Source organism: Macaca mulatta, chromosome 20 (assembly GCF_049350105.2).
Source record: "Macaca mulatta isolate MMU2019108-1 chromosome 20, T2T-MMU8v2.0, whole genome shotgun sequence".
Lineage (NCBI taxonomy): Eukaryota > Metazoa > Chordata > Mammalia > Primates > Cercopithecidae > Macaca > Macaca mulatta.
Window position 1 is genome coordinate 26,735,657 of NC_133425.1, and position 127,295 is coordinate 26,862,951.

The 127,295-nt window shown below is 47.5% G+C and overlaps 2 protein-coding genes and 4 long non-coding RNA genes across 22 annotated transcripts; 3 read left to right on the forward strand and 3 right to left on the reverse strand.

Annotated features, from left to right (window-relative positions):
• Positions 1 to 15,125: 15,125 nt before the first annotated feature.
• Positions 15,126 to 35,136, forward strand: KDM8 (lysine demethylase 8). Of its 10 annotated transcripts, none has more exons than XR_013411609.1 (8): positions 15,126 to 15,274; positions 21,659 to 22,187; positions 25,173 to 25,339; positions 26,475 to 26,607; positions 27,533 to 27,577; positions 30,578 to 31,214; positions 31,992 to 32,084; positions 32,164 to 33,378. XR_013411609.1 is itself a non-coding variant. In XM_077985698.1 (8 exons), exons 2-8 carry the CDS (start codon positions 21,690 to 21,692, stop codon positions 32,326 to 32,328), a joined length of 1,251 nt encoding a protein of 416 aa, XP_077841824.1. In that variant the 5' UTR covers positions 15,126 to 16,358; positions 21,074 to 21,689; the 3' UTR covers positions 32,329 to 35,136. The 10 variants fall into 10 exon arrangements, 8 of the variants coding, with proteins under 8 accessions (XP_077841824.1, XP_014981313.3, XP_077841826.1 ...); XM_077985698.1 differs by having other exon boundaries at positions 15,126 to 16,358; positions 21,074 to 22,187; positions 30,578 to 30,727; positions 32,164 to 35,136; XM_015125827.3 differs by having other exon boundaries at positions 30,578 to 30,727; positions 32,164 to 35,136.
• LOC144337953 (uncharacterized) lies at positions 24,903 to 29,967 on the reverse strand. Its single transcript, XR_013411617.1, has 2 exons — positions 28,539 to 29,967; positions 24,903 to 26,637 (listed from the first exon to the last, which is right to left on the reverse strand). It is a non-coding gene; the product is annotated as an uncharacterized LOC144337953 (long non-coding RNA).
• A 2,234-nt stretch (positions 35,137 to 37,370) lies between the features above and the next one.
• NSMCE1 (NSE1 homolog, SMC5-SMC6 complex component) lies at positions 37,371 to 81,533 on the reverse strand. Of its 8 annotated transcripts, none has more exons than XR_013411611.1 (10): positions 81,467 to 81,533; positions 69,900 to 70,046; positions 47,237 to 47,358; positions 46,369 to 46,446; positions 45,189 to 45,335; positions 44,181 to 44,328; positions 39,729 to 39,860; positions 39,118 to 39,234; positions 38,114 to 38,234; positions 37,371 to 37,612 (listed from the first exon to the last, which is right to left on the reverse strand). XR_013411611.1 is itself a non-coding variant. In XM_015125829.3 (9 exons), the coding sequence occupies exons 2-9, from the start codon at positions 70,296 to 70,298 to the stop codon at positions 37,533 to 37,535; spliced, it is 819 nt and encodes a 272-aa protein (XP_014981315.3). In that variant the 5' UTR covers positions 70,299 to 70,342; positions 81,467 to 81,533; the 3' UTR covers positions 37,371 to 37,532. The 8 variants fall into 8 exon arrangements, 5 of the variants coding, with proteins under 5 accessions (XP_014981315.3, XP_077841831.1, XP_077841829.1 ...); XR_003725548.2 differs by lacking the exon at positions 39,729 to 39,860 and adding an exon at positions 70,292 to 70,342; XR_013411612.1 differs by lacking the exon at positions 39,729 to 39,860.
• LOC144337952 (uncharacterized) lies at positions 40,329 to 41,424 on the reverse strand. The gene is made up of 2 exons (XR_013411616.1): positions 40,950 to 41,424; positions 40,329 to 40,895 (listed from the first exon to the last, which is right to left on the reverse strand). It is a non-coding gene; the product is annotated as an uncharacterized LOC144337952 (long non-coding RNA).
• On the forward strand, positions 67,084 to 84,874 carry LOC144337957 (uncharacterized). The gene is made up of 2 exons (XR_013411621.1): positions 67,084 to 67,483; positions 84,725 to 84,874. It is a non-coding gene; the product is annotated as an uncharacterized LOC144337957 (long non-coding RNA).
• LOC144337955 (uncharacterized) lies at positions 75,125 to 81,527 on the forward strand. Its single transcript, XR_013411619.1, has 2 exons — positions 75,125 to 76,845; positions 80,837 to 81,527. It is a non-coding gene; the product is annotated as an uncharacterized LOC144337955 (long non-coding RNA).
• Positions 84,875 to 127,295: the final 42,421 nt, after the last annotated feature.

Here is a 127,295-nt window from a genome sequence, read left to right on the forward strand (position 1 = left end):
TATATATAACAATGCATATAATTTTCTAATTTCCTGTTTCCCACCACTAGAACACGGGCAGGGATTTGTGTGTCTGTCCACTGCAAAAATCGCACCAAAACTTGACATCATCCTTCACCCATACCCAAGCCTTCTGAAATGTGACTTAACGCCTCTCCCATCAAGTAATAGATTCTCTGTCAGCTGCCGTGACTCATTACTGTAATCCCAGGACTTTGGGAGACTGAGGCAGGTGGACCACTTGAAGCCAGGAGTTTGAGACCAGCCTGGGTAACACAGTGAGACCCCTCGACTTCTATGAAAAAAATTAAGTTAAAAACTGGCCAGGCTGGCCAGGCGCGGTGGCTCACACTTGTAAACCCAGCACTTTGGGAGGCCAAGGCAGGCGAATCGTGAGGTCAGGAGTTCGAGACCAGCCTGGCCAATACAGTGAAACCCCATCTCTACTAAAAATACAAAAATTAGCTGGGCGTGGTGATGTGCGCCTGTAATCCCAGCTACTGGGGAGGTTGAGGCAGGAGAATCACTTAAACAGGTTCTCAGGTACTGCTTCTGGATATTTCAATTCAGTGGTTCTGGAGTCAGGTCCAGCTACCAGCCAGCAGGCTGGCCAGGGTTTTGCATTTTCACTGGCTTTCCAGAAAACTCAGAGGGAGATGGCACCCACATTTTTGGAAATGTGGAGGTTGCACAGGAGCCAAGATTGTGCCACTGCACTCCAGCCTGGATGACAGAGCTAGACTCCATTTCAAAAAAAAAAAAAAACTAGCTAGGCATGGTGGTATACATCTGTAGTCTCTGCTACTCGGAAGACTGGGCTGGGAGGATCACTTGAGCCCAGGAGGTTGAAGCTGCAGTGAGCTATGATCACACCACGGTACTCCAGCCTGGGCGATAGAGTGAGACCCTGACTCTAAAAAAAGAAAAGAAAAAAGATAGTGGATTATCTTTCCTTAACTTTGGAATCTGACTAGTTTTGTGACTTTGGCCAATAGAATGCTACTGGATTTAGCCCACTGAAGTGATCTGTGCCACTTATGGGTTAAGAGGCTTGCAGTTCCTGCTCCCCCTCTTGGAAGCCACTGTCATGTGTACAAGCCCAATAGCTGACTGCTAGTCTAGTGGTCTCATTGCCCTAGCCAACAACTAGCTGATGCCAGCCATTGGAATGAGGCCACTCTCACATGAGCAAGCTCCACCAAGGTCAGCAGAGCCTGACCCAGACGAGCAAACTTCCCAGTCAGTCCACAGACTTTTGTTCTAAACTGTTGAGTTTTGGAATGGTTTGCTACATAGCATTATTTGTGGTAACAGACAACTGATACAAGCGCTTAGCCCAATGCCTGGCATGAAATATATGCTCAATAAATATTTACAGCACAAATGATTGAATAAATGAGAAAAAGAAAAACATGCACTTTATGGGGTTTTTTGTTTTGTTTTGTTTTGTTTTGTTTTGAGACAAGGTTTCACCCTTGCCCAGGCTGGAGTGCAGTGGTGTGATCGTGGTTCACTATGGCTGCAACCTCCAAGGCTCAAGCCTCCTAAGTAGCTGGGACTATAGGCGTGCACTGCCACACGTGGCTACCTTCTCTGACTTCTAGTGAGACAAGGTCTTGCTATGTTGCCCAGGCTGGTCTAGAACTCCCGAGCTCAAGTGATCCTCTGCCTCAGCCTCCCAAAATGCTGGGATTACAGGTATGAACCACCACTTCCAGCATCTTATTGGTCACTTAATAAATGATCAAGCACATCAAGCACCATGCTTGACAAATATTTGTTGAATTAGTGAGTAGAGAGTGACAGGTTCCTATTTTAGAGGTAGGTGTGGGCAAGCAAGATCTTTTGTCTTTTAAGGGCTTAAAAGAATGTCTCCTGGGGTGCGCTAGGGGAAGGTGGTAGTTTTGTAGTGTTTAGTCTATAAGGAAGCTAATGCTTGAGTCTGTCTTGACTGACAGACTGGGAGCTTTGGGCTGACTGTGGCCTGGATTGTGGCTCCACGTGAAGACACAAGGGAGGTCTGATGGAAAAGGGTCTTACAACAACAGCCAGAGGACCCAGCCCCAGCCATGAAGCTCTGGGCCTGAACTTTAGGTCAGCTTTATGCAGTTTCCAGAACCCTCTTCCATCCTTAGCTCCACTTCTCCAGGCATCAGCTACATTTCCAAAAACGTGGGTGCCATCTCCCTCTGAGTTTTCTGGAAAGTCAGTGAAAATGAGAAATCCTGGCCAGGCTGCTGGCTAGTAGCTGGACCTGACTCCAGAACTACTGAATCAAAATATCCAGGAGCAGTACCCAAGAACCTGTATTTTAAGAATTTCCACACTGCCCACAGGGGTCCTTGGACACAGAACCGGAAGGGCGACCTGTGCCATTACCAGTAGGTGAGCAGAGGGTTGGAATAAACAGATTCTGGGACAGACGGGGGAACAGGGAGTAGCTTGTGACATTTAACTGCCTTATCTAACCATCACTTCCTCCTGGGGAGGTCGGTTATCATACTGTGAAAGGAAAATAAATCTCAGGATCCCAAAATCACTAAGGCAAAGGGAAAAGTCAAGCTGGGAACGGCTTAGGGCAAACCGGCCTCCTGTTCTATTCCTAAAGAAGAAGGCTAGTAAGATAAAAAAGCTACATACCTCCTCACAATGTGTCCACAAGGGATTTTCTTATGGACTAAGGACAGACAGAACTCACAGTCATCCCTGTGCTCACGGAGATATATGCATATCTGATGGATTCTTTTGAAAAGGCTAATCAGAAACTCAAAAGAATGCAACAATTTGTCACTTATCCACCTATGACCTGGAAGACCCCTCCCTGCTTCGAGTTGTCCCACCTTTCCAGACCAAACCAATGTACATCTCACACATGCTGACTGATGTCTCATGTCTCCCTAGAATGGATAAAACTAAGCTGTGCCCCAACCACCTTGGGCACATGTCATCAGGACCTCCTGACACTGTGTCACAGGCCCGTCCTTAACTTTGGCAAAATAAACTTCCTAAATTGACTGAGGCTTGTCTCAGATATTTAGGGTTCACAATACTTATTTCATGAGGGTGATACAGAAGTTAAGAAGAAATCACTTAGGCAGATAGCCTGTTACGCTGTGAAAGACTTTTCTTTTTAATGAAAAGCAGACCCAAATCATTTTCTAACAAAGAGCAGCCTGTAAAGTTGAGCTGCAGATATAGACAAGCAAGCTGGGAGCTTGCATGTGTGAATGAGGGCAGGAACTAACAACTAGACATTTTCAAGATGGTGGCTCCATCTTCCCTTCTCTGCCAGCCACAGGAGCAGACAAGATGGCGCTGATCAACTGGAAAGCCCATTTGCATAATAAGATTAGGGTGAGGTGACTAGCCTTCTGCGTGCACTATGTAAATGTCATACCTGATCGAACCAATCTATGAGCCCTATGTAAATCAGACACCACCTACTCAAACTGGACTATAAAATTTGCACATTTGCTGCCAGTCTTTTCCACTCAGACACCCCTTCCTCAATAGAGGAAGCTGTTTCTCTTTCTCTCCTCTTCTACCTATTAAACCTCTGCTCCCAGCCTCCTCATGTGTGTCCATGTCCTAAATTTTCCTGACTGCAACAATGAACCCCAGGGTATATATCCCAGACAACATAGCCTCTTCAGAGGTGGACACTGAGCCTCAGACAGAAAGTATCCTGGTCTGCCTGACTTTATGTCTGGGGCTTTTTGCTTCTACCCCAGGGGCACCCACTCAACAAAACACCTGGTATTTTGTCCTCAGTCTCCACACAAGGTCATTTTAGGCTTGCTAGCTCCCTGCTGAAGGTCACATGCTGAAATGAAATTGAAAGCACAGAGTAACTAAGTGAGCAGCCCTGCACCTGGAAAATTCAGGTGGCATCAGTGGAAGAGCCAAGACGTGGGAGGTTTTCATGTCTAGTTTTAAGCAATTGAAGTAAATTAAATGTCTCTTTCACGGCCAAGATAAAAGTTGTTTGCAAGTTTGGAGCTTTGTTTGTATGTATATATTTTAAATAAATTTGATAATTAAGTCATGAATGTTCCCAGCTCACTTGGATGTATTTAAATTACAGGCTTCGGATCAAATGGAGAAAAATCACAAATATGGGCCTAAATGATGCCTTTTTCTGTTCAATGCCTTTTGCAGCATTCAAATGGGTCTGTCAGCTTAATGGCCAATTCTAAGGCTGCTGGGAATGACAGGAGGCGGGGGGACTGGCAAAGAGACTACAGGAAGTGAAACCCTGTGGTGAAAAATTGTGGTTCTTTTAAGAAAATATTTCATCTGCGCCCGTAATTCATTTCAACAAGCCAGTTTTAAAAACACAGACAAGCTGGTAAAAGGGGTGTTTGTCTCTGCCTGACTGGCAGCACTCCATACTCACCATTAACAGCCAGTTCCTGAACACTGTGGCTTCTGGAATCAGGGGGTCCCAGAGTTGATTCTCCTTTGGCCCTTGCTGTGGTGCCTGTCTGGGCAAGTTGGAGATTCTAGTGCCCACCCTACTGTAGTCTCTGTAAAGTAACTGCCCATCTACTGTCAAAACAAATTCAGACCTAGTAAAGAGTGGCTTTTCCCATCCCTGTGTCCTGAATGGTACTGCCTAGGTTTTCTTCTAGGGTTTTTATGGTTTTAGGTCTTACATTTAAGTCTTTAATCCATCTTGAGTTAATTTCTGTATAAGGTGTAAGGAAGGGGTCCAGTTTCAGTTTTCTGCATATGGCTAGCCAGTTTTCCCAGCACCATTTATTAAATAGGGAATCCTTTCCCCATTGCTTGTTTCTGTCAAGTTTGTCAAAGACCAGATGGTTGTAGATGTGTGGTGTTATTGCTGAGGCCTCTGTTCTGTTCCATTGGTCTATATATCTGTTTTGGTACTAGTACCATGCTGTTTTGGTTACTGTAGCCTTGTAGTATAGTTTGAAGTCAGGTAGCATGATGCCTCCATTTTGTTCTTTTTGCTCAGGATTGTCTTGGCTATGCAGGCTCTTTTTTGGTTCCATATGAAGTTTAAAATAGTTTTTTCCAATCCTGTGAAGAAAGTCAGTGGTAGCTTGATGGGGATAGCATTGAATCTAAAAATTACTTTGGGTAGTATGACCATTTTCATGATATTTATTCTTCCTATCCATGAGCATGGAATGTTCTTCCATTTGTTTGTGTCCTCTTTTATTTCCTTAGGCAGTGGTTTGTAGTTCTCCTTGAAGAGGTCCTTCACATCCCTTTTAAGTTCGATTCCTAGGTATTTTATTGAATGGGAGTTCACTCATGATTTGACTCTCTGTCTGTTATTGGTGTATAGGAATGCTTGTGATTTTTGTACATTCTACTATAAAGACACGCACACACATATGTTTTTTGCAGCACTGTTTACAATAGCAAAGTCTTGGAACCAACCCAAATGCCCATCAATGATAGACTAGATAAAGAAAATGTGGCACATATGATGCATCATGGAACACCATGCAGCCATAAAAAAGGATGAGTTCATGTCCTTTATGAGGACATGGATGAAACTGGAAACCATAATTCTCAGCAAAGTAACACAAGAAGATAAAACCAAACACCCATGTTCTCACTCATAAGTGGGAGTTGAACAATGAGAACACATGGACACAGGGAGGGGAACATCACACACCGTGGCCTGTTGGGAAGTGGCGGGCTGGGGGAGGGATAGCATTAGGAGAAATACCTAATGTAAATGATGAGTTGATGGGTGTAGCAAACCAACATGGCACACCTATGCCTATGTAACAAACCTGCACGCTGTGCACATGTAACCCAGAACTTTAAGTATAATATATAAAAAAAAAAAAAAGGGAAAGAAAAATCCTATTTGAAGGAAACAGAACAAACAAAAAAAAAGAGTGACTTTTATTTGAAAGGATTATTGCAAGGGGCAGGAGGGAATATTATAATAGGGGGAGAGAGACTATTGCAAAAGAGAGTATGCTGTGGCCACAAGGGTTAGACCAAAAAGAGCTTTTCTTTTATAGGAAGGAGAAAACAGGGCTAGAAAGAACCTGGAAGTGGCGTGAAAGGGTGACGTGATGGGTTAGTAGATCAGAGAATATATCAACCTGAGGCCAGCCTATTCTGAGGCTGGGCTGTCTGCTGGCTCAGGCCCAGGGTGAGCCAAAGTTCAGGGACCCACAGGAAGGAAAGAATCTTAACCAAAGTGGTTAACAAGCATTTTATAAGGATTAATTAGTGGGACAAGCAGTTCAGGTAATCAATTAGAAGACAATGAGAATCGGAGGGTCTGTGTCTTGTTCACCTGCTCTCACAGGTAAACAACGGGGCAGTGTCCTGCAGTAGAGTCTTATCTAAGTTCTATGGGGGAGGGCGGATTCTTCGCAGTAAACTTTTTTCCAGAACGTAAAAGGGTCAGAGCAATTCCTTTTATCTTTACTTTTTCCCAGGGACACAAGACTCAGGGAAAATTCAACATTGTCACTACTCAAGGTGGTAACCTAGTGTAGCACATAACCATGAGGATTCTGAACCTGTGGCTGCTGGGTTCAAACACCAGCGTCTCAGTGAGCCTGGTGGGTTGGGAGATCTTTCTGTGCTTTACTTCTCCCTCCCTGATATGGTTTGGCTGTGTCCCCACCCAAATCTCATCTTGAATTGTAGCTCCCATAATTCCCACGTGTTGCGGAAGGACCCAGTGGGAGATAACTGAATGATGGGGGAGGTTCCCCCCATACTGTTCTCCTGGTAGTGAATAAGACTCACGAGATCTGATGGTTTTATAAGGGGTTTCTTTCGCACGCGTCCGTGTGAAGAGGCCACCAAACAGGCTTTGTGTGAGCAACAAGGCTGTTTGTTTCACCTGGGTGCAGGTGGACTGAGTCCGAAAAAAGAGTCAGCGAAAGGAGATGGGGTGGGGCTGTTTTATAGAATTTGGGTAGGTAATGGAAAATTACAGTCAAAGGGGGTAGTTCTCTGACTGGCAGGGGCAAGGGTCACAAGTTGCTCAGTTGGGGAGCTTCTGAGCCAGGAGTAGGAATTTCACAAAGTAATGTCATCAGTTAAGGCAGGAACAGGCCATTTTCACTTCTTTTGTGGTTCTTCAGTTATTTCAGGCCATCTGGATGTATACGTGCAGGCTTGGGCTCAGAGGCCTGACATTCCTGTCTTCTTATGTTAATAAGAAAAATAAAACGAAATAGTCGTAAAGTGTTGGGGCAGTGAAAATTTTGGGGGATGGTATGGAGAGATAATAGGCGACGTTTCTCGGGGCTGCTTCAAGTGGGATTAGGGGTGGTGTGGGAACCTAGAGAGGGAGAGATTAAGCTGAACGAAGATTTTGTGGTAAGGGGCGACATTGTGGGGTTGTTCAAAGGTGCATTTATCGTGTAGAATGATTAGAGATGGCCTGGATGCAGTTTTGTATGAATTGAGAAACTAAATGGAAGACACAAGGTCCAAATTAAGAGAAGGAGAAAAACAGACATTAAAGTACTAAGAATTGGGAGGACCCAGGACATCCAATTAGAGAGTGTTCAAGGGGGTTCAGCATAATTACTTGCTTGGTTGGTCAGTTTTGGGGCTCTATCCTTGACAGAGTCCATTTTTTATTTTTTAAGTTGGAGGCTGAGCTTGGTGAGGTGTGTTTTTAAAAGACCATTAGTTTGTTCTACCTTTCCTAAAGAATGAGGATGGTAAGGGGTATGAAGGTTTCACTGAATACCAAGAGCCTGAGAAACTGCTTGGGTGATTTGACTAGTAAAGGCAGGTTCATTATTGGACTGTATAGAGGTGGGAAGGCCAAACCAAGGAATTACGTCTGACAGAAGGGAAGAAATGATGGTGGTGGCCTTCTCAGACCCTGTGGGAAAGGCCATCCAGTGAAAGTGAGTGTCTACCCAGAGCAAGAGGTTTTTTAGTTTCCTGACTCGGGGCATGTGACTAAAGCCAATTTGCCAGTCCTGGGCAGGGGCAAATCCCTGAGCTCGATGTGTAGGGAAGGGAGGGGGCCTGAACAATCCCTGAAGAGTAGTAGAATAGCAGAGGGAACACTGAGAAGTGATTTCCTTGAGGATAGATTTCCACGATGGAAAGGAAGGAGAGATTCTAAGAGGTGGGCTAGCAGCTTGTAACCTACATGGAAGAGGTTATGAAATGACGACAGAATAGAGTGGGCCTGTGAGGATGGAAGTAGATATTTTCCTTGGTCCAAGAACTATTTGCCTTGTGTGGGAAGAGATTGATAGGTGGAAGTTTCATTGGGGGAGTAGGTGGGAATGACCTGCTGAGAAGGAGAAAAACTGCTGTGAGGGATAGAAGTTGGAGTGCTAGCTGCTTTTTTAGCTACCTTATCAACATAAGCGCTGCCCTGAGCGATGGGATCTGATGCCTTTTGATGGCCCTTGCAGTGAATGACTCCAGTTTCCTCTGGAAGTAAAGCAACCTTGAGAAGAGTTTTTATTAAAGAGGCATTAATGATGGAGGACCTTTATGTAGTGAGGAAACCTCTTTCTGCCCATATAACAGCATGGTGGTGCAGGAGTATAAATATTGACACGTAGTCCTTTTGCAAGAGGGAGGGCTCAAATTAAGGCAATGAGTTTGGCTTGCTGAGAGGTAGTGGAAAGGGGCAGAAAGCATATGTGTCAGGTGTGAGGCATAAAGTAGATTTTGGAAGTTACGAAAGCTGTAGAGAGTGAGTTGAGCATAGTTTGTGATTTTGAGGGCCTCTAAAAGTATTAAGGCAGTGGCAGCCGCCGCACACAGACATGAGGGCTAGGCTAAAACAGTAAGGTCAAGTTGTTTGGATAAAAAGGCCACAGGGGCCGGGCGCGGTGGCTCAAGCCTGTAATCCCAGCACTTTGGGAGGCTGAGATGGGCGGATCACAAGGTCAGGAGATCAAGACCATCCTGGCTAACACGGTGAAACCCCGTCTCTACTAAAAAATACAAAAAACTAGCCGGGCGAGGTGGCGGGTGCCTGTAGTCCCAGCTACTCGGGAGGATGAGACAGGAGAATGGTGTAAACCCAGGAGGCGGAGCTTGCAGTGAGCTGAGACCCGGCCACTGCACTCCAGCCTGGGCGACAGAGCGAGACTCCGTCTCAAAAAAAAAAAAAAAGGCCACAGGGCGCGGTCCCAGACCTTATGTAAGAATTTCAACCACACAGCCCTGCACTTCAGCTGTGTGTAATGAAAAATGGGATGGGATGAGTCAGGGAGGGCTAGGGTGGGAGCAGTCTCTAAAGCTGTCTTCAAGGAACAGAAAGAGGAGTGGGGAAAGGATTTAGGATCTATGGGGTCAGCTAGGTTTCCTTTGGTGAGTTTACATAATGGTTTTGTTAGGATGGCAAAACCAGGTATCCAAAGGTGGAGTATCTAACCATGCCTAGGAAAGAAAGGAATTGTTGCTTTGTAGAAGGGGTTGGGGTTTGGGAGGTTAGCCGGACACAATCAGCAGGGAGAGCACGTGTGTTTTCATGAAGAATTATGTCAAGATAGGTAACGGATGAGGAAGAAATTTAGGCTTGACTGAAGTAGTGGTGACTATCCATGAAGCCTTGCAGCAGTACAGCCCAGGTAATTTCCTGAGCCTGATGGGTGTCAGGGTCAGTCCAAGTGAAAGTGAAGAGAGGCTGGGATGAAGGGTGCAGAGGAATAGTAAAGAAAGCATGTTTGAGATCCGAACAGAATAATGTGTTATGGAGGGGTTGTGGATCTCAAACATGCCTCAGAGAGGTAGTGCAAGGGGGCAGAGCAGTAGCCTCAATGATAGATGTGGAAGATACTATAGCATAGCCTGCCTTTCCTGATGAGTGGCAATTAGGCCTGGTGAAACTGCCATCAATAAACCAAGTGTGATCAGGGTGAGGAACAGGAAATAAGGAAATATAAGGAAACTGGGTGAATGTCAGGTGGATCAGAGAGATACAGTCATGGGGATCAGGTGTGGTATCATGAATAATGTGGGGGCCAGCCTAAAACAGTAAGGTCAAGTTGTTTGTACAGAAAGGCTACAGGGCATGGTCCCAGCTCTTGTGTAAGAATCTTGACCACACAGCCTTGTACTTTGGCTGTGTGTAATGAAAAGAGTTGGGATGAGTTAGGGAGAGATAGTGTGGGAGCAGCTTCTAGGGCTGTTTTTAAGGAATGGAAAGAGGAGTGGCGAAAGGATTTAGGATCTATAGGGTCAGCTAGGTTTATCTAGAAGAGAATAATGGGTTGTGGAGGGAGGTATTGAGGATAGCAGAGTATATGGCTTTGGCACCATGGGGTGGATAGGCAAGACAATTTGGTTGATAAGGCGCAGATCCTGAACTAACCTGTAAGACTTGTCTGGTTTTCGGACAGGTAAAATGGGGGAACTGTAAGGAGAGTTTATAGGCTTTAAAAGGCCATGCTGTAACAGGCAAGTGATAACAGTCTTTAATCCTTTTAAAGCCTGCTGTGAGATGGGATACTGGCATTGAGTGGGGTAAGGGTGATTAGGTTTTAATGAGATGGTAAGGGGTGCATGATTGGTCACCAAGGAGGGAGTAGAGGTTTCCTATACTTGTGGATTAAGGTTGGGAGATACAAGGGGAGGACGTGAAGGAGGCTTTGAACTGGAGAATGTGCAGCAATAAGGTGTGGCTGTAGCCTAGGAATAGGCAGGGAAGCAGATAATTTAGTTAAAATGTCTCAACCTAATAAGGGACCTGGGCAGGTGAGGATAACTAAAAAGGAGTGCATAAAAGAATATTGTCCAAGTTGGCACCAGAGTTGGGGAGTTTTAAGAGGTTTAGAAAGTTTAGAAGCCTGGACGTCAATACCCACACAGTCATGGAGGCAAGGGAAACAGGCCCTTGAAAAGAAGGTAATGTGGAGTGGGTAGCCTCCATATTGATTAAGCAGGCGACAGACTTACTCTCCACCGTAAAAGTTACCTAAAGTGTCTGTTGAAGGGGTGGCCTGCCCCTCCACACCTGTGGGCGTTTCTCATTGGGGGAATGAGAGACTTGAGAAAAGAAATGAGACACAGAGACAAAGTACAGAGAAAGAAAAAGTGGGCCCGGGGGACCGGCGCTCAGCATACAGAGGACCCGCACCGGCACTGGTCTCTGAGTTCCCTCAGTATTTATTGATCATTATCTTTACCATCTTAGAAAAAGGGAAGTGACAGGATAATAGGATCATCATAGGGAGAAGGTCAGCAGTAAGACAAATGAATAAAGATCTCTGTGACATAAGTTTAAGGAAAAGTGCTGTGCCTTGATATGCATATGCAAACATCTCCATAAACCTTTTTAGTGCATAAACAGCAGCATTGCGCTAGCAAGTCCCACCTTCAGCCCTAAGGCAGTTTTCTCCTTTCTCAGTAAACAGAACATACAATCGGGTTTTACACTGAGATATTCCATTGCCCAGGGATGGGCAGGAGACAGATGCTTTTCTCTATCTTAACTGCCAAGAGGCCTTCTTTCCTCTTTTTTTTTTTTTTTTTTTTTTGAGACGGAGTCTTGCTCTGTCGCCCAGGCTGGAGTGCAGTGGCCAGATCTCGGCTCACTGCAAGCTCCGCCTCCCGGGTTCACGCCATTCTCCTGCCTCAGCCTCCCGAGTAGCTGGGACTACAGGCGCCCACAACCGCGCCCGGCTAATTTTTTGTATTTTTAGTAGAGACGGGGTTTCACCGTGGTCTCGATCTCCTGACCTTGTGATCCGCCCGCCTCGGCCTCCCAAAGTGCTGGGATTACAGGCGTGAGCCACCGCGCCCGGCCTTTCCTCTTAACTAGTCCTCCTCAGCACAGACCCTTCACAGGTGTCAGACTGGGGGATGATCAGGTCTTTCCCTTCCCACAAGGCCATATTTCAGACTATCACATGGGGAGAAACCTTGGACCATACCTAGCTTTCCTAGGCAGAGGTCCCTGCGACCTTTGGCAGTGTATGTGTCCCTGGGTACTTGAGATTAAGAGAATGGTGATGACTTTTCACAAGCATACTGCCTTCAGGCACTTGTTTAACAAAGCACACCCTGCACAGCCCAAAATCCTTTAAACCTTGAGTCACCACACCACATGTCTCTTGCAAGAACAAGGCTGGGGGTAGGGTCCCAGATTAACAGCATCTCAAATACAGAACAAAATGGAGTCTCTTATGTCTCCTTCTTTCTATATAGACACAGTAACAGTCTGATCTTTCTTTTCCTCACATCTGTGATGGTCCAGGAGGCTTCCGAGGCGATTGAGCAGCGTCAGTCTTCAGCCGCTAAACCAAGAAGATCTGGGAAGGAATCAGTTCGAGAGCCTTGGGCTAGAGTTCCAGAGGCTCTGGGAGTGGCTGCTGGACGAGCTGGACAGTCTGATTTCCAGTGAGGTTTCGCACAGATGGGACACGACTTAGGAGGAATCCCGGGCTGTGGGCATTCCTTGGCCCAGTGGCCAGATTTCTGGCACTTGAAGCAAGATCCTGAGGGAGGCAGTGCTGTAGGAATGCCTGACTGCAGTGGCTTAGGCATTTTGAAGTTCTTGTGTACTGGAGGTGCTGCTGGGTTTTGTCTCACAGCAGAGGCAAGTAATTTTAACTCTTCTCTATTATTGTACACCTTGAAGGCAAGGTTAATTAAGTCCTGTTGTGGGGTTTGAGGGCCAGAATCTAATTTTTGGAGCTTTTTCTAATGTCAGGAGTGGGTTGGGTAATAAAATGTGTATTGAGAATATGACGGCCTTCTGGCCCTTCCGGGTCTAGGGCAATAAACCGTCCAAGGGTTGTTGCCAAATGGGCCATGAACTGGGTTGAGTTTTTATATTTGATGAAAAAGAGCCTAAACGCTAGCTGCTTTGGGAAAGGTCGGATAAAGAAAAAGGAGTATTAACCTTGGCTATGGCTTCAGCTCCACCTACCTTTTTAAGAGGAAATTGTTGGGCAGGTCAGGGAGGGCTAGCTGCATAACAAAACTGTAAGCCGGACCAGTTGTGAGGAGGGGATGTGATAAAAGGATTATAGGGTGGGGGAGCGGAGGCTGAGGAAGAACTGGGACCTGACTCGGCCAGGCAAGGAACAGCCTGGGGAGGAGAGGTCAGATGGGTCTGTAGAAAAGGAAGATTCAAAAGACTCAGCGCTTGGGGTGGAGACTGAAGGAACATACAGGAGAGAAAGAAGAAAGATTTGGGATGAGTCACACTGGAAGCAGAGACTAGGGAGGGACCAATGTGTAAAAGAATGCCTGGACAGCAGGCACCTCAGACCTATTTGCCCATTTTTTGACAAAAATCATCCAGGTCTTGTAAAATGGAGAAATCAAAAGTGTCATTTTTCTGGCTATTTAGAACCATTATAGAGCTTGTATTGGGGCCAAGCAGTGTTGCAGAAGAAAATAAGACGCTTGGTTTTAGGTCAGGTGAGAGTTGAAGAGGTTTTAAGTTTTTAAGAACATAGGCTAAAGGAGAAGATGGGGGAATGGAGGGCAAAAGGTTGCCCATAGTGAAGGAGATAAGTTGAAAGAGAAAGGTAGAGACACGGAGAAGGGGGTGGGTGAGCAGCCCTGGGCTGCAATGTGGGTGAACAGCCAAAGCAGGTGTCCCCGCAATTGACTTGCCACCAAGGGAATGTGGGTGAATGACCAAGGCAGGCGTCCCCACGGTGATCAGACACGAATGGAGTGTGGGTGAATAATCAGGCAGGCGTCCCCGCAGTGATTAAACACCAAGGGAAGACTGTCTTCCCGAGTCCGTGATCGGAGCCGGAGTTTTGGGTCCATGGATAGAATGTGTCTCCTTTGCCTTTACTAGAGAGGAAAAAGAACTGGAATCGGAAGGACAGGGAGATTGAAGGGTAGCAAGAAAGGCTGGAGAAGAGAGTGAAATTGGTGAGATGTTCCTTGGACTGGTTGGTCTGAGGACCTGAGGTCGTAGGTGGATCTCCTCACAGAGGAGAGGACGGGGGACCAGTCTCCCGAAGGAGTCCTTCTGACCCGAGTCTTCGGCACCAAATTTCACACATGTCCGTGTGAAGAGACCACCAAACAGGCTTTGTGTGAGCAATAAGGCTGTTTATTTCACCTGCGTGCAGGTGGACTGAGTACAAAAAGAGAGTCAGTGAAAGGAGATGGGGTGGGGCCATTTTATAGGATTTGGATAGGTAATGGAAAATTATAGTCAAAGGGGGTAGTTCTCTGGCCGGCAGGGGTGGGGGTCACAAGGTGCTCAGTGGGGGAGCTTCTGAGCCAGCAGAAGGAATTTCACGAGGTAATGTCATCAGTTAAGACAGGAACAGGTCATTTTCACTTCTTTTGTGATTCTTTAGTTACTTCAGACCATCTGGATGTATACACGCAGGCTTGGGCTCAGAGGACTGACAGTTTCCCTTTTCACTTGGTTCTCATCTTCTCTTGTGTTCCGCCATGTCAGACGTGCCTTTCACCTTCCACCATGATTGTGAGGCCTCCCCAGCCATGTGGAACTGTGAATCCATTAAACCCCTTTTTCTTTGTAAATTGCCCAGTTTCAGGTATGTCTTTGTATCAGCAGCGTGAAAGTGGATTAACATACTCCCTCAAATAGGGACGATCATGATCATTACAATAGCTACAATCTTAATATTTTTAAAGCACAGTACCTAGAATCCACTAATCTATGAACTGATCTTGAGCAAGCCTGTTTCCTACTCAGACCCCAAGCTCAGTATGAACATAACTTTCCATGCCTCTGTGCAATGCTGCAAAAGGCGGAGCCCATAGGAGAGTGTGCTCAAAACACAAAGTCCCAGTGACCCCGCACCACTCGACATCAAAGCAAACGTGGCAGGAGTGTGTCCTCTGGCCACTTGCCTTCTCACTCGAACAGACTGTGGATGTAGCACTTGCTCGTGGGTAATTGTGGATCTGACTTTCCAAAAGTACAAGTATGTGGCCACTTTAATCACTGAGCTTCAGTTTCGCTCTCTGTAAAATAGGGAGAACTAATAATCCTAGCTGCAGGGATTAAATGGTGGATGCAAACAGCCTTGTACGAAGTTGTTATCTGTGCAGAAGAAAAAGCGGGTGTCACTGGCATGGAAGGACCCGGAGGATACAGCCCAGCCTTTCTCTGTCTTGTCCATCCCCTGGTCTTTTAAACGCGAGTGGGGCGGGGCCACGGCATCGATCACTCGGCACTCCTCTAGGCACTGCGTCGTGATCAGACGAGCGGTGAGCGATCGATACTCCTATGCTAGCGTCTGACTCCTGGGGGGAGACAGCCGCGTCGTCGGACCAAAAGCAACGAGTAGTCGCCAGCCCAAAGGCGACTCGACACCGTCCCAGCTGAAGAGAGGTTAGTCTGAGCAACTCGAGAGCGGAGTCAGCTCCAGTTCCTCAGAAGTGGAGAGGCCGGGTTCAGAGGCATAGACCGCGCAGGCGTCATGTGAAGCAGCCAAGCCCGGCCTCGCGCGTGCGCCTTGGAAAGCCCGAGGCTTGCTCGAGTCGGCGCATGCGCTCTGAGCCGGCCTGCGCTGCTGGAGCGAGGGAAAGGCTCTGCGCGTGCGTAGTGCTCGTCTTCTGGCAGTGGTTTGGCGCATGCGTGAGGGCAGGCCCTTAAGGCCGGCTGCTGTGCGCTTTCGCGGTTCTAGGCGTCTAGTCGGTGTAGCCCTAGTGCGCCTGCGCGGATTGTATGCTCTGGTGTGTGTGTGTCCGCTGGTTTTGGGCAATCAGCCGCTGCCTCTGGGCTGCAAGGCCGGCTGGGAACGATTCAGCCGTCAGGTCCCAGATAAGAGCCGCGAGAAATGTAGCTCCGGGAAAGGCGCTGAGGAGGAAAGGGGGTCTGAGGCCTCGGGGGGCTCAAGGCTAATGCGGGGTACGTGGGACCCTGTAGGGCCTGGGTGTGTGGCTGCCCTAAGGAAAGGTGCTTGTAGCTCGGTAAGACTTAACGATGGGCATCGGTGCGTTTCCCAGCAACGGTAAGAATCGCCGTGCTCGGGAGGACACGGGAGCAAGCCCGGGGTCAGGAGGTGCGCGGGCGTTGGGGCCACACGGATGACCCAAACACAAGACTGTGTGCCCCTTCGTGAGCCAAAGGGATCCTTGTGCCATGAATAAAGCTCTCTGGAAAATTCCAAACTTCTCTGGGAAGTTTTACAAAGCTCTTGTTTTTGCACAAGTTTTGTGGAATACTGCCATAATAACATTGAAGAGATTAGATAACTGGATTGCCTGTTCCAAGAAAGCCCGATGTAGGCTGACCTGTCCTGGAAGCCCCCTTTGAGAGGCTTTCTCATGACCAGCATGGTGCTCGCAGAGTGCCCACCCTGAGACCCTCTGCAAATCACAGTGAGGCTCTCGGAGAGGCCGTTCCACCCAGCCACCTTAAAGAATACTCAGGGAGGTGCTTTAGAGGAGTGGATGTTTAAAAATAATTTAAGGCAGGGCGCGGTGGCTCATGCCTGTAATCCCAACCCTTTGGGAGGCCGAGACAGGCCGGTCACTTCAGGTCAGGAGTTCACGAGACCAGCCTAGCCAACATGGCGCAACCCCGTCTCCACTAAAAATACAAAAATTAACTGAGTGTGGTGGTGCACACCTGTAATCCCAGCTACTCGGGCGGCCGAGGCAGGAGAATTGCTTGAACCTAGGAAGCAGAGGTTGCAGTGAGCCGAGATTGGGGCACTGCATTCCAGCCAGGGTGAGAGGGGACTCCGTCTCAAAAAAAATAAAAATAATTTGAAAGAATCCTGGGATGGCAGGGCAGTGGTTTCCAAGAGGGATATATCCCGTAACCTACCAGGAACCCACTTTGCTAGTGTGCATAGTGAATTCTGTCTGGATGCTGAATTTATAAAGTCCAGGCCCGAGTCTTCAGACTGTTATATACAGGCTATACGTGGCTCCTTTTTGTTTAATACGGCCAACAAGAAGCCTTTTATAAGATTCATCTTAGTCTTGTTTATAAATCCAGGAGAAAAACCACTCTAAGAGGTTAGGACATGACAGCCTATATTCTGACCTTTGCAAGGTCATTTCATACACCAGCAGACAAGACTTTAAGGAGCATTTAGGGGCTGAATCAAGTCCACTCAAAAGCTGTTTTGTGCAACCCACGCTTGATCTTCCCCCGAAAGCCGTTCCAGGTGATGAGGCCAGTTCACAAACCAGGACATAAGACCACTCAAGCTGTTTCTATACCTGATCCCCCAGCCCCCCGCCAAAAAAAAAAAAAAAGCCCTCCCTGGGCCGGGCATGCTGGCTCACGCCTGTAATCTGAACTTTGGGAGGCTGAGCCAGGCAGATCACCTGAGGTCAGGAGTTCAAGACCAGCCTGGGCAACATGGTGAAATCCCGTCGCCACTAAAAATAGAAAAATTAGCTGGGTGTGGTGGCAGGCGCCTGTAATCCCAGCTACTCAGGAGGCTGAGGCAGGGGAATCACTTGAACTCGGGAGGCAGAGGTTGCAGTGAGCCGAGATGGCACCATTGCACTCCAGCCTAGGTGACAGAGTGAGACTCTGTCTTTAAAAAAAAAAAAAAAAAAATGCCTTCTCCAATCAACAAGAGGTCTTTGAAGGCCAATACCTGTTGAGCTCTGGGAGACTGACTTGTAAAGTGAAGATACGAGGCCACTCAGGCTTTTTCATATGGCCCACATTTGGGTTATGGTAGGTGTGAGTTTGCCTGGAATAACACCAGTTTTTTACTGATGCAGACATAAATATTAATAGCATCTTGGTCTGGATGACCCACATACACCTGGCCACTAGAAGGCTATCTGTACGACTCCCAATAAACCCTTTTACGTGGAGCTCTTGAAGGCCAGTGTGTGGCACCACTCTCAAAGACTGCTTCACACATCTTTTTTCTTCTTGCAGATAACTGGCAAGTCACACATCTTATTCTCGACTCCCTTCTTTGGAAGCCTGTTTAGCCTTTTGTGTGTGTGTTCTTTTTTTTTTTTTTTTTTTTTTTTTTTGGGAGGGACGGAGTCTTGCTCTGTCACCCAGGCTGGAGTGCAGTGGCTAGATCTCGGCTCACCCCAACCTCTGCCTCCCGGGTTGAAGTAATTCTCCTACCTCAGCCTCCCGAGTAGCTGGGATTACAGGCGTGCACCAGCATGCCGGCTAATGTTTGTATTTTTAGTAGAGATGGGGTTTCACCATGTTGGCCAGGCTGGTCTGGAGCTCCTGACCTCAGATGATCCACCCTCCTTGGCCTCCCAAAGTGCTAGGATGACAGGCGTGAGCCACTGCACCTGGCCTTAATATTTAAGACTTTGTAAACAGCAATTCAATAAGGAGTTCTGGGAAGCCAATCAATAAAGCCAGGCCATAAGGCTACTCTGGCTGGTCCTTTCCTCTAGAAAATTGCTTGATACAACAAGAAGCCTTTTTATCAGACCAGTATGTGGGGAATGTCGGAAAGCTGATGAGCCTGGACCTGAGGCCATTCAGAAAGGCAGTGACCTGAGGCCCGCACCTGACCTTCCCAGGAGGCGCGTCTCAAGTGGTTGGTGGTATAAAGGCTGCTTCTCACAGCCCATGAGGCCAGCGACCCTGGAAGATTGTTTTACACAGCTAACAAGAGAGTGTTTCCCCAGCCAGACCAAGACTCCTTCTGTAACGCCTTTTTGCATGGCTAACAGGAGCCAATGTGTCTGCTCCCTGCAGGGGTAGATGGACACAACAAAGAACACTTTCCTGTCACTATGAAGAAACCAGATCGCTTTGTAAAACTAAGACAAAATCTGACTTCACTGGGTCCTCAGACAAGCCCCCATCTATAGAAAGGCCAGTTTTTAAAACAAGTTACAAGGGCCGGGCATGGTGGCTCACACCTGTAATCCCAGCACTTTGGGAGGCTGAGGTGGGCGGGTCACTTGTGGTCAGGAGTTCGAGACCAGCCTGGCCAACATGGCGAAACCCCATCTCTACTAAAAATACGAAAATTAGCCAGGCGTGGTGGCAGTCGTGCCTGTGGTCCCAGCTCCTCAGAGGCTGAGGCAGGAGAATCACTTGAACCTGGGAGGCGGAGATTGCAGTGAGCTGAGATCGCATCACCGCACTCCAGACTGGGTGACAGAGCAAGACTCCATCTCAAAAAACCGTTTTGGAAAACTGTTTCCTGTACCAGGAGGTGGCTGTTTGATATGGCAACTACATAAAAGGCCAAATTATGAGAGGTTTGGGGAAGTCTATGCAACCAGGCAGCAGACTCATACGGCCAGAATGCCACTTCACCATGCTGCCAACGTAAGGCCTTGTAGGAAGCTATAGTTTTATTTTATTTTTTGAAACAGGGTCTCACTCGGTCGCCCAGACGGGAGTGCAGAGGCACAAACACGGTTCACTTGTAGCCTTAAACTCCTGAGCTCAAGCAGTCTTCCTGCTTCAGTCTCCAGAGTAGCTGGGGCTACAGGTGTGTGCCACCACAGCCAGCTAACTAAAATTTTTAATGTTTTTTAGAGACAGGTTCTCGAATTCTTGGGCTCAAGCAGTCCTCCTGTTTCAGACTCCCAAGTAGCTGGGATTATAGGTGCCCCGCTGGAGGGTAGTGTATAATATCAATCTTGAGGCCTTTGGGGAGGCCAGCAATCTGAAAAGTCATTTTGAAAACAAACTCATACAGCCATCCTGAACCTCTGTCTCTGGAACACCATTATGTATTGTCAACATAAGTACCTCTGAAGGCCTTTTGATAAGGCCATTCATGGAAGAACTCTGCATTAAAGAATAATAATAAGGCTATTTCATGTGGCCAAGAGGAGATTGTTTTGTACAGCCAACTCGCAGTATTAGGAAGCCATCTTTCCCAGGACGAGGCTGTGTCCATTGGCCTTCAACATGAGGTCTCCAAGGCCAAGTTGCAAAGTAGCAGATAGGCTGCCTTAGGAGGCAGTTTATGAAGACCAAATGTGAGGCCATCCTGGGAGGCCAGGTGACAAAGCAGCACACGGGGCCACTGGGCAAACCTGGCTACAAAGCCACACACGTGAGGCCACCTTGAGAAGCTGGCTTTGTAAGGCTGATAGGCGCCCTGTGAGGGGCCATTTTATAAGGTCACTCTGAAACACCAGTTTATAAAGCCCGTAGTCTGCATTGCAGGGAACAGGTTTATAGCCCATTTGAAACCCTCTGGGAGGCCGTTTTCTAAGGTCGTCAAGAGACACGTTTACAAAGCTGGTGCGTAGAGCCCCAGTGGAAGCCAGTTTTATAGTAAGGCAATAAATGGTCTCCTGGGAGGCCTTTCCACCAGCCTTTATGAGAAGCCAGGATATGAGGCCCCTGAGGTCTTTTGGATGCTCAAGATGAGACTTCTCCATGTTGCTCTATAAGATTTATAGAAGACACACGGGATGAGGCCAGGGATGGGCCCATGTGGTGTCTTGTGCTGGCCTAGTGGATAAGTCCAGGCTGGAAATTGGACTGTGAAACTCTCCAAGAAGGCTGTGAATGAGGCCAGCACAAGCATTTTAGGAGGTTAGAGATAGAACCCACCCTGGCAGGCTGGGGCTCTCTGAGGCCTACCACACCCTGAGCTTGCTAGGAAGAATGTTCATTGTGAACCAAGGACGGAAATGAACTCATTGTGAGCTCAGCCCTGTGGATACAAAGTCCAAAGAGCTCACCCTTGAGGGCAATGAGTGTTCTAGGCAGACACTGCCACTTACTCTGTAGATTTGGACAAATTGCTAAACCTCTGAAATCTCAGTTTATTCATCTGTAAAACTCCCATCGTAGGACTGCAAGGGACATGTTAATATATATCAAGCATGCAGCATTGACATGGCACACAGGAGAGGGTGCTGAGATCGGCCGGAATTTAAGCCCTGCTTCTGCACAAATGATTGACCGTCGGCCTCGGGGCAAGTCACTTCATTTTTGTTTTTTTTTAATTTGAGACAGGATCTTGCTCTATCACCCAGGCTGGTGTCATGATCTCAGCTTACTGCAACCTTTGCCTCCAGGCTTAAGTGATCCTGCCACCTTCAGCCTCCCGAGTACCTGGGACCACAGGCATGTACCGCCATGCCCAGCAAATTTTTGTATTTTCTGTAGAGATGGGGTCTTGCCATGTTGGCCAGGCTGGTCTTGAACTCCTGAGCTCAAGCGATCCAATTGCCTTGGCCTCCCAAAGTGCTGGGATTACAGGCATGAGCCACCATACCAGCGTCCTTGAATACTTTTCAAAGTCTGGCACTCCCGAGTGCCTGCCATGAGGCAGACGCTGCTTTTAGGCTCTGGGGAAACGTAGAGGAATGAGCTACATTCTTGCCCTGGTGGGGCTGGCAGTGCAGTGGTGGATAGACACACATGTAAGCCTGTGTTTTCATACATCCTGACAAGTGCTGTAAGAGAAGCTCAAGGGCTGCAGGAACACAGCACACTGCTGGAGAATCTTGGTAGGCCTCACATAGGGGTATTTAAGATGGGCCTTCAAGGTTGAGTAGGAGTTTGCCAGGCAGCAGAGGGGTATGGGAGGCCTTGCAGACAAGGACAATACACGTTCCTTTCTGAACATTTATCCAGTGCTCACTGAGTACCAGGTGTTGCGACAGGCCCTGAAGATACAGCGGTGACCCCAGACAGATGGGGGCCCTCCCCTCCAGAGCTTCTGCCCAGCAGAGAAAACCACTGTTGAAAAATCCTCACAGATGAGATGCGGGAAACTGCGGGAATGCACAGGGGATCAGGTCTGTCCTGGTGTCTGACACTTGCTTCTCTCCACCTCCCCAGGCACGTGTCTGACTGAGCTGGCGGTGGCCTGATGGCTGGAGACCCCCACTGCCCCGCAGAGCCCCTGGCCAGAGAAGGCACTCTTTGGGAGGCCCTCAGGGCACTCCTGCCGCACACTAAAGAAGACCTGAAGTTGGACCTCGGGGAGAAAGTGGAGAGGAGCATGGTGACGTTGTTGCAGCGAGCCACTGAGTTCTTCTACGAGGGCAGGAGGGACGAGTGTCTGCAGACCAGCGAGGTGATCCTGGACTACTCCTGGGAGAAGCTCAACACGGGCACGTGGCGGGACGTAGACAAAGATTGGCGCCGGGTCTACGCCATCGGCTGCCTCCTGAAAGCCCTGTGTCTGTGCCAGGCACCTGAGGATGCCACCACTGTGGCCACGGCCCTGCGGGTCTGTGACATGGGCCTGCTGATGGGGACAGCCATCCTGGGGGACATTCTCCTTAAAGTCGCCGCCATCCTCCAGACACACCTCCCTGGAAAGAGGCCTGCCCACGGCTCCACCCCGGAGCAGCCCTGCACAAAGGTATGTGGGGGCGATTGCCGCAAGCACACTAGCCATCCAGCAATTCTGTTCTTCTAGAAATTCCGAGTCATCTCTCCCCCGGGATGGGGACTCGTGGCCTGCAACCCCTCTGATGGAAAATAGCATCTCCATTGATTCTGAATTTCTGTTTGTTTTTCGAAGTAGGCTCCCGTTCTGTCGCCCAGGCTGGAGTGCAGTAGTGCGATCTCGGCTCACTGCAGCCTCCACTTCTTGGGCTCAAGCAATCCTTCTGCCTCAGCCTTGTTAGTAGCTGGAACTATGGCAGCATGGCAGCACACCCAGCTAATTGTTTTAGTTTTTTATTTATTTTTCATTTTTTGCAGCGATAGGGTCTCATTATGTTTCTCAGGTTAATCTGGAACTCCTGGCCTAAAGCAATCCCCCTGCCGTGGCCCCCCGAAGCACTGAGATTACAGGTGTGAGCCACTGTGCTCAGCCCTCATTGATTTTTGAAATGGAACAGCTCCATTCATTTTCTCAAAAAAAAAAAAAAAGAAAGCTTTTTCCTTTTTTTTTCCTTTTTCTTTTTTTTTTTTTGCAAAGGCAGTGCCCTTTCAGCAAAGAGGCAACAGAGAAGCTTCGTGGCTCCTGAGAACAGCTTACAGCGATTGTCTGGGTGAGAGCTGCAGCCAGCGGCGGCCCGTTTCTTTCAGCTTCTTCTTGGTGCTGAAGTCTCACCCAGCGAGGCGATACCTCCGGCTGCTGCTGTCTCTCTGCTCCTGGGTTTGGATGAGATACTGCAACTAGCTGATGTCTGTTTTGGGGATCAATCTCTCCCACCTCTTGGGTCTATATGCCTGTTCCAAAGAGCACCCCCAGGAACAGAGCACGGTTTACTCTGAAGGCTTCAGGTCCTGGTGCCCACACACAGGCCTCACTTACAACACCCCCAAGCAAGTCACTTAACCTCCTTTGAGCCTCGGTTTCCTTGTCTGTAGAGTGGCCGATAACTGACCCACAGAAAGAAATGACTAAGACTGTACTAGACACACAGTAGTGGAATTATGGGATGTTTCTGACATTTTTCTAAATGCTATGTTTTCAGAATTTCCTACAATGCATATTATTATTATTATTGTTGTTATTTTTGAGACGGAGTCTCACTCTGTTGCCCAGGCTGGAGTGCAGTGGCACAATCTCAGCTCACTGCAACCTCCGCCTCCCAGGTTCAAGCGATTCTCCTGTCTCAGTCACCTAAGTAGCTGGGATTATAGGCGCCCACCACCATACCTGACACTTTTTGTATTTTTAATAGAGACAGGGTTTCACCGTGTTGGCTAGGCTTGTCTGGACCTCAGGTGATCCACCCACCTCAGCCTCCTAAAGTGCTGGGATTGCAGGGATGAGCCACAAATTATTTTTGTGTAAGAAAAATGCAAGTGATTGACACTAAACACACATGCATGTAACCAAAATAAAAGAAAATCCAATAAAGGGAGAAGAAACATTTTCAACAAATATGTCAGATAATGAATATCTCTATTATGTAAGGAATGGTACAAATCAATAGGGAAAAATTCTTGAGCCCCAGGAGGTAGAAGTCCAGGAACCTGAACAGACTGTTCACAAGAAGGAAATAGATCTGTTAAACAAATGTGCAGGAAAATGTTCAGCCTCACCTCTGGTTAAAAAAATGAGAGAGAGAGATGCAAATAGCAAAACAGCATGTCATCTTTGGCTCTTAAGTTAGCAAACAAGGCTTCATATGATACCCGGTGTTGCCAAGGGCACCATGTGGCCAAGGGCATGGTGTGTGGGTTACTCTTTATTTTGTTTCTTTTTTTTGCAGACAGGGTCTTGCCCAGTCACCCAAGCTGGAGTGCAGTGGCACAATCATAGCCCTCTGCAGGCCAGGCGTGGTGGCTCACGCCTATAATCTCAGCACTTTGGGAGGCCGAGGCTGGCAGATCACCTGAGGTCAGGAGTTCGAGACCAGCCTGGCCAACATGGTGAAACTTCATCTCTACTAAAAATACAAAAATTTGCCAGGCGTTCTGGCACACGCCTGTAATCCCAGCTACTCTGGAGGCTGAGGCAGGAGAATTGCTTGAACCCCTGAGCGGAGGTCGTAGTGAGCCGAGATCGTGCCACTGCACTCCAGCCTGGGCAACAGAGCAAGACTCAGTCTCAAAAAAAAAAAAAAAAAAAAAAACATAGCTCACTGCAGCCTTGACCTCCTAGGCTTCGGTGATTTCTCCCACTTCAGCTTCCTGAATGGCTGGGACTACAGGCGTGCACCACCATGCCCGGCTTTTTAAATTTTTTCTAGAGATAGAGGTTTCTGTGTTGCCCAGGCTGGTTTCAAACTCCCGGGCTCAAGCAGTCCTCCCACCTTGGTCTCCCAAAGTGCTGGGATTACAGGTATGAGCCACTGTGGCTGGCCATTTCCAGCAGGTTCACACCTGTGGACACTGAGGCTCTCAAGCAGCAAGTCACTTACTCAGGTCACCCAGTTGGGAGATGGTTAAGTAAATGATAGTGCAGCCACTCCTAAGAAACTGCAAGGACTGGGTGGCCACGTGGAAACTGCCTTTGATAAATGATTGGAGGGGAGAGGCAGGGCTGCTGCTTTATCGTTGCTGTTACCCCCAGTGGGTCAGAGATATTGTGTGTGTGTGTGTGTGTGTGTGTGTGTGTGTGTGTTTAAGATGGGAGAAGAACATGCAGGAATGAGAAGACCTTAAGATGTTGAAGTTGGAGATAGTAAGTTTTCCTTTATTGTAGAATTTCTGTGAAAGCAGTTTATAATGAAACAAACATTTTTAATGTTAAGAAGAAAAGCACCTTGATCTCATGAGGAGCAAATAGTAATAGCATCACTAATAAAAACAAACGTTGTCTATTATTGTTACTGGTACTCTTGACAGCTGAGCTCTCCTACCCCAACACAGGTTCCTGGTGGGATGCCTCCAATGTCGACTTCCTGAGGTGCTTGCTAATTTGTTCTGTTTTGATTTTAAACAGAAAGCAAAGACGGACTATGGTTCGATTCCAGATGTGAACTTAGAAAGAACAGTCCCCCGGCTGCACCGTCCGTCCCTCCAGCATTTCAGGGAGCAGTTTTTGGTTCCAGGGAGGCCCGTGATCCTGAAAGGCGTGGCTGACCACTGGCCGTGCATGCAGAAGTGGAGGTGGGTGGTCACTGAGGGAGGTGAGGTCCCTCTTCCCATTTTAGCGTTCCCCGGGGCTCCCTGAATTCCTCCCCTGACCATCCCCAGAGGAATGCAGCCTTGTAGATGCTTCACTAGCAGCCCTTGACTGATCGCCAAGGGGTTAAAAAAGAATGAAAAGGAAGGTGCTCTGAATTTATACCGCAGGTGATGGGATTCTTACCTTCTACCTTCCTCGCCCTAAGCGGTTTTTTAATGAGTCCCTAAGTGGCAGTCCTAGGATGTGTCTGTTATGCAGTTTTTGCAGGATCCCAGCAATTTCAGCCCATCTCAGGGCCCTGAGGCTAAGCACAGAAATAACCCAAGAGACAGCCCCTCTCTCTCTGAGGGATTCTGTGGTCTCTTGTGTTTGTTTCTAGTCTTTTGTCAGATTCATGATGGAGAGATCAGATCAGGCAGCGGGAGCGTGGCTGTCACGCGGAGGCTCTGCGTGAGTTTGGAAATAAGGAGGCATCTCTCCAGGAAGGTAGATGGAGTCGGCCTGTTCTGTGGTTTAGCGGAGCGAATGGTACCCGCTGAGACATGTAGAGGACTTCCATTGCAGGAGCTCTCCTCACAGCAAGCCTTCAATGAAGCATTTTACTGTGTACCTGGCACTAGGACAGGTGTTGTCATCACCCCCATTCTGTAAATGGGGATCAAGGACTCAGAGAGGTTCAGTAACCTCCACAGATCCCCTGGCCTGTACCTGATGAGGCCTGGAATCAGTCCCAGGCTAGAGGGCAGAGCCCAGGGGACTTCCCTTCAGCACCCGCCGCGCTGCCCACTATTTGTTCAAAGGCTTCTCAGCTGAGTGACAAAATGAGCAAAGAAGGAAGTGAGGAGACTGCTGGCAAGCAGGGAACCAGAGCAGCCCAGCCACCCAGACTTACTGGCCCTATCTGCAGAGCTCTGCAGCACTGCGTAGGAGCTGCACAGCCTTGAGCAGGCCCCGCCTCTCCGTGCCCCTTTCCTCATCAGTGAAGCTGGGGATGACAGTCCTCGTCTCTGCACATGAGATTTTCCGAGGATGAAAGGGGACCACATGCAAAGCACACTTAGTACTATGCCCCAAAAATATTAGCAGTGATGACGCCAATGTGTGTCTTTCTGCTAGTCTGGAGTATATCCAAGGGATCGCTGGCTGCCGAACCGTCCCGGTGGAAGTTGGTTCGAGGTACACAGACGAAGAATGGTCCCAGACACTCATGACGGTCAACGAGTTCATCAGCAAATACATCGTGAATGAGGTACATCATGGGGACTGCTTTCCCCTAATACTTGGAAGGGAGAGAGCATAGAACATTTAGGCAAATAACCCTCCGTGTGTTGCCGTGGGAGGTTTTGGAGGAGCCAGTCCCTAAGTCTGTGGTCAGAGGGATGACCACAGCGAGGAAGGCAGGCTGCTCGGCCAGCAGACATGAGGGATTCATGTCAGGTCCTTGTTAATGGGCAGGGGAGTATAATTCAGTGGGTTCCAAAAGTTGGACAGCTAAGTCAAGAGTATGTGTATTTAAAATTTTAATAGCGGCCAGGCGTGGTGGCTCACCCCTGTAATCCCAGCACTTTGGGAGGCTGAGGCAGGCGGATGGCTTGAGTACAGGAGTTCAAGACCAGCGTGGGAAACACAGTGAAACTCTGTCTCTATAAAAAATATAAAAATCAGCTGGATGTAGTGGTGCGTGCCTGTAATCCCAGCTACTGAAGAGGCTAAGGTGGGCAAATTGCTTGAGCCTGGGAGGCAGAGGTTACAGTGAGTCAAGATCAGGTCACTGCATTCCAGCTTGGACAACAGAAGCAGGCCCTGTCAAAATTAGGACAGGACAGGACAGGATAGGACAGCTTATTTTTCCCAAAAGTTAATCACTTATACTTTCACCAGCAATTAACACAAGTGTCCGTTTTCTTACATCTTTGCCTGCACTGTTTGTTGCCATTTTATGAAAATGCTTGCCAATCAGATGGGAGATCAGTGCTTTACAAACTGGGTACCCCAGTGCTGGAGAGGTTCTTTGAAGCTGCCCCAGGGCCTCTAAGTGTTGGAGAGGACCACTCAGGATGGAGTGGAAGGGTGGCGGGGCTGGGGCTGGGCCAGCTGGACAGCAGCAGCAGGAGGGCATCTGTCACGACTAACTGGGCTTTCTGTGTCGCCTCTGGTTTTCCCCGGTGGATTAGCCGAGGGACGTCGGCTACCTTGCTCAGCACCAGCTCTTTGACCAGGTAAGTCTGAGGCCACACTCCTCTGTCCGTCACCTTCTCACCTTCCCCTCTCCTCCCCTCCTGGGCTCAGTGCGGCTGGAGTAGTGGGTGTGAGTAGGAGGGAGGCAGCAGGTGAGGCTGGGAAGTCGACAAGACATGGGTGACAAGGAGCCATTTTCCTAAAGTGACAGGAAACACTGGGGGTCGCCAGTGCTCCGAGGATTGCAGGAGCGCTGTTCAGAGATGAAGGGAGCAGCTGTCGGACCGGGTGGCTGGCTGGGCTGTTGCTGTGGTGCAAGGAGAGGTGATGCTGGCAGGTGGAGCAGTTCAAGATAGGTGTGAACCGCCGGACCCAGGACATGGGCGGATGTGTGGGTGTGGGAGGGAAGATCAGGGAAGACGCCCAGATTCAGGACCCCAAAACACTAAATAGATGGAGCTGGGGTGCCCAGGAGGGACCTGGCTGTGGTGTCTGCCCGGAGTGCCCAGGGAGGCAGCACTTGGCAAGATTCAAGAATAGGGCCAGGCGCATGGGGTCAGGGCCACAGCCAGGGGTGGGCTGGGGTCGCACCTCTGCAGCCTTTGCAGTGGGGCCCTGGGATGCTGCTCAGCTGCTGTATCTACTGCTGAGGCCAGGGCTGCCTGACTCTATCTTGATGGGGCACCCAAGGACAGTAGGTTCTGTGCCAGGAGCCTTCATGCCGACAATAAAGGAGGCTGGCAGTTTCTCTTCCCCAAGCCTCCCTATTAGGACTTGTGCATGCTGCCTCCTCTCCATGTCACTTGCTCAGTGAGGGAAAGGGGGATTCTAATTGATCGGGTCCCTACTGTGTGATCCTGAGACCCGCCTTTCCCCGGACCCCAGTCATCCTGGGGGCATGGCCTCAGTGTGGGCCGGGGACCCTGGAAGCCACCCCCGACCCCAGTCATCCTGGGGGCATGGCCTCAGTGTGGGCCGGGGACCCTGGAAGCCACACTTTACCTTGGCTCCCTGTCCTGGAGCAGCTGTTTCATACTTTGTAGAACAGGAGGAGGTATATTTAGGAGTAGAAGGTCAAGTTCACAGTGACTTTCAAGATGAACCAGGACTTGAAAGACGTTTCGGGTAACGGAGGGCCGCCTGGGTGTTTACCTTGGGTCCCAGAGCTGAGTGTCCACCATGCTGTGAGAGGACTCTGGAGAAGTCCCAGCAGCCCATGCCCAGGTGTTGTCATGCCGTGTGGCAAGGACAGTGTTCTAGAACCTTCTCTACCTAAAGGATGCTCAGGGGCTCCTACCAAATTCTTGTCCCAGAACCTCTTACTGACTTTTCTCCCAGGGACCCCGTGTTCTAGAAGATTTTGGCCATCAGTTTAAGCCTGCCTCAATTATCAGTCCCATCTCAGGAGTGCTGATTCCCTTGGGGTCTGTGCGTCCTTGGCCAATGATTCCGATGACATGATCTGGTCAGCCAATCACCTTTCAGATATCCTGATGATGTCATCAGGGACCAATCATAGTTTCTGCTCAGATTCCACAGGGCCAGTTCTGGTCAGAAGCAGCAGTGTGGGGTGTTACCTTTGGGAGGAACCCCCAGCAGCCCTGGGAGGGACCTCAGCTTGCGAACTTGTACTTCAGTCCTAAGCAGCAGGCGCGGCTGCGTTTCTGCACAGCTGATTTGAGACAGGCTCTTAAAGGTCTGAATAGCAGTGTCTGGGACCAAGCTCCCTGCGGGGAGAACATTCCAGCTTTTCCCGGTACACACTGGTTTCTGAGCCAGCAGCCTGAAGTTACCGTCACTGCTCCTGAAGGAATGGTAGTGTCCACCAGCAGGTGCCTTCAGGCTGGGGAGCAGTGACTCTAAAAAGACCTGTGTCCCCTGGTAACCCTGTTTTCATGCCTCTCAAGCTTGAAAAATGTCGCCGGGTCCAACCAGGGTCCTGTGAAGAACCCTTGGGATCTTGGTGGCCTGGGGGGTGTGGGCTGGTGGCCTGCTCTGGTGGGTTCAACCCCAGAGGTAACTGAGGTGCCTGCTAAGGGTCTGGACAGGAAGTGGACTTAAAGTGGTGTGTTTTCACTCTGAGACCCTAGCTTTGTCTAAAGGAGGCCAGGGCCGTGTGCAGTGGCTTACACCTGTAGTCCCAGCACTTTGGGAGGCCAAGCAGGACTAGCCTGGACAACATAGCAAGACCCCATCTCTACAAAAATAAAATTAGCCGGGCACAGTGGCATGCTTCTGTGGTCCCAGCAACTCGGGAGGCTGAGGCAGGAGGATCACTTAAACCCTGCAGGTTGAGGCTACAGTGAGCTGTGATGGCACCACTGCACTCCAGACTGGGTGACAGAACAAGACTGTCTTTGAAAAAAAAAAATTACAATAAATAAAGGAGCCCAGGCCACCGCAGCCCTGCCCCACCATGAACATCCGAGATCGCCTGACGTGTGGCATATGACTCTGTCGGAGGCCATGGGGAGCCACCCCACCCTTACTGCATCATATAAAGCTCAGAGCACAGACCCAGGCCCACACCTGTCTTTCTCATCAGGCAGTTTCAATGCCCAGTCTGTTGCTGCCAGGTATGGCAATAGATCCTCTGTGCCCACCCTGGCTTTTAAAACTAGGAAGGCGAGGGCCGGGTGCGGTGGCTCACGCCTATAATCCCAGCACTTTGGGAGGCCGAGGTGGGTGGATCACTTAAGTCTAGGAGTTTGAGACCAGCCTATGCAACATGGCGAAACCGTCTCTACAAAAGTAAAAATAAAAAAAAAAAAAATTAGCCAGGCGTGGTGCATGCTTGTAGTCCCAGCTACTAGGGAGGCTGAGGTGGGAGGATCACTTGAGCCCAGGAGGCAGAGGCTGCAGCGAGCTGAGATCACACCACAGCACTCCAGCCTGAGAAACAGCCAGACCCTGTCTCAAACACACACACACACACACACACACAATGGATATAGGTGTGTGTCTCTGATTCATCGTTGGCCTCTGGGCTGTGGTGTCCCCGGCCGGATCCCCACCTCTCGTGTCTGCTCTGCCGCCCACAGATCCCGGAGTTGAAGCAGGACATCAGCATCCCCGACTACTGCAGCCTGGGTGATGGGGAGGAGGAGGAGATCACCATCAATGCCTGGTTTGGTCCCCAGGGAACCATCTCCCCCCTACATCAGGATCCCCAGCAGAACTTCCTAGTCCAGGTTGGAGCTGCAACTGGAATAGTGGCCTCCTATCTCCTCCTGGCCCAGGCACCTGGCCGGCCACATTCTCTGCCTTTGAACACCGGGCTCTTAAAAAGAAACAAGAAGCACTGAAGGGGATGAGGACAAATAGAAAACAAACCCACAGACGGCGCCAGGCCCGGCAAGGCCTCTCCAGTTGGCTGCTTCCAGAAGCGGCTGTCCTCCTGCGTGGGCCCCTCCCAACATCCCTCACAGGGGAACCCTCGGGAGAGGGAGCGAGTGCTGGCGTGGCTGCCTGGTGCCTCTGCCCCTCCCCCGCCTGCCACTCATCTGATCCAGACCAGCTTCTTCCAAACAGGAGGCAGCAGGGGCGGGGGAGGAGTTTTCTCAGTCACTGGGAGGTTTTTTCCTGAGACCCAGGCAGAGGAGCAGATGGGTTTGCTACAAGGGGAGGCACCTCTGTCTACTGCTGTAAGACCACCTTGGTTTTCACAGGCAAAGAGAGGTTAGTAAAGGAGAACATTCTCCTACCCCGGCAGACCAGTCCAGAGAGGCGGCTCAGGAGTGGGCTAAGAGCCGGGCTTCGGGAGCCAGCCTGCCCGGCGCGGACAGCAGCCCTGCCACACCTCAGCTATGTGAGCTTGGGCAGCTCATTTAATCTCTCTGTGCCTCAGTTTCCTCACCTGCAAAATGGGAGTGAAGATAAACCACCTCAGAGAGGATTAAATCAGTTAACACACGTAAAGCACTTAAGTGGTGCCTGGCACAGACAAGTGCCTAATAATGGTGGGCTCCAAAATGTATTTGGAAGAAAAACATACCTTTAGGCCAAGTTTGGTGGTTCACACCTATAATCCCAGCACTTTGGGAGGCTGAGTCAGGAGGATCACTTGAGGCCAGGAGTTCAAGACCAGCCTGGGTAACGTAGTGAAACCCAATCTCTACCAAAAATAAAAATACAAAAATCAGCTGGGTGTGGTGGGGCACACCTGTAGTCCCAACTACTGGGGAGGCTGGGGCAGGAGGATCTCTGGAGGGAGGAGGTCGAGACTGCAGTGAGCCATGATCGCACCATGGCACTCCAGCCTGGATGACTGAGACCCAGTCTCTAAAAATTAAAACAGTAAGAAAAACATACACGTGGAACTGTAAGCATGTGTGGAAGGGAAGGGCAGGCTGGGCCCAGGGAGCAGCAGCATGTGGAAGGGGACAGAGGCCAGGGTGGGCGTGGGGCAGCAGCGGAGTGAGGCCACCAGCTGACGGTCAGGGTCTCTCTTCCCAGGTGATGGGGAGGAAGTACATCCGGCTGTATTCCCCGCAGGAGTCGGGGGCTCTGTACCCTCATGACACGCACCTTCTCCATAACACGAGCCAGGTGGGCACTGGGGGTCCGGGGTGACGTTGCAGGTTCTCCCCACTGCCCCGGAGATGATGACGTCCTTTGCTTTCTTCAGGTCGACGTGGAGAATCCTGACCTCGAGAAGTTCCCCGAGTTTGCCAAGGCCCCATTCCTGTCCTGCATCCTGTCTCCTGGAGAGATCCTGTTCATACCCGTGAAACACTGGCATTACGTGCGGGCTCTGGATTTGAGCTTCTCGGTCAGCTTCTGGTGGTCGTAGCCAGGCTAGGGGCTGAAAGGGCCGGACATGCAGACAGCACTCATCTGTTCACTGTGCCCCACCTGGTGCTGGGTCCTGGAATCAATAGAGATAAGCGGGACTGAACCTGTGTCCTGAAGAACCTTCACTGCCCAGTGGCAGCCCTGGGGGGCTGAGCTTCAGCACTGGGCGGGCACAGAGCGGGGGCTGCCCAGGAAGGAGCACACTCCAGGCCGGGGGTGCATGACAGAGGAAGGTGGGGAGAGCCCAGGAGGACCCTGCAGGCAGACAGCCTGCTTGGGGACGCCGGCATCAGAAAGCCTAACGTGTTTGGGAAACGGATGGGTCACACGGGCAGGGGTGAAACGTGGGCTCTGAGATTGGCTATTCGACCCAGACCCGGCCGCGCTGTGTACCTGCTGCGTGACTTGGCCAGGATCCCCCGCTTCGTTGTGCCCACGTGGAAAAGAGGGCAAGGCCAGTCCTCACTGCAGAGGGCCGAGGAGGCAGTGCCGAGCCCCTGCTGCTGCATGAACCTTAGCCGCTGCCACTGATCCCAATTACTCTGATCCTTCTGCCCTTCCTTCCCTTAACTGGGCCTGCTGGACGCCACAGCCTGAATACTGGAGAGAGCTGGGCATTGCCCAGGTCACAGGAGAGAGTCCATAGGGGCCTGCTCAGGAGCCCAGACCCCTGCTGGGCAGTGGGAGCTTTCTGTCATCCTTGTGGCTAAAGGATAACCTACCTGCTGCAGTGAAGTGCAAAGGTCTTGCTGGATGACTTTGCACCCGCACTCATCCAGGAGCAGGCTCCCAAGTGAAGAAACCACTGAACCATCACCAGCCCCTGGAAGCCTCCCTCTAGCCACCTTCTAGTCACCATCCCCCAGAAGTAATGACTCTCAAACCGGTGGAAGGTTTGAGGCCGGGGGGACACCCAGGCTCCGTGCTTTCTGTAATTGTGTCTTGTTTGTGTGCACGCAGGTTTGTTTTATGTTTTGGCCATTAACACTTTCCCCAGCCCTCTGTTTTTTGTTTTTTAAACTAAATAGAGATGAGATCTTGCTATGTTGCCCAGGCTGGTCTTGAACTCCTGAGCTTAAGCGATCCTCTCACCTTGGCCTACCAAAGTGCTGGGGTTACAGGTATGAGCCACCATGCCAGCCTGGGCTTCTTTCTTCCCCCCTTCCAAGACAGGCCTGGGGAAAAGAGCCCCGGGGGTTCAGCTGCCATCCTGCCAGCACCTTGACCACTGGCTCAGCTGCTTGGCTTTTAGCTAAAAATCAAGCCGCCTCTGGTTGGCCAGGGGGTAGCTACCCTGGGGTAACTAGAAGGGGGATGGGAAGGTGGCCACGGGCAGCTGGGACTCTAGTTCCTGATGCCCTCTGTACCCAGGCCAAGGAATTTGACCTTTATTGGGTAGGTGCTGGGGTTCTCGGCCTTTGAGCAGACACCAGCAGCATCTGCACTCTCGAAAGCTGGCTGTTGGCAGGGAGAGGCCGTGGCACTTAACTCATCCTGGGAGTGGCTGCTGAGGGGCCGTGGGTGTGCCAGGGACTGACACACACAACAGCTATCTGGAAGTGGAGTCCACTTGGCTCCGTGGGCAGCTGCTTGCAAGGACATTGTTTATTCCCTGCCATTGTTAATAGTCAATTACCTAATCTTTCATAGGAAGAATTTACACCAGATGTCAACACCCCTGAAAGTAGGGAGGCATAAAACAGGGACGCCCCATGACTAGGTTCACCATTAGTGAGGAGCGGTGGCTCCCGGCCCGCATGTGTAACTCACACCCCTTCCCCAGCGGAAGGACAGGCGGGTTGTGGCCTCAGCTCCCAGTGGCCCAGCCGCTCCATCCGCTCCAGCTGGCAGGCCCCATGGCCCATCTGTAGCGTAGTGTGACAGAAAGCTGGGCACGGGAGGCCACGTTCAGTAACGTATGGTATCCTGGCCAGGAGGCTTCCAGCAAATGTCCCTTGTCAGATGAGGAACGGGAAAAGGGGAAATGGCCCTGCCCTGTGGGTGAGGTTCCAGCGTTCCTACGAATCCCAGTCTGAGGGTGACTTCAGCCCTCTGAGGAAGGTGGACTCTGAAGCCAGCTTGGAACCCAAGCGCCGAACAGTTGGTCACAGACCAAGGAGAGGCACGTGCACGAGCCCCTGCCTGAGATGTGGCCACAGCAGTCAGGACACTGATACTGCCATCACAGACACAGGACACAGCTAGCAGGCCTGTCACTGACCAGATGAGGCCCCTGCCCTCATGGTATTTTAACATAATGGCGTCAGGCTGGGGTGCGGGGGGGGGAAATAAGGACATGGGAATACAAGAAGACAGTGTCACGCCGTGATTAGTGCCATGAAAGCAACAGAGCAGGGTGACAGGGTGGAAAATGGCAGCCAGGGATGGACTGGTGGGGCCAGAGTTTTTTGATAGTTGACATTTGAAGAGCAAGAGCTTGACTAGGAATCCAGAATCGGCCATGAGACTTGAGGCCCAGCTCGTGACAGCAGGTACAGCAGCCCTGAGACAGGAAAGCCCCAGTCTGGGGACAGGGGAGGTAGGAGTCAGGGCGGCTGGGGCAGCGATGGGGGATGGTAGGAAGGGGGATATCAAGGCCATGGGGCCTGGGGGACCAGCAGGGGAAGGCACTGGGGGGCTCAGCCTGGGAGGGACAGGTCTGCAGCTGCTGTGCAGACAAGCGCCTACAAGGGGACCCTGGGAAGCAGGCCAGTCCGTAATTCCTGAGTGATAAGGTCGGGGCACCGGCGGGGGAGCATGGCAGTGAAAGAGAAGGCTGGCGGGGTAATAAAGGCTTTGAATGCCAGGCCAGTGTCTGGAACTCACAAGGGTTTTGGGTGAGTGCCAGTGTGTTGTGGGATGTTCACATCAGTGTCATCATGGAGGTGTTGGAGGCAGGAGAGACGAGCAGCAGGGGGGCCGGTGTCCCCAATGGTGAAGTGCCCAGAGGCTTCCGGAGTCCCCAGCCAGGACTGACTCGAGCACAGAGAATGAACGCCCAGAACCACGGGACAACTGGGTCAGTCATGAGCTGCCCTGGCCCCTCCTGAAGGCGGTATTTGCTGGTTGGCTTTTTGCCTCCTGGCGTCCATCTTCCCTTCTTCCAGAACGGCACACTGATTGCACTCTGGAGAATGACCTCTGCCCCAGGGACGCGGTCCTGGAAGGTCTGTACAGTCCTCCCTGGACTGGCACCTTGAGGGCACGTCGGGAGGAGCGTAGACAGGCTGGAGCTGACCCCCTGTGGCAGCAGCACCCACTGTCACAGAATTGTCTTGACATCCATGACCCTTATTCCAAGGTCTGCCATTCTAGACTGGTCTTGCCTTCCTGTCCTTTCTGCAAGCCACCTCATACGTTTCCAAAAAAACCCCTGTTCTGGTGAGGCCAGCTGGGGCTGGCACTGGCTGAACACACTGGGCTTACCAATGGGCGTGTCTGTGCCCACTGACGAAGGGCTGGACTGGGTCCCCGGCTGCCTCACTGATGGGAAGGTGGGCTTGAGGGCTCAGGAGCCCAGACTTGGTTCTGGGAGGGTGAGCCTCCCACCAGCAGGGGTCATTGGTTCACTGAGCCTGGGATACCTGCTCTACCCTGGGTTTATGGAGGTGAACAAAGGGGGACGTTCCTGCCTGCAGCGGGGGAGGCGAGCCACCAATTCAGTGTCCAGGTTCACTCCCCGCTGCCTCTGAGGCTATTGAAGATGCAATCACACCTTCAATTTGCTTAGGGAAAGGTCCCTGCTCCCTCAGCCACGTGGCCTGAGAGGGACGGCCCCACCCCTGTCTTCGGGGTGGGTGTGATTTTCCAATGCCAGTCGGATCATCCTGTCCCCACCTCGCAGGTGTCCGTGTGGGAGCTATGGGCCATGAGGATGCTTGCAAGGGTGTGGGAGCCAAGTGAGAGCCTCCCTCTTCCTCCCGATCCCGGGCATGATGTGTGAGGCCCAGAGCATGGCAGCTATTTTGCTACCATGAAGAAAGCTGGATTTCTGGGAAACCACCTCGTAGGCCCCAAGCATGCAGCCAGCCCAGTGAATATGCAGTAGACACAGAAATATGGCTGTGTGGTGACCTCGCTGGAGCCCCTAGACCAGGCCTCTTAAGTCCCCTGTGGCCAAGTCCTTCCTTGTTTCAGCCAGTCTGAGTTGGCTTTTCTCAGACTGAAGCATCCTGACTGATGCTGGGGTTCAAGAGAGGCATGAAGATGGGGACTTAACAAGTATGAGGAGGGAGGAAGCGCAGGGAGCGAGGGGCTGACCAGTGCCAAAGGGCGACCGGGTGCTAGCCAGGAAACAAAGCCGGACACCAGAGGGGAGGGTGCGCAGGCCCAGGGCGCTCTGTGCAGAGGCTCCCGAGCTGACGAAGGAAGCACTGCACCCTGAGCAGTGGGTGGGGGGAGGCGGTGACGGACGAGCAGGGGCCTCACCAGGGGCCACAGCCCTGCTGCAGCAGTGGGGGCGTCCAGGGGTCTTCCACAGGGAACATGGAGGCAGGGTGTGGGCCGGGGCTGGCGCTCAGCCTGAGGCAGCAGCGGCAGGGCCGGAGGGCTACTGGCAGCTGGGCTGGACAGGATCTGGTGACAGTGGGATGCAGGAGGGTCAGGGAGAGGAAGCATTGAGGCTGACTCCCGGTCCCGGCTGGGGCTGCTGGATGGCGGGGCTGCCGGGCACCCACAGGGAACAGAGGGTCCAGGGAGGGAAAGCACGTGTCCCGCCCAAACGCTCAGCCTCAGACCATTCAGGCCAGTGGCACCTTGGGCCAGGGGAGAGTCCAGACTGGGGAGTTGGGGAGGCCAAGGTTCACACATCCAGGTGTGGGCCAGCCCAATCCTGCTGGGACAGCTGGTCACAGCTGGGACTGGAGGCAAGGCTGCCCTGAGCAAGGACAGTGAGCTGTCCTGAGCCGTTGCTGGGGGCTCTGCTGGTTTCACCTGCTGGAGCCCAAACCCAGGGGTTCTGAGTGATGACCGAACTCCAGGAAAGAAGGCAAGGCCACGACACAGAGCCTCATACACAGGCTCGAGAACACAGACAGGGGCTGCAGCAACTTCCAGGACAGTTTATTCCAAAGCTGTGGACAGTCCACATTAAGAAGAAAGAGGTGACTCGCATGGAACCTGAAACATGGACGCCTCTCTTCCAAGAAGGGCTGCGGCGATCAGGCCACCCAAGGCAGCCAGTCCCTCAGCAGAGCACGACGGCTAATGCTGCCTGGACCGCAGGGACTTTTTGTTCGATTTTGAGATACCAGCCTCCCTCTGCTTCTCAGGGTCGAAGACTTCTGTAGACAGAAAAGGCAGGAAAGACAGTGAACGGAGGGGCTGGCAGCACAGGAGCACCAGCTCGAGCCAGCAGCTACGTCTCCTGTGCCAAGGACTCTGTCCTAGGTCTACACCATTCTTCACTGCCAACCCTCCCCAGCCCGTGAGGCAGAGTTAGCCCCAATTCAGAGAGGAACAAACTGAGGGAGCTGTGGACATGGCTGTCACATCCCCCTCCTGAGAGGGCTGCCAGAGGGGGAGCCTTGTCTAGACAAAATGCTCATAAGCGTTGGAATTTCTGCTGGGTTCTAGAAAGTCCTCTGGAACGGTGCACGCAGCTCAGCCTTTACTTCCTGCGGTGGCTGCTTCTAGGATTCAGGCTGCTAATGCGGACCCCCACACACCCTGGAGCCTTTCAGGGCCCTGCCTCCAAGGGCTTCCCCAGCACCAGGCCCTGCATCCTGCAGGCCCTGCATCCTGCTGGCCCAGCCCTTCCCATGAGCACCTCAGGGCCCACGCACCTGGGATCTCGTGGGGCCAGTAGTCGTTGCAGTGGGGGCAGCGCGGTTCGGCGTTTGACTGGAAGTACTTGGCCACGCAGGGTAAGTGCATCCTGATCCCACAGGTTTCACAGCTTTGACCCTGAAACAAGAAAGGCCAATGACGGCAGAGCTGGTGCACACCTCTGTGTTCTGCAAACCTCCGGGGAAGCCACAAGGAAAATGGGCAGCTGGTGGCATCGGGTTATCTTCCAGTCCCCAGATTAATACTGAAAAATCCCAAACGCCTTAGTGCAGGGGAGTCTTTTGTTTGTTTGCTTGTTTGTTGCAGTGGGTTTTACTAAACAATTCTGAACACATGAACGCAGTGACAGAAGCCGAGGGCTGGCAAGCTCCCGCACTCAGATCCTGCAGGTGGCATGTGGACAGCCACAGCTTTTCAGAAGCTTATTTGCTGATGTGGATCAAAAGCTTTCAAAAAAAAATTGCACTTTGTCCCAGAAACCCCGCCCAAGGAAATAATCACCATGTGCCCAAGGATACGGGTGTACGAGGCCCATGAGAGCAATTGCAATTACAAACAGCTACAGCTGCAAAACGACAGAAACTGAAAGACACATCAGTGTCCACGCTGGTTCAGTGGTTGCAAAGCCCTGCAAACTGGAGTAGACCACTGCGGAAAGCAGCAATTGATAGAGACACTCTGCCAAATACTCTGCCACAAAACTGCCAAAATAATGCAGGTTGCACAGAACACTCAACCTTCCTGAGAAAAATAAAGTAAGCGAGAGCCCTTGGACCCCAGCAGCAGAACCAGGGAGGAGAGAGGCAGTGCGTCCCTGCAGGCCACCGTGGGGAGGCATCCTCTGACACGTCCTGGGAGATGGCCTCCAGGAGCTCTTGTGGGAGGAGGCGCCGGCAGTGCAGGAGGGCTGGGTCCAGAGCCAGGATTCGGGAAGTACCTGTGCAGAGCCCCAGGAGCTGAGGGCCCAGCAATGAGCTCCCATGCCCTGCCCAGCGGGTACCTGGATGAGGAGGCTGTGACAGATATTACAGATCTTCACCGCGTCGGGGTACGTCTCCCGGATGTATTGCTCCATTTCCAGGATGGCCCGGCCATGCAGGGTGAACTCCCCTTCCTTCTGCAGGGACACACGGGAGGTGGCCACCCTCAGCCAGGCCCTCTCCCCATTCACTACCTCTGTTCCCTCTGTGATCCCACAGCCCTGTGCTCAGGAAGACACAAGGGTCTAGGCACCTTTGCACCAACCCCAGACAACGGGCATCAGCCACGTCCCCCTGGCAGAGCCTCAGCAAGGGAAACTGAGGCAAAGGCCCAAAAGGCATGGAGGCACAGCTCCCCGACACCGCCCTTTTCTCAGCACCTGTTGTGCCTTCAGACGTGACTGCTCTGTCTGCACAGCAGCCCCGAGCGAGGCAGTCACAGCCCTCCTGCAGATGAGGACGCTGAGGCCCACAAGGGGTCAGTCTCCCCAGGGCACAAACCCGAGCACCCACTGCTTCCATCCGCCACCCATCCCACTCCCAAAAAGCAGCATCCCCGGTGCCTCCCAGCATTTCTGCCTCCAACTGCAGTAGGGACCCTCAGAGATCATTTCCGGCCACATCACTTTACAGACGGAGCTGGAAGGAGTCTGGAGAGGGCAGACGGGCCCCATCACACCATGGGCAGTGGAGCCTCCAACGGAAGCCAGGCCTCCTGGTTCCCACGCCAGGGTGCGGTCACCCATCATGCATCCTGAACACCCTGGGAGAACCAGGCAGCACATGAAGAACACAGCTCCCCAGGCTGACCCGCCTGCCAGGTCACAGGAGAGAGGCAGCACTGAGGGAGACCCAAGGGAGGCAAATGACACGGACCCAGGACACGGACCCAGGCAGGCTGATTCCAGTTTCTCCACAGTCAGCTCATGCATCGGACGTGAACCGCGCCAGGAGATGGCGTCACTGAAGCCTGCGAGTCACTCGAGTGCTCAGCTGCCTTTCCTGTTATTTTCTAATTTTTACAAGCAAGAGCTGTCACTCCCGTTTTTGTTTTTTGGTTTTTTGGTTTTTTTTTTTGAGATGGAGTTTTGCTCCTGTTGCCCAGGGTGGAGTGCAATGGCATGATCTTGGCTCAATGCAACTTCCGTGTTCTGGGTTCAAGCAATTCTTCTGCCTCAGCCTCCAGAGTATCTGGGATTACAGGTGTGTGCCACCACCGGCTAATTTTGTATTTTTAGTAGAGATGGGGTTTTGCCATGTTGACCAGGCTGGTCTTGAACTCCCGACCTCAGGTGATCCACCCACCTTGGTCTTCCAAAGTGCTGGGACTGCAGGCATGAGCCACCGTACCCGGCCCACTCCTGTTTCTGACAGGTAGAGCCCCCCCACCCCATTCCTGCCTCCATCCCCAGAGTGCAGTGTGGAGGGGGTGTGCTTGCATAACCTGGGCTTGCAGTGCATTCACTCTGGAACACCAGTAGAGGGGCTGGGTGAGCACAGGAAGGGAGGCAGGGTAGAGGCATGGGGTTGGGGCAGGGACAGCCGCTGCGGGAGCAGTGGAGGGAGGCCAGGGTACCAGGTGCTTATGCCCTGCACGGCGGCTGTTGGTGCACAGGGGCTTTGTGTTCTCCAAGTGCTGTGGGCAATGGGAGGATGTGACCAGCCCTCAGGCCGTCCTCAGTCCTCGGTCCTCGGTCCCATGGCTGTTACCTTCCCCAAAACTCCCAAATCCATCATGGCACCCCACCTCCCTGGCTACCACCCACTTCCACCCTCCCCTCCAGATCCATCACGGCACCTCACATCCCCGGTCACTGCTGCCTTCCACCCTCCTCCAGATCCATCACGGCACCCCACCTCCCCAGCCTCCACCCTCTTCCACCCTCCCCTGTTCCTGCAGCTCTCTGAGCCCACTCTCCTCCAGCAATGTGCTTGCTACAAAACAAGCCTGGCCCTGTCACTCCCACCTCACCCCCGCCCGAGGGCTTCCCACCACCCTTAGGTCCAAGGGCCAAGCCCCTAATGCATGTATCTCCCGGGTTGCCCTCGTCTGCTCTCCCCAGCAATCTTTGTGCTCAGATGGCCCTGGCCTTAGCTTCTTGAGCACACTCACTGGCCACAGGGCCATTGCTGGGCTGATGATCCTCCCACCCCAGGCTCCAGGCAACTCCCACACAGCCTTCAGCTTGAGTGTCACTTACTCAGCAGCTGAGGGCCAGTTCCTCTGGGACAGCTGTCATAAAGCCATGTTTCCTTTCCATCTGTACCTGGACTGCAGTGGGATGACCGTCTCACTGCTCTTGGGCTCTCCCTCCAGACCACGGCCCCGTGGGAGTGGCCACCAGCTCTGGTTTTGCTCACTCCAGTGTCCGCAGCACCTGCTGTGGGGCCCAGCACTTGGCAGGCCCACAGGAAGATGAAGTAGACCTTGCACTGATCCCAGAGGAGTGCCTCACACTGTGAGCAAGTTCAAGCTTAGACTGAGGCAGGAGGTGCATTTATTTTTATTATTTTTTTAAATTTACTTATTTTTGAGACAGTTTCACTCTTGTTGCCCAGGCTGGAGTGCAATGGCACAATCTCAGCTCACTGCAACCTTTGCCTCCAGGGTTCAAGTGATTCTACTGCCTCAGCCTCCCGAGTAGCTGGGATTACAGGTGCCCGCCACCACACCCAGCTAATTTTTTATATTTTTAGTAGAGACAGGGTTTCACCATGTCGGCCAGGCTGGTCTCAAACTCCTGACTTCAAGTGATCTACCTGCCTCAGCCTCCCAAAGTGCTGGAATTACAGGTGTGAGCCACTGTGCCCAGCCAAGCTGCATTTACTGAACACCTACTATGCACCTGAAACTGCACCCAAGGCTCACCATTCATGACCCACTCAGTCCTCTGTGGGCCCATCAGGGAAGGGGTAGGAGGGGTGCCCTAGCCCTCAGAGAAGACGAGAGCCCAGGCAATCTCCCAGACACCTCGCCACGACACTTGGAAGTCAGGACCTCTTGTAGGGAGCAGTCCTGGGGTGCATGGAGGTGCGTCCATCAGCAGACGTCCAGCTCCCATGAGCCGCGCTTGCTCTCAGAAGCCTCTCTGCTGACCCCAACCACCCACCACCCCTGGGCCTTCTCCTGGACCGGCAGCTGCCTCAGCACCTCCATGCTGAGCCAGTCTCGCACAGGACTGGCTGTCTAGGAGTGACATGTCCTTGGGGTGATATGCCCACCTGGAAGGGCCTTGGCAGTGGACCCCTGGCTGTTTCTGTGGGAAGCCCTGTGTCTGAGAAGCCAAGGATCAGACGCTGACGTGTGGTCTCTCTGATCGAGGTGCTGCCCTAGGAAGACCTGTCCTGGGTACATGAGCACCCCACCCCTGTTCTCAGCGGTTCCTCCAGAGTGCCGCAGACCTCAGGGCAACCCTTACCAGGCCATGTAGGTCAGAGAGCACTGGACCCTCACAGAAACCTGGAGCTGGCAGTGTCTCCATCCTGCAGATGAGGAAACAGTCTCTGCAACAAGAAGCTGCTTGCCACAGGCGGCAGAGGAACCTGGAGGAGTCTCACTACGCAGCTCTTGCCACATGAGCTTTGTTCCTTCGTCCTCCTCAGGGCCCCAGCAGGCCAGGCAGTCAACAAGAAGCCTCTCCAGGGCGACTGCCCAGCACCAGTGCTGAGGGCCCCCTGCTACTTCTGCAGCGCTCCTGCAGGTGGCAGCTCCCGGATCCTCTATCCACCCTCCCTCGAGCTCAGAGGCGCCCTGCAGAAGGCGGTGCCAGCACTGCCACCGAACTGAGAAAGGCACAGAGTACAAGCGCCTGCAGCCACAGCTCACCCCCACAGACTCCAAGGGCGGTGCCTCTCCTATCCACCACAGCCCTCTCCAGACACCAAGGGCAGACAAAGGGCAAGTCAAATCATAAAGCTGGGGGCACGCCCTGCAAGCCATGCACAATGGTGGTGGCGTGTGCTAGGCACGCATGCTCTTGGGTGCAAAGCAGGCTGCAAAGTGTTGTGAAATGGAATGTTGGGGCACTTGGCTCTAGGGGCTGGGATAACAGGTGACTTCAGTGGGTTTCTTTATGCATCTTGACATGTTGTAATCCTCCTATAATGAACAGGTATTTCCTGTAACATTTTTTGTAAGTTTTAAACTCTGTTCCTCTGTAACCTCATCCACCCGTTCAGTCATCCAATCAGCAAGCATTTATTGAGCGCCTGAGGTGCCACGCACTAGATTCTGCAATGGGAATCAGCCATGAAGAGGTCATAACCCTTGCCCTTAAGAAACTTGGCCCATGGCTGGGCACAGTGGCTCACACCTGTAATCCCAGCACTTTGGGAGGCCGAGATAGGCAGATCACCTGAGGTCAGGAGTTCGAGACTAGCCTTGTCAATATGGAGAAACCCCGTCTCTATTAAAAATACAAAAATTAGCCAGGCATGGTGGCACATGCTTGTAATCCCAGCTATTTGGGAGGCTGAGGCAGGAAAATCACTTGAAGCAGGAGGTGGAGGTTGCAGTGAGCCGAGATTGTACCATTGCACTCCAGCCTGGGCAACAAGAGCGAAACTCCATCTCAAAAAAAAAAAAAAAAAAAAAACTTGGCCCTAAGAGGGGCTGCACCACAAGCGAGAATCGTCAGTTATAACCTCAGCAGACCCTAGAACATTCTCTAGTACCAAATACAGCCCGGAGGGCAAGAAAAACTGTGACAAAGCCATTGATGGGAGCTGCAGTCCCCAAACTGGGGCCTGAACTCGGCCCTGCCACTCTCAGGGTGTCCGATGTCATCCAGACCCCTGAGCTGTTGTCCGATGTCATCCAGACCCCTGAGCTGTCAGCTAAAAACTAAGCTATGGAGCCACTGCAGGACAGCAGGCAGCCTCCGAGACAGGACATACGGGAATGTGCCCAGCAGATCCTGCACTCACCAGGAGCTCCCAGCCCTGACCTCACCCCTGTGACCTCTGCCCTCACCCCGTGACCTCTCCACCCTTTCTTCCCATCAGGTACCCCAGGAACTGAATTTGGGTCAGGTTCCTGGTACAGGCCCACCCTACACAGAAATTAGTAACTCAGAACACAGACTTCCCCAATCCGGAGGCAAGCCTTCCTGAACAGGAAGTGGAGAGTCGCTGCAGCCACAAGCAGCAGCCTCTGGCCACAAGTCCGACCACCAAGTGAGGAAGCGGGAACCCGACGTGAGCGCGTCCTCAACACACACGGGCACGAGCATCTGGGAGGGCACAGCAATGGTCAACTCAGCAAACACTACGCTGTTGAAAACAGGGGTGCCTTTTGTGGAAAAAGAACTGAAACATTTGTTCTGCTCCATTCAGCAGGACTAGACGTGGGGGCGGGGCAGCATCTAGAAACTGGAGCTGCAGTGGGGCCTGTCCCAGACGTCACAGCTCCTTTCCTAAAGCTTGTCTGTGCCTCTTCTAAGTACTGACCCTGAGGAACTCACTGCTGACAAAAACAACAGTGGTAACGTCGCCAATTCCTCTGCTGCCTCCCCCGCGAGCCAGCCAGCGCAGCACGGAGCACGTTACTGTGAGGTCCCATTCCTGCTCCTGACACACCCAGCCCCAAAGGGGAAACGACAACTTCCCTCTTACAGGGAACCTGAGGTCACCTGGCTCAGGGTTCAGACCCGGGTCAGACATCACAGCCACACTCTCAGCCACGGAACTGCCTCTGCCTTGCAGTCTGTGGGCTAGAGGCTTGGTCCCGGGGCCCAAATCCCGGGTGCAGCTCCTGGCTCTGCCATTCTGGCTGTGGCATCCTCAACACATCATGTGGGTGAACAGGGAGTGGGAGGCAGGAGAGGTGAGGCCCAGATCCTCCCCATGGGGTCACTGCTGGAATGCGTGAAAGCAGATAAGGGATCTGAGAAGGCTGGGCTCCACAGACATCAGTTGGCTAGAAATACGATTTTGGAGACAAAACTGCTATTCACTCAAAAGAGTGAAAGCAGATAAGGGATCTGAGAAGGCTGGGCTCCACAGACATCAGTTGGCTAGAAATACGATTTTGGAGACAAAACTGCTATTCACTCAAAAGAGTGAGCCGGACTGGAAAACCATGAGACAGTACCTCAATTAGCCACTTGTTTTGGACAAACTTCTGCAGCACCTGCTCCGCTTCCTTCTTCCTCATCTTCTTGCCTTTAAGTTGATCAACCAGGTTCAAAATGTTTGTGGAAGACGCAAAGCCAGTTTCTGAGTCAATAATTAGTTCCAGCTGGAAGAAAGAGCAGGTACCATGCTTCTCTATTAAAATGGCAAAAATAACTTTTAAATGGTAATACTAAGTCTGGCAGGGGTGCAGTAAGGCCACTCGGATCACAGGCAGAACTGCACACTGGCACGGTATTCGGGGAAAACAATGTAATACGCATCAAGAGTCAGGACTGTGCTCAGTTCTTTTGACTCAGAGGTCACTTCGATAACATCCTCCCAAATAAATCATCTTAATGTCCCCAAATCAATAAGGGTCACCTTGCCTCACAGCTGGCCTCAGAGGCAGCGAGAGACAGACACGGCAGGCAGGAACCTCTGGAGAAGACAGGTTCCTGCACACGCAGATGTGTGCTCAGCTCAGCACCTGCTCCTCAACCCTGGCAGCTAATAAACCCCAGGAGAAGACCTCAAAGGAATGATTCCAACACCTGGTTCTCAGAGATTCAGATTCGACAGATCCCAAGTGGGGCTGAAATGTCTGAATTCTTTCTCACCTCTGCAGTTATGTAGGCCCGAGAACCACTCTTAGCCATATGTTTGACCAGAGGGCCGAGCAAGTAGCTCTGAAGCCTGGTAGAGCAATGCCGCTCAAATGTGCACATGCAAATGATTCAGCGGGCACCTGGCAAAAATGCAGATTCGGACTCAGCAGTCTAGGGTAGGGACTGGGACTGGGCCTTTCTAACAAGCTCCCAGGTGATGCTGCTGCTGCTGCTGCCTTTCCCAGATGGCACTTAACAGCAGCCAGGTAGGAACGCCTGTTACTACCAGTGAGGCCCTGCTCTTGCCCATCCAGCTGGGGCTCACACCTGGCCCAGCACTTCCTTCCCAGGCAGCCATGGGGGCCCCTGACAGCTGTGAATTCCAGATGGGTAGACAGTGATATCTCCCTGCAAAGCGTTTCCTCAGACAGCAGTGGTGGCCCACGTCCCCCGCAGTGATCCTTGAAGACTGCAGTTGCCACTTCTAACGACTGAGAAAGAACTTTCCCATAAGAAGCCCAGCCAATGGGCGACGGGGATTACTCTACTTACAGCCTTTCTAAACAGATCCAGTTCATTCTCTGCAAAATCCGTAGCCATTTTGGAAATTGAAGTTGTAGCAAGATTCACCTAAGAAATAAGTCAGCGCAACAGTCAGGCTGTGCCCTTCGCGTGTTGGTTAACGTGTCGCTGGCTCTCCCTCCCTCCCCTCCTCCGTCTCTGGCCAGTCACTGAGCTCCTGTATCCAGGCACTGCGAGCCGCAGGATGGATCTGTAACCAGGCATATACTACAGACTTTATTCTTTAGCTCAGTCAACATGCTAGACCCTCAGAAGTTTCAGAACTCCAGAGGGTGTGCAGTATTTTCCAAACTCAGATAAATTTGGGAGATTTGTCTACATGTTAATGGAGCTTCAAATGCAAAAGGCACTGAGAAGTCCGACAGCAAGGAAATCTGCTTTGCCGTGTCTGACCAGCATTTCCATAGTTCTTTGCCTGTGTAATGTTTTGGAAACCCTGGACTAGAGTGCTCCTTTCTGAGTGTGAGCCTGGCTGGGAGCAGCCAGATGTCCTCTGACCAGCCCGAGGTGTCTCCTAGCCAGGGATGGGGCATGTCAGCTTCCCACTCCTGTGTTTTCACCCTGATCCCTACCTGTGAGAGTAAATCTGAAAACCACTGAAGACCCCACGTGGGTCGCAATCCTTGACACTCCTACACACTGTTTCTTTTCATCGCTTCTATGTCTTATTCTAAGTAAAAAACCATTTCTCCCTTTATTCCTAATATTCCATACATTTGGAGTGACTTCTTTACAAAGAACTGTCCAAAAGAGAAATCAAACCAAAGCAAACACGGGCTGCCTGGGCCCTGTTCCAGCTCCTCAAAAACACCACTAGAGGGCTCTGCCGGGCACTCACCAACGCATAAATGGGTCTCCCGTCATCTTCCGTGACTCCTCTCTTTATCTCAATATACAAGGACTCCAAGACACTGTTAATGTTGTTGATGAAGTCCTCCAACTTATCTACAGTGGCATTGCCTGGAAATAAACAGACCAAAAAAGGGGTGTGATGGGGGGCCTCATCAAAAAAACGTAGTTTGCTTGAATCATTCCATCCCATCTCAACACAGGGGACAGCAACCCCAGACACGGGCGGAGGCTGCAGCCTCTTGGGTGAATGCCAGTGCCGTGTGGCTTCTTTCTTCCTGGAGTACTTGGAAGACAAACAGACAACAGATGGAGGGCGTTGTGAGGCAGGAGGGCCGGGGAGATGCTATCTGCAACCACGGAGGCTGCCGCGGGCTTCCTGTCTTTGCTCGCTGCCTCCCGATGAGAGTCTGGATCAGCACCTTCAGCGTATCACTCAATGACATGCTCAGAGCGTGCACTAAGCTCCCGCTGCACACACATCCCATCCCATCTCAGCCGTTCTACCTCGTCCCCAGTGCCCCGCGAGAGGCCTCTGTCCCTTTGCGTCCCCACACGTCTTAGGTGGAGCTTTATTCCTTTCTTTTTTTATTCAGTGTCCACTTATCCTCACTTACATGCCAGGCTTGTGCTAGGTCCTGGGCTGGAACAGTAAGAATAACAACAACCGGGGTGAGAAGGGCGGCTTGCAGCAAGCCCTCAGCATGGAGAGGCCCTGTCCCGGGCACCCTTTGTCATCATGAATCCACCCTCCAGCAGCTCTCTGGGCACAGGGAAAGAGGCTGAGACGCAGAAAGGTGAACTGACTCACCCAGAGTTGTACCACAAGGCCGGGGCTTTGACCTCTCTGTCACCCACCTCCCCTGGCCCTGCCAGCAGGACGCTCACAGCCCAGGGGCCACCATCCAGGTCCATCAGTCTGAGGAGGGGGTACCCACAGTATGGCCGGGGGCTCAGCTGAATGGACACTGATCAGCCAGGGAAGGAAGGAGGGCAGAGAGGCTGCGGTGGGGAAGGGAGCCAGATCACACAGGGCCTGTGGCCGGGGACAGCAGGGCCTTTCTCCTGTGGCACCAGGAAGCCTCTGAGCACTGGAAGCAGTGGAAGGACATGTCCAGCGCTGTGTACCTTTCATGCTGTGAGACAGTCATGTCTTTTGAGACAGTCTCACTATCGCCCAGGCCGGAGTGCAGTAGCGCAATCTTGGCTCACTGCAACCTCCACCTCCGGGTTCAAGCAATCCACCTGCCTTAGCCTCCCGAGGAGTTGAGATTACAGGCGCCCACCACCACGCTCAGCTAGTTTTTGTATTTTCAGTAGAGATAGGGTTTTACCATGTTGGCCAGGCTGGTCTCGAGCTCCTGACCTCAGGTGATCCGCCCACCTCGGCCTCCCAAAATGCTGGGATTACAGGAATGAGCTTGTGCTGCGAAACTTTTTAAAGCAAGAGTATGTATTACTGTTTTCACTGTTTTTATGTATTAAAATAAATAATTTCAAAAGATTCATGCCTTAGAAAATCATTTTGGAAAAAAAACTGCAAGAAAAAACAGACAATCTGATACATTTCGTGTGAAACAAAAACAGAACCAATGAAACGGTCCCACAGGAAAAGGCCCAGCAGGTTGCCCACTGGACTGATGACCAAGGCCACTGCCAGGAAGGGACTAAACGGGGGTCATCACAGCGCCCTCACGCTGTGTGTCTATGTTTGATTTCTTATAGACAGAGGCATTTCTAAGCTACCCATACAACTCAAGATCCATAAAGTTAAAAAAAAAAAAAAAAAAAAAACAAGATCACGCTGGTGAAAATGGAGGACATAGCCGTGTGAAAGAGTCAAGGACAACCCAGGCCAGTGAGCTCTATCAGAGGATCAGACTGTGGGCGCCCAGAAAAGCCAAGAACAAAGCCCAGGGCAGTGACACTAACGCGCCATGCTCAGCGAGGAGCTAACCTTCCATTTAAATAAAGTTTTTAAAAGGCAGTTTAAATTAAAAAGTAGTCATAATAAGTGGGTGGAACATGGACATGGTGCAATCGTAACATGAGACAATGGCATCTGGCCTCGGTGGCTGGAGAGCAGGCATCAGGACTGAGAGGCATGGCCTGACTTCCTGCCTCCACGCCTCTGCTCACGGGTCCCTCCTTTCTGAAAAGCTCTCCCTCCACTGCTGCAGCCACCTCGATGGCCTGTTTTTCCAGGAAATGTTCTCTTCTGCCCCCGATGCTGTCTTCCTCTTCCACACCACGCAAGGCAGCTCTTCGCTGGCGTGGGAGCCAAGCTGTTCCGTACCTGCCTGTGCCGGTGACTTGGGCAGACACGCTTTTCCACCCCCAAGGGCAGCCAGTGCTGGGGAGCTCAGACGCAAGGGGCCCAGACACCAAAAAGCCTTGCTCAGTGCAGAGTGAGTGACAGGAGCCCTGTCCACCCAGTGTGACACCAGGGCAAGTCCCACCTCCCTCTGAAACTGACAACTCACATTTTCCACTAACGAGGCCCCTCCTGGGTGTCACTGAGAACAATGTGCCCTGTGGGCAGATGAGAGGCATTCTGATCTACTGGACTTTCCAGACACCCCATTGCGGGGAGGCAGCCAGCAGCCCTCTCTGCCCTTCCCCTCTCCCCACTGCCTCTGGTTTGGCGTCCGGCCTCATTTTTCAGAAACCATGAATGTTTTGCTGTATTTTTATCTGACCAACCACTTCCTCCTACTGTACTCGCTCACTGCAGACACCAGCCACCGCCTGGGCGCTCCCATTCTCTCCGCTATCGCCCTCTCCTTCCTTCCACACGCTTCCTGCATCAGGGTCGTGTCCACGATCTCCATCACTGACCCTGTAACTGTTTCTCATGGAGGCCCCACGCCCTTGCAGCGCCTCTTAATTGTGACCTGAGAAGAAACTTCTCTTACGCTCAGCAAACCCCTCAACTGACTCCTTTTGGCAGCAACAGAGGCGGTGTGGTGCCATGGGACTGGCAGCAGGGTGTGGGCTCCAGCCCGTCCTGCCCTCCCGCTCTGTGGGGCCCTGTGAGAGTCTCTCCCCGACTTCTCATCTCTAACAGCCACACACGGTCTCACCTCCAGCCTCACACATGTCCAGAACCCTCTTCCCTCCCGCCTCTCCACCACTACCCCTGGCTGGACCCCAGCCTCCTGGTCCTCTGGCAGCCTGCTGTACAGGCCTTCCCCAACCAGATGAGCTGCACTTCCCAGCTCTGTCCTCCCACGGCTCCAGCACTTCCTTCCTCATCACACGGTGCTCCAGCTGCTGTGTCCGGCCACCCTGAAACAGGAGTCAGCTGGTGACGCCTGCCAGCCCAGCAGCCATGTCCCTCCCTAATGAGACCTTCGCCTTTTTTCTTTCTTTTTTTTTTTTAGAATTGTCTTTCTCTTACATTTGCGGTTTTGGTGAGAGAATAATTCCAGGTACAATATTCAGGGAACCAGAAAGCAGAAAGCTGAAGGGACCAGAGATTAGGGCAGCCAGGAGTAGACAGAGAACCCACACCAGCCAGACACTTTCGCAATCTGAGCAAGGGACAAAAGGAAGCTTGGAGGTGGCTCCAGCCTAGACACTATAGAGGGCCAGCTGCTCTGGCCATGCAGTGGTGCCATGCTTCCTGCCCGTCCCCAACTGCGCACCTGGCCACCAATGAATCCTACGTGTCCCTCCCCCAATAGCATCTCGACACATTCCTTTTTTTTTTTTTTTTTTTTTTTTTGAGATGGAGTGTCACTCCGTCGCCCAGGCTGGAGTGCAATGGCGCAATCTCAGCTCACTGCAACCTCCACCTCCCAGGTTCAAGTGATCCTCCTGCCTCAGCCTCCCCAGGCACTAGGACTACAGGTGTTTCACCACCACAGCTGGCTAATTTTTTGTATTTTCAGTAGAGATGGGATTTCACTGTGTTGGTCGGGCTGGTCTCAAACTCCTGACCTCAAGTGATCTGCCCACCTCAGCCTCCCAAAGTGCTGGGATTACAGGCGTGAGCCACCACGCCCAGCCCCGACACATTCCTTTCTCAGAACTGGGGTCTCTTGCTTGCTCCCAAGACCCTTACGATGCCCACTAAGTGCTAAGGTGGCACCAGATCGCTGCTTCCCAGCCTCAGGTCTTCAGGACAGCTAATGTCCACAGCTCTGCCCCTGCTCTCTCCTCTGATCCTGGAGCCCTGGTGGAGAAGCTACAGTTTGCTAATCTGTAGGGATACACTGGGCTAAAGGCATGTCTGAGGATCCTTTTGACCTCAATATTCTACAAGCCCATGGTCATGATAAAGAGTGTGGGATAAAGTCCATATCGTGGGATTCTGAGACAGCTACTTTCAGTCTTAGAAATACCACTTTGAGGACTTAGGAGTTAATAATACACTACTTTATTGCGGCACTATTCACAATAGCACAGACTTGGAATCAACCCAAATGTCCATCAGTGGCAGACTGGATTAAGAAAATGTGGCACATATACACCATGGAATACTATGCAGCCATAAAAAAGGATGAGTTTGTGTCCTTTGTAGGGACATGGATGCAGCTGGAAACCATCATTCTTAGCAAACTATCACAAGAACAGAAAACCAAACACCGCATGTTCTCACTCATAGGTGGGAACTGAACAATGAGATCACTTGGACTCGGGAAGGGGAACATCACACACCGGGGCCTATCATGGGGAGGGGGGCGGGGGGAGGGATGGCATTGGGAGTTATACCTGATGTAAATGACGAGTTGATGGGTGCAGCACACCAACATGGCACAAGTATACATATGTAACAAACCTGCACGTTATGCACATGTACCCTACAACTTAAAGTATAATAATAAAAAAAAATAAAAAAATAAAAATAAAAATAAAAAAATACCACTCCTTTTCAGAATCCGGAACCAACTGAAGAAAAAGGCACACCCTTCAGTAAATATCGAAACATCAGGTTTTCTGTAGGTAGGGCCGGATCAGAGGCTGGTTCTCTGCACACCACCAACCTCCAGTCAGTGATATGGGAGGCCCAGCTACGAGGACAGAGGAACGAGGCCCTGGCCCTACCACAGATGTCTCCTCTACAGGGAAAGAGAAACCGAAGCCAGGACAACCAGCACCATGTTTGGATCAAGCAAGCTGAACCTCTAAACCTCTAAACACAGCGCCACCTGTGTTTTGTCTACTCGGAAGAGGCAGGGTGTGTCTGGATTTCTTAAGGGCTGTAGTAAAGTAGTTCGTGTTAGGCTAAAATCAAGGGGCCTGCAAATGTGTGACTGTAATTCACCTTATTATGTGCCAGCACTATGCATTCGCGTGGTTCATTTCATCATGACAATAACAGTAACTCCATAAGGTGCATCACTAATATCATCTGTATATATAGGAGGCTTGGAGAGGTTAACAACTTGCTCATAGTTTCTGTAACTTGGAAGGAAATGGAGCCCAGGCTTGCCCGACCCCAGATCCTAAGCTGCCAGGCACTAAGCCACATGGGCTCCACAGAGCAAGCCTGAGGACATCCTCTATATCAGACCCCACCGTCATCTCGTCTACACCCTCCTGCACCTGCCCTGTGCTTCAGAGTCACCGAGAGAGACTGGGCCAACAGGGAAGGATGGAAGGCATCTGGGTACCTGATTAAGACCCCAGAGGTGGTACCCAAAGAGGAGCTGCTCACAGAGGAGAGGCATCGGATCGGCCCGGCCTGGCCCAGCCCAGCATCCATCATCCCCTCAGCCCAGCACCCATCATCCCCTCGACCCAGCCCAACACATCATCCATCATACCCCCGGCCCAGCCCTGAGCACTGGGCCAGGTCCGGGGTTCGGGGACAGCATGCAAGGCAGCAGGAGCAGCTAAGGAAAGGCAAAGACCGTGGAGCGGACAGAGCCACTCTTCCTTTAGCAGGAAATGCCTGTCAGTGGTGGCAATTGAAAATGGGCCTCCAGGCAAGTGACAAGCACTGAACAAAACAGGACACTTCTCCCCTAAGAAGGAGGGTTGGCTCAAGTCATCTTGAGAGATTACTTTTTGAACTAATTCTGTACACATTTTCTCCTTTTCTTTTAAAATTAAATTTTAAGGCCAGGTGTGGTGGCTTACACCTGTAATCCCAGTACTTTGGAAGGCCAAGGCAGGAGGATCACTTGAGGCCAGGAGTTCAAGACAAGCCTGAGCAATGGATCAAGAGCAATGGATCAAGAACTCATCTCTACAAAAAACAATGTAAAACTCAGCCAGGCATGGTGGCATGTGGCTGTAGTCCCAGCTACTTGGGAGGCTGAAGTAGGAGGACAGCTTGAGCCCAGGAGTTGGAGATTGAAATGAGCTATCATCGCATCACTGCATTCTAGCCTGGGTGACAGAGCCAGGCCACCTCTCAAAAAACAAAAGAAATGATGTAAGTTAAATTGGAATGAACGTTACCAATGAGCCTCTTCTTGCTGTATCAGGGTCCCTGCTTCCCAGAGGCTACTAGAACCTAGGATTCACTGTGCGCTTGGGCAGCAGGAAATTGGGAAGTCTACTGCCCTGACCTCTGACCAACAAATAGTTTTGTTCTAAACTAGGCACTAAAAATACAAAATGTTATTTTTAGGCAGAGGAAATAACAGCAAAAAATAAGACTCCAAGGGCCCAAGCCACTGTGAGTCAACTTGCCCTGCGACAGCCCTCCGGACAGAGAGGGCGGACGGGTGGTCCTGCTAGCACGGCACTGAGGACAGGGCAGGGCAGGGCAGGGCAGGGCAGGCCCTGGATGAGACGGGAGTGCTGGAGTGGAGCTGACCCAAGAGAGCAGACCCTGGGCTGGGAGGAAGGAAGGGCTGACCGGCAGGACACGGGGCTGGGGAGGTTTGGGAGGGGCCACGGGATTTCACCTCTCAGCCTGTAGCTCTCATCTTTCCCCCAACAGCCTGGGGGAAAAGATTCTCTGGACCTTCAGGCACGCAGATGCAAAGATGAGAACTGCCACGGGCACTTCTGAGCACAGCCACTGAACAATGCTGGGAAGAGCAGGGTGGAAGGAGAGTGGCTGGTCTGTGGTAGATCACTTAGAGACAAAGTATCCTCTCCATGGGTGCACCAGCGCATTCACCACACGCCGCAGCGCGGCTCCCCACCTCTCAGCAGACCCTCAGTGACCGCCGCAGAGGCAAGCCAGAAAGGATCGCTGCTTCTCTTTCTCAGAGGTCAGAGAGATGAAGGACATACTTAAGACGGGACAGGAAGTGACAAAGTCCAGACCAGAAACCCGATGTCTGGCCATTAGCTGGATGCAATCACGGAAAGATGTGGGCATTCATCAGAAAAAAATTCTTACATATATATGCAATGATGTTGAGAATACTTCAAAATAACGTGGGTAAGCAGGTACAAACATAAATAAAACAAGATCCGTCCTGCGTTCATCATCTGAACTGGGTGACGGCACACAGGACTTCACTGTGTCAGTCTCTCCACTTTTCTGTTTGACTTTTTCCATAATAAAATGTTTAAAAAATACTTCAGTGCTCAGCAATCATATAACTTGACTCCTTGACCCTCAGGAATCTCAATTTAAAGAGAAAAATGAGTGTCCTGTGACAAGGTAGATTAGCTCAGGGCTCCGACAGTAGAGAAGGAACAGGATTTTAGTAACGTGTGGTTTTAAAGCCTATTGTTCTGAGATCTGCACACAGAGTTCTTTTCTTCTTAAACTCAAGAAGTTTGCTACAATCAGAGAGTCTGCCCTTTAGCCTTACTCAAATGACAGAGCATAAAACTTACTTTATGTTACTGGGCACAGTACTTGCATCCCAGCTGCACGCATTTATGGTCCTAAAACTTATGCTACCACGTGATGGGGACATCCACTTGCTGTCCCTATCTACGCAGCATCTATGGGACATTCCCCTGGCTGGAGGTCTATCGGTCAGGACTCCCAATGGCAATAAAGCAGTGTCCACTGGTTTATCACAGTAAAGTTCTGGATCATAATGGGAATTGTCATGAGAAACACAAACTACTATATATTTTGCTACTGACGCTGTTTATACACATTTCATCTTAATCCCACCCACTGAAAACAGGTGGTCCATCTATCCTTGAGATGAGTGGCGGCTCTGACACCTTCTATGGCGCCCTGGTCCCCACCCCTACCCATGCAGGAGCCCTCGCAGAGTTGATACAGGGGCTCTGCAGGGGACAGGAGAGGAGGCTTCCTGGTCACCCCAGCCCCTGAAACCAGTGCAGCTCTTCCTGAGCCCTGCTGGGTAAGCTTCCTCCTGCTCAGATTGCAGAGCAAAGTGAAAATGGACAAATCCGATGCCTACAGAGGCAGGCAGGAAGCACAGCTGCAGACAGCTCTGGGCACAGCAGGGAGCTGGCGGCACACATTCTACCAAAGAAGGCAGCACTGCCCTGCTTCAGCCGAGTGCCCGAGCTTTGGGTGTTTACACAGAATCTCCTGGCGGTTGTCTTCTGTTTAACCTGGTAATTCTTAAAAAGTACAAACACTGTAGTGCAAACAAACAATGCCGATAAGTTATATGCCACTGACAGTTCACCATCTCCCAATTCCGATGTGGGCGGGAAACCCGCTGCCATGAGACACAGTGACTAATGAGGCCACTCTGTTCCCTGACCCGCCAGATAAGCAGTTACTATTTCTCACACAGGCTGGACTGTGAGCAGCTCAAAGGAATGGACCGTGTTACTCCCATTCTTCTGAGAGACTGAACATACAGACGGCCAATGGGCTGCAGCCAATGGCCAGACCACGTATAAAAGCAGAACTCCAACCCAAAATCTACAGCAACCTGCCCAGAAAGCCAGCCCACCACCTCCAAGTGAGAACTGTAGGAAGCCAGGCCAGTCCCCCAGCAACCAGTCCAGAAGCCAAAACTAACCCACAATCACGGCCCAAAAGGACCAGCGCAGGATCAGTAACTGATACTACCCTAATTGATTTTATTTTGTATTTTAGAGATGGGGTCTTGCTCTGTCATCTAGGCTGGAGAGCAGTGGTGCAATCACACAGCTCACTACAGCCTCGAACTCCTGGGTTCAAGTGATCCCCCCACCTCAGTCTGGGACTACAAGTATCTGAGACTACAAGCATAAGCCGCTATGCTCAGCTAACTTTGTTTTTTCTGGAGACCCTGAAGTCTCACAATGTTGCCCAGGCTGGTCTCAAACTCCTAGCCTCAAGTGATCCTCCTGCCTCAGCCTCCCAAACAGCTAGGACTACAGGCATGTATCACCACACTTGGCAACTTCCCTAATTTTTATTCCTGTTTCTAAGAGACAACAAACCAGAGAAAGCAACACACACTTCTAACCAATCACATAGGACGCCCCGCTTCTGGTTAGCTGTCTCCACCTTGCCCTGGCCAGCAGCCTCCACTCGGGACACCTGAAGCCTCCCCACTCCTCTGCCTTCCTGGAGTCTCTGCCAAACCCAAGTGGAGGCTGCCTCCCTTGCTGGAGCAAGCTCTAAATAAGTAGCCGCTGCCTGTTCTGCTGCCTGGTCTCCGCTTATGTTCACACTTTATCTGTGGAGGACTCAATTTGGTGCCCATTCTGGGCTAAGCAGGGACTAAGAAGTGGCCGGTATGAAGGCGGCCAACCGGAGTCACTCTGACAGGCACACGCCCTTCCCTTTCCCCACTCACTACAGCCCAAAGCAGACAACAGCCTCCAGCATTCTCCCGGTGTCCCCTCTAGCCTTCTCCATCTGTCTGTCCTCCACATGCAGCTGAGTGGAGCCAGATCCCGGCACTCAGCCTGGAAGCTGCCTGGGGCTCCATCCCTTGACCTATGTTCCCACCTGCTTTTCTGTCCCCCGTTCCCCCACACCAAGCTCCTCCCCATCTCAGCCCCTTCACTCATGCTGCCTTCCCCTTGGAAAGCGTCTCCCGCAGATCTCTGCAGGGCTGCCCCTCATCACCCGAGCATGGCCACACATGGCAGCTCCAGAGAAAGGTCTGAGCAGACGCCCTAGCCAAAGCCACACCTCAGGCCCGCTATCCCGAGGGACTCAATGCTTCCTTCCAGCAGTTAGCACCCCAAACTACCGCACTGTCTGCCTCCGAGTTGCTGTCTTTCTCTTTCTAAGCAGAATGCCAGCCCACTAAAGGCTGGGATCTGCTCATCCTACTCACCACAGCACCCCAACATGCAGCTGATACTCAAGACGTATCCGTCAACGAACCAAGGAAGATGTGTGGTACCAGTGGTGAGCATGCTTTCTGAATTTTCTAGGAAAACCCCAACAATAGAATTCAGCCCTGTGGTCTATATGGTAATTCCTCTCACACTATCCTACCAGCACCACGGGTCTTCTGATAGTCACCCCCACCACCCACCCACTCCCAGCAACTGGGATTAGATGGCAAGTCAAGGGGCAGAAAAGGAAGGAAGAGGCAGTGGCAAGCATGAAGTGAACGGGTGCCCGCAAGTACTCTGTGCCAGGCACTGAACACACATCCCCTTGCTGAATCCTCACGACTCTTCCGTGAGATGAATGTGATGTCCCTTATAACACAGAAAGCTGAGACTCAGCAAAGTAAAAGAACTTTCCCCGGGTGCTGGAAGAAACAGGACTTGAATTCATGCCTTTGAAAAATGGCTTCCCTGTTCCAGCCAGCGGGGTCTGTGGTAATCCCACTGAATCCATTCCCAGTACTGCCACGCGTCAGCACATAATCTCTCTCATGTCCGGGATCCAGTTCAAAATGCATTCCCAAACACATGACGTGTGCGCTTAGGGGAGCGTGGAGCACACAGAAATCCTGGCTCAGCACCTCCATGCCGGCCTGAAAGGGCTGCGGTGGAGCCGTCCAGCCTGGACTCCCATGCTGCAGACATGAGGAACGGGCAGGACTTGGACACATCTAGGCCAGTAAGAGCCAGAGACACAAAAGCAACATCAATTTTCTTGTGGTTACAGAGCTTCTTGAACCCAAAGATTCCTGCCTAAGCACTTAATAACTGCTGGCTGTCAATTCTGTATGTTGAGAAATTCATCGAGGCACACATTTGATGTTACTTTTCACACTCATTTTTTGCCACGTTGCAGTTATGATCCCAGACTTTATCTCCCTTGATTAACCAAAAGGCAGACCGGCTCTGACAGCGGTAAGCTGATTAACTGTTCATCATGGCCAAAGGGGAGAACCAGAAATGAAATCACTAAAAATAGAAGGAAAATGTACTTGGAGCCAGCTTCTAATTATGACCGAGTCTTTCTTGGAAAGAGAAGGTGCTTACAAATAGGACTACAAATGGATGGAATACTGAACCAAAATGTCAACATCGCTGATTCGCCATCAACGCACGTAGCCTGATGATGTACAGGAGGCCAGCATTAGACAACAAAGCAGGCACAGGCGTGTAAATCAGTGCACTGGGAACAAACCCGGGAGGAAGGCAGATAAGAGGGTTGACAAAAACAGAAAATCTTTATCAAACCCCAGCGTGACTATGATACTTGATTCACTCATCTAGTTTTGACACATGTATTTCAGCTACCTGGTTTTTGCCCAAACATCAAATGATTGACTGTGCTCACTGAAGTATTTCTAAATCTAAATTTTTAAATCTAAAACTTTAGACATTTTTACCTAACTTGTCCTTAAAACAATAGATAATTTAAACCCTCATAAAAATTAACATAAAACATAATAACAGAGCATAATTAGTTCTAAAATGTTAGTGCTGGAGAGTATAGAACTGTACCTCATAGCAATCTGGCTACCATAAAACAAGAATGAATTTGGGAAGTATTTAAAAACTAATAGTAAAAATGGGATGAAGAATGGGATTATTTTTTGAAATAGGGTCTTGCTCTGTCACCCAGCTGGACAGCACGGGCACGATCTTGGCTCACTGCCACCTCTGCCTCCCGGGCTCAAGCAATCCTCCCACCTCAGCCTCTGAGTAGCTGTCATTACAGGCTCATGCCACCAGACCCAACTAATTTTTTTTATTTTATGTAGATACAGTGTTTCGCCATGTTGCCCAGGTTTGTCTCAAACTCCTTGAGCTTGAGTGATCTGCCTGCTGTGGCCTCCCAAACTGCTGGAATTACAGGCATGAGCTACTGCACGGGGCCAAGAATGAGATATTTACCTTGTCTCCAAGTACCTCCCTGCAATATACTTATTAATCACACAGAAAAAGAGTAATTGTACACTGGAGAAACTGGCTGACCCCATCAGCACCGTAGCCAACCTGGTAGGATGCAGAGAGAACACAACACCACTTCCATACTATATCTGCAAAATTAAAAGGCATAACTTAGATCTAATTAGGAGGAAGCTCCAGACAAACCTAAGCTGAGGAACATTCTACAAATAGCACATGTGACTACTGAGCACTTAAAATCGGGCCAGTCTAAACTAAGTGTAAAATACATATTGGATTGCAAATACATATTTCCGTCACCCCCAATATGGTTTGGCTGTGTCTCCACCCAAATCTCATCTTGAATTGTAGTTCCCATAATCCAAACATGTCGTGGGAGGGGCCTGGTGAGAGGTAATTGAATCATGGGGGCAGTTATCCTCATGCTGTTCTTGTGACAGTAAGTGAGTTCTCAAGAGATCTGACAGTTTTATAAGGGGCTTTTCCCCTTTTGCTCGGCACTTCTCCTTCCTGCCTGCCACCATGTGAAGAAAGATGTGTTTGCTTCCCCTTCCACCATGATTGTAACTTTCCTGAGGCCTCCCAGCCATGCTGAACTGTGAGTCAATTAAACTTATTTCCTTTATAAATTACCCAGCCTCCGGTATGTCTTTATTAGCAGCACGAGAATGGACTAATACACTCACCAAGGTTCCTTGTGCCTCTTTGTAATCCCTCTCACCTACCCATCCTATCCGTCCTCTATGCCATCCCATGCAACCACTGAACCATCCTGTCATTACAGTCAGGTACGCATTGTCTAGAATTTCACATAAATGACTTCATATGACCGGGCACGGTGACTCACGCCTGTAATCCTAGCACTTTAGGAGGCCGAGGCGGGCAGATCATGAGGTGAAGGGATCAAGACCATCCTGGCTAACACGCTGAAACCCCGTCTTTACTAGAAATACAAAAAAATTAGCCAGACGTGGTGGCATGCACCTGTAGTCCCAGCTACTCGGGAGGCTGAGGCAGGAGAATCGCTTGAACCCAGGAGGCGGAGGTTGCAGTGAGCGGAGATTGCACCACTGCACTCCAGCCTGGGTGACAGAGCGAGACTCTGTCTCAAAAAAAAAAAAAAAGAATTGCTTCATTCGCCTAGCTTCTTCCACTGAGCAAAATCATTCTGAGATTCATCCATCTTCTAGCATGTAGCAATAGCTCACTTACTTTTATTGCTAAGTAGTCTGGATTTATCGCAGTCTGTTCATCTGTTCACCTGGACAATTAGGTGTTCACATCTGGGGCCATTACAAATAAAGATACTCTATCTCTGCACAAGCATTTGTGCAGGCAAATAGCCTCATATCTCTTGAGTAAATGCCTAAGAGAGGAATGGCTGAATCATAGGAAATTGCCACACTGTTTTCCTAAATGGCTGTCCCATTTTACATTCCCAACAGTAGTATATGAGAGTTCCAGTTCCTCCACATTCTCACCAATACTTGCCTTGCAGAGTCTTTTTCATTTTAGCCATTTGAATACACATGCAGTGGTAGCTCACTGCGGTTTTAGTTTGCTTTTTTTAATTTTTTTTTTGAGACGCAGTCTCGCTCTGTCCCCAGGCTGGAGTGCAATGGCGTGATCTCAGCTCACTGCAAGCTCCGCGTCCCGGGTTCAAACGATTCTCCTGCCTCAGCCTCCCAAGTAGCTGGGACTACAGGCGCCCGCCACCACACCTGGCTAAATGTTGTATTTTTAGTAGAGACGGGGTTTTCACCCTGTTAGCCAGGATGGTCTCAATCTTCTGACCTCATGATCTGCCCGCCTCGGCCTCCCAAAGTGCTGGGATTACAGGTGTGAGCCACCACGCCCGGCCTGCATTTTTTAAATGTCTAATGATGCTGAGCATCTGTTCATGTGCTCATTTGCCATCTGTACAACTGATCTGCAGTGTTCAAATCTTTTGCACATTTCTTATTGGGTCGTATGTTTTTTCTTTTCTTTTTCTTTTTTTGAGACAGGATCTCCCTCTGTCACCCAAGCTGAAGTGCAGTGGCACAATCTCAGGTCACTCCAACCAATGCCTCCCAGGCTCAAGCCACCCTCCCACATCAGCCTCCCAAGTAGCTGAAACTACAGGAGCACGCCACCACGCCTGGCTAATTTTGGTATTTTTTTGTAGAGACGGAGTTTTGCCATGTTGCCCAGGCTGGTCTCAAACTCCTGAGCTCAAGCAATCCACCCGCTTCAGCCTCCCAGAGTGCTGGGATTACAGGTGTGAGCCACCACGCCCAGCCGGGTTGAATGTTTTCTTATTGCTGAGCTCTGAGAATTCTCTATATATTCTGAATTCAAGTCACTCATTAAATATATTATTTGCAAATATTTTCTCTTAGTATTTTGCTTGTCTTTTCAGTCTCTAAAGAGTATTTTTTAATGTAAATTTTTAATTGTGAAGTCCAATGTATCGATTCATTCTCTTATGGAGGACGCTTTTGGTGTTGGAACGAAGAAATCTTGAACTAATCACGGTCACAGAGGTTTTCTCTTATGTTTTCTTCTGGAAGTTTTAGAGTTTCAGGTTTTACATGTAGGTCTATGACTCATTTTGAGATAATTTTTGTACTTGGTGCAAAGTATGCCCTGCAGTTCATTTTCTGATTATGGATATCCAATTATTTCAGTACTCATTTTGGCAAAGACTATTTCCACTAAATTACCTTTGCATTTCTGTCAAAAATCAGCTGTCCACCTATGTATGGGTCTGTATCTAGCTCTCTATTTTTTCCCTTCATCTGTTTGTCCATCATTACGTTACTACCACACTGTCTTGATACGACAGTCATACAGTAAGTCTTGATCTCAGGCAGGGTTCCTCTCCAAGTTTGATTGTCTTTTTCAAAGTAGTTTTGGCTCTTCTAGGCCCTTTATATTTCCACGTGAATTTCAGAATCAGCTTGTTAATTTTTATAAAAAGCCTTGCTGGGATCTAACTGGGATTTATTTGAATCTATAGATCAATTTGGGGAGAATTGATACCTTAACAGTACTGAATTTCCCAGCCCATGAACATGCTAAGTCTTTCGATTTATTTAAATCTCCTTTGAATTCTCTCAACAATGTTTTGTAGTTTTCAGTGTACGGGTCTAACACATTTTTGCCAGATCTATTCCTAAGCATTTCTTATTTTTAATGTTATTATAAATGATGCTATTTTTACATTTCAATTTCTGATTATCCATTGCCAGCATATAGAAAAACAATTGGTATTTGGATATTGATCTTGTATCCTACAACTTTACTAAACTCACTTAGTAGTTCTAGAAGATTTTTTTGTAGATTCCATCAGATTTTCTACGCAGATAATGACGTTGTCTGTGAACTGACAGCTTTACTGTATCGTCCTTTCCAATCCAGCTACCTTTTGTTTCTTTTTCTTGCCTGAGTATAGTAGCTAGAACGAAAGTGGTGAGAAGAGACGTTCTTGTGTTGCTCCTGAGATTAGGGGAAAAGTATTCAGTCTTTCGCCATTAAGAGTGATGTTAGCTGTAGGTTTTACAGAGATCCCCCTTATCAGGTTAAGGAAGTTCCCTTCTTTTCTCACTTTGCTGAGGGTATTGTTTTTATTTTTTTTATTATTATTTTTTAAACTCTGTGTAGAGGGCCGGGCGTGGTGGCTCATGCCTGTAATCCCAGCACTTTGAGAAGCCAAGCCAGAGAGATCACTTGAGGCCAGGAGTTCAAGACTAGCCTGGCCAACATGGTGAAACCCCACCTCTACTAAAAACACAAAAATACGTCAGGCGTGGTGGCACATGCCTGTAATCCCAGCTACTTGGGAGGCAGAGGCGGGAGAACTGCTTAAAATTGCCAGGAGGCAGAGGTTGTAGCGAGCTGAGATCGCACCACTGCACTCCAGCCTGGGAGGTTTTTTTGAGACTCTGTCTCAAAAGTAAAACAAAATAATAAAATAAATAAAATTTATTTTATTTTATTTTATTTTATTTTATTTTTTTGAGACGGAGTTTCGCTCTTGTTGCCCAGGCTGGAGTGCAATGGCGCGATCTCGGCTCACTGCAATCTGTGCCTCCCAGGTTCAAGCGATTCTCCTGCCTCAGCCTCCCGAGCAGCTGGGATTACAGACATACACCATCACACCTGGCTAATTTTATATTTTTATTAGAGACGTGGTTCCTCCATGTTGGTCAGGCTGGTCTCGAACTCCTGACCTCAGCTGATCCGCCTGCCTCAGGCTCCTAAAGTGCTGGGATTACAGGCGTGAGCCACCGTGCCCCGCCTTAATTTTAATTTTTTTAAAAAATAAATATAAATAAAACTCTGTAGAATTCAGACTCCTCACTTGTGCTCTAAGCCTATTTACCCTGTTTATCCCCTGCTACTTAGGATCCCTTAGCTTCCTATAAAAAACTTTCTGCTACATCACACCAGGGCAGACATGAGATTTTGTCAAATGCTTCTTCTGTACCCATTGAGATAAGCACAAGATTTTTCTTTTTTGGCTTAATATGGTGAATTACACTGAGTTTCAAATATTAATACTAAATCAACCCTACAAAATCAGGATAAACCCTACTTGGTTATGTTGTACTATCCTTTGTAAACACTGTTAGATTAGATTTGCCACAATTGGGTTTAGCATGTTAACATCTATGCTCATGAGGAGTCTTGACTGGGGTTTTCCTTCCTCACAATGTCTTTGGTTTTGGTATCAGAATCATGCAGGTCTCATAGAATTAGTTGTAACATATTCTCTTCAATTTTACAGAAAAGTTTGAGTTTTGGTGTGAGTTCTTCCTTAAATGTTTGGGCCGGGCACTATTCCCAGCTCTGTGAATAGCTGGCATTGTTTTCTCTAATCCTTCAACTAGTTCTCTCCCTGGCCTTAAGAAGTTTTCTTGCTCATCAGTTCTCAGCGGGATCCTTGAGTGGAGGGGCATTTTGGACATCTCAAGTTTTCTCTCGTGCACCTCTAATCTACCTTATACTCCCTTGTAAGTACTCTGTCCTGCAACCTCTACCTGCCTCAGTCTCCCTGAACTCTCATCTCCATCTCCTCAACGCAGGGAGGCTGCCTAGCTCTGCCTGGGTTTCCCCTGTGCCATGGCCTAGAAACTTTCTAAAGGCACTGAGCTGGGGCAGCTGTACTGCTCACTCCCACTATCGCTTGTGGCAGAAGAAAGTGAGTTGGTCTTTCCCCCCGGTTCCTGGTACAGAACTTCTAAAACCCTTAGAATTCCCTGAGTCATATGGGTGATAGAAGCATCTTTTGTTCTAATGAGGCAACTCTTGGCAGGCCCCTAGGATGGGGGCTGGTCACCAGAATGACCAAGCCTCAATCAAAAACATGGAACTTTCGGCCCCATTCCCCAATATCTGGGGAGAAGAGAGGGACTAGAGATGGAAGCACTCGTCAACAGCCAGTGACTGACCAATCATGCCTGTGTAAAGAAACCTCCATAGAAACCCCAGAATGGCCAGGCGCGGTGGCTAAATATTTCAAATCATTTCTAATGGTGTACTCACAATTTTGTGGGATGATTTTTCTTAGAGTGTGCCAAATTCAATAATCAACAGGCCCCATTCAACCTGAAACTGGGCTGCGTGCGGTGGCTCACCCCTGTAATCCCAACATTTTGGGAGGCTGAACTATAATCCCAACATTTTGGGAGGCTGAAGCAGGATGATCACTTGAGCCTAGGTGTTCGAGACCAGCCTAGGCAACAGAAGAAGATCCCTGTCTCTACAAATAATTTAAAAATTAGCTCGGTGCGGTGGCTCATGCCTGTAATCCCAGCACTTTGGGAGGTGGAGGCGGGCATATTGCCTGAGGTCAGGAGTTCGAGACCAGCCTGGCCAACATGGTAAAACCCCGTCTCTATTAAAAATACAAAAATTAGCTGGGTGTGGTGGCAGGCGCCTGTAATCCCAGCTACTCGGGAGGCTGAGGCAGGAGAAGCGCTTGAACCCGGGAGGCAGAGATTGCAGTGAGCCGAAACCGTGCCACTGCACTCCAGCCTGGACGACAAGAGCGAAACTCCGTCTCAAAAAAAAAAAAAAGAAAAGAAAAAAGAAACCCCGGAACAACAGGATTTGGAGAGTTTCCGGTTATTAAACACACGGAGGCGCTGAGACGGTGGTGCACCTAGAGAGGGCACGGAAACTCCATGCCACCCCCACCTCCCACAGCTAGCCCTATGATCTCTCCTGTGTGGCTGTTCCTGAGTTGCAGCCTTTATAAAAAACCACGTAAGTAAAAATGTAAGTAAAGTGTTTTCCTGAGTTCTATGAATCATTCTAGAAAAATTATCAAACCCGAAGAGGGAGTTATGGGAACCCCTGATGTATAGCCATTGGTCAGAAGTACAGGTAGCCTGGGACTTAAAACTAGTGTCTTAAATTGGGTCAGTCTTGTGACACCGAGCCCTTTAACTTGTGGGATCTGATGCTAACTCCAGGCAGATAGTGTCAGAATTCAACTGAATCGTTGAATGCCCAGTTGTTATCTAGAGAACTGGAGAAGTAGTGTTAGAAAAGATACCACATCAAGTGTCAAGAGAAGAAGAAACCATCATTGCCCATCTCTCAAAAGATCACTGTCCTTCACTGACCAATGTCCGGTGTTTTACATTTTGTCCATTTTTGAATTGTTTCAGGCAAGAAGGTGTATTGAGCCCTGTTGCTCCATACTGGCCAAAAGTGGAAAACCTCAAACCCAAGCCTTCTCCACCACCCACAAGGCCTCCTGTGCCTACTTCTATCAAGGAGGCCTACATTGGAATCATCTGACCCCTTGTCTGTATGACTCATGAGAGCCACGGTAAAATACAAATTTAATCTCTGAGTCACCAGTCCCTAGCACAGAGGCCTGGCTCACTTGAGATTCTAGGGAAGTTTTGCTGGTTGAATGAATGTATGTGTGGATGCAAGCCCTGGCTCAAAAAATCTAAGGTCCTCTATGAACACAGGTCCCCAGTGCCATTCTGAAAGGCTCGACCCAAGGTCTGCACTGAACTTGAGAACAAAATCTAAACTCTTCACTAGCCAAGAGAATTGAGGACTTTGTTTCCCCTTAATGACAGTAAGAAGAGAACCCAAACCAAAGCCCAGAATAAGAAGTGCTTTGATAAACTGGACAAACACCCTGGGAAACGGCAATTAGAATAACTTGCAATTTCAATCACTCCTTTGTTTCATAATTTTCCTAGAAGCTAAATATTTTTCTAGTTGGTACAAGGGGACTTTCCTGGCCATCTCTTCAAAAGATAGGAAATTAATAATATTGGGTCTTGCGAGTATTCACTTAAGTTTAGATAATTTCTGTCATTTCTTGTTTAAAATCTCCCTAATAACAAGAACATGCAGTAACAAGTTTTTTGGCATTTTTCTTAAATGAGGATAAGAGAAAACAGATTGTTCTACCCTGTTCACCCTGGCCATGACCATATCTAGGTGCAAAGAAATGGTATACAGTGTGAAGAATAAATCAATTCCTAGACACATTCTACAGGACTTTCCTAAATTAGATCATAACAATTTTAAAGGTCAAATAAAGGCAAAAACACTTTCAGTCTGAGTACCAAGGCATCATGTGGCTCCTCGCAGTGAGCTGTGAAACTTCCCCACCAACATTAAAGTTTACAGCCAAGACTCACGGGAGAAAAAAAGAGAAAAAGACTAAATTGTCATGTAAATAAGAGATTCAGGATTAACACAAGCATTCTTTTTTTTTTTTTTTTTTTTTTTTTTTCTGAGATAAGGGCTCACTGTGTTGCCCAGGCTGAAGTGCAGTGGTACAATCTCAGCTCACTGCAACCCCCACCTCCCCTGCTCAAGCGATCCTCCTGCCTCAGCTTCCTGGGTAGCTAGGACCAGAGGTGTGTGCCAGCACACCTGGCTAACTTTTTGTATTTTTGGTAGAGACTGGGTTTCACCATGTTGCTCAGGCTGAAGACAAGTGTTCTTATGGCCATCTCTGGAGGATATTGAGGGGTAGGTTTAAAGTCCGACCATGCTTTTTTTTGTGTGTGTGTTGCCCAGGCTAGAGTGCAGTGGCACGATCTCAGCTCACTGCAGCATCTGCCTCCTGGATTCAAGTGATTCTCCTGCCTCAGCCTCCCAAGTAGCTGGGACTACAGGCATGCACCACCACACCCGGCTACTTTTTGTATTTTTAGTAGAGATGGGGTGTCACCATGTTGACCAGGCTGGTCTTGAACTCCTGACCTCAGGTGACCCATCCCCCTCAGCCTCCCAAAGTGCTAGGATTTCAGGTGTGAGCCACCACACCCGGCCGCTACCATGCTTTTTAAAGAGCAAGAGAAACTAGCTTAACAGGTATAACATCCCCTTTCAACAGAAAAGTCTCTCACCAAAGATCCTTCTCTGCCGGTGCAACTGCGGCACATCTACTTTCACCACGGGGATGGTTCTCAAACTTAGCACTGTCTATCTCACTCTCTGCTTTGAATACTTCAAGAGGTCCACACTGTCCGCAGAAGTAAAAAACCATTACTATGGTGTACAGGGTTCTTCACGATCTGCAAACCTACACACGAAAAGAATGTATTCTCTTCCCACACATCATATATTCTTGTCTAGGGATTCCCAGGATAAGTTATCAGTAGGTCAATTAGGTTTGGATACACAGAATTAAACACAGTTCAACAGGCTAACCTGTTCCTGGCATTACTGAGCTCCCAGAATTCCCCATGGAACACCTCCATGGACCAGTGCTCTGGAGAACATAGATGCTACTCTCCAGGCACTTCGAACTGCTTCTTCTCTGTCTAATACACCACCATTTTTCTCCTTCCTTTGCACACCTTGAAAGAATATTTGTTTCTGTTCTGTCTCCCCCTTCTTACTCCCACTCACCACTCACCTCTCTGGGATCAGGCTTTGAACTCTAACAGGCTGCAGAAACTGCAGTGCTCCGAATGTGGCACCTACCTTTTCTCGTGTCTCTTCACATTCTGAAAAGTACAAAATGATGTTCATCACTTATGAAAGCATTTGCACGCAAAGGCAAAAAAGTGGCCGGGAAGAAGATGTAATGCGCTCATGAGGTGCTTGCCTTCGGAGACAGGAGGGACACCTTTTCTGGTGTCCGTTCGCCCTGTCACATCTTACTGCAAGGAGCTAGAGGATGCCTGAGGACTAAGAATGAAAGCATCTTTTTGCCTTTTTTGTGTGTCCCTTTGCCTGTGTACTTGGTCCCTGTCTTTCTCACACCTCTTGGCTTGGCTCACTTCTATGTCATTTTTTCTATTTTTCTTTTGCAAATTAAAAATACAGAGAGAGAGGCAGAATAAAAACCAAAGGCCTGCATTCCCATTCATCAGAGGTGACAACCATGAGACCACACTAATTAATGTCATGTTGTTAGGCTGATAATGTCGCGTTGGCTTCAAGACTTTTCTTTTTAATAAAAGAACATAACAGGATAAAAGTGAAGGTCCTGTGACCTCTGCTGACAGCCCACTCCCACTCTGCTTCTCCTCACAAGCGCCTCACAAGTGTCCTGCGTCTTCTTCCGGTCCACTTTTATGCCTTTACATGCAAATACATTCATAACCAATGAAAAATCATTTTGTACTTCACAAAAAAACAACATAATCACATCATACAATAAGCATAACTCACCACCTTTGTCACTGCATAAAATCTAATCAGTAAGATCTACCCATACTGGCAGGCAACTCGACAGTATCTGCCAATACTAATTCAACTGATCTATCAACACTGATTCTACTGCTTCTTCCGCCATCTCCAGTTACTAAGAACTTAGCACCAGGCCCTGTCTCCAAGGGCTTATTTGCCCCTCCCAGTGGCCCCCTAAGATGCCCCAAATGCCTTCAGCTGACACAGGGCAGGGACACACTCTCCAGGTCTGGCCCAGTCTAAGGCTGTGCCCTTAAGTGTTATGCTAAGCTGCCCCATTTTTTTGTTTTATAATTTGTTTTCTTTTTTTAAATAAAAAAATAGAGAGAAAATAATTTTTTTTATTTAAATAAAAAAAAATCTCGCTACATTACCCAGGCTGGTCCCAAACTCCTGGCCTCAAGCAATCCTCCCACCTTGATTCCCAGAGTGCAGGGATAACGATGTGAGCCACTGCACTCGGCCAAGCTGCCCTGTGTCCATCAATAGCCCACCAGGCACTGTCTCTGTGCCAGGTGTCTTGTATATATCATGTCTCTCAATTCCCTGAACCACGCACTTACTTACGTGTTAAGTACAATTACTATCCCCACTTTAGAGACACAGAAACTGAGACTGGGGCAGGTCCTGGAGGCTTGGTGTGAACCACAACTATACAGCTTTAGACTCCAAGTTTTTATCCACAGAGCTAAATGTCAGGTTTACTTCGAAAAAAAAAAAAAAAAATGGAAGATGGGCCTGTGTAAGACTGTGAAGAGGCTTGAATGCTCAGCTCAGGAGTACCGGTTAACAAGTTACATGGTATTGTACCTATGTCACTGGTCCCTGATCAACACAGCACCAGAGCGCCCTGGGAACAGGGAAACGGTACTCACGGTCATGGACCTTGTAGCAGTGTCTCTGCAAGCGCTTCACGTCCCATTCCTCTAGCACGCCATGGGTCATCAGCAACTGGAGGAAGCGCCGGTGGACATCTGTCATGACGCCCATTCTCCTTGTGCTACCCTGCATGTGGGAACGAACTGAAAAGGAAGTAAATCACACTAGTCATCCCCAAGCACATCAGAAGCAATGTCCTGGGTCTTGTACTAATTTACATTAACGAATATAAATTTGCTATCATTTTAAAGTCATTCTTCATGCTGATTACTACAAAGGTGAGAAGAAGAACACGAGTCACAGCAAATCAGGACTGGGCAGTGATAAGAGGTGTGGATTCTGCAGCTAGAATGCCGGGATTCAGGGCCTGGCTCTCCCACTTACTTACTAGGCATGTGAAATTGAGCAAATTAGTCCCCACGGTGCTTCGGTTTCTGATCTGTAAAGTGGGAATAATGATAGAAATGTTCTCTGCAGAATTGCTATGAAGATTAGATGGGTTAATACATGTAATAGCCTGATAAAATAGTAAGCACTAAATAAGTGTGAGCTATTTTTACTATTAGGCAATTCTGGGTCTAACCCTTGGCTGAGCCTTTTACCAGATCTATGGCCTTGGAGAAATTTAGCAGAGGACCCGTTTTTTCACCATAAAATTATAATCAAATTCACTACTGAGAGAACTGCTAATAAACACTTAATAAATGTTAGTTTCCTCAAATCACTAATAAAACAACTATCATGGTAGGACTTCAGGCTATTTTTTAAATCTCCTGCTTGCTAATAAAATGGGATCTTTCCGCAAGCCACAAAGATCACAGCTAATAAAAGTTTTCCACAAGCCCTGATCAAAACGCTGGCTACCGCCATGGAGCACGCACTGCAGGGGCTAAGAATGTGGATTTGGAACTAAACAGGAAGCACTGAGACCAGAAAGTCCCAGACCTGCCCGATCCTAAGAATTTCCTAATGTGTATATTAACAATACAGATTCCCAAACCCTTTCCTGGATGTTCTGACTGCAGTGGGTCCTGGAATCCTGAGGTGTTTACATTCATTTTAGGTGATACCATGATCTGACAAGAAGTTCACTGGTGCCTTGGGCAAATACAGCACGCAAACATTTTTAGCTAACAATGCTCAGCCTCCCTAAGGCCCGGTCTTTTCATCTCCAAAACAGGGAAACTAGTAGCTATCTTAAAGGCAGAGGAAGCCTAAATGAATCACAACTACCAAAGGCTTGCCAAGCACCTGGCACATAAGAGATACACAAAACTGCTAATTACTGTTCTTTTGTTCTTTTGTTCTTTTTTTAAATCTGAGATGAAGTCTCGCTCTGTTGCCCAGGCTGGAGTGCAGTGGCATGATCTCGGCTCACTACAACCTCTGCCTCCCGGGTTCCAGTGATTCTCCTGCCTCAGCCTCCCAAGTAGCTGGCACTACAGGCGCCCACCACCGTGCCTGGCTAATTTTCGTATTTTTAGTAGAGACAAGTTTCACCATGTTGGCCAGGCTGGTCTCGAACTCCTGACCTCAGGCGATCCACCTGCCTCAGCCTCTCAAAGGGCTGGGATGACAGGTATGAGCCACAGGGCCTGGCCAGTGCTGTTCTTTAACAGTATCCTCAACTGGACCTCAGGGCTGGGAAAATGCACCATCTCATAACCAGTTCCTTCAACTGCCTGCTAGAAAAACATCCTCCATCTCACCAAATCTGCACCTCAACAAAGCCTACATTAGACTCATCCTCTCCTGCCACCTCCTTAGCCCCTTTCCTCTCCTAAGTCCTTTTCTTTGCAAATCATCTGGTGTGGACGGTGCAGTCCACACAATCATACCACACACCTGCGCATCAAACTCTGGTCCTCCTCTCCCTAAACCTCAAATCCAGCCAGTCATCAACTTTATTTCCTATCACTAGGGCCATTCCATGTCGATGTACTTGGCACCCCTGTATTTGCCAGTGGTTGCTCTGGGCACAGGGATAGAATGTGCCAGGCTAAAAAAATGGACTTGTATCCTGCAAACAAAGGATCTCTACAAACTAAGGGTCTCAAAGCAGGAAAACAGCGTTGCCTAGCTGTGTTTTAGGAAGATTATCCCCTTTGGCATCATGGAGGTGTAGAGGAAAGAAATGGGAGGCAAAAAGTCCAGAAAGCAGTCTCCTGAAGGGATCCTATGAAAGGGGATGAGGTATCACTGAGGCTTGGTAGTGGGGACAAATGATTTGAATCACGGCCATCGTGATCCCATCAAATCTCAAGCAGAATAAACTCTAAAATATCCACCTAGGTACATCCTAGTAAAAGAACATAATACCAGAGATTAAACGCAATCAAGGAAAAAGATGACTTCTAAAGAGCAACAAGTAGACGGCCGGCTGCTATCACAATGGCAACAATGGAAGCCGGTCACAGTGGAAACACATCTTCTATTCCGGGAGGGGTGTCTCAACAGAGAATTCTACAACCAGCTAAAGACTGAGGGTAAGACAAAAACATTTCCAAACAACGAAAAACTGAAAGAGCAAGTCACCAGCAGATGCTCCCTAAGGAAATTCCAAAGCATATAGTTCAGGAAGAAAGAAAGGGATACATGCTGGAAGGTCTAAAATGCAGGGTAGAATCAAGAGCAAAAAAAGTTGGTAAATATGTGGTTAAATCCAAGTTAACTGTATAAAACAGTAAAAATCAGAAGAAATGCTTCTATCTTTTAAAAAAGTTTTTAATACCACAGTAAAAAGAATGAGGTTTTTAAAAAACTAAATACACAAAAATAATAACATAAATGGGAGGTGAGCTATCACTGGGATTAGTGTCCTAATAGCCTTGTGATGGTCAGGAGTAGAATCTGGACATTAATAAATTTTACACTTGCATTTTACAATTTCTAGAGTAACAACTTTTAAAAAAACAAATAATGTATATAATTTCCAAATGGTAAAGAGGAATAATGTAATGAGAAAAAATGATCACTTAACCCTAAAGGTGGCAACAAAGGAAAGGAAAAACCAGGATAGGAAAAACAAACACACACAAAAAAAGTAAGTCAGGAGAAATAATCCAACTAGATTAGTAATAACAATGAATAAAAATAGACTAAATGTTCCAGCTTACACCAGATTTAAAACCTTATCAAATTAATAATGAATAAAATCTACCTCTATAAGAGTTCCTTATAGGCTGGGCACAGTGAGCCGAGGAGTTCAAAACCAGCTTGAGCAACATGGCAAAACCCCATCTCTACAAAAAATACAAAAATCAGCCAGGCATGGTGGCACACCTCCATATTCCCAGCTATTTAGGAGGCTGAGGTGGGAAGATTGCTTGAGCCAGGGAGGTCAAGGCTGCAGTGAACCGTGATCACACCACTGTACTCCAGGCTGGGCAACAGCGTGAGACCTTGTCTCAAAAAAAAAAAGGTTGAGGGCGCTGGTCATGGTGGCTCACACCTATAATCCTAGCACTCTGAGAGGCCAAGGCAGGTGAATCACTTGAGGTCAGGAGGTGGAGACCAGCCTGGCCAACATGGTGAAACCCCGTCTCTACTAAAAATACAAAAATTAGCCAGGTGTGGTGGCACGTGCCGATAGTCCCAGCTACTCAGGAGGCCCAGGCTTGAGAATCGCTGGAACGCGGCAGGCAGAGGTTGCAGGGAGCTGAGATGGTGCCACTGCACTCCAGCCTGGGCGACAAAGCAAGACTCAGTCTCAAAAAACAAAACAAAACAAAAACAACAACAACAACAAAAAGAAGCTATAAAAAGAACTGCAAATTAAATCCAAAGAAAGGTAAAATAAGAAAATAATAAGGCCGGGAGCGGTGGCTCACGCCTGTAATCCCAGCACTTTGGAAGGCAGAGGCGGGTGGATCACGAGGTCAGGAGATCAAGACCATCCCGGCTAACCCGTCCCTACTAAAAATACAAAAAACTAGCCGGGCGAGGTGGCAGGCGCCTGTAGTCCCAGCTACTCCGGAGGCTGAGGCGTGAGAACGGCGTCAACCCGGGAGGCGGAGCTTGCAGTGAGCTGAGATCGCGCCACTGCACTCCAGCCTGGGCAACAGTCTCAAAAAAAAAAAAAAAAAAAAGAAAGAAAGAAAATAATAAAGGGCAGAAATTAATAAAGACTGAAAATAAGCATATATCTAAGGTCAACAAAACCAAAATTATTCTTTGAAAAAACATTAAAAAAGTGAAAAACTACCAACAAGATTTTGCAAGAGCTAAAACTTATAAACAATATTTGAAAAAAAAGGGAAATTAACTGCAGATGAGACAAATATCTGCAATTAAGATACTTAAAAATATCATTAATAATTTATAATAATTAACCTGAAATTTAACTATGTAAAAAGTCATAGGAAATTTATTCAAAACTAATGAATGAATTATCTGAAAACCTAAACACTCCTATAACCATTAACGACATTTTATAGAAAATCCATCTTCTCACAAAGAAAACTTCAGGTCCCAATGACTTTATCAAGAAGTTCTACCAAACATTCTAAAAATAAATCATTTCAAATGTTACACAATCTCAGAGCCAGAAAAAAAGCAAACCCTCCCCAGCCCATCTGATAAGGCTAACCTAATTTGGCCCTGAAACCTAACAAGGATTTCAAAAGAAAGGAAAATTACAAGCCAGTATCTTTTATGAACACAGCTGCAGTATGTCCTAAGCAAAATGCTAACAAACTTAATCCAGATATGTAAAAGGCACGACATATCATCACTTAGGTTTATTCCAGTAATGGTTTAACATCTAAAAATCAATCAATGTGAGTCACCATATTAATAAAGAAAAAAGCATTTTAAAATTCACACAGGGCGGAGCGCGGTGGCTCACGCCTGTAATCGCAGCACTTTGGGAGGCCGTGGCGGGCAGATCACCTGAGGTTAGCAGCTAAAAGGCTAGCCTGGCCAACATGGTGAAACCCCATCACTACCAAAAATATAAAAATTAGTTGGGCATGGTGGTGCGCGCCTGTAATCCCAGTTACTCAGGAAGCTGAGGCAGGAGAATCACTGGAACCTGGAAGGCAGAGGTTGCAGTGAGCCAAGATCATGCCATTGGACTCCAGCCTGAGCAACAGAGTGAGACTCCATCTCAAAAATAAATAAATAAATAAATAATCACAATGGAACCAAAACAGAGCCTGAACAGCCGAAGCAATCCTAAGCAAAAAGAACAAAGCTGGAGGCATCACGTTACCTAACTTCAAACTATACTACAGGGCTAAACAGCATGGTGCTGGTAGAAAAACAGGCACATACACCAACAGAACAGAATAGAGAGCCCAAAAATAAGGCCACACACCTACGACCACCTGATCCTTGACAAAGATGACAAAAACAAGCAACGGGGAAAAGTCTCCCTATTCAATAAATGGTGCTGGGATAAGTGGCTAGCCATATGTGAAGACTGAGGCTGGACCCCATCCTTACAGCACATACAGGAATCAACTCAAGATGGATTAAATACTTAAATGTAAGACCTAAAACTACAAAATGCCTGGAAGACAACCTAGGCAATACCATCCTGGACATAGAACCGGCAAAGATCTCAGGACAAAGACACCAAAAGCAATCACAACAAAAGCAGAAATTGACAAGTGGGATCTCGTTACACATACGAGCTTCTGCACAGCAAAAGAAGCTATCAACCGAGTAAACAGACAACCTACAAAATGGGAGAAAATATTTGCAAACTATTTACAAGAGAAAATCAACCCCATTAAAAACTGGGCAAAGGACATGAACGGACACTTTTCAAAAGAAGACATACATGCAGCCAACAAGCATATGAAAAAAAAGCTCAGTATCACTGATCGTTAGAGAAATGCAAATCAAAACCACACTGAGATCTCACATCAATCAGAATGGCTATTATCAAAATGTCAAAAAATAACAGATGCTGGCAAGGTTGCAGAGAAAAGGGAAACTTACACACTGTTGGTGGGAGTGTAAATTGTTAAGAAAGCAGTGTGGCGATTCCTCAAAGAGCTAAAAGGAGAACTACCATTTGACCCAACAACCCCATTACTGGGTATATAGCAGAGGAATAGAAATATTCTACCATAAAGACACATGCACGGGAATGTTCACTGCAGCCCTATTCACAGAAGCAAAGACACGGAATCAACCTAAATGCCCATCAATCACAGACTGGATAAAGAAAATGTGGTCCATATACACCATGGAACACGACATAGCCATAAGGAAGAATGAGATGATGTCTTTTGTGGGAACATGGATGAAACTGGAGACTATTATCCTCTGCAAGCTAACACAGGAAGAGAAAACCAAATACCACATGTTCTCATTTATAAGTGGGAGTTAAATGATGAAAACTTATGAACACAAAGAAGGAAACAACAGACACTGGGGTCTATTTGAGGGTGGAGGGTGAGAGGAGGAGGAAGGGCAGAAAATATAACTATTGGGTATTGAGCTTAATTCCTGGGTGATTAAAAAAGCTGTACAACAAACTCCTATGATGTGAGTTTACCTGTCTAATAAACCTTCATATGTACTGCCAAACCTAAGTTTTTTTAAAAAAGCATATGATCATCTTAATGATGCAGAATATACAACTGATAAAATTCAACATGTATCTACACCAAAAACAAATTTGGAATCGAAGACAACATTTTATCTACTAAGTGACATCTACAAAAATCCTGCAGCAAACATCATAGGGAAAAATGAAATGTTGACAGCAATCACTTTAAAAACTAAATTGACCCAATGCAATTGAATCAATGCAATTGCAATCAAAATCCCAACAGGCTTTGTGTACCTGTGTGTGTGATTTGACAAGATGATTCTAAAAATTTACATAGAAAACACAAAGGCAAAACAGCAAAGACATTCCTGGGAGAAGATAAAGGCAGGAGGACTTGTCCTACCAGCTATAAAGACTTCTCATAGTGGCTGGGCGCGGTGGCTCATGCCTGTAATCCCAACACATTGGGAGGCTGACGTGGGCAGACTGCATGAGCCCAGAGTTCAACACCAGTCTGGGCAATATGGTGAAACCCTGTCTCTACTAAAAATTAAAATTAAAAAAACATTTGCTGGGCATGATGGTACATGCCTGTAGTCCCAGGTACCTGTGATATTGAGGTGGGAGGACTGCTTCAGCTCGAGATGTCGAGGCTACAGTGAGTCATGATTGTACCACTGCACTCCAGCCAGGGTGACAGAGTGAGACCCTGTCTAAAAACACACCAAAACAAAAAAAAAGCACTTCTTATAAAGCTAGAGTAACGAGTCAAGTGTGGTAATGGTACAGAGACAGACAAATAAGACCAATCAATGGAACAGAACAGAGAATTCAGAAACGGAAAGGTACATGTACATGGATACTTGATGGTGGAGGGAAGCAAACTTTCCAATAAAAGGTGCCAGGAAAACTTGTTATCCATATGTGAAAAAAATGAGTAAAATTTGATTCTTACCTCACACTATACACAAACATCAATTCTGAAGGGATAAGGTCATAATAAGGAAAAATACTCTAAGACTTTTAGACAATATACAGAATATATTTATCACCTGAGGGTAGGGAAAGATTTCTTTAAGAGATACAAAAATTACAGGTGATACAGGAATATACTGATAAATTTGACTTTTGTTAAAGTTAAGGGCCTGTATTCACCAAAAATACCAGAAAGGTGGGGGTTAGGGGATACAACTGGAGGGTATTTAAAACAAACATAAGCTACATAATACAAAAGATTCATATTCAGACTATATAAGGAATTCCTACAAATCAGCATGGGAAAGGCAACTGTGAAAGAGGAATGGGCAACAGAAATTTTACAAAAAGAGGATGCATAAATGATGAATAAATACAGAAAAAAGATGCTCAATCTCAATGTTATCAGATAAATGATTATTAAAACCACAGTGAAGGAATGTCTTAGCCAACACCAGATAGGCAAAAATTTTAAAAGAATGTCTGAGGCTTAGGCTGAAACTTTCATCTGTTTTTCATCTGTTGCAGGAAGAGTATAAATTCTTTTTTTTTTTTTCTTTGAGATAGGGTCTCATTCTGTTGCCCAGACTGGAATGAAATGACACAGTCATAGCTCACCGCAGCCTTGACCTTGTGGGCTCAGTCGATCCTCTGATCTCAGACCCCCCTAGAAGCTGTGACTACAGGCACACACCACCATGCCCAGCTAATTTTTGTATTTTTTGTAGAGATGGGGTCTCACCTGTTGCCCCAGCTGGTCTCATACTACTGGACTCAAGTGATCCACCCAACTTGGCCTACCAAAGTGCTGGGATTACAGGTGTGAGCCACCACACCAGGCTGAGTATAAATTACTGTAACCATTTCAGATAACAGTTGATATTACTAGCAAATTTGCATATCCCCAGAAATCTATTAGGTATATACCTTACAGAAACTTCCACTTTTGCGCTAGGAAATATGTTTTTACAGAAGCACCGTGTAATAACAAAAGTCTGGCAACAGTATAAATGACTACCAACTGAAGAACTACATTAAAACAATGTAATTATCTCATAGAATTCAAATCAGCAATGAAGATAAAGTAGAGCTCCTCACATCAACACACATGCTTCTCAAAAAGATAACGTTAAGTGCAAGAAGCAAGTCACACAAAATATATTTTAGGATCCTATCATATAAAATCGAACTCAGCAAAAGCATACATTATATTCATTAGAGATACGAACATACATCGCAAAAACTACAAAGCAAAACAAAGGAACAAGTAACACAATATTCAGAGTGGTAGTTATCTTTGAGGAGGGAAGAAAGGATTCAGTGGGGGGTTTGGGGATCTGAAAATGTCTATTTCTTAACTTGGTGGCAGGTACATGAGCGTTCATTTCATTTTTGTCCTTCAAACTTATACTTCCACACAATTGTATAGGTATGTTACATACAATGTTTTTAAATGTGATGGGCCGGGCATGGTGATTCACACCTGTAATCTCAATACTTTGGGAGGTCAAGGTGGGGGGACTGCTTGAGACCAGGACTTTAGGACCAGCCTAGGCAACATAGCAAGATCCACTCTCCACAAAAAAAAAAAAAAGTTACGTGAATATGTTAAATAACAGCCAAAATAAATGTAAATGAGAATGAGAACAAGATATGATTGAATGCTATGATTTGGTGGAAAAGGGGCGGGAAAGTAGGAGTGGAAGAAAGACAACCATAAGTTTGTTTATGCATATTGTATCCCTTGTCTCTATGAGAAGAGACTGTGGAGAGAATGGTGGGATTAGCCATAGACATACATGTATCACCTACTTAAATAATTCTATTTTATACAAAAATTAGCCAGGCATGGTGGTGCACGCCTGTAATCCCAGCTGCTCAGGAGGCTGAGGCAGGAGAATCGCTTGAACCCAGGAGCTGGAGGTTGCAGTGAGCCAAGATCGCGCCACTGCACTCCAGCCTGGGTGACAGGGTGAGACTCCATCACAAAAAAAAAAAAAAAAAATATATATATATATATATATATATATTTGTATTAATTAAAAGTTTATTGGCTTTAAATGTACATCAGTAAATTTTTAAATGCTAAGAATTTATGATAAAAGAATACCGAACCAAAACATCAAAGAAAATAGAGGCTCAGCAGCATGATTTCAACATATTTTCCTGGATAAACATTTATTTTTTTTAAGTCTATGCCTTTTTATTTAAGAACAAAAACTCCCTAAATTCAACGTTTAGAATTGAATTTTTTTTTTAACTAAGCCCAGAAAAATGGGGCTCATAAAATAAAGGCACAATGTGGGCAGCAAAAGAAAAAAGGAGAAAAAATGGGAGAAAAATTGGTTTTAATCCCATGTATAACATATTGTCTTGTTTTGTTTTTGTTTTAGACAATTTAAGGCAGAATTATCTCTCTGCAACCCTGCAGATAAATCCTAGTATTTTAGCTTTAAGTTTCAAGAGTTCAGATATACAGATAAACCAACTAAAGAAAACCTTTTCTAAGGCTTTGAAGCATTATATAAATCTTTAACATTCCTATCACCCACATTTTAAGAAATACATCTATACTTTTAATTAATTAATGCATTTAATTCATTTAATAATACATTTATTTAAATTTAATAATTTTGAAATATAAATGTTTGTGGAATAAGTAAATCTCAGTCATACCATTCGTGCAGGTGCTAACACAATTCTTGTGCTTCACATGCACGACATCATTTAACCCCAACCAGCACCTTATGAGCAAAGGATCACTGACCCCATCTTACAGATGAGGAAACTGAGACTAAAAGGGCACAAGGTGACACACAAGAGTTGGTGGCAGAGAGAGACGTGACCATACAACAGCACGGTTCCTGTTCTCAAAGACACTCTCTTATCCAGTGAGAGTGAGAAAAGTGAGTGAACAGAACAGCTACAATCCAGGTCCCTCATCTGCAACCCTCAAATCTAAAAAGGTATGAATACTAGTGGATGATCAGATGCAGGGGAAAAAAAAAGTCTGAATACCAAAACTTGTTTCTTACGTTGGAGAACTTGACCTGACTTAAGGTGAGGCTATCCATGGTTATTTATCCCAACAGTGTAAATATATGCATATCTTTTTTTTTTTTTCAGACGGAGTTTCGCTCTTGTTGCCCCAACTGGAGTGAAGTGGCGCGATCCTGACTCACTACAACCTTCGCCTCCCTCGTTCAAGTGATTCTCCTGCCTCAGCCTCCCGCCTCAGCCTCCCGAGTAGCTGGTAGTACAGGCACGCGCCACCACGCCCGGCTAATTTTTTGTATTTTTAGTACAGGCGGGGTTTCACCATGTTAGCCAGGCTGGTCTGGAACTCCGGACCTCAGGTGATTCGCCCGCCTCAGCCTCCCAAAGTGCTGGGATTACAGGCCTGAGCCACCGCGACCCGGTCAATATAATATATGCATATCTTCATATCTTTAGCTGTGGAAAGGGTCGTGTATTTGATTGCAAGCCGCTGCTCCAGCCCCCACTGAGGGTGAAACCTAACATAGAACATACGCACTTTACCTTTCCAAAGTCCGAGAAATCCTCGATTTTAAACGCATCTGGCCTCGGGGCTGTAACACAAGCGGCTGCGGACTTGTACAAAGTGAGAAACTCCGTACACAAAAACAGAGGGGAGCACGGAGGGCGGCGGGACAGACAGGGTGGTCGGCGAAGGCTGTGTTTTCCATAGATGTAATCACAGTTTGAATCGAATTTTATATTTTGCTTTTTCACCTATTACAATGAAAAGTATCCTTACCTGTTAAATCGTAATTACGATTAAAAATATTTTTCACTAAATAGTACGATTTTTAGATGTCTTTGTGTGTGTTGTGGGAGGAGATCCCAGTCCGCTGCCTTCTGCGGCCCCTCTCTGGGCCTCAGTTTCCCCATCAAGAAGGGGGAGCCCCAAGACCCCCGTCCCCGAGTTCCACAGCCCACGAGGATAGACCACGGGGCCAGACCCCACTGCCTGTCTCGCCCACCCCACCTTCCGTCCTCCCCTCGCCTTCCTCGAAGTCCCTCTTCTTTCCCCTCTACCCCCTAGCGCGCCGCGTTACCCACCAGGGTGCCCAAGCGCAACCCGCGCTGAGCTAGCGGATACGGTCGCAAGGCGGACTCTTCTTCCTTTGGGGCGGGGCGAACGCGAACGCGGCGTTCCCGTTGGTGGCCTGCAGACGATTCGCCCGTCCGTTGGGTGACGCACTTCCGGTTTTCCGTTTGCGCCGTTTCCCTAGTGTTTCCGCCTCGTGGGTTAGATCCCAATTACTGCGCCGCTCTCCATCCTTAATAATGGGAAGGGGCTTCCACTTGTCGCCCTCCGCCTCCTGCACCTCAGTGACTTCCCTGACCAAGGAGGAAGAATCGGCGCGTAGCCCGTGCTTCCCCCACTGGCCACGATTCCGCCGGCACAATGTAGTGCCCTGCCCCGGGCCTCAGTTTCCCCATCAGTGGAACTGACAGTGTGGCCTCGTCGTCAAAAATGTGGACTCTGGCCGGGCGCGGTGGCTCATGCCTGTAGGCCCAGCACTTTGGGAGACCAAGGCGGGCCGATCACTTGAGTTCAGGAGTTCGAGACCAACTTTGCCAACATGGTGAAACCCCCGTCACTACTAAAAGTACAAAAATTAGCTGGGCGTGGTGGTGTGTGCCTGTAATCCCAGCTACTCGGGAGGCTGAGGCAGGAGAATTGCTTGAACCCGAGAGGCAGAGGTTGCAGTAAGCCAGATCGCATCACAGCACTCGAGCCTGGGTGACAGAGCAAGACTTAGTCTCATAAAAAACAAAAGAAAAATGTGGACTCTGTGGTCATACAGCCTGAGCTAGAATCCTGGCTCTGCCACTTACTAGTTGGCAGAAGCTTGGGCAAGTCATTGAGCCTCAGTTTCCTCTTCCATTAAATGGGGATATTAGTCCTTGCAAAATAGTGTTGGTGAGATTTAGGTGCTTAGCATAGCCACTGAAAAGTGTCACATGGGAGTGCTGATTAAATGTTAACTATTATCTTACCTAGGGATTGTGAGAAAGCAAGTGAAATTACTCTTGGAAGTGAATAGACTGTTTTGAATCTTCAAGGCATTAATTTTCCAAACGTTTGTATACTATCCCTAGTCTGAGAGCTAGGGATGCAGCCTAGCAAGGGAAACAGGTAACTAATATAGAACAGCGGTACCTGCAAATGTCTGTCTCTGTGAGGATAACTCAAATACAGGCTTGGTCACTCACCACCCCTGTGATCTTGGACAACCTTTTTTTTTTTTTTTTTTTTTTGAGACGGAGTCTCGCTCTGACCCCCAGGCTGGAATGCAGTGGCGCCATCTCGGCTCACTGCAAGCTCCGCCTCCCGGGCACACGCCATTCTCCTGCCTCAGCCTCCCAAGTAGCTGGGACTACGGGCGCCCACCACCACGCCTGGCTAATTTTTGTATTTTTAGTAGAGATGGGGTTTCACCGTATTAGCCAGAATGGTCTCCATCTCCTGACCTCGTGATCCGCCCGCCTCGGCTTCCCAAAGTGCTGGGATTACAGGCGTGAGCCACCGCGCCCGGCCTGATGTTGGACAACTTCTTAACCTCTCTGGGCTTCAGTTTCATCTGCCAAGTGGGAAAGCAGTAGTGTGTGGTGATTAAAACCTTGAGCTTTGGAGCTGGATGGTCAACATAGAATCCTGGGCCTTAAACTCAGTATCTCCAAGACACAGGACAAAGTATAGTAAGCCGTCCCTGTTTATAGGTTCCCCATCTACGGATGGATAATATTTGTGGAGGAAAAACAATAAAAATAACAATACAAAAATAAAAATAATACAAATTCTGAAAGCAATACAGCATAGCAACTACTTATATAGCATTTACATTGTATTAAGTAGTATAAGTAATTTAAAGATGACTTTCAATATACTGGAGGATTTGCGTAGGTTATATGCAAATATTCTGCCATTTTGTATGCGCCCAGTGGGTTCTCCTTGCCTGCTGCCCAGACAGAAGCAATTTATCAAGACAGGAGAATTGCAATAGAGAAAGTTTAATTCACACAGAGCTGGCTGAACAGGAGATCACAGTTTTATTATTACTCAAATCAGTCTCCCCGGAAATTCAGGGTTTTCGAGGATAATTTGGTGGGTAGGGGACTGGGGATTAGGGAGTGTTGATTGGTCGGATTAGAGAGGAAAGGAGTCAAAGCTGTCCTCTTGCACTGAGTCAGTTCCTGGGTTAAGGCCAAAGTACCAGGTGAGCCAGATTACAGGGCTGGGTGGTGTCAGCTGATGCGTTAGAACACAGGTTCTACAAAATATCTCAAGCACTGATTTTAGGTTTTAGAACAGTGATGTTACTCCCAGAAGCGATTTGGGGTGGGTCAGAATCTTGCAGCCTCCAGCTTGCGTGACCTCCTAAACCATAATTTCTAATCTTTTAGCTAATTTGTTAGTCTACAAAGGCAGACCCGTCCCTAGGCAAGAAGGGGATTTGTTTTGGGAAAGGACTATTATTGCCTTTGTTTCAAAGTTAAACTATGAACTAAGTTCTTTCCAACATTAATTCAACCTATGCCCAGGAATGATCAAGGACAGCTTGGAAGTTAGAAGCAAGATGGAGTCAGGCCAGATCTCTTTCACTATCAGAATTTTCTCAGTTATGCTTTTTACCAAGGTAGTTTTGATTTTATATAAGGGACTTGAGCATCGAGAATTCTGGTATCCATGGGGACTGAGGTACCAATCCCTCACAGATACTAAGGGATGACTGAACTCAAGTTCTCAGCCTCAGTTTGCTCATCTATAAAGCAGGTTTAATAATAGCACTTTGTTGATAGTGTTATTCTGAAGATTAAAGGAAGAGAAGATGTAAACTACTTAGAAGACTGTCTGTGGCACATTGTAAGCCCTCAATAAGTGTGAACTAACACCACTAATAAGTACTTTATAAACTGCCCAACAGGTAGTCAAATAAGTGGGGAAATAAAGCCCTAAGGAGTAACATTTGTGTTTTGTTTGCCCTACACGGTTTTGTGAAATTTTCTATTGATTATCAATATTTAAACTTGGGGTTTTTGATCTTTGACTGGGCACGGTGGCTCATTCCTGTAATCCCAACACTTTGGGAGGCCAAGCTGGGAGGATGGCTTGAGCTCAGGAGTTTGAGATCAGCCATGGCCAACATGGTGAGGCCCCATCTCTCCAAAAAAAAAAAAATATATATATATATGTGTGTGTGTGTGTGTGTGTGTGTATATAGGTATGTATATTTGTGTATATGTGTATATATATACGTGTGTATATTTGTGTGTATATATATACACACACACACAAAAAAAATTAGCCAGGCATGGTGGCGATCGCCTGTAGTCCCAGCTCCTCAGGAGGCTGAGGTGGGAGGACAGCTTGAGCCAAGGAGGAAGAGGTTGCAGTGAGCTGAGATTGCATCACTGCACTCCAGCCTGTGTGACACAGCCAGACTCTGTCTCAAAAATAAATAAACTTGGGATATTTCACATAAAACCCTACTGTAGCTGACTACTCTGGAAAAGTGGGAAAGTCTGACGACAATGGGCCAGCCTTCCCCCTTGGCAACACTCATTCAGAGCTTGAGAGAGACTGTCCCTTTTTGTGAAGCATGTGCTTCCCTGGTGTGTGGAGAGATAAAAGAATAGAAGACTCTGGGAACACGGGTATTTCAAGATCAAAGGATCAAGAATAAAAGGTAGAAAGAAAAGAAAGATTCAAGACTGAGGGGGTTGGTCTTTCCCTTGAAGACCATAGAAGTGATGGAAGACCAGGAAGAAATAGGAAGAAATGAGAGGTTTGTGTTTTAGAAAAAGAACTTGGGTGTATCTATTCTTTTCAAACATTATTGGAACATTTACAAAAATTGATTACTGGTCACAAAGGAAGCTTCAAGAAATTCTCAAGAATCTATAGGTGACATTCGTGAGCCACATGCTGTGAAAGTGGCATCAGAGGCACATAGGAAGAGAGACTTGTGAAGGAGGGTGTGGTCAGAATCGTCAGTGCTCTGGAGAGGTCAAGAAAGATGCGCCACTGATTTAGAATTTGATGGCCAACAAAGGCCGTCTTACTAGAGAGGGGAGGAAGCCGGATCCAACTCCGAGAGTGAAGAGCGGAAGTTGCGGAAGTGGAGAGGGAATGCTGACTGCTCTTTTGGGAAGCATGGCTTCGGAAGGGAAGACTTGAAGACTCAGGAGCAGAGATAATAATACATAAAATAGAAACAGGCAGCCGGTGCAGTGGCTCACGTCTATAATCCCAGAACTTTGGGAGGCTGAGGTGAGTGGATCATGAGGTCAGGAGTTCGAGACCAGCCTGGACAATATGGTGACACCCTGTCTCTACTAAAAATACAAAAATTAGCTGGGCGTGGTGGCGCATGCCTGTAGTCCCAGCTACTTGGGAGGCTGAGGCAGAAGATTCGCTTGAACCCGGAAGGCAAAGGTTGCTGTGAGCCGAGATCGAGCCACTGCACTCCAGCCTGGGCGACAAAGCGAGACTCCATCTCAAAAAAAAAATAAAAAATAAAGGAGTTTGAGACTAGCCTGGCCAACATAGTGAGACCCCATCTCTACTAAAAATACAAAAAATTAGCCGTGTGTGGTGGCACACACCGGTAGTCCCAGCTATTCCGGACGCTGAGGCAGGAGAATTCCTTGAACCGGGGAGGCGGAGATTGCAGTGAGCTGAGACTGTGCCACTGCACTCCAGCCTGGGCGACAGAGCAAGACTCTGTCTTAAGAAAAAAACAAAAACAGAGAGACAGAAAGGGATGGAGTCAACGGTATATGGAGACAGGATTACTGTTAACCTAGAGGAAAAGAAACACCTCTGAAACAGCGGGAAAAGAGGTGAAAGTGGCTAAATAAAAGCTCACTCCTGATGCTTTCCGTTTTCTCCATAAAGTAGCAAACAGTATCATTCTGTGGCTGAAGAGGGCCTGGCGTGGTGGCTCACACCTATAATCCCAGCACTTTGGGAGGCTGAGGTGGGAGGATTGCTTAAAGTCAGGAGTTCGAGACCAGCCTGGGCAACACAGCAAGACCTCATCTCTACAAAAAAAAAAAAAATTAAAAATTAGCTGAGTGTGGTGGCATGTGTCTGCAGTCCCAGCTACTTGGGAGGCTGAGGTGGGAGGATGGCTTGAGCATGGGAGGTGGAGCCCAGGAAGTTGAGGCTGCAGTTGAGGTCAAGGTTGAGGGTAGGTGCCGCTGCACACCAGCCTATCCCAAAAAAGGTCAGGAGGTGCTGAGAAGATGCTAAGGGATTTAAGGGGAATGGGTCAAAAGGTTTGGAAGAGATGCTGACGACAATGCAGAGATGAGCTCCTAGCTGAGGTTGAAACCAGAAATGTGTAGAGATGACAGTCGGTTATCTGATTCCTCCCTCAACACTCCCATCCATATCCTGGGGGCTTCAGAGCAGAAGCTCAGCTTAGATTCATACTGAAGTCGGCCTTAGCTGGGCGTCTGCAACTGATTCATAGAAGTGGGCGTTAGCTGGGGATAAGCGACTGATTCATAGAAGGCCAAATGGTGGGAGAATGCTACTGTCAAGTGATCCACTGTGGATCTGGCAAAAATAAAAAGAAGGGAAAATGCTGACCAATTAAAATGGAAGCAGTACAGCAAGCAGAGGCCTCTGTGAGATGAATCTCGTTCAGCAGGAACAAGTAGTGAATAAGAATTGAAGTTCACCATGCAGAGTGGTCCCCCACGGGGTGACAGTCCTGCCTCAGTATGACTCAGAGGACGGCCCATTCCCTAGTGGGCTCTGTGAGTATTTATTAGAGCCTTTGAAGCCAGACTTTGGACTCTCTGTTCCTGGACAGCTGTGATAGTTCAAACTTCTCAAAACTGACCCTAAAATGCATGACAGCTATGAGTCCGTAAATTTGTTGGACAGAAGGCGGGGTGGCCAAGGCCTTGGCTAGAGAGGAAGCTTCGGGAAATAATATGCTGAGGGCGTTGGTCTTTCACTCGAAGACCACAGAAGCTTATGAAAAGTAAGTGATGAGATCAGGCTTGTATTTTAGAAAAAAAAAACTTTGGTATATCTATTCTTTACAGACATTGACAATGTACTGGGCCACAAAGGAAGCTTCAATGAATTCCAAAGAATCTATAGACCACATTCACGAACCGCAATGCGGTAAAATTAAACATCAACAACAAAAAGAGAGCCAAAAAGGTGTAGATACAATACACCTTAAATTAGTAACTGCAGTTGCTTCTGAGGAAGGGGCCAGGAAGTCAGAATGAACTTTTTTTTTTTTTTTTTTAAACCAGGTACATCTATTACTTATGAATTTTTAAAAATTAAAAACTGGGTAGACACAGTGGCTCACGCCTGTAACCCCTGCACTTTGGGAGGCCGAGGAAGGCGGATCACCTGAGGTCAGGAGTTTGAGACCAGCCTGGACAACATGATGAAACCCCATCTCTACTAAAAACATTGTTAAAAATCAGCCAGGCGTGGTGGTGGGCGCCTGTAATCCCAGCTACTCAGGAGGCTGAGGCAGGAGAATTCCTTGAACCCGGGAGGTGGAGGTTGCACTGAGCCAAGATCGCGCCACTGCACTCCAACCTGGGCAACAAGAGCGAAGCTCTGTCTCAAAAAAATAAAAATTAAAAAAAATTAAAAATTATAAGCCTACATTTGAGTTTTATTAAGTGAGGGGTTGAGTACAGGACCACGTACACAGGTATTATATTTTTTATACCTTTTTATATGTTGAAAGATTTTATCATACATTTTTAGGAGAAAAAGAACACATGTTTAGAAACGGAAAACATTCAGATTAAAAAGAAAACCAACATGGAAATTATAAAATATTTGGAAATAAATGACAATGAAAACCTGACATAACAAAACATGTGGGATCCAACTCAATAATTAGCTGGGCACAGGGCTCACGCTTGTAATCCCAGCACTTTGGGAGCCTGAGGTGGGCGGATCACCTGAGGTCAGGAGTTCGAAACCAGCCTCGCTAACATGGCGAAACCCCATCTCTACTAAAAATACAAAACTTAGCCAGGCATGGTGGTGGACGCCTACAGTCCCAGGTACTCGGGAGGCTGAGGCAGGAGAGCGGAGGCTGCAGTGAGCTGAGATCATGCCACTGCACTCCAGCCTGGGAGACAGAGCAAGACTCCATCTCAAAACAATAATAATGATAATTAGAGGAGGACTTATAGCTTTAAGTATACTTCTTACAAAATAAAAAACATAAAGGAGCCAATTGTTAAAAGGTAGAAAAATAACAACTACAGAAGCTCAGAGAAAGCAGAAGGAAGGAAATAAGAATGAAAAAGCAGAAATGAGTAAAACAAAGAACAAAAGAAAATGAAGTTGATTATAGAAGCCAAAAGCTGGTGTTCTCTTAATGACTAATAAAATAGAAAAACTTCATGTAAGATTGATCAAGAAAATGGTACAAACAATATGATAAATGGCAAACTGAACATACCAGCTAGAGTAAAAATTTTAGAAAGCACAAAAGTATACCACAAACTTTATGCCAATACATTTGAAAAATTATAAAAAAGGTAATTTTTAACAAAAATAACAATTACAAAACTTGACCCAAGAAGGAAAGTATTTAGTTGGTGCAAAAGCAATTGAGGTTTTTGTCATTAAAAGTAATAATCACTAATGAAATTGAACTAGAAGTATAGGATATGCTTCACCTTCTAAGATGTCTGGAACAAGAAAGTTTTACTGGAGTGATCAGCACACACAAAAAGACTATATTATGCAAAATTCACTGGAATACAAACAAGATAGAGAAAGCTATTCAACACATTCTATGAGACTAGTTTAATTTTGACACCAAAAAGAGAACAGCAAAATTAAAGAAAATGTCACGCTCATCTTTATCACAAATATGTATTGAAAAAAATTCAGTCTACCAGTGTATCAAAAGAATATCTCTTCCAAAAGAGAAAATTCACATGGCTAAAAAATATGTGGGGACCAGCTGCAATAGCTCACGCCTGTAATCCCAGGACTTTGGGAGGCCAAGGCGGGAGGATCATTTGAGGTCAGGAGTTTGAGACAAGCCTGGCCAACATGGGGAAACCTCATCTCCACCAAAAATAAAAAAATTAGGTGGGTGTGGTGGCATCCACTTGTAGTCCCAACTACTTGGGAGGCTGAGGCAGGAGAATCGCTTGAACCCAGGAGGCAGAGCTTGCAGTGAGCTGAGATTGAGTCACTGCACTCCAGCATGGACAACAGAGCAAGACTCCAGCTCAAAAAGATGAATAAATAGAAATAAAATTAAAATATTCCAGATAAACCACAAGATCTTTATTCTCTTCTCCCATCCCAATCTTCCTTTCCCCTTCCTAGAGGCCCTCTAGTTTGAGTTTTATAATAATCTTTTCAATCCTTAAATAGAAAATAGTTTTATATGCATCTGCTTATCTATTGGCAAATTAAAATATTGCCATTTTGCAATGCTCCAAATTTGCATAAATGGTAATCTTGCTGTATCATCTTTATATCTTGCTTTTCCCCCACTCTGTCTATGCTTTCAGGATTCATTCATGTAGACACTTGTGAGTTAATTCATTCCTTTTCATGTTATATGACTGTCCATGGTACATGACTCTTTTGCTTTTTGATTTCCTTATTAATGGCTCTTTAGGACGTTTCATTTTCTCCTACCACATTGTTGCGGCAAATCTCAAGCACACAAGGGAGATTTTCTTCAGTTCAATTCCTAGAAGTGGAATTGCTAGATAAGCTTTTTCAACTTCAATAACAGCAAATAGCTCTCCAGAGGGGCTATATACAACATTTATAACCCCACCATATACGTACAAGAGTACTGGTCTCTCTTTACCCTTGACCACATTCTGTCATTCCTTATAGGGGAAAAGATGGTTTGGGGGCAGCTCCCACCTCAGCCTCCAAAAGTGGTGGGATTATAGGTGTGAGCCACCACTACCAGCCTGGAGTATTCTAATTTTAAACTAAAATAATAAAACTATGTATTCATATAGCAATGAATTTAAGGATTGAAAAGATTTGAAAATTGAATTTTTCAAATATTGGCTTTTAAAAGGGGATAAAGTCAAACATGCCAAAATGTTAGCAGAGGTTAATGCTGGACGGTAGAAAAATGGACAACTGTCATTTTTTTTCACTTTTACTTTTCTGTATTTAGAAACAAATTTCTGATAGGAAGAGTGAAAATATGAAAAAAGAAGTAAAAGCGTATTTTTGAAAAGTACATGGCAATGAATGGAGACGAGGATGGGGACTAGAGACCAGGTTTTCCACAGCCCAAGTCAAGCCCTTTTCAAAGTCGTTTTCATCAGCGTCTGTATACTACATCATTTTTGTTTCTTTTTTTCTAAAGCTCAGCGGTGTGATAAATACATAATTTTTGAATTCATGAAATTTTAAGTTCAAGCCAGGTGCAGTGGCTCATGCCTGTAATCCCAGCACTCTGGGAGGCCAAGGCAGTTGGATCACGTGAGGCCAGGAGTTTGAGAACAGCCTGGGTGAAACCCCATTTCTACTAAAAATACAAAAATACAAAAAAGAAAAAAAAAATAGCCAGTCATGGTGGCACGTGCCTATAATCCCAGCTACTCAGGAAGCTGAGGCGGGAGAATTGCTTGAACCCAGGAGGCAGAGGTTGCAGTGAGCTGAGATGGTGCCACTGCACTCCAGCCTGGGCGACAGAGTGAGACTCTGCCTCAAAAGAAAAAGAGAAAAGAAAAGAAAGGAAATTTTAAGTTCGATCTAGTAGAGGCGATGCACATAAGTTGGTTGGGAAAAAAAGGAAAATGATCACCCTCTACGCATCACTCTTCTTAAAAGGAATGGTGACAGCTCCCAGAGGTCAACTTTAAAAATGATCAATAGGCCAGGCACGGTGGCTCACGCCTGTAATCCCAGCACTTTGGGAGTCCGAGGCGGGCAGATGATGAGGTCAGGAGATTGAGACCATCCTGGCTAACACTGTGAAACCCCATCTCTACTAAAAATACAAAATATTAGCCAGGCGTGGTGGCAGGTGGCGCCTGTAGTCCTAGCTATTCAGGAGGCTGAGGCAGGAGAATCACTTGAACCCAGGAGGCGGAGGTTGCAGTGAGCTGAGATCGCACCACTGCACTCCAGCCTGGGAGACAGAGCGAGACTCCGTCTCAAAAAAACAAAAATAAAAAATAAAAATAAAACCGATTACTAAACTTAAAGGCAGCGGAAAGCTCAGAGGCTAAATTGAGAAATATGCACATTGCCAGAGGCATTGTAGACGGTTCAGTCTCTCCACAGGGCAATTTTGCTGTTCTCATTAAGAAGCCAGACATGTCTATGTTCTTTGACCCAGCAGTTCCACTTCTGGGAATCTATCTGGGGAAATAATCAGAGATGCTCACAAAAGGTAATGTACAAGAAGTGCATGAGAGACTTAATTATCTTAGGGGAAGAAAGAAACAACTTAAATGTCTCCCAATGTTATAAAAGAGAATGGTTGGCGTGAGTAACAATTCTGTGGAATCCTATGTACCCTCAAAATCATGTTTTCAAAGAATACTTAATGTCAGAAAAAAATAATTCAGGATATTTTAAGAGAGAAAACTAAAAGAACACACACCAGAATATTAACAGTGCCTATAAACTGTTTTTATTATTTTCTTATATTTTCCAACTTTTCTCCAAGAGTATGTCTTATTTTATAATCATAAGAGACACTATTTTTCAGAATAACTCAGTCTGTGTGATCATTAAGATTTTAGATTTAAGGAAATAGAGAATACATATAATAGTCTACATAGATATGATTGGGATATAGTTATAGCCATAATTACCCAGCATCATCTGAGAATTGTTATATGTAAGATTTTTAAATTTTTATTATTATTTTTGATACAGGGTCTTGCTCTGTCACCCAGGCTGGAGCACAGTGGCATGATCAAGGCTCACTGCAGCCTCAACCTCGCAGACTCAAACAAACTTCCTGCCTCATCCTCCTGAGTAGCTGGGACCACAGGCATAAGCCACCATGTCTGGCTTTTTTTTTTTTTTTTTTAATTTTTAGTACAGGTGGGATTTTGCTATGTTACCCAGGCTGGTCTCAAACTCCTGGGCTAAAGTGATCCTCCTGCCTTGGCCTCCCAAAGTGCTGGGATTACAGGTGTGAGCCACCACATCTGGCCCAGAATTGTTTCACATAACTAGAATATTCCTTCAATCACCAACATTTTTAAAAGATCTTTTTCTATTTTTCTATATTAATTATTCAAAATTATATCTCTCTGCCATCTGAAGCACATGATGACCTTTCTTGATGAGTACAAGGTATCTCTGATGGCTGGGCACGGTGGCTCACGCCTGTAATCCCAGCACTTTGGGAGGCCTAGGTGAGCGGATCATTTGCTGTCAGGAGTTTGAGATCAGCCTGGCCAACACGGGGAAACCCCATCTCTACTAAAAATACAAAAATTGGCTGGACGTGGTGGTGCGTGCTTGTAGTACCAGCTATTGGGGAGGCCGAGGCAGGAGAATTACTTGGACCCAGGAGGCAGAGGTTGCAGTGAGCTGAGATTGCGCCACTGCACTCCAGCCTGGGCAACAGAGTGAGACTCCATCTCAAAGATATCTTGAGGACAGTGACTACTCTAGGGCTTTTTGCCTTTGCAAGACATACCCCAAGACAGTGGTGAATTTTTCATTCTAGGGTCAGCTTTTCATGTTATTTCCATCTCTTCCCCTCCGTCGGGCTACCAGAAGTCCTCAGCACTTATAATTCCCTTCTTCTAATGTCCTCTAACCTGAGCAAACACATAGCCAGTCTCGTTAGAAAAAGTGGCCAAAAATTAAAACTAAATTTCAGTAAAGCACAGAAGTTTTAGTGTGTAGAACTTGTTATGCTTGTTCTTGCTTTACAGACTTCTGTTTCCCCTGTGTCTGTGTTCTTGACTCTTTTTCTAAATAGATAGTGAAGCTACCAGAGACGTGATTTCCAGATAAGATACAAGGTAACAGTGATTTCCTAATCGACTTTTAAAGAGAACTGATCAAAGGCTGAACTCAGGGCAAGCTCATCAAAACCCCCAACTCAAGCTTTTGGAGAGTTCTTGAATTGTGTTGGCTGTTCTGATCCCACGGGGAGTTTTATGCACTTGTTCTTTCAGCAGCCTCAGTATCCCCTGGGAACTTGAGACATCTAAGGAGTTGACTGAGGCCCCTCCCTGACATACTGAAGCAGAATGTGCATTTTAGCAAGATCTGCACGTGAATTTTGAGCATGTGAATGTTTGAGAAGCCCTGATCTGTAACACATTTAGATTCTTTCGTATACCCCACACCACGTGCTCTTAAAGATTTATTCCAACAGTAACATTTCTCTTTCCCTCTCTGCCTCTCTCTTTCTCTCACTGGGAGCAGGTTGTAAGTTGTTTCCACTTTGCATGTGTTTCATTTTCTCTTTTTGTTTTGAGACAGGGTTTCACTGTGCCATCCAAGCTGGTATACACTGCCGAATACTTATAAGGCCCTTGATACTATTTGATGGGATGAATGCAAAAATTGAATTTAAAAAATGAATTTTTTTGGCCAGGCGCGGTGGCTCACGCCTGTAATCCCAGCACTTTGGGAGGCCGAGGCGAGTGGATCACCTGAGGTCAGGAGTTCGAGACCAGCCTGACCAACAAGGTGAAACCCCGTCTCTACTAAAAATACAAAAATTAGCTGGGCATGGTGGCAGGTGCCTGTAATCCCAGCTACTCGGGAGGCTGAGACAGAAGAATTGCTTGAACCCAGGAGGTGGAGTTACAGTGAGCCGAGATCACGCCACTGCACTCCAGCCTGGGCAATAGGGCGAGACCCCATCTCAAAAAAAAAAAAATGAATTTTTTGAAGAGATAGGGTCTCACTCTGTCATCCATGCTGGAGTACAGTGGTGTGATCTTAGATTACTGTAACCTGAAATTCCCCGGGCACAAGTGATCCTCTTGCCTCAGCCTCCCAAGTATCTGGGAGTACAGGTGCACACCACCACACCCAGCTAATTTTGTATTTCTTGTAGAGATTGGATCTCACTTTGCTACCTAGGCAGGTCTCAAACTCCTGGCCTCAAGTGATCCTCCCTCCTCAGCCTCCCAAAGTGCTGGGATTATAGGTGTGAGCACCCAACCAGTGTGTTTCTTTTTAAATGGACAAAAGTGGAGAATTTCATCCTGTCTATGGTTCTTCTTTATTAGTCTACCAGCTCCTTTGAGTCCCCCTTTTTATGATTTGGAAATTATTTATTCCTTCGGGAGCAATAAACAAATAGTTCCAAATTGCTGCTGCTCCTTTTGTCTTCAATAAGAGGTAGACACTAGGATTAGGGATGGTGGTTGGAGGATGAAAAAGTAAAAACCCTGCATAGAGTGTCTGTTGCAAATAAAGAGCTTGGTGAATATGGTTGCTGTTCTGATGTTTCCAAAGTGTTTTACTCTTTGTCATTTAATAAGATTTTTTGAAGTTATGACTATAATTTGATAGAAACATATAGATACTATATATATGCCACCGTGATCATAAAAATAGAGATGCAATCACATTTTTAAATCTCTTTTAATTAAAACTCACTTGAGGCCAGGCATGGTGGCTCACGCCTGTAATCCCAGCACTTTGGGAGGCCGAGGTGGGCAGATAACCTGAGGTCAGGAGTTAGAGACCAGCCTGGCCAACACAGAGAAACTCCATCTCTGCTAAAAATACAAAAATTAGCCGGTCGTGGTGGCACATGCCTGTAATCCCAGCTACTCGGGAGGCTGAGGCAAGAGAAGCACTTGAACCCAGGAGGCAGTAGTTGCAGTGAACCAAGATTGCGCGACTGCACTCCAGCCTGGGCTACAGAGCAAGACTCTGTCTCAACAAAAAAAAAAAAAAAAAAAAAAGGAAAAAGAAAAAAAGAAACCTCACTTGAAAATGGATTAGAAAACCACAGTTGAAAAGGGAGTAACTAGTTGACTCACCACATTTTTCATTTTCAGTCAGGCATAGTGGCTCATGTCTATAATCCCAGCACTTTGGGAGACTGGAGTTTGAGGCCAGGAGTTTGAGACCAGCCTGGGCAACACAGAAAGACCCCATCTCTACAGAAAACTTAAAAATTAGCTAGGTATGGTGGTGGTACACACTGATGAAGACCTACAAAGCCCTTGATACTATTTGATAGGATGAATGCAAACATTTAATTTAAAAAATGAATTCAATTCCTGTAGTCCCAGCTACTGGGAGGCTAGGGTGGGAGGATCACTTGAGTCTAGAAGTTCAAGGTTGAAGTGAGCTATGATCACACCACTGCACTCCAGCCTGGATGACAAAGAGAGACCCTGTCTCTAAAAACAAAACAAAAATTTCATATTTATTCAGTTTTTACATTCATCCTAACAAATCTTATCAAGAAAGTGTTCAGCAGTGTGGTGAGATTCAAAGATGAATCTCCATAGTCCTTAGGTCAGGTTGCTCTCAGCTGGTAAGAAAAAATAAGATGAATGCACATTAGTAAGTGTAATCAACAAAGGAATTGCTGGCCGGTTGGAATGACTCATGCGTGTAATCCCAGCACTTTGAGAGACTGAGGCAGGAGGATCGCTTGAGCCTAGGAGTTCGAGATCAGCCTGGGCAACATGGTGAAACCCTGTGTCTACTAAAAATACCAAAATTAGCCATGTGTGGTGGCACACGCCTGTGGTTCCAGCTACTGGGGAGGCTGAGGTGGGAGTATTGCTTGAGCCACTGTAGAGTTCAAGGCTGCAGTGAGCCATAGATTGTGCCACTACACTCAGCCTGGGTGACAGAGTGAGACCCTGTCTCAAAAATATAAAAAAAAGAAAAAGAAAAAGAAAGAACGAATGAAAGAGAGAAAAAGAAAGAAAAGAGAGAAAGAAAGAAAAGAAAGAAAGAAGGAAAGAAAAGAAAGAAAGAAAAGAAAGAAGAAAGAAAGAAAGAAAGAAAGAAAAAAGAAAGAAAGAAAGAAAAAGAAAGAAAGAAAGAAAGAAAGAAAGAAAGAAAGAAAGAAAGAAAGAAAGAAAGAAAGAAAGAAAGAAAGAAAGAGGAAGGAAGGAAGGAAGGAAGGAAGGAAGGAAGGAAGGAAGGAAGGAAGGAAGGAAGGAAGGAAGGAAAGAAAGAAATTGCTAAGTGCTGTTAGTTTATCAATTAAGCTGGTTTAGGTACAAGAAACTGATGTGATAATTTAAGCAAAAAAGTTTATTGGAAGGGTAGGAGGGTATTGGGGTATATTATTCAGGACAGGCTAGGTCATGCTGCTATCACACACATTCCCAAAATTATTATTTCTAGGTCATGCAATCTACCACATTTGGATCAGCAGGAGGCTCTGCCCTCCTCTCACTCAGACTAACGGAGGTTCCACCGTCTATCTGGTGGCTGCAGCCCTGAAACATGGAGCCTTATTGGTGTGACCATGGCAGGGGAAGAAAGAGGCTGGGGGTTTGCACAGGGGGTTTTTACTGCCTCAGCCTGAAAGTGACATGTGTCCTTTCTACTCTAGGATCACTGGTCAGAACTAGTCACGAGATCTTCCCTAACTGCCAGAACGCTGGGAAATGAAAGGGAACAATGGAATCCTTGGCGAGCATTACTGTCTCTGCTCCAGGGTGGCTCGTAGACTCAAATGAAAATGCTGGGGCCTCAGATCTGGGACTGAATGTGGACCAGAGAACTTGGGAGACCTTGCCAGCAGCAGCGGATGGAGGTCTGGTCAGGCTGTCATCCATTTTCAGCTATCTGTCACCCTCTCAGGATTTGCACTGGAGAAAGAGTGAGGGGAGAGAGAGAGAGAGAGAGAACAACTGATTGGCCCAGGCAGGTTCTATGTCCCACTTGAAACACGTTAGTGGACAACTTGATTGACATTCGAGTTGCACTAAAAGGTGGTGGGGGGAGTTCATCCAAACAAAATTGGGGGGCTGTTACAACAAGAGAGGGAGGGTGGGTGCATTGTGAGCAAAAGCACACACTTGCTGCAGAGCTGGTCCAAATACCCACTCTTCAGAGTTGACATCATCTGGAAGGTTTGTAGAAGTGGGGGCTTTCCAGATTAGCTTTGAAGGATGGGATAACTGATGCAGAGGAAAGGTAATGCAGGCTGAGAGGCCCGTGTAAGCAAAGTGAAGCTGCAGAAGAGTGCAATAATTTGCAAGAAAGAGAAGGCTGGCTGGGTGCAGCGGCTCACACCTGTAGTCCCAGCACTGTGGGAGGCCAAGGTGGGAGGTTCCCTTGAGCCCAGGAGTTTGAGACCAGCCTGAGCAACGCAAGGAGATTCCATATCTACGAAAAATTTAAAAATTAGCCAGGCATGGTGGTGCATGCCTATAGTCCTAGCTACTCGGGAGGCTGATGTGGAAGGATTACCTAAGCCTTGGGAGGCTGAGGCTGCAGTGAGCCATGATTTTGCCACCACACTCCAACCTGGGCAACAGAGTGAGACCCTGTCTCAAAAAAAAAAAAAAAAAAGAAAGAGAAGGCTATTGAGATTGAACAGAGGATATGATTCGCAGTTACATTTTCCCAGCTCATCTTTGCTTCCCATGGTGTCAACTCAGGGGATGCAAATGGTTGGAATGGCTCAAACTACATCATGAGATTAGAGCCTGGTCCTCCATGTTGACTGAGAGTCTCAGTTCTCCTCCACGTGGCCTCTCCTTGAGGTCAGCTTACATTTCCTCAAAACGTGGCGGCCTCAGGGCAGTTGGGTTTCTTGTGCGCTGGCTCAGGGCTCCTGAGAGGATAAAATCAGAATATCTTGTTCTTCGTCAGGCTTGGGCCCAGACTAGCACAGCATCATTATCTTTTTATTCTGTGAGTTAATGTATTTCAGAGGACCAGTGCCAATTCAGAGTGGAGAGGGCTGCATAAGAACACGAATACTGGGAGGTGGCTTCATTTGGGGCCATCTTTGGAGACCAGCTACAGTGCATGATGTAACTGCCCTGAATTCCCAAGCTCCTATCCCCAGCTCCAGCATAAGGTAGGTAAGAAGTGACTGGCAGCATAAGTGGGTCATGTTGGAGGAAAGATAAGTCTGGAGCTGAGCTTTCCAGGTGTTCGGTGCCACAGATGAAAATGATGGTGCTAGGGAGGAGGTAGGGCAGGAGGTCTTTCTCTTCATGGGCCTCTTCCCAGATTTCCCCTGTGTATCTTGTTGACTGAAACTGAATCACATCAGCACCTCTTACTGCAAGGAAGCCTGGGCAAGTCAGAATCTGTGAAAGGGAAGTGGGATTGTTATTTCTGGCCTAAGTCAACCCTGATTCATTCTCCAGGCATGTGTGGGCCATCGCAGCTTGAATTAATCAGGACGGAAGAAGAGACGCGATGATACCGGCCAGTGATCCGTGGTGGGAGGTCAGTACAAACCTACCCCAAAGGCTGGAGAAGCTGAGAGGCTGAAGAAAGAGGCTGATAAACCCAGTTTCTCCAAGGAAAAATTTTGTTGTTGTCGTTGGTGTTGTTTTTAGAGGCAGGGGCTTACTCCATCACCCAGGCTAGAGTGAAGTGATGTGATCGTAACTCACTACAGCTTTAACCTCCTGGGCTCAAGCAATCCTCCCACTTCAGCCTCCCGAGTAGCTGGGACTACAAGTCACACACCACCACACCTGGCTAATGTTTTTTAATGTTTTGTAGAAACAGTCTCACTATGTTGTCCATGTTGGCCTCAAAGCCCTGGGTTCAAGTGATCCTCCTACCATGGTCCCCCAAAGTGTTGGGATTACAGGCTTGAGCCATGGTTCCTAGAAAGAAGCATTTAACTGGGACTTGCGAACGAGAAGTCTCGTATCCAGTGGCTTAGAAATAGTGGACCCCATGCGCTGCTACCTCCCAGACCCCAAGACCAGGGCTTATATACCATAGGGAAGTTGCCTAAGGGCAGGATTTATGATTAGCATGTGTTCATGATAACATCAAGGTTGTTTTGACCTAAGGGCTGGCTTTCCAGTAAGTAGAAATCTTAGAGGCATTCCTGGAACTGGGGTGAATCTTAAGTCAACATGGTGAATCAGCATCCAAAATGGAGTTGCTTTCGCCTCACGGTAGGCAACATACAGAGGATGCCATGAGCAACAAAAAACAGGGAAAGCAGCTGGGAGGATGTAGCTTTACTTCAGGTGAGAGGAGGGTGGGGGCTGGACCAGGGCAGAAGCAGTGAGGAGTGGGAAATAAGCCAGATGTGAAAATAAACACAGAAGTGGAGGGTACAGCATGGAATACTATGCAGCCATAAAAAAGAATGAAATCGCCAGGTGTGGTGGCTCACGCCTGTAATCCCAGCACTTTGGGAGGCTGAGGCGGGCAGATCACAAGGTCAAGAGATCGAGACCATCCTGGCTACCACAGTGAAACCCCGTCACTACTAAAAATACAAAAAAAGAATGAGCCAGGCGTGGTGGCGGGTGCCTGTAGTCCCAGCTACTCGGGAGGCTGAGGCAGGAGAATGGCGCAAACCCAGGAGGCAGAGCTTGCAGTGAGCCAAGATCGCACCACTGCACTCAAGCCTGGGGGACAGAGTGAGACTCTGTCTCAAAAAAAAAAAAAAAAAAAATGAAATGAAATCATGTCCTTCAAAGCAACGTGGATGCAGCTGGAGACTATTATCCTCAGTGAATTAACACAGGGACAGAAAACCAAATACTACATGTCCTTGCTTATAAGTGGGAGGTAAACACTGAACACACATGGTCATAAACATGGGTACAATAGACACGAGGGACTACTAGAGGAAGGAGAATGGGAGGGGGCGAAGGTTGATACACTTCCTATTGGGTACTATGCTCAGTACCTGGATAATAGGGTCATTTGTACCCCAAACCTCAGTGACACACAATTTACCCATGTGACAAGCCTGAACAGCTACCCTTGAAACCTAAAAGCTGGAAAATAAAAAAAGAGGCAGGGTGCATAGCCCATGGCTGCTTGTGACTGTCTTTCATAAGCAAGAATGGGAAAGAGAGACAGACAGACAGAGAGGGAAGTCAACAATGACAGCATCATTTGCAGCTTGCTTAATTGGATGGTGACACCATCCAAGCACAGAAGGAGAAGTTAGCTCGGCGAGAGACAATGACTTTGTCCTAGGCATTCTGAGGGCAAGGGGTGTGAGAGAACATGCTCAAGGTGTGGGTCATGAAACACGAGGGCGTGGGGCCAGGTCGGGGGGCTCACGTCTGGAATCCCAGCACTTTGGGAGGCTGAGGCAGACGGATCACATGAGGTCAGGAGTTCAAGACTAGCCTGGCCAACATGGCGAAACCCCGTATCTACTAAAAATACAAAAATTAGCTGGATGTTGTGGCACACGCCTGTAATCCCGGCTACTTGGGAGGCTGAGGCAAAAGAATCGCTTGAACCCAGGAGGTGGAGGTTGCAGTGAGCCAAGTTCGCACCACTGCACTTCAACCTGGGTGACACAGTGAGACCACCTTGTCTCCTAAGTAAATAAATAAATAAGTGAATAAATAAATAAATAAAATGCTAGGGCATGGGAGACTTTAAACAACCAATGCAGAGCTGTAGTCAACGCCATGCTATGGGCTGGGTGCAGTGGCTCATGCCTGTAACCGCAGCACATTGGGAGGCCAAGGTGGGAGGATTGCTTGAACCCAGGAGTTCAAGAATAACCTGGGCAACATAGGGAGACCACATCTCTAAAAACAAAATAAAACCAAAACAAAATCACCATGCTATGGAATGATGTGTCTGCTTGTGCCCAGGTCTGGAAGAATGCACACCCAATGCTCATAGAGGTTCCATCTGGGAAATCAGATTGGACAGGGCCAGAATAGATCCAGGGGAAACATTCACTGAATATATATACTTATGTATTGTGGAAGCTTTGATGGTGGTCATGTACCAAGAAGGGAAAAAGTAAGTTTATAAATGAGCAGAACCAGAAGGAGAACGCAAGAGGAAAAAGGAGAGGACGTGAATGATTATATTTAGAGGGTAGGATGAGAAGTGAGAGGAGGTGATTAGAGAGGTGAGGAGGAACCAGGCGGGTGGGTATGGAATCTTGGAAATCAACAGAAGAGGGCATTTCATGAAGAATGAACAGCTGCAGAGAGAAAAAGATTGCATGAGAACTGGGAAAAGAAACGCTTTGTGTTTGGTGACATTGTCATAGTTGACCCTAGAAAGCGTGGTTTGAGTAGAGTGGTCCAAAAGAGAAGGATACTGGAAGGAGCGGATCAGTACCAGAGATGAACTATGGTCATATATAAAGAAATGTGATGACATAAGGAAAGAGAGCACTCACTGGGGTCGAGAAATGATATTTCTTGGCTCTGGGAGAGTGATCATATCCTTAAATTTTTTTTTTTTTCGAGACAGAGTCTCACTCTGGCATCCAGGCTGGAGTGCAATGGTGCCATCTCGGCTCGCTGCAACCTCTGCCTCCTGGGTTCAAGTGATTTTCGTGCTCAGCCTCCTGAGTAGTTGGGACTAGGCACCTGCCACCATGCCTGGATAATTTTTGTACTTTTAGTGGAGACGGGGTTTCACCATGTTGGCCAGGCTGGTCTTGAATTCCTGACCTCAAATGATCTGCCCACTTCAGCCTCCCAAAGTGTTGGGATTACAGGCGTGAGTCGTTGCACTTGGCCTTAAAATGTATATTGACACCACTCCTCACTTCTAGCTTGTTTTTGACCTGCAAACCAAGAAGTAAGCATTACATCAACCTGTACAAGGTGCACATCAGTGATTCCTGCAACATCCTGCATCATGATGGGACCGGTAGTTGATGTGGTAAAAATATGTTGTGCATTTGTCTTTCCCACGAAATTTTTTCTAGCCACAAAATTAACCAGAAATAAGAGAAGCATAGCCCCATCCCCCTTTTTCTCAGCAACACAGAGAAGCAATGTCTCCAACACAAGAGAATGAATAACCTGCCAAAAACTAAGTTAGAAATACTGATGAAACCAGGTTAGATGATATGCCATGGTTTCTCTGCTATCCCACAGCAGATTGAAATCATGTTACAATTTGATGACGGGGTGTCCTAGAGCAAATGAACAAGGCTGTGCCAGCAGAAGTGAAGCCTGAGGATTTGGGGTCATTCACTTGTGAATGATTCCTCTCTCCCTGTCTTCTTTCTCTTCCTTTTGTGCTGTATTTTTTTCACGTACTCACTCTCTTTTCCACAGATAGACTGCGGAACTGCCCATGAGGCCAAGCACCTATTAGTAGACCAAGAAGCATCATCCATCCGTGACCTAAGCTGGCAGCCAGCTATTGTTCTCATCTGAGTCTGGGAGTTCAGGATTTCTATCCGGACCCGGCTACTTTCTTTCGACAGTTACCCACTGTAAATTTCCGAATACTTTCAGCTGCTAATCCTGGTGTACCCAATTAAAAATGCCTTTCCTAATAAAGGCATTTCAGATAGAATTTAGCAAAGTGTTCCAAGGTAGGAGTTTCCAGGGCTGGGGCAGAAACTCAATGATCTTATAAAGGCTCCTGCTCTGACATCTTCAGCATGTTGGCTTTTACCCTTGGCTCTGTCCTCATGGTTGCAAGATGGCTGTCAGAACTCCAAGTATTTCCTCCCTCCAAGACAATGTCCAAAAATCTCTATCTCTCATTTTTTTTTTTTTTTTTTTTTTTGAGATGGAGTCTCGCTCTGTCGCCCAGGCTGGAGTGCTGTGGCCGGATCTCAGCTCACTGCAAGCTACGCCTCCCGGGTTCACGCCATTCTCCTGCCTCAGCCTCCCAAGTAGCTGGGACTACAGGCGCCCACAACCGCGCCCGGCTAATTTTTTGTATCTTTTAGTAGAGATGGGGTTTCACCGTGTTAGCCAGGATGGTCTCGATCTCCTGACCTCGTGATCCGCCCGTCTCGGCCTCCCAAAGTGCTGGGATTACAGGCTTGAGCCACCGCGCCCAGCCTATCTCTCCCTTTTTATCAGAGAGGAAAATCTTTCCCAGAAGCCTCCTGCGCACTTTTATTCAAGCTCCACTGCCCAAGATTGGGTCACCGACCAGTGCCCAGCTGTAAGGAGACTGGGGAGGTGAGTACCTAGGATTTTCAGTGTCTACAGTGGAAAAAAGGAGCTGGAATGACTACCTGGTAGGCAACCAAACATCCACTACAAGTAACAGTGATGGAAATAAAAAGCGATAATGACAGCTAACATGAATTATACTATTAATACATGTTAGACGTTGTTCTAAAGGGTTAACAGGAATTGGCTTAGTTCATCTCAAAAATACTACTGACGAGATCCGTATTATTGCAGTCCTCATTTTACAGGCAAGGAAACAGGCTCAGAGAGGCTTTAAAAACTTGCCTCCACCCCTGCCCCGCCCCCTGCCAAAAAAAAAAAAAAAAAAGAAAAAACTTGTCCGCGGACCCCAGACCTCCGGTTAGAAAGCCCGCACTTGGCCTTTTGGAGACCGAGGGCCAATATATACCTGTAACTCCAATATATAAATCGGATGTAATAGGGATCCCTTTTTCCCTGACAGCAATTGTCTTGGATGCAGGAAACGGCTCCCGATTTTACTAATACATGAAGTTGAGCCTAGCGCTGTGTCTCCGGAGACAAGGCTGGTGAGAAAGTTAATCTCTGTCATTACGGGGAACCCTCCCTACCCAGAGAGTGGAGTGGAAATCCAGGGTCTGGTCTAGTCCTAACTGTTGAGGGGGGCCCTGAGACTTTCATCCATCCTGGTGACTTCCAGAAGGTTGATTGTCCTCTGCTCTCTCCCCAAGCTGACTTCCTGTTGCAGAACTTGGGATTCTTTTGTGTGTGTGTGTGTGTGTGATGGAATCTTGCTCTGTTGCCCAGGCTGGAAGGCAGTAGTGTGATCATATTAAATAGCTTCAATGACATCTCCAACTCCTAGACTCAAGGGATCGTCCCGCCTCTGCCTCCCGAGTAGCTGGCCTACGGGCATGGACCACCACACCCAGTGACTTGTTTGTTTTCTTATTATTGAGTTTTGAAAGTTGTTTATAAATTCTGGATACAAGGCTTGTTTTCGATAGGTAATTCGCAAATATTTTCTCGGTCCGCAGTTTCTCTTTTTTATTTTCTTAATGGTGTGATTCGATGATCAGAAGTGTTACGTTTTGATGAAGAGCAACTTGTCAATTTTATTCTTTTATGAGTCATGCTTTTGGTAGCATATCTACATAAACGTTTTTATTCGTCTGTTTATTGTCTGTATTTATTTTGAGACAGGGGCTCACTCTGTCACTCAGGCTGGAGTGCAGCAGTGCTACCACAATTCCCTGCAGCCTCAACTTCCCAGGTTCAATCAATCCTCCTACCTCAGGCTCCCAAGTAACTGGGACCACAGGCACGTGCCACCACGCCCAGCTAATTTTTTGTGTTTTTCGAAGAGACAGAATTTCACTATGTTGTCCCCAAGCTGGTCTCAAGATCCTGGGCTCAAGCGATCCACCAGCCTCGGCCTCCCAAAGTGTTAGGCTTACAGGCATAAGCCACCTCGCCCGGCCAATATTAACACTGTTAAACACCTTTATTAAGATGTAATTCATAAACCATACGATTCACCCATGTAAAGTTACAATTCAATGGCTTTCATGTTCAAATGCCTGTGCTGGGATGAACACTTCAGCATGCACGTCACCAACTACAAGAGCTCGCCTTTTGTCTATAACTTTTTAAATGTAAAATTTACATGTAATGAAATTCACAGATCTTAAGTATATCATTTGATGAGTTTTGACAAAATTCATTCACCTGTGCAATGCAACTCTCTATCAAAATATAGAATCATCAAAATATAGAATAATCCAGCCGGGCATGGTGGCTCACGCCTGTAATCCCAGCACTTTGGGAGGCCGAGGCAGGTGGATCACAAGGTCAGGAGATCAAGACCATCCTGGCTAACACGGGGAAACCCCGTCTCTACTAAAAATACAAAAAAATTAGCTGGGCGTGGTGGCAGACACCTGTAGTCCCAGCTACTCGGGAGGCTGAGGCAGGAGAATGGTGTGAACCCGGGAGGCAGAGCTTACAGTGAACTGAGATCGCGCCACTGCACTCCAGCCTAGGCGATAGAGCAAGACTCCATCTCAAAAAAAAAAAAAGGATATATATATATACACACACACACACACTTATATATAAAACAATCCCTGTGCTGGGATTACAGGAGTGAGTCACTACACCCAGCAAATTTATTCCTTTGCATTTGATTCTGTGTATTCACAGATTTGTACAATATCACCACAATCAGTTTTCAAACATTTTCATGCTCCCAAGGAGAAACCCCAGATGCCTTAACTGTCAGTGTCTCATCCTCCCATTCCCACCCTCCAAATCCCGACAAACAACCCCATCTACTTTCTGTCTGTATAGATTTGCCTATTGCGAACATTTCATATGAATAGAATCGTACCATTTGCGACCCTTTGTGTCGTCACTTAGCATTATGTTTCCAAGGTTCATCCACATCCCAGCATGCATCAGTATTTCATTTCCCTTTATTGCCAAATAATATCCCTTGTGTAGACACACCACATTTTATGTACCCATTATTAGTTGATGAATATTTGGGTCATACGAGTGGTTGATGAACATTTGGGTCATACGAGTCGTTGTGTGGATATATGTTTTCACTTCCCTCAGTTATACACCTGGGAATGAAATTGCTGGGTCATATGGTGACTGTATGTTCGAGCATTTGGGAACTCCTAGGCTGTTTTCCAAAGGGGCGGCACCACTTTGCATTTTCACCATCAGTGTGTGAGGTTTCTAATTTCTCAACATCCCCACCCACACTTGTTATTATCTGATGACAGCCATTTTAGTGCGTGTAAAGTAGCACCTCACTGTGGTTTTGATTTGCTTTTCCTCATGATGTTGAGCTCCTTTTTAAATTTGAGACAGGGTCACTCTCTTACCTAGGCTAAAGTATAATGGCACGATCACAGCTCACTGCAGCCTTGATCTCCTGGCTCAAGCAATTCTCCCGCATCAGCCCTCCAAGTAGCTGGGACTATAAGTGCACACCCACACTCAGTTAATGGTTTTTATTTTTTGTAGAAATGCGGGTCTTCCTATGTTGCCCAGGCTGGTCTCAAACTCATGGGCTCAAGTGATCCTCCTACCTTGGCCTCCTAAAGTGCTAGAACTACAGGCATGAGTCACCACATACAGTCTGATAATTTTTTAATTGCTTTTGGTTACTTGTATTTCTTCTTTGGAGAACTGTCTATCCAAGTCCTTTGCTCATTTAAAAATTGGATAGTTGTATTATTATTATTAAGTCATAATTGTTGTATATTCTAGATATACTTCTCTTATCAGATATATGACTTGCAAAAATTTTCTTTCATTCTGTGGATTTTCTTTTCACTTTCTTGATGGTGTCCTTTAAAGCATGAAAGTTTTTAAATTTGATGATGTCTAGTATATCTGTTTTTGGTTTCATTGCATCTACTTTTGTGACATAGCTAAGAAACTACCACCTAAATCAATGTCAAGGAGATTTACATCTGTGGTTTCTATTTTTTATTTTATTTGTTTATTTTGGAGAAGGAGTCTCGCACTGTCGCCTGGGCTGGAGTGCAGTAACTTGATCTCGGCTCACTGCAACCTCTGCCTCCCGAGTAGCTGGGATTACAGGTGCCCACTACCATGCCCAGCTAATTTTTTGTATTTTTAGTAGAGATGGGATTTCACCATGTTGGCCAGGCTGGTCTCGAACTCCTGACCTTGTGATTCCCCCGCCTTGGCCTCCCAAAGTGCTGGGATTACAGGCGTGAGTCACCACGCCTGGCCTACATCTGTGGTTTCTTAGAGTTTTATATATTAACTCTCACATACAGGTTTTTGATTCATTTTGAGTTATTACTTTTTTTTTTTTTTTGAGACGGAGTTTCACTCTTGTTGCCTAGGCTGGGGTGCATTGGCGCAATTTTGGCTCACTGTAACCCCTGCTTCCTGGGTTCAAGCAATTCTCCTGCCTCAGCCTCCTGAGTAGCTGGGATCACAGGTGCCTGCCACCACACCAGGCTAATTTTTATATTTTTGGTAGAGATGGGGTTTCACCATGTTGGCCAGGTTGATCTTGAACTCCTGACCTCAGGTGATCCACCCGCCTGGACTTCCCAAAGTGCTGGGATTATAGGCATGAGCCAACGCACCCAACCAAGTTAATTTTTATATATTGTGTGGTGTGAGGCAAGGATACAACTTTATTTATTTATTTATTTAGAGACAGGGTATCTCACTGTGTTGTCCAGGCTGGAGTGCATTGGTAGGGTCACAGCTCACTGCAGCCTTGACTTCCCCAGGCTCAGGTGATCCTCCCGCCTCAGCCTCCCAAGTAGCTGGGACTACAGGCAAACATCACGATGCCAGGCTAATTTTTGTATTTTCTGTAGAGATGAGGTTTTGCCATGTTGCCCAGGCTGGTCTCAAACTCCTGGGCTCAAGTGGTCCACCCACCTCTGCCTTCCCAAGTGCTGGGATTACAGGAAGGAGCCACTGCACCCAGAAACTTCAGTCTTTTATGTGTGAATATCAGGCTGCCCCTTAATCATTTAATGAAAAGACTAGTTTTTGTTTTGTTTTGTTTTTGTTTGTTTGTTTAAGACAGAGTTTTGCTCTTATTGCCCAGGCCGGAGTGCAGTGGCGCGATCTCAGCTCACTGCAACCTCCGTCTCCCGGGTTCAAGCGATTCTCCTGCCTCAGCCTCCCGAGTAGCTGGGATTACAGGCATGCACCACCACGCCCAGTTCATTTTGTATTTTTAGTAGAGACAGGGTTTCTCCGTGTTGGTCAGGCTGGTCTCGAACTCCCAACCTCAGGTGGTCCGCCTGCCTCGGCCTCCCAAAGTGCTGGGATTACAGCTGTGAGCCACCGCACCCGGCCAAACAGACTAGTTTTTCTCATTGGATTGTCTTGACATAGATTAACATTTTCTTATATCTACTGTACCACATATCTGTCAATCTTTCAATTCCTCTATTCATCCAATAATCAACTTATTTTTTGATGCATTTGAAAAAGTAAGCTGTAGACACTAGAACACTTCCTTCCAACACTTCAACGTGCATATCATCAACTGGAGTTCAACATTTGTCCATAATGTTTTTAATGTAAAATTCACATATAATGAAGTTCAGAGATCTTAAGTGTACCATTTGATGAGTTTTGACAAAATGCATTCACCTGTACAATGCAAATTTCTATCAAAATATAGAACAGCACCACCACCCCAGAAAGTTCCCTCACGTGCACTTATTTTTATGTATTTGTTTTTGACAAATGCATGTGCGCATGTAGCCACCACCCTAATGAAGACATAGAACATTTCCATCCCCTAAGAAAGTTTCCTTTCACATCTTTGCAGTCAACCTTGCCTGACCCACCTCATTTCTACCACTATATATTAGTTTTGCCAGTTATAGAAGTTCATATAAATGAAATCATGTGATATGCACTAATTTGTGACCAGCTGATTTCACTTCTGATTAGGATTTTGAAAACAACATAGAGCAGAATAAAAAATAGTAAAATAAATAGCTGCTTGCAGGGCAAAATACTGCTTTGTAGATCTTTGTTTCAGATAGATAGAAGATAGATGTGTATGTGTGTGTATGTGTCTGTGTGTGTGTCTGTGTGTGTGTGTCTGTGTATGTGTCTGTGTGTGTGTGTCTGTGTGTGTGTGTCTGTGTGTGTGTGTGTCTGTTTGTGTGTGTGTGTGTCTGTGTATGTGTCTGTGTGTGTGTCTGTGTGTGTGTCTGTGTGTGTGTGTGTGTGTGTCTGTGTCTGTGTGTGTGTCTGTGTATGTGTCTGTGTGTGTGTGTCTGTGTGTGTGTGTGTGTCTGTGTGTGTGTGTGTCTGTGTGTGTGTGTGTCTGTGTGTGTGTCTGTGTGTATGTGTCTGTGTGTGTGTGTGTGTCTGTGTGCGTCTGTGTGTGTGTGTCTGTGTGTGTGTGTCTGTGTGTGTGTGTGTCTGTTTGTGTGTGTGTGTGTCTGTTTGTGTCTGTGTGTGTCTGTGTATGTGTCTGTGTGTGTGTCTGTGTGTGTGTCTGTGTGTGTGTCTGTGTATGTGTCTGTGTGTGTGTGTCTGTGTGTGTGTATGTGTCTGTGTGTGTGTGTGTGTGTCTGTGTGTGTGTGTGTGTCTGTGTCTGTGTGTGTGTGTGTATGTGTCTGTGTGTGTGTGTGTCTGTGTGTGTCTGTGTGTGTGTGTCTGTGTGTGTGTGTGTGTCTGTGTGTGTGTGTGTGTGTGTCTGTGTGTGTGTGTGTGTGTCTCTGTGTGTGTGTGTGTGTGTATGTGTCTGTGTGTGTGTGTGTGTGTGTGTGTATGTGTCTGTGTGTGTGTGTGTGTGTGTCTGTGTCTGTGTGTGTGTGTATGTGTGTGTGTGTGTGTGTGTGTGTGTGAGAGAGAGAGAGAGATGCCAGGCCTGCTGGCTCATGCCTGTAATCCTAGAACTTTGGGAGGCCAAGGCAAGCAGATCACTTGAGCTCAGGAGTTCGGCCTGGGCAACATGGTGAAACCCTGTCTCTACAACACACACACACACAAAAATAGCTGGGCATGGTGGTGCACCCCTATAGTCCCAGCTACTGTGGGGGCTGAAGCAGGAGGATCGCTTGAACCTGGGAGGTTGAGGCTGCAGTGAGCCAAGATGGCGCCACTGCACTCCAGCCTGGGCAATAAAGTGAGACCCTGTCTCAAGTACGTAAATAAATCAATGAGAGAGAGAGAGAGAGAGAGATTGTGTACCAGGCCTAAAGAGAACATGCGTTTCTTCCCATGGGTTATAATAAAAACGGTTTAAAAGCTATTGATCCAGAAGTTCTAGATCAGAACGCTGTCTTGTCACCCTCCCCCATTGGCTGCCTTGATCCCTTATCAATGACCACAGTACTTGCTCTTCCCTTTAGGCCTTCACCAATGCCAGCCCTTCACCACTGTCTACTCATCCATCAGGTGCCTGCTTGGTTTACCTTTCCTCTAGAAAACCTCTGCTCCCAAATTTCCCTCTCAGACCCAGTACCAAGTTGTATCCGAATTATTTGGCCTCTCTTTCCTTCAGCTGACAGGGACTGTGTTTCGTTCACCTTTGCAGTCTCTAGCTCCTGGGATGTGATGACACATAGCAGGCATCAATAAATATTCACTGAATGAATGAGTGAATGAATCCCCGAGTTCCAGGTGACAGGGTTTGAAACAAACCAGCCTGATTATTTTCCAAGGCTCCCTTCCTACTTATTTTATTGTCCTATACACCCTTTTTTTTTTTTTTTTTTTTTGAGATGGCGTCTCACTGTGTTGTCCAGATTGAAGTGCAATGGTGCAATCTCGGCTCACTGCACACTGCAACCTCTGCCTCCCAGGTGCAAGCGATTCCCCTGCCTCAGCCTGCCAAGTAGCTGGGACTACAGGTGCCTACCACCACGCCTGGTTAATTTTTGTGTGTGTGTGTATTTTTGTAAAGACAGGGTTTTACCATGTTGGCCAGGATGGTCTTGATCTCCTGACCTTGTGATCCGCCCGCCTCTGCCTCCCAAAGTGTTGGGATTACAGGTGTGAGCCACCGCGCCCAGCCTCCTATACACCTTTGACTTCATAACCATCATGTTCGATAACCTGCTTCAATTGCCCTGAGACCTTATTAGCCCTTCCCTTTTTCCTCTCTCCACCCCCAGTATTAGAGCATTCATCGCGGCTACTTTCTCCCAGCCATGCTGCGTCAAACAAGGGCAGTTGTCATCATGGGGTGACATAATATCCTTATATGAATGACTTTGCCCCAGAACCCTCCCCCGTCTTGCCAAAGGGACGTTAATTCTGTGACCGTGGATATGAGAAGAGGTGTGTGTGTGTGCATTTGTGTGTAGCAGGATAAATTCTTATCGTTAAAGCATACTTTTTAACTTGGAAATTCTATGTTAGCAGTTATGTCAGGTCCTGTATCTTCTTTTTGCAGAGGGTCACATTTGTTGACAACCAATACATCTTGCTGAAATAAATTTCTGGATTTTTTTGTTTTTTATTTTTTGTTTTGAGAGAGTCTTGCTCTGTTGCCCAGGCTGGAGTCCAGTGGTGCCATCTCGGCTCACTGCAACCTCCGCCTCCCGGGTTCAAGCGACTCTCCTGCCTCAGCCTCCTGAGTAGCTGGGACTATAGGTGCCCACCACCACGCCTGGCTAATTTTGTATTTTTAGTAGAGACGGGGTTTCACCATGTTGGCAAGGCTGGTCTTGAACTCCTGCCTCAGCCTCCCAAAGTGCCAGGATTACAGGTGTGAGCCAGCTGTTTCCTATCTTAAACAGCACTGTGACGAACATCATGACCATTTGTCTTTGTGCACTTGTTTGTCTCCTTAGGAAAAACACAGAGAAGTGGAATTGCTTCACTCAAGTCACGACATTGAAACAGGTAAAACTAATCTATGGTGGCAGGAATGAGGTGGGTGGGGCAAGGTTGACTGCAAAGAAGTGAAAGAAAACTTTCTTAGGAGATGGAAATGTTCTAACCCTTTCGCCTAACCCTTTCGCCTCTCTTCTTCACTTGCTTTGGCATTTGTTCCTTACAACACGTTTGCTTTTTGATGAGAGAGCTGTCTTATTAGAAATTTATTTCAGCAGCCAGGTGTGGTGGCTCACGCCTGTAATCCCAGTACTTTGGGAGGCCGAGGCAGGTGGATCACGAGGTCAAGAAGTCAAGACCATTCTGGCCAACATGGTGAAACCCCGTCTCTACTAAAATTGCACCACTGCACTCCAGCCTGGGCCACAGAGTGAGACTCTGTCTGGAAAAAAAAAAAGGAAACTACCTAGATCTCTATCAAAAAGGGGTTGATTAAATGCCCATACAGTGGAATTGTATGCTACCAATAAATGAGTGATTATTATCTATGTCTGGGTTGGCAAACTTTTTCTCTAAAGGGCCAGAGAGTAAATATATTAGGCTTTGTGGGCCACACAGTCTCTGTTGCAACTACTCTACCCTTCCACGGTATTGCTAAGGCAGCCATACTTAGACCATTTGTAAATGAATAGGTGTGGTTGTGTTCTAATAAAACTCTATTTATACTCATTTTTTTTTATAACCACTTAAAAATGCAAAAACCACTCTTTCCTTGTGGTCTGCGCAAAAACAAAAAGCAGTGGGCCAAATTCGGCCCAAGGGATGTGGTTTGCTGAGCACTGATCTATTTTCGTGGACACAGAAAGTTGACCAATTGTTGGGGTTTCACTCAACAGTTATCACTTAACTTGCACGGGGTGAGCCTGTTTATATAAGTGGGGTGTGTATATGTGTATGTGCATGTGTGTGCATATGGAGAGATGTTCATCAGGATGTCACCAGTGGTTACTTCTATGATTTCAGATGATATTCACTTAATTCAGAAGAAAAAATAAAGGAGGAGGGTCTTGCTATGTTGCCCAGGCTGGTTTCGAACTCCTGGCCTCAATCGATCTTCCTTCCTCAGCCTCCCTAAGTGCTGGGATTACAGGCATGAGCCACCATGTCCAGCCTTCACTTAATTTTTTAGCCTTTTCTGTGTGGCTTCAACTTTTTAATTGAGTATTGTATCAATCGATTATCCAGCTAACATAATGCTGCCAGAGCGCTCATCAGGAGGCAGCAATAAGTGTTTCTTTCTTGCACTGCCGTGGTTGGCTGGGCTGCTGCATAGGTTGGCTGCTGGCTGACCCAGAGAGGCCTCAGCTGAGACAATTGAGAGGACCTTACTCCACGTGTCCCTTATCCTCCTGTGGGCTAGCCCAGCCTGCAAACTTTCTGCAGCCATGGCAAACATGCAAATAAGTCTGATCACAGCTAATTACAAGCCTCTGTCCCATTGCATCTGCTGACATCCATTGGCCAACACAAGTCACATGGCTGAGCTCAAAGTGAGAGGATACTTGTAAGTTACATGGCAAGAAGCATGGACCCAGGGAGAAAGAAAGAAAAAGAAAGGAAGGAGGGAGGGAAGAGAAGGAAGGAAGGAAGGAAGGAAGGAAGGAAGGAAGGAAGGAAGGAAGGAAGGAAGGAAGGAAGGAAGGAAGGGAGGGAGGGAGGGAGGGAGGGAGGGAGGGAGGGAGGGAGGGAAGGAAGGGAAGGAAGGGAGTGTCATGGCAATCTCTCACAAACATGGGTTATCTTCATAGTCAGCAAAGGCAGTACAGCTGGTTTTAAGCAGAATGGCTCCCAGAGCTCTAGCCCTGCAACCTCTGGGCGGTACAGGTGATAGACACCTGTGGAAAGACAGGTGACTGTCTATCTCAGCAGCTCCAGAAAAATTTCAAAGAGTCTCATTAACTCCTATCAGGTCACATGGCCATCTCTGACCCAATCAATAAGGCCAAGGCACTGCAGTGTTCTGAGTGTCCACTCCTGAAAATCACCTGCCCACTTTCGCAGCCATAGGTGGAGTCAACTCTGCCTGAATTTTTTGGACTGAGTGTTAGGGAGGGGTGGTTCACTGGAGGTATATCCAGGATGTTACAGAGGTGGCTGGCTTGGATTAGATCTCCCCTGAGATCCCGATTGAAGCGTCAGTAGTGTACTTGTGATGTGATCCCAGAGGGCACCAGTAAGGGGGAGGGGAAAATGAACAGGGAGGCAAGAAAGTTAATAAAGGGAGTATTAATGAGCGGATTATTGCTGGGGGAAACTTGGCCCTCTGGGAGACTGTGTTGAAAAACCCTCAGAGACGCCAGGCGCGGTGGCTCTTGCCTGTAATTCCAGCACTTTGGGAGACTGAGGCGGGAGGATCACCTGAGGTCAGGAGTTTGAGACCAGCCTGGCCAACATGGTGAAACCCCCTCTCCACTAAAAAAAAAATACAAAAATTAGCTGGACATGGTGGTGTGCACCTGTAATCCCAGCTACTCGGAAGGCTGAGGCAGGAGAATTGCTTGAACTCAGGAGGTGGAAGTTGCAGTGAGCCGAGATCGCGCCACTGCACTCTAGCCTGGGTGACAGAGCAAGACTCCGTCTCAAAAAAAGGAAACGAAAAAGCCCTCTTTTTGTGGTTGTGAGATGGCATCCAACCATAACAAAATTAAAATCCCCTGCCGTCCACATTAAATTCAGTACAAAAGGGTGTAAGTGTTCTTGCCCCAGAAATCCCACAAAGTCTCAAGATTCACCCTGATTGGACTAGCTTGGGGCCTTTAAGTAACGTGCTTACCTCTGATCAAGCTCTGTGGCACTGTGTCCAGAGAAACTGGGGTACTAGTTAACTTAGGTTTGGGCCCCATGCTCCAATCCTGGGCTGGGAGTGGAGCCCCATCTCGACATATGAATGGAGAGGGGTGGTCGGGAGACAGCCATCAGGGGCAAAGCAGGGCTTTTGCCGAGCAACAACGGGACAAATCTACATGGGAGAAAGCTACTCAAATCCACTACAAACAATCTCTGTGGCTTCAGCCAACTAGCTGAAAAGGAAGAACTCTGGGAGCTGACAGGTCGTCATCCTGCAAATAGGTGAGGCTGCTCTTGGACCATAGAAAACCTTCTAGGGGAGCCCCATTGTTCCAAGAATTAGTCCCTTAACTGTCTGGGGCTCGGCTCCTCCTTTGCCACTTCCTGGGCATTCATGGGTGACTCACTAAACCTTTCTAGGTCTCAGCCACATTGATAACTTCACTGTCCATCCATCCATCCATACAACCATCCATCCATCCATCCATCCATCCATCCGTTCGTTCATTCACTAAACATTTATAAACATTTAAGTGTGCCATGCACTGTGTAGATTCTGAGGATAAAGACAGTTGTTCACAGCTGTATCACAGCATCTAGCACAGTGCCTGGCACATAGTAAGTGCTCAAGAAACACTGATCCAAGGAATAAATGAACAAGATAAAGTCACTGCACTTGAAGAGCTGACTGTCTAATAGAGAAAACAGACACTTAGAATTACAATACACTGTGGCACCTATCCAATGTGCTTCAGGCAAACAGAGGAAGGAGCCTGTCTGGAAGGCTCAAGAAGGCTCCACTCAAGAAGTCATAGGCCTTCAAGGAGAGGGGAATTTTAGCAGGCTGAGAAAAAGAGGCAGCGCATAACCAGCCCAGGGAACAGTGTCAACAATGGCACAGAACTGGAGGAGAAGAAATTATTATTGTTATTTTTTTCGATACGGAGTCTCACTCTTGTTGCCTGGGCTGGGGGGCAGTGGCGCGATCTTGGCTCACTGCAACCTCTGCCTCCCAGGTTCAAGCGATTCTCCTGCCTTAGCCTCGTGAGTAGCTGGGATTACAGGCACCCGCCACTACACCCAGCTAACTTTTTGTATTTTTAGTAGAGACAGGGTTTCACCACATTGGCCAGGCTGTTCTTGAACTCCTGACCTCATGATTTGCCTGCCTTGGCCTCCCAAAGTGCTGGGATTACAGGCATGAGCCACCGCGCCTGGCCGAAATTAATTTATTAATCACTTATCATGGACCAGACATTTTATTTTTGCCTTTACACTCTTGGAAAGGATTAGAATTTATTCACCATGAAATCTTGGCATGCCTAGACTCCTTCTGCCTCTTGCTCTTCCCTCCTCTGGGTATCAGCTGTCACTTAAATTATTGTGACACCCCCCACCCCCCAAACCCACCAGTCAATAGTCATGTCTCCCTCTGTTTCACCATCCATACAGCTGCCAGAGGGATTGTTTTCAAATTCCAAGGTTGAGCCTCTCGATCTTTGGTTTGGAATCCTTCAGTGGCTCCACATCCCCTGAAGGCTGTGTTTAAGACCTTTTGTAATATGACCCTGAATTGCATTGCATGCCCCACCCCTGGCACTCCCTAAGGTATATTTGTACACCTCCAAACTTTGCTCCCACTGCTCTTTCTGCCTTGGGTGCCCATCTCCCCTTCTGCCTTCAATCTGGGGGCTATTTTTACTCTGCAGAGGACATTTGGCAATGTCTGGAGACATTTTGGTTGCTACAACTAAGGCGGTCCTTCTGCAATCTGCTGGGTGGAGATTCAAAATTCTGCTAAACATCCTATAATGCACAGAAAGTCCCCCCACGGCAAAGAATTATCTGGTTTGAAATATCAGTAGTGCTGAGGTTGAGAAATCCTGCTTTGACTTTTCAGGAATGGGGAGCTACAGAAGGATTCTCAACAGAGGGTGAGAGATTCAGCTTTGGAAACTCTGGCAGCTGTCTGTGATGGCTAAGAGGAAGGCAGGACTAGAGACCAGTGTAAGTCATGACCTTTCTTCCTCTTTTCTTCCTCCTTCTCCTGGAAATCAGTGAGGTAAGCTGGCAAGAGTCTATTGCTCTTCAGCCAGAAACACTAAGCTCTGTGGTCACTCCTCCCATAGCAAATGATATCACAACAAGCAAAGTGAATATGTCACATCTCTTAGGTTCCTGGGAGAGGTTTGAATCTCCTGAGAAAGTGTGCTCACTCACACTCAACAGCTATGGGATCTTGAGAGAGTTACTTTCCTGTCTGTGCCTGTTCTCTCATCTGTGAAATGGAGCTAATAACGGTACCTACTTCTTGGAGTTTGTGAAGATTAATTGATATATTACAAGAGCCTACAACAGGGCCTGGTACATTGTAAGTGTGGTTATCTGTGTTAATTCTTAACATCATCACATCTTCCTCCCTACTATCACCATTATCATCATCACCACCACCACCATCACTATCATCATCATCATCACCACTGCCACCACTACCATTATCACCACCACCATTACCATCATCCACATCATCACCACCACCACCATCACCATCGTCACTGTCAACATCATCACTACCACCACCATCACCATCATCACCATCAACATCATTACCACCACCACCACCATCACCATCATCATCATCACCACCACCATCACCATCATCACCGTCAACATCATCACTACCACCACCATCACCATCATCACCATCAACATCATTACCACCACCACCATCACCATCATCACCATCAACATCACCACCACCACCATCACCACCATCACCATCATCATCAACATCACCACCACCACCACCATCACCATCATCACCATCAACATCATTACCACCACCACCATCACCATCATCATCACCACCATCACCATCACCACCATCACCATCAACATCACCACCACCACCATCACCATCATCACCACCATCATCACCACCACCACCATCACCATCATCATCATCACCACCACCATCATCACCATCAACATCACCACTACCACCATCACCATCATCACCATCATCAACATCACCACCACCATCACCATCATCACCATCAACATCATTACCACCACCACCATCACCATCATCATCATCACCACCACCACCATCACCATCATCACCACCACCACCATCACCATCACCATCATCACCATCAACATCACCACCACCACCACCACCACCATCAACATCAACATCATCACCACCAGCACCACCATCATCAACATCATCACCACCACCACCATCACCATCACCATCACCATTATCACCACCACCACCATCACCACCATCACCATCACCATCACCATCACCACCATCACCATCATCACCATCACCATCATCACTACCACCATCACCACCATCACCACCATCACCATCAACATTATCACCACCACCACCATCACCATCATCATCATCATCATCAACATCATTGCCACCACCACCATCACCATCAACATCATCATTTTATTTTAGATAAAGCTTATTTGTTGAACCTGACTTGCCAGAGGTAAGAAGGATATGACTGGATATCATTCTTCCCCAAGGGTAGAAGCAAGGAATCAACCCTCAGCTTCTGACACAATCTCCCGGCTACATCCACAGAACTTGACTCAGATTGTTGGCAAACCCCTGTGTCTTCACCCACCAAAACCAGTTGAGCCATGATTCCCAGCTGGCTCCAACTCTCAAAATAATCCCATTGGGTCTGATCTGTTAAGTTGCAAAATAACATAAAACTCAATAATACGAACATAAACAGAGGTTAGATTTTCTCCAATTACATAGAGTTTGGAGGTTGGTCACAACTGGCGTGGTTCAGCTGCTCAAAGATGTTAGGGGCCAGGTGCAGTGGTTCACGCCTGTAATCCCAGCACTTTGGGAGGCCAAGGCAGGTGGATCACTTGAGGTAAACAGAGGTTAAATTTTCTCCAATTACATGGAGTCTGGAGGTTGGTCACAACTGGCGTGGTTCAGCTGCTCAACGATATTAGGGGCCAGGTGCAGTGGTTCATGCCTGTAATCCCAGCACTTTGGGAGGCCAAGGCAGGTGGATCACTAGAGGTCAGGAGTTCAAGACCAGCCTGGCCAACATGGAGAAACCCTGTCTCTACTAAAAATACAAAAAGTAGCCTGGCGTGGTGGTGGGTGCCTATAATTCCAGCTACTCAGGAGGCTGAGGCAGGAGAATCACTTGAACCTGGGAGGCGGAGGTTACGTTACAGTGAGCCAAGATTGTGTCACTGCAGTCCAGCATGGGTGACAGAGCAAGACTCTGTCTCAAAACAAATAAAAATTTAAAAAAAGATATCAGGGCTTCTGTGTCTAGAAAATTCTTCACCTTACAAGAATTCCAGATATTAGCTCTTGCTGGGGTTGGTTCAGTTGTTCACAGATGTCAGGGCTCCTGTGCTGCAGTTGTCTTGGCCTTCTGTCATGGCGGCAAGATGTTTCACAGCAGCAAGACCTTTTCAATCAGGAAAGCCAGCCTTTCCCCAGGAGCATTCCCCTACACACGGAGACCTCCATTTGGGTTTCTTCAATAGAACCGGGCCACTCAGCCACCACTAGCACAAGGGAGGCTGAGAAAGATGAAATAGAGTTGTCATGATTAGGCCAGGCTTGGTGGCTCATGCCTGTAATCCCAGCACTTTGGGAGGCCAAAGTGCGTGGGTGGATCATGAAGTTGGGGGTTTGAGACCATCCTGACCAACACGGTGAAACCCCGTCTCTACTAAAAGTACAAAAATTAGCTGGGCGTGGTGGTGGGCGCCTGTAATCCCAGCTACCCAGGAGGCTGAGGCAGGATAATTGCTTGAACCCGGGAGGCGGAGGTTGCAGTAAGCGAGGATTGCACCACTGCACTCCAGCCTGGGCCACAGAGTGAGACTCCATCTCAAAAAAAAAAAAAAAAAAAAAAAAGAATTGTCATGATTGGCTACAATGAATCTTGATCTATTGCCTCACATAGGACACATTGCTGACCGCAAACAAAATCTGAGTCCTGTTGATAGAGAAGACTGCATAAGGTATCATGGGTGTCACAGAAGTTCTATGGCTGCATAACAAACTATCCCAAAACTTACTGGCATTTATTTCGCACGTGAATCTGCAGTCCAGCAGGGTTCAGTGGAGACAGGGTTCAGTGGGTTCATCTCTGCTCTATTTGGTTTAAAGTTACCCAGGATTAAACTCTTCATTTAAAATTACTTGATTACTCAGACTAAAACAATAGCAACGTTTATTTTGCTCATGGTTTTGCAATTTGGCCAGATTTCAGTCGGCTCAGCTGGGATGACTCGGTGTCAGCTTAGCAGACTCCAGAACTGGGGGCTGGAATCATCTGAAGGCTCATTTGCTCACATCTATGGACCTGGGATAGGAAGTCCCAAACAGATGAGACTCCTTGGGCTTCTCTCTTTTCTCTCCAGCATGGTGGCTTCAGGGTACTTGACCTTCTCACATATTAACCCAGGGATCTCAAGGTGTGAGGAAAGAGAGAGAGAGATTCGAGTAGAAGCTGTAACTCCTTTTTTTAACCCAGCCTTGGAAGTGCTGGCATCATTTCCACCATATTCGATTCATTAGAAGAGAGTCACTGAGGTTGCGCCATCATGTAGGGGAGGGAAATTAGGTTCCCATCTTTTTGCGGGAGAAGTATTGAAGAGTTGAACATGTTTTCAACAGTTAACCATGTCTGCCACGTCTCCCACTGCAAGAGAGCTGGAAGTAAGTGAACTGGAAAGTACCGTGTTGGATGGAGAATGAAGGGGAAGTTTGAAATATGGTTTGAAATATGCCCCCTCTCCAGGTCCTGAAACATATCTTTCTATTCTTTTTTGAAGAATCAGAATGAGTTATGCTCAGAAAAGGTAATACTTCATGTTATTTTATTGTATTTATTTTATTTTATTTTATTTTATTTTGAGATGGAGTCTCACTCCGTCACCCAGGCTGGAGTGCAGTGGCGCAATCTCGGCTCACTGCAACCTCCGCCTCCCAGGTTCAAGCGATTCTGCTGCCTCAGCTTCCCAAGTAGCTGGGACTACAGGCACGTGTCACCATGCCCAGCTAATTTTTGTATTTTTAGAAGAGACAGGGTTTCAGCATGTTAGCCAGGATGGTCTTGATCTCCTGACCTCGTGATCTGCCCACCTCGGCCTCCCAAAGTGCTGGGATTACAGGAGTGAACCACCACACCCAGCCTTATTTATTTATTTATTGAGAGAAAGTCTTGCTCTGTCACCCTGGCTGCAGTGCAGTGGTGCAATCATAGCTTACTGCAGCCTCAACCTCCTAGACTCAAGTGATTCTCTTGCCTCAACCTCCTGAGTAGCTGTAACTACAGGTGCATGCCACCATGCCCAACTAATTTTGTTAAATTTTTTTGTAGAGATAGGGTCTTGCTATGTTGCCCAGGCTGATCTTGAACTCCTGAACTCAAGTCATCCTCCCATCTCTGCCTCCCAGAGTGCTGCGATTACAGGCGTAAGCCACTGTACCTGGCTTATTTCCTTATTTTAGATGCAGAGAGGCTGTGCTGTAGTTAGTTCATTGCCTACATCCCATCAGCTGTGTCTTTCCATGTGTTTGCCTGACTTCCAGTCTCCAACAACAGCAGTTCTTTGCCTGAGTGCTCTTCTCCTGGCTGTTGGAGCCTGCTCTGCTCCCATTCCTGGTCTCCTATGGTCTGTCTGGAAATGCTGGGAAAATAACCACTTCTATTCCATCAGCCCTAAGCCAATGACCAAGCCAGTGATGCCCACTCTTACCACTCCTATTCAATATCATATTGCAAGTCCTACCTCATGTGACGAGACAAAGAAAAAAAGAAAAGTTACACAGATTTGGAGGGAAAAAACTAAACTGTCTTTGTCTGCAGATGATATTATTGTCTATGTAGAAAATCCTAAAGAGTTAATTAAAAACCCTCTTGGAACTAATAAGTGTGTGTAGCAAGGTTGCAGGATACAAGGTTAACATACAAAGGTCAACTGCTTTCCTACATACCAGCAATAAACAAGTAGCATTTGAAATTAAAAACACAAAGCCATTTATATTAGCACCAAAAAATGACAGAAAAATAAATACTTCACTATAAATCTAATAAACATATACTGGATCTTTATGAGGAAAACTACAAAATTCTGATGAATAAAACCAAAGATCTCAATAAATGGAGAGACAGTCCATGTTCATGGAGAGTTCTTCCCAGCTTGATCTTACGGATTCAGTACAATCCCAATCAGAATCCCAGCAAGTTATTTTGTATGTATTGACAAACTGATTCTAAAGTTCAAACAGAAAGGAAAAAGCCTGGAATAGCCAACACAATACTGAAGAACAACCACCAAGTTGAAGGACTGACATTACCTGGCTTTAAAACTATAAAATAAAGCTACAGTAATCAAGACAGTATGGTACTGGTGAAAGAACAGACAAAAAGAACAATGGAACAGAATACAGACTCCGAAAATATACTGACACAAATATAATCAACTGGTCTGTGACAAAGAGGCAAAGGCAATTCAGTGGAAAAAGGATAGTCTTTTCAACAAATGGTCCTGAAACAACTGGATGTCTATGTGTAAAATAATAATAATAAATTTAGACACAGACCTTACACCTTTCACAAAAAATAACTCAACATAAATCGTAGACCTAAATGTATAATACAAAATTATAAAACTTCTAGAAGATATCATAGGATAAAATCTTGGATCTCAGTGACCTTAGGTTTGGCAATGGGTTTTTAGACACAACACTAAAAGGACAATCCAGGAATAAGAAAAAAAAATTGGTGGTTTGGAGTTTATGAAAATTGAAAACTGTATTAAATTTGAAAATCTTTGCAAAACACATATGTGATAAAGGACCTGCATCCAAAATACACAAAGAATTTTAAAACTCGACAATAAGAAAACAAGTAACCCAACTAAAAAATGGGCACAAGATCTCAACAGACAACAAATAAGATATATAGATGGCAAAAAGCATATGAAAATATGCTCAACATCATATGTCATTAGGAAATTGCAAATTTCCTAATTTGCAAACATATTGACATATGCATCATATGTCACTAGGAAATTGCAAACAATGATGAGATACTACTACACACCTACTAGAGTGGCTAAAATCCTCAAACTGACAATATGAAAAGCTGACAAGAAAACAGAGCAATGGAAACTCTCACTCGTTGTTGATAGAAAGGCAAAATGGTACAGCCACCTTGGAAGACAGTGGCAGTTTATTGCCAGACTTTCTTACTTTTACTTTTATGATCCAGCAATTGTGCTTCTTGGTATTTACCCAATCGTGTTGCAAACTTATGTCCACCCAAAAACTTGCACATGAGTGTTGATAGCAGCTTTATTCATAATTGCCAAAAATTGGAAGCAACAAAGATGTCTTTCAAAAGGTAGAATGGATAAACTGTGATACATCCATACAATAGGGCACTACTCAGCCACAAGAGGAAATGAGGTGCCAAGCCTGGAAAAGACATGGAGGAACCTGAAAAGTATATTGCTAAATAAAAGAAGTCAGTTTTAAGGGATTACATACTTTCTGATTTCAATTACGTGACATTCTGAAAAAGACAAAACTATGGAGACAGTAAAAAAATCAGTGGTTTCCAGGATCCTGGATGAATAGGTAGAGAATTGGGGATTTTTAGGGAAGCGAAACTATTTTTTATTTTTTCTTTGTTTTATTTATTTATTTATTTATTTTAAGATATAGGGTCTCATTCTATTGCCCAGGCTGGAGTACAGTGGCATGATCATAGTTCACTGCAGCCTTGAACTCCTGGGCTCAAGGGATCCTCCTGCCTCAGCCTCTGGGTAGCTGGGACTACAGGTACATCACCACTCCTGGCCTGTTTTTTTTGTTGTTGTTTTTGTTTTTTGGTAGAGACTAGGTCTTGCTATGTTGCCCAGGCTGGGAAACTATTCTTTTTGTCGCTATATGTGTATATATTATTAAGACCCAGAACTTGGCTGGGTGCAGTGGCTCAGGCCTGTAATCCCAACACTTTGGGAGGCCAAGGCAGGGGGATCACTTGAGGTCAGGAATTCAAGACCAGCTTGGCCAATATGGGGAAGCCCCGTCTCTACTAAAAATACAAAAATTAGCCAAGCGTGCACCTGTAGTCCCAGATAACTTGGAAGGCTGAGGCACAAGAATCGCTTGAATCTGGGAGGCAGAGGTTGCGGTGAGTTGAGATCACGCCACTGCACCCCAGCCTGGGTGACAGAGCAAGACGCTGTCTCAAAAAAAAAGAAAAGAAAAAAAAAAGACTCAGAACTGTGCAACAGAGGTTAGGCACAGTGGCTCACACCTGTAATCTTAGCACTTTAGGAGGCTGAGATTGAAGAATAACTTGAGTTTAGGAGTTTGAGACCAGCTTGGCCAATGTAGCAAGACTCTCTCTACAAGTTAAAAAAAAAAAAAAAAAAAGAGCCTGGTGTGGTGGCATGTTCTTGCAGCCCCAGCTACTCGGCAGGCGGAAGCAGGATGATCCCTTGAACCCAGGAGTTTCAGGCTGCAGTGGGCTATGATCCCGCCACTGTGCTCCAGCCTGGGCAACAGAGTGAGACCTTGTTTCTAAACAAACAAACAAACAAACAAACACAAAACAAAACCCTGAGAAACAGTGAAACAATGTATGCTATGGACTTTAGTTTATAATAATGTATCAGTATTATAAGGAATGCACCATACAATAATAAAAGATGTTGATAAAAGGGGAAATTTTGCACGGGGGAGGGGGATGTATGGAAACTCTCAGTCCTATCTGCTCAATTTTTCCATAAATCTACAATGGTTCTAAAAAATAAAGTCTATTAGTTTTAAAGGCCAAAAGGCTTGGAAACAAGTAAGTGTGTTAGGATGTAATGAGGATTGAGCTTATACTGAGTCAAGACTTGGGAACCCCTAGATGGGGGAACAGAGGTTTTACTATCTCGTTGCCTTTGGACCTGCTCCCAGGACTGACAGAGCAGTCACAGATAAAGTCTGGGCATCTTGGGCAGGAACTTGAATGGTGGGACTGTATGCAAGAAGACAAACTTCACATTTCTTCTCTCTCTTGCACCCAAGAACAATGCCCTGTTTTCTTTAACTTTGTAATTTGACATAATTTCAGACTCGCAGGAAAGTTGGGGGAAGAGTACATAGAATTCCCAAAGTCTCTTCCCCCAGATTTCCTGAATGTCTTAGCCTCTGACCACAGCTGTGCTTTCTTTGCCTGTCTTCTCAATGCCACATTCATCTCCATTTCACAACCAAGCAACAGACCAAGGCAACAGGCTTGACTTTGCTTCTTTCTCATCTTCATCCTGATAAGAATAGCAATTGACATTTTGAATGCCTAATCCACGCCAGGCATTGTTCTGGGCATTGTGATACATACCTTGCCATTTCACCATTTCGTAGCTCTACGAGGTGGATCTATTATTATCCCCATTTTACAGATGGAGAAACCGAGGCACAGGGAGGCTGATCTACTTTGCCCAAAATTACGTATGTCAATAAGTAGCAGAGTTGGCCTGCCAACGCAGGTGGTCTAGGGGCAAGCGAGGAAACTGACGAAGAATGACTTGACCAGGAAAACAGGATGGGGGCCCAGTTTGGGAGGCCAGGAGGGGATACAGCCCAAGCCACACATTCTCAAAGGACTTCCAAGGTAGACTTATAATGTCGTCTCCCGATGAGATGGGGCACAAACCCAGAGACACAAAGACAGGACAATTGACTGCAGGGCTGAACTGCCTGGGATGAAATATCAACCATGTGGGTGTGCGGATGTGTGAGTAATGAGTGTGAGGGAGTATGAGTGTGGACGAGAGTGAAAGTCACACTTGATCCGGAGGATTCCTACTCCGCCTGAAACCCAAGTTTCCAGAAAAGCCCTTCCTGTGACTCTCTCTCCCTAGTCCTCTCCATGTCTGCCTGGGCTGCCCCCAGTACAGGGTTTATTACACTCAATTGCTTACGTCTGTTCACTTGTCAGTGCCCCAGCCAGATCCTCAGGGCTAGGAAGCAGGGACTGGATCTATTTATTGTTCTCCCCAGCCCCCAGCTCACGACTTGGCATATGGAGGCATCTACAAACAGATGCCAAAGGATGGGAGTTTTTCCACACTCCCACGCCACCTCCAGGTATTTGCTCATGCTGTCCCTTCCACCTGCATGTGTTTCTGCATTGATTCAGGCACTGGTCAGAGGTCACCTCCTCCAGGAAGCCATCCCTGACCCCAGGGAACTGAGTTCTCTTTACTGTCACTTCCTAGGGTGGGTTGGTGGCTGTCTTGCTCACTTGGTTGTAAGGTCTCAGAGGGCAGGGATTGTGTCTGTTTCATGTCTTCAGGTCTGCGTCATCGGCGCTTGTCACAGGGTTAGGCACAGTAGGACCAAGACAGATCAAGTACAGGAAGGAATGATTGACATATGGGCTGGGCATGGTGGCTCACACTTGTAATCCCAGCACTTTGGGAGGCAGAGGCAGGCAGATCACCTGAGGTCAGGAGTTTGAGACCAGCCTGGCCAACATGGTGAAACCTCATGTCTACTAAAAATACAAAAATTAGCTGGACATGGTGGTGCACGCTTGTAATCCCAGCTACTCAGGAGACTGAGGCAGGAGAATCGCTTGAACTCAGGAGGTGGAGTTTGCAGGGAGCTGAGATCACCCACTGCACTCCAGCCTGGGCAATGGAATGAGACTCCCACCTCCAAAAAATGAGAATGATCGATGTGTGGTGGCCCCTGCCCTGGGAAGCCAATCCTCACCCTCCACCACAGCACTTGATCCCATTGGGCTGTCCTTGGCTTCCACCCTCAGACTGACAGCTCCTCCTGAGGGCAGGAGGGGGTCAAATTACTCTCTGGGTTTTCAGCACTGCCCAGTGTGAGTCCAAATATCTCCCACTTCCCCTCCCTCCACTCTCTCCTCACTCAGGGCTCCACAGTCACGCTGGTCTTCAGCAATTCCTCCTGCAGGCTGAACTGGTTCCCACAGGGCCTTTGCACTAGCTCTTCCTTTTCCCTGCACAAGTTTTCCCCATAGGCTCTTCAGAGTCTCAGCTCAAATGTCGCCTACCCAGAAAGCCCCTTACAGACCACCTGCCCCACTGGCCTAAGAGGTCCCTACTTTCTTCTTGGGCCCTCCTGACCTGAAATACTTTGTTGAGTGTTTTCCCCCCAGTCATCTGGCTGCATCCGGGTTCTTATGGTGTCCAGTGGTTAATGGTCTATGGGGCCTGGGTTCGAATCCCAGCTCCACCCTTGCTTACCTGCCCAGTCATTCTGAGTTTCTTTGTTTTCTTTGTTGTTGTTGAGACGGAGTGTCGCTCTTTCGCCCAGGCCGGACTGCACTGGCGCGATCTCGGCTCACTGCAAGCTCCGCCTCCCGGGTTCAGGCCATTCTCCTGCCTCAGCCTCTCCAGTAGCTGGGACTACAGGCGCCCGCCACCACGCCCAGCTAATTTTTGGTATTTTTAGTAGAGATGGGATTTCACCGTGTTAGCCAGGATGGTCTCAATCTCCTGACCTCGTGATCCACCCGCCTCGGCCTCCCAAAGTGCTGGGATTACAGGCGTGAGCCACCGCGCCCGGCCTCTTGGTTTTCTTTTTTACAATTTTATAAATGTTAATTTTTGTAGATACGGGCTCTCGCTAACAGGGTTGCCCAGGCTGGTCTC

Bases quoted from the DNA above. Each gene is read 5' to 3' on its own strand.
- KDM8 (XM_077985698.1), top strand. From the start codon at position 21,690: ATGGCTGGAGACCCCCACTGCCCCGCAGAGCCCCTGGCCAGAGAAGGC. The intron at 26,608-27,532 runs GTACATCATGGG...CCGGTGGATTAG, and splicing joins GCAAATACATCGTGAATGAG to CCGAGGGACGTCGGCTACCT. The intron at 32,085-32,163 runs GTGGGCACTGGG...TGCTTTCTTCAG, and splicing joins TTCTCCATAACACGAGCCAG to GTCGACGTGGAGAATCCTGA.
- NSMCE1 (XM_015125829.3), bottom strand. The intron at 39,235-45,188 runs GTACTGTCTCAT...GTGTCCCTGCAG, and splicing joins AAAACAAGTGGCTAATTGAG to AAGGAAGGGGAGTTCACCCT. The intron at 37,613-38,113 runs GTGCGTGGGCCC...TTCTGTCTACAG, and splicing joins CTGGCCCCACGAGATCCCAG to AAGTCTTCGACCCTGAGAAG.